This window comes from Triticum aestivum, chromosome 3A (assembly GCF_018294505.1).
Source record: "Triticum aestivum cultivar Chinese Spring chromosome 3A, IWGSC CS RefSeq v2.1, whole genome shotgun sequence".
Classification (NCBI taxonomy): Eukaryota; Viridiplantae; Streptophyta; class Magnoliopsida; order Poales; family Poaceae; genus Triticum; species Triticum aestivum.
The window spans coordinates 280868682-281012860 of NC_057800.1; the positions used below are offsets into that span (position 1 = coordinate 280868682).

Here is a 144179-nt window from a genome sequence, read left to right on the forward strand (position 1 = left end):
CGGCAAGTCGAGCAGTGCAGATAACCATGATGGGGTGCTCTTGAAAATAGGGCTTCGGCTTCTTGGCGGTAAAGTGCACGCCATAGCACATCTTCTGATAGTGGGGGTAGTTCTGATTTGAGGTGTACATCACCTCACTCAAGTAATACACAAGCCTCTAGACCGGATGTGCCCTACCGGCCTCTAGGCGCTCTACTACTATGACAGTGCTGACCACCCGACTGGTGGCGGCGATGTAGAGGTACATGGGCTCTTTGGCAGCCGGAGCCACCAGGACAGGCAGGGTAGTCAGCATCTTCTTCAATTGGAGAAAGGCCTCGTCCGTCTTATCATTCCACTCAAAGTGAGTGGTTTTCTTCATGAGTTGGTACAGGAGAAGAGCCTTCTCACCCAGCCGACTGATGAAGCGGCTGATGGATGTCAAGCAGCTGGTGAACTTCTGAACGTCTCGCAGTCGGGTGGGCTTCTCCATTCTCTCAATGGCTTTGATCTTCACGGGGTTGCTCTCAATGTCGCGTTCTGAGACCAGGAAGCCAAGGAGTTGGTCGGCTGGTACCCCAAAGACACATTTCTCCGGGTGGAGCTTGATCTGGAACCGGCGCAGATTTTCAAAAGTTTCCTTGAGATTTTCCAAGAGGGTGCCGCGCTTCTCCGTCTTCACCACAATATCGTCTACATAGACGTGGGCATTTCTGCCGAGTTGCTTGAGGAGGCACTCTTGCATGCAACGCTGAAAGGTGGCACCGGCATTTCTCAAGCCGAATGTCATGCTCAGGTAGCAGAAGGCTCCGAATGGTGTGATGAAAGCGGTCTTCAGGCAGTCTGCCGGGTTCAGCTTGATCTGGTGATATTCTAAATAAGCATCCAAAAAACTCAACAGCTCGCATCCATCTGTGGAGTCTATTACTTGATCAATCTGAGGCAAAGCAAACGGATCCTTTGGGCAAGCTTTATTAAGGCTGGTGTAATCAATGCACATGCGCCACTTGTTGTTCTTCTTCAGTACAAGGACTGGGTTGGCGAGCCACTCTGGAAAAATACTTCCATGATGAAGTCGGCTGCCAGAAGCCGGGCTATTTCTTCACCAACAATTCTTCTTTTCTCCTCCGACAGTCGGCAGAGGGGTTGCTTGACCGGCTTGGCGTCTGATCTGACATGTAGGTTGTGCTTGACGAAATCCGTTGGAACACCCGGCATGTCCTTGGGAGACCATGCGAAGATGTCCGATTCTCACAGAGGAAATTGACAAGATCGCTTTCCTATTTGCTGTCAAGGTTGGCCCCTATGACAGAGTGCCTTTCCGGGTGCTCTAGGTCCAATGGAATCTTCTTCGTCTCTTTGGCCAGCTGGAAGGAGCCCTGGGTCTCTGACTCTTTGGGCTCTGGGGACATGTTCGGCTGCTTGCTGGTCATGGCCACCACCCGGTCCAGGAGCTTTTTCTCAGTAGCAATCACAAGGGACTCGGCCAGCCGGCTGCTGGTCGCGGCACAATTGGCCGACTTCTCATAGTCTCCAGATATCGTGATAATGCCCTTGGTTCCTGGCATCTTCATCTTGACGTAGGCATAGTGTGGTACTACCATGAACTTGGCTAGAGCTGCCGGCCCAGGAGTACATGATAAGGGCTCTCGGGGTCCACCACCTCAAACCAAATCGCCACGCGGCGGAAGTGATCTTTGTCTCTGAAGATGAAATCTATCTTGACCTTGCCGATTGGTGAGCAGGACAGGACGGGCACAATACCATGGAAAACAGTCTGGCTGGGCTGGAGCTGCCTCTCTTTAATGCATAACTTTTCCATGGTATCGCCATATAGGATGTTGATGTTGCTGCCGCCATCTATCAGAATTCGGGAGAAACGAGTAGCTCGCCTCTCCGTTGCCATGGTGGCATCCAGCACCAGAGCATAAGAACACGGAGAGGGCATCACCTCCGGGTGGTCAGCCCGACTCCAGCTGATGGGCTTCTCAGACCAATGCATGAATTCTGGAGCACTTGAAGCAACAGCTTCACCTCTCAGTGCTGCTAACGCCGACTGCGCCGATCGTCTGCCACGCTGGTGAAAATGACGTAGGCTCCATGCTCTTCGGGGTAGTCATCTTGAATTGCGCCTACTGCTGTTCGGGTCGTCGGCTGTTGAGGAGGAGGAGGAGGCGGGCCAGCAGGCAGAGGGGGTAGCAGTCCTTCGCCCTTGGAGATCAGGTGAGCCAGTGGCACTTCCGGGTGGTGTGGTTGGACGGCTTCGCACCGTTGTGGAACTTGCAGGGAGCATCAAGGGTCTGCTCGTAGGAGAAGGCGGGTAGTCAAGCAGGCTTGCCGCCCTTCTAGCATTTGGGGCCAGGTTGCCCTTCAGGCTGCTGATCTTCGACTATCGCCACCTGCCGGCTAGTGGAAGCCGGCTGCGGGGCTTTGCGCTTGTTGTCGTTCGGCTGCTGCCGCCGACTGTTGTCAGCAGCCGACGTTTTGGGGGGCGGAGGGAGCACTTTTCCAGAAGTGTCCACTCAGAGCTCTGACTTCATGGAGGAGTCGGTAGTGGCGTACTTGTCTGCTATGATCAGTAGTTCGTCGAGTGTAGCAGGCTCATCGTAGAGGAGTCGGTGCTTGAGCAAGGTGCCCACTCGGTACCCGGCTATGAAGTACTCGATTGCCTGGATCTCGTGCACCCCTTCGCAGGAGTTGCACAGTTCATCCCACCGCATCAGGTAGTCGCGAGTGGACTCATCCAGGCCTTGAACGCACAGCGAGAGCTGGCGGGGCTTGGGCGGCCGTTTGTAGGTGCTGGTGAAGTTAAGGATGAACACGTCGGTGAAATCCACCCAGCTGTTGACGTTGCAGGGCTTGAGGCTATTCAGCCAGGTCCGGGTTGTGCCCTGGAGCATGAGCGGGACGTACTTCACGGCAATGCGCTTGTTGCCATTTGCTATGCTGATGGCTATGGATTAGTCCACCAGCCAATCCTCCGGCGTCATGGAGCCGTTATACTTGGGCGTGTCTCTTGGGAGCGAGAACCCTTTGGGGAAGGGCTTGTCGCGAATGCGGGGGCCAAAGCAAGGCGGGACCATCGCGTCTTCTTCTTCCAGTGCCAGGGATCATGCCGGGAAGGCGTCATTCTCTCCGACTCCCTCTCGGCGGCATAGCCGGTCGCCGAGTGTTGGGTGGTCAATAGGCAGCGGGGAAACGCGCCTCTCCCTTCGAGGAGGCGGAGGTGGCGGATAGTCGCCCCATTGTTCTACTGCTCATGGGCGGCCGTCTTGGTCGCGCTCGATGGTGATGTGAGTCCGACTGCGGCTGACAGCCGGCTCCTTGTCTCGTCTGTCGTGGACGCCGCCTGTCGGCGTCCCGAAAGTCACACCATGCTCCTGACGAAGGGGTGGGTTCTCCACCCACTGGCCAGGCTCTTTCGCACGGCAGTCGGCTTCTTGCAGGGCGGTCGTTGCATCGATAAGCTATTGAGCGTGCTCCGTCATGTAGCGACGCTCGTCGCCCTCCAGGTGGTCCAGCTCGTCTGTTGCCGCCTAGGCAGCGCATATGTTCTCCATGAGCGTGGCATAGACAGGGCGATCTACTCCAAACATGCTGGGGACGGCGCCGCCTCGCTGCAGGACCGTGCCCATGCGGCTGGGCCCGCCAGCAGTCGGCGTGCCGCCAACAACGCGGTCAACCTCATGTTGGAAGGCCTCGGAGAGGCGTCTCATGGTAGCCAGCTTCTTGGCGTTCTCCACAAGCAAGACGCGGCAAGCTTCCAGCGTCTCGGCGTCTGCATCTGCTGCAATGGGCATGGTTAGATCCCGCATTGCCGCCTGCAATGAGTCCTGGTCGATTCCTCTGGAAGCCCCATCATGGCTGATGATAAGTACCTCCGTGATGGTGTTGTCGCCGCTCTCCGCACGAGGGAGCGGGTCGTCAATGACCACCACATTGGTGGGGAAGGAGTCGAAAGAGGTTGTATTTGTGTCGACAAGCATCGGGTCGGTGGAGCCAACCGACTCTAGGTCGGTAGCGGGCTCGTTGGCGATGTGGAGCTTGTCAAGGAGGTCGACGAAGCAGCTCTCGGAGCTGAGTGCGCCCGCGACGGGCGCGGGCTTGTTGGAGAGGCAGATCTTGCCAACAAGATCGGCGAGGCAGGCTGCCATGTAGGCGACTTCTGCGCCATGCAGCGCGTCGGCGCAAGTGCCATCCGGCATTCCAGGCTGGCTACGCTCACTAGGGAGGAACAAGGTTCCCGTCCAGAACAGATCTCCGAACGATGGTGCACCAGGGCCCATGGTGGGCGCCAAATGTCGGGGGTGTCATGCGACATATGCCAAAGAATGGCTTATAATGGTGGGGGGTAGTAAAACGTCGTCGGTGCCAAGAAACAGGATAAGGCGTAGACACGTACGTCGGCGAACTTTACCCAGGTCCGGGGCTCTCCTAGGAGATAACACCCCTAGTCCTGCTCTGCGGGGTCTCCGCGTGATCACTCAAGCAACAATGATGGCTACAAGCTTGCCCCTTGAGCTATTTTTCTAGAGGGGGAACAAGAACAAGGCTAGCCCTAGCTTCCTCTCTCTATGAGTGTGTGTGTGTGTAAGGTCTGAACCCCTTGCATGGGTGCCCTGGTGGGTTTATATAGGCCCACCCCTCAGGGGTACAATGGTAATTTGGCCGGGTGTAGGTCCCGGTTGTCATTGTCTATGGTTGCTGGCTTCTCCGCCAACCGCTGGGGCCCGCCGCCTGGTGGGTCCCGCCGGCTGTCTCGTACTTCACCGACAGGCTGCGCCCGCCGCTTGCAGGTCCTGCCGGCAGCTTAATATTGTGGCGATGCCACTAATGATGTGTGCTTTGTCAGGGGAGGCGTGGCTACAGTGCCGCCGCCTGGCGGGCATTCACTGTAGCCACTCCCCATCTCTTCTGATTAATAGCGCACAAACTCTGAGGGAGGTGGAGGGCCGTCTGCTGGGAGTCGGCATCCCCTCACGCCGGCTGGTCGATGCTCACCGCCTTTCGGCTCCTCACGAACAGGTAGGGCCCGCCGCCAGCCAGCCGTACCGATAGCCCGTGGTGGGGACATGGTCTTCTCTGCCAGGCGTGATGTCGCGGGCCATGTGGCACGAGCCAGCTTCAGGGACAGGGAGCACTTTAGTACCGGTTGGTGACACCAACCGGTATTAAAAGGTTGGGGGGTTTTGGGTTTATGATTTCTTTTTCATTTAATTTTGTGTTTTCCATTTAATTCTTTTTCGTTTGCTGGTATTTTACGATACTACATATTGTACACGTTATGCATATATATAAATAGAATTTCTAGTAGAACCGATCATAATATATATATATATATATCATCGAATGTCTCACAACCACCATTAATTAATTCACACATATATACACACATGTGTATATATATATATAATTAGCTAGCTATCTACAATTTCTCCTAATTGGTGCCTTCAGAGCCAGTGGCATTAGCCTAATTAGTGCCTTCGGAGCACGATAACAATTGGAAGCGGTTCATGGGGGCGGTAGCGGGTAATAGTATTCTCCTTTGGGATCTATGACCTGGTCGAGCAAAAATCCCGCTATTTCCTCTTGAATTGCTTCTATGCGGTCCTCTGTTAGGAGCTTCTCCCGCACCTTTTTGAACTGTTAAGAAGGAGATCAATATGCATGTGTATTAGTTGTGTGACTAGATATTGATAATGGTGTAAAAATTGTGAATAGTGTTCTGACAAACGTACCCACTCCTGTCTTTGAGATCTGCTCCTTTCGGACGCCATCATGCGAATGTTCTCGCAAGCGTAGTATGCACATAGATTATTCCCCAGCGCCTTCTTCAGGGCCTTTACGAGAATGGGATTTGATCAGATAAGAATTAATCAACCATGATAGTTAAAGAGATGGCAGCTAGCTAGTACTACTTAATTACATACCTAGGGTCGATACCATTTCAGATTTTGTTTCCATGGGCCTGGAGTGGCCCTGATGAACTTTGCCCAAGCCCTGCCCGCCGACAAAGAAAATGAATAAATGGGTTATTAAATAGTTGTTATCAGGAAATGACGAACTAATTAAATAGGCCGAGATATAGTTAATAATGACTAAAATTACCTGTTGACTATCCCCTTCACGATGGTGTAGTCACTTGCTTTCTTAAGTAGTGAGTCTAGTACTTCAATTGTTCCTTCATCAACTTTAATGATTAACAAGATCCAGTGAAATCTGCATGCACACACGTTTGCATGTCTTAATTAAGCGGGCATATGTAAGAAAAAACATGTAGCTAGCTAGTAGGCAAAAACAGAATTTGTAGTACAAGACAGTGTGACTCACTCGAAGTTGTAAGGAAGTAGTATATCTTCATTGTATTTGAGGCGCTTGAAGAACTCTAGCATGCTTTCCTCTACACTTTTTTCGTAATATGGATCTAATTTCCATGTGTATTCATTAATGGTATTTGGGTCAACGAACCCAATGCCATAGCATCCACCTTTTTTCATTTCATAAATCTTCATCCTGCAAATACCACAGAAAAGAATATAGTGAGGATAATTACAGGTAATGATTGATCAAAATGATCACTACAGCTAGCTTGAGACTTAAATTACAGAAATAAATCACTTACAGACAATAGCAACTGACGATAGATTTGTCGAGTGCGTCTTGATTGTATAGATGAAATAGTTCTGAATACTCAACGGTCACAGCTTTCTCATGGTAGTAATGATCCTTCTTGACATTCACCATGAGGGACTCTCGATTGGAAATCTTGGTAATGTCCATGTACCATTGATGCAATTCATATATTCTCGTTGGGAGCTTCTTGACCTCGTCTAGCTCGACCAAAGGTTGGCGCCGGATATATTTCCGTTTTATTTCCTCCTCTCTAGTCGGAGACATGGCTCGATATCGAGGAGTTGTCCAACAATGATCATGAGCGTTTCAGCCTGCTCAATATGCTCCTCAGTTATTACCACACCGCCCAGCCCGGGAACGTTAAAGGTTTGCCCACAATAATATTGGGCGCGCCTACTCTCATGTGTTGTTGGCACAACAAGTGGGGGGATTGATTGCGCCGCCTATTCTCCCAGCTGGGGAACGGTTTTACCGCTCCTTTTGCCAGCTAATTTGCTCGAGCTCGAGCTCGCCTCTTTCTGTAGATGTGCTCGATTTAACTTCTTGATGTGGCGCTCATAGTCTGTGTCAACAGGCTTGGGAGCTGGTGCTCTAGCCATACGAATGAAGTGGTCAATCTTTTCCACAGGCACTTTCTCCCTTGGCGGCGGTGGCGGTTTTGGTGCAAAATGGGCTTCCACCTCGGCCTTCGATATGGCTACGTTTTCCTCCTCGGACTTGTCATAAGGCCTCTGCGGAAGAGGCGCGAGGCTTGGACCATATTGAAATCGCTTGCCTCCGCCTGTACTCCAGTACTACCTCGACTTGTACCGCTACGCACCATAGCTGAGGCGGCTCTCTTCCGTGATTGTTGAGGCGGCGAAGACGGCTGACGTGGCTGAGTTGGAGGAGGAGGAGTGGCCTGAAGCTGTGCCGGACTTGGAGGAGGAGTGGCCTGACGCTTTGCCGGACTTGGAGGAGGAGGAGTGGCCTGAAGCTGTGCCGGACTTGTAGGAGGAGTGGCCTGACGCGTTGGTGGACTTGGAGGAGTGGGAGTCTGCTGACTCGGTGGCGGACTTCGACGAGGAGTCGGATGACGCGGTGTCGGTGGCCTTCGAAAGATGATGCAATCCTTTCTCCATAGGATGATACGATGGTTGGCCCCTCCCAGTGTGTGATCATCCTCACCTCCAGGAATTTCAAGCTCTAGCCCCGAATATTGGTCCACCACCTCATCAACCAAGACATGAGCATAGCCCGCTGGAATCGGGTTGCAATGGAAGGTTGCCTCGGGGGGATTTGTAAAAGCAAGGGCGTCCGCCACCTTCATGGATATGTTCTTCATTTTGAAGTGTAGCTCGCAGTTAGTGTTCTCCATGATCTCATCCACTGGGTAGCTATCCAGCAATGCGTTGCCCGGGGCGGAATCCACGCTGCTTCTCAGCATGGATGGAACGGTGCTATCCAATGGTGGATCATCCGCTAGTTGCTGCAGCTGCTGAGACCCCCTTTGCTGCCTAAGTGAGTCGATCTGCTCCTGTTGCCGCTGCAATTTGACTGCCAAGTCCGCGTGCGCTGATTCTAGGCCTTGAAGGCGTTCATAGTCTAGCTTCCTCTGCTCCTCCTCCATCTTCTTCTTCTTCTCCTCCACAATCTTTTTTCTCGCACGGGTTTTGTAGTCGGTGTTCCACTCCGAAAACCCCTCATACCACGGAATAGCGCCCATGCCTCGTGTTCTTCCTGGGTGTTCAGGATTTCCCAGGGCACGCATAAGCTCGTCGTTCTCTCTGTTGGGCTGGAACACCCCCGATCGAGCCTCTTCTATTGCAACAAGTAGCTTATCTTCGGCTCCATCCAGACATGCCTTCTTCAAAACTTTGCATGTCTTCGCGTCCAACTCCCCCCCATGCGCATAGAACCAAGTCCTGCACCTGGGGGGCCATCTCAATGTTTCTGGAGTGACACCTTCATCCTCCATCTCTTTCTCAGACTTATCCCACTTAGGCGTTCCCACCGCATAGCCACCTGGCCCAGCTTATGGAACTTATCCTTTTTTGCGGCATTGGCCTTGTTTATTCTCGACCGTTCCTTAGATAATTCCGAATCCTTGAATTTCACGAAATCGTCCCAATGAGCACTTTGCTTCTCTAGTGTTCCCTCGAATACTGGAGTCTTCCTTCCTCCCTTGACGTACTTGGCCCATTCACGATTCTTGTGGTTCTTGAATGCAACCGCCATCTTCCTAAGAGCAGCGTCCTTGACTTTCTCCACATCTGCATCTGCGAAATGATCTGGTAGGTGAAATGTTCCATGAGCGTTTCCCAAAGCAGAAGTTTTTGTCTGTCGTCGACAAAAGTAACTACTGGACGTGGCTTTGCTGGCTCTCTCCATTCTTGAAGGGAGATCAGGAGTTGGTCCTTCACAAGAACTCCGCACTGACGAATGAACTTGTCTGCAATCTTCTTAGGCGCTAATGGTTCGCCATTAGGTTCGATGGCCTCGATATTGTACTTTACGCCCTCCTTCAACTTTTTGTTCAGGCCTCGTTTCCTGTTGCCTGAAGATTTGCTTGATCCGGATGGCTGAAAGAAGAAAGATCGATTCGTTAATATATCTTCAAGTCATTTAAAACATGTGATGATCACCAGATGCCTGCTTATATAAATATATATACCTCGCTGGTCTTTGTTGTTTCAAGATCAACATTTTCTTCGTCATGTTCATAGTTCATGACTTCATCAATTCGGTCGTCGCGATCGAATATCATATCACCCTCCCCGGTATTGTTTAGATATTCAGAGCCGTCATAATCTTCTTCATTCTGATCATCATCTGGCCCACGAGGATTGCGTATGATATTGAACAGGGCCTCTTCTCCCTCTCTGTCGGTATTGTCCGCCATAGGTTTTGTTTAACTAATCCAAAAGAAATATATTCAAATTACAATGCATGGATGCAATCAATTAATAAGGAAAAACTGAATCAATCATAGTACATAATAAGCATCATCGAATATAATCTCGAATACGTCATCTCGAATAATAGACATAATCTCGAATACATCGTCTCGAATAATATATATAATCTCGAATAAATCATCTCGAATATTATATATCGAATACATCACTAGCTAGCTAGCTAGCTAATAAAGATCGAATACTAGAGAGTAATCTAGGCGGTGGACAACCAAAGTGAAGGAACCATCACTGGATCATAGCTCGGGTGATCTCCCCAAAGAACCTGCCAGGTATTGGAGAACCTGACGTCCATAGCAGCCATGTAGCGATGGACGTGCTCGTCCTCCTCCCTAACACGGCGACGTACCACCTCCGGCGGGGCCGGCTCCCTCCGCACCAAAAGTGGCACACGCGAACGCCACCAAAGGAGATGAGGGTCGATGACGGGACCCGGGGCCGGGTTCCTCACCAAGCGTCGCGCCCCTGAAGGTAGCACCTCCCAGTGCCAGCCCGGCGGAACCCAGTCCCGGACATGGGTCCTCTGAAGCAGGACGTCGTCGCGAACGGGTTGACGCCGCAAAAGTAAAGTAACATTTTTAAATGATGGATTGTGATTTCATATATGCAAATTCTAAATTTTATAACTAAAACTAACATTTCTAATATTTCTATAACTAAAACTAACATTTCTAATATTTCTATAACTAAAACACATTTCTATATAACTAACATTTCTATATAACTAACATTTCTAATATAACTAATATTTCTATATAACTAACATTTCTAATATTTCTATATAACTAACATTTCTATATAACTAACATTTCTAATATTTCTATAACTAAAAAACATTTCTATATAACTAACATTTCTCATCTCTCAAAAATGTTAGTTATATAGAAATGTTAGTTATATAGAAATGTTAACTAATATTTCTATATAACTAACATTTCTATATAACTAACATTTATAATATTTCTATAACTAAAAAACATTTCTATATAACTAATATCGTGACCTGACCTGACAAGGGGGGCCCACTAAGGTCAAAACCACCGTTAACTAGTGCCACATCAGCAGCGAGTGGAGACAAACCAGCCGGGGGGTGTTTTGTCCGGTTTTAGTTTGTTTGGGGGGTAGAAGGAGCCAAAAATAGATCAGGGGGTAAAGTGAACCACCCACTTTATTCAGGGTAGTAAAATGGACTTTTTTCTTTCTTATATAGAACAACCTTTAGTACCGGTTGGAGCCACCAACCGGTACTAAAGGTCTGTTTTGGCCAGGCCAAGCGGTGGGAACGGCACCCCTTTAGTACCGAGTGGTGGCTCCAACCGGTACTAAAGACCCCCCCCCCTTTAGTACCGGTTTGAGCCACCACCTGGTACTAAAGGGGGTGCGCTGGCGCAGGTGCGGTGTGAAATGTTTAGTCCCACCTCGCTAGCCGAGGGGCATCCGCACTGGTTTATAAGCCCCAGTGCGGTAGCTCCCTCGAGCTCTTCTCCAAAGCAGGCCTACTGGGCCTAAATGTTCTATGCTGCCATGTGGGCCTACTGGGCCTTTGCGGGCCTGCATCCTGGCCCAACAACAGGTTGGGTTTCTAGTCGTATGCAGGCCGCTGTGGCGCAGTGGGTGGGCTTTTTTTTGCTTTATTTATTTTTGTTTTATTTATTTTTGAGTTGTTTTTTGCTGTATTTAGAGTTTCTTTGTGAATAGTTTTGCTTTAGGTACAAAAAATTACAAACTTTCTGTTAGTACCGGTAGTTTACAAATTTGAATAGTTTAAATTTTGAATTATTTGAAATTTGTGTGAATCACTAGTTTGTGAACAACTTAACTTTGAAAATAGATTTTTCAGTGATTCTTTTTTCTTATGTTTAATATTAGTGTGTTTTATCATTATATTCAATTTGGTAATGCTTAGGTTATTTAGAAAATGAAATGCCTCTGTAACGGATGAGTTTTCGTCCGAAACCCTGATACTTCGAAAGAGATTGTCCATTTTGTATACGAAGTGCATCCAGTTTTTGCGGTAACCCTCTCTACTTTTTTGCACATGCTATGTGGGTGAAATTATGATACCATGCCAACTTTCAACCTTTTCTGAGTTCATTTGAAATGCTTTTCAATTTCAGGGTCATTTAGCTAAAAAAATCAGTAAATGCATGAAAGAATTTGCTTGCACATAAAATTTCTTCGTGTTTCAAATGCCAAAACACATAACTAGCTACCCTAACTATTACAGAGATTCCCTCCTGGGTGTGAAACACAGAAGAAAGTGATGATAGTGAAGCCGATCACATCCTAGATCTTTGGGTGTGAAACGTTTTCTTCGCGTGTGTCCCTTTGCGCCGTAGCCATGGAAAATCTTCATCATTTAACTGGATGCTCGGGTCAATATTCACTGTGAATGAAGCAATTTCATCAAACTTTTCATAATCTCCTGACATGTCTGTCTTGTCATCCAGTCCCATGATGTTTCTCTTCCCAGAAAGAACTATGTGTCGCTTTGGCTCATCGTACGATGCATTCGCTTCTTTATCTTTTCTTTTTCTCGGCTTGGTAGACATGTCCTTCACATAGAAAACCTGTGCCACATCATTGGCTAGGACGAATGGTTCGTCTGCATACGCAAGATTGTTGAGATCCACTGTTGTCATTCCGTACTACGGGTCTTCCGTTACCCCGCCTCGTGTCATATTAACCCATTTGCACCGAAACAAAGGGACCTTCAAACCACGTCGATAGTCAAGTTCCCATATGTCATGTATATAACCATAATATGTTTCCTTTCCCGTCTTGGTTTCTGCATCAAAGCGGACACCACTGTTTTGGTTGGTGCTCTTCTTATCTTGGGCGATCGTGTAAAATGTATTACCATTTATCTCGTACCCTTTGAAAGTCATTATATTCGAAGATGGTAACTGGGACAGCAAGTACAGGTCATCTTCAATAGAGGCGTCATGCATGGTACGTGTCTGCAACCAGCTGGCGAAACTCCTGGTTTGTTCACGTGTAATCCAGTGATCAGACCGCTCCGGGTGTTTGGAGCGTAGCAAATTCTTGTGTTCATCCATATACAGAGCCACCAAGGCGGAATTCTGTAGAACTGTGTAGTGTGCTTCAGTGAGAGAATGTCCGTCCATACATATTATTTGTTCCCCTCCTAGCGTGCCTTTTCCATAGAGTCTGCCCTTATGCCGCGATTCAGGAACACCAATCAGCTTAAGGTCAGGAATAAAGTCAATACAAAACTGAATGACCTCCTCACTTTCATGGCCCTTGGAGATGCTTCCTCCTGGCCTAGCACGGTTATGAACATATTTCTTTAAGACACCCTTGAACCTCTCAAAGGGGAACATATTGTGTAGAAATACAGGACCCAAAACGTTAATCTCTTCACATAGGTGAACTAGGACGTGCGTCATGATGTTGAAGAAGGATGGTGGGAACACCAACTCGAAACTGACAAGACATTGCACCAAATCATTCTCTAACCTTGGTATGATTTCTGGATCGATTACCTTCTAAGAGATTGCATTGAGGAATGCCCATAGCTTCACAATGGCTAATCGAACGTTTTCCGGTAGAAGCCCCCTCAATGCAACCGGAAGCAGTTGCGTCATAATCACGTGGCAGTCATGAGACTTTAGGTTCTGGAACTTTTTCTCTGCCATGTTTATTATTCCCTTTATATTCGACGAGAAGCCAGACGGTACCTTAATACTGAGCAGGCATTCAAAGAAGATTTCCTTCTCTTCTTTGGTAAGAGCGTAGCTTGCATGACCCTGATGTATGCCGTCTTTTCCGTGCATACGTTGCTGGTCCTCCCGTGCCTCAGGTGTATCTTTTGTCTTCCCATACACGCCCAAGAAGCCAAGCAGGGTCACACAAAGATTCTTCGTCACGTGCATCACGTCGATTGCGGAGCGGACCTCTAGGTCTTTCCAATAGGGCAGGTCCCAAAATATAGATTTCTTCTTCCACATGGGTGCGCGTCCGTCAGCGTCATTCGGAACAGGTTGTCCACCAGGACCCTTTCCAAAGACCACCTTCAAATCCTTGACCATATCATGTACATCAGCACCAGTACGGTGGCGAGGCTTCGTCCGGTGATCCGCCTCACCTTTGAAATGCTTGCCTTTCTTTCTTACGGGATGCCTGCTCGGAAGAAATCGACGATGTCCCAGGTACACATTCTTCTTACAATTAGCCAAATATATACTGTCGGTATCGTCCAAACAGTGCGTGCATGCGCGGTATCCCTTGTTTGTCTGTCCTGAAAGGTTACTGAGAGCAGGCCAATCATTGATGGTCACGAACAGCAACGCCTTTAGGTCAAATTCTTCCCCCATGTGCTCATCCCACGCACGTACACCTGTTCCATTCCACAGTTGTAAGAGTTCTTCAACTAATGGCCTTAGGTACACATCAATGTCGTTGCCGGGTTGCTTAGGGCCTTGGATGAGCACTGGCATCATAATGAACTTCCGCTTCATGCACAACCAAGGAGGAAGGTTATACAAACATAGAGTCACAGGCCAGGTGCTATGGTTGCTGCTCTGCTCCCCAAAAGGATTAATGCCATCTGCGCTTAGACCAAACCATACGTTCCTTGCGTCATCTGCAAACTCCTTCCCGTACTTTCTTTCGATTTTTCTCCACTGCGACCCGTCAGCGGGTACTCTCAACTTTCCGTCTTTCTTACGGTCTTCTCTGTGCCATCGCATCGCCTTGGCATGCTCTTTGTTTTGGAACAAACGTTTCAACCGTGGTATTATAGGAGCATACCACATCACCTTGGCAGGAATCTTCTTCCTGGGGCGCTCGCCCTCGACATCACCAGGGTCATCGCGGCTGATCTTATAGCGCAATGCACCGCATACTGGGCAAGCGTTCAAATCCTCGTACTCACCGCGGTAGAGGATGCAATCATTAGGGCATGCATGTATCTTCTGCACCTCTAACCCTAGAGGGCAGACAGCCTTCTTTGCTTCGTACGTACTCTCGGGCAATTCGTTGTCCTTTGGAAGCATATTCTTTATCATTACCAGCAACTTTCCAAATCCCTTGTCAGATACACCATTCTCTGCCTTCCATTGTAGCAATTCCAGTGTGGTGCCCAGCTTTTTCTTGTCACCTACGCAATTCGGGTACAACAATTTTTTGTGATCCTCTAACATGCGCTGCAACTTCTTCTTCTCCAAATCACTTGCGCAGTTTCTCTTTGCATCGGCAATGGCCCGACCTAGATCATCAACGGGCTCATCCGATGCCTCTTCTTCAGCTTCTTCCCGCATTGCCGGCTCAGCTTCTTCCCGCATTACCGGCTCAGCTTCTTCCCTCATTGTTGTATCATCGTATTCAGGGAACCCATGGCCAGGATAGCTGTCGTCGTCCTCTTCTTCTTCATTGTCTTCCATCATAACCCCTCTTTCTCCATGCTTGGTCCAAACATTATAGTGGGGCATGAAACCGGACTCAAACAGGTGGACGTGAATGGTTCTTGACGTAGAGTAATTGTGACCATTCTTACAGCCAGCACATGGACAAGGCATAAAACCATCCGCCCGCTTGTTTGCCTCAGCCGCAAGCAGAAAAGTACGCACGCCATTAATGAACTCGGGAGAGCATCGGTCATCGTACATCCATTGCCGGCTCATCTTCAATACACAGCACCGAAAACACCAAATTAATACAATACATAAAGTTCATACATAAAGATCATACAACACTTAAATGCAACAAACAAATAACTCTCTAGCTAAAGAATTTAAATGCAACAACAAATGCGATCAAGATCGCAACTAAGGTAACAATTGATCCAACAGCATAATGATACCAAGCCTCACTATGAATGGCATATTTTCTAATCTTTCTAATCTTCAAGCGCATTTTCTCCATCTTAATCTTGTGATCATCGACGACATCGGCAACATGCAACTCCAATTCCATCTTCTCCCCCTCAATTCTTTTCAATTTTTCCTTCAAATCCTCGTTTTCTCTTTCAACTAAATTTAACCTCTCGACAATAGGGTCGGTTGGAATTTCCGGTTCAACTACCTCCTACATACAAATATCTATGTCAACTTGATGGGCATAATTTGTCATAAACACGAAATGCAATGAATAGTTTTAAAAGAGAATATACCACATCCGAATCATAACCCGGACGAGGGCCGACGGGGACGGATATCAAAACCATGGCACTATGTATAACAAACAACGTATGGGTAAGATAATTATACGAGTAACTATATATCCAAATCACACAAACATCAATTTTTTATATAAAACTTCATGAACAAGAGGCTCACCACAAGGTGGTGCCGGCGACGGGACGTTGCGAGCGATCGACGGTGGTTACGACGGAGATTTAGAAGGTACTAAGTAAACCACACCTACATATGCAAACTAAGTGTTATTTTTGACCTCAAATTGCATATAAATCAAATACTAGCACATATATATAATTCCTCCCAAATTACTAAACTCAAAAATCAATCACTATATAAAGCATTGCACGAGCTAATCTAGCAATGAGAGATGAAAGGACAAAGTTGCTAACCTTTGTGATCATTTGAATGGATGGGGGCCTTCAAATCTTGACAAATTTTGGGCAAAATATGTGATGAGCTTGAGAGGAAGAGGGAAAAGAACAGAGAGGAGAGGGGAAAGGGGAAGAACAGAGCGAGCTCGGGTGGACGAAGGGTCTATGTAGGACGACCTTTAGTACCGGTTCGTGATACGACCCGGTACTAAAGGTGCTGGAGGGGCCCCGGACTGACAACATCCTGCCACCACTCACTTTAGTACCGGTTCGTGGCACGAACCGGTGCTAAAGGTTCGCCACGAACCGGTACTAATGAGAGCGGCCGGCTAGCCGTTGGAACCGGCACTAATGCACACATTAGTGCCGGCTCAAATTCAAACTGGCACTAATGTGCTTCACATTTGACCATTTTTCTACTAGTGCATCTCATGGCTTTCTTCTGAAGGGCGCCGCCCTCTGGTCAGCCGGCCGATGCCACCAGCCGGCCCAAGAAAGGCGGTACTTTGTCCTTGAGGTTTGAGGGGCGCAGCCGGCCCCGATGTCTTGAATCGCCACGGGAAGCAGGTGAGGCTACCCGTGGTCGTTTACTCCGACATCTGGCGTTTCTAATACGAATTCGGTGTGCAACCAAACATCTGTATTGATGTCAGATGATTACCAATTCAATTTCTTGGGCTTCAATGGGAACATCCAAACGCAGTGTTAACGTAATGTTTAGTGTGTGTGTTACGGGCAGAAACATATATAACGATGTACGGGCAGAAGCATAACCCCTTTATTAGTAGGTATAGATTTTATTTCCTTTTTCGTTGTTTTTCTTTGGTTTTCTTTTTGTTTCTTTTTTTTTCTTCTCCTTTTTCATTCTTTTTTTGCATTTTTATTTCCTTTTTATTTTGTTCATTTTGTTTCTTTTTTTGGTTCTCTTTGTTCTTTTGGTTTTTATTCTACATTTTTGTATATGTCATCAACAATTTTCTAATACACGTCTAACATTTTTCCAATAGGAATTAAACACTTTTGTAATACATGGTCAACATTTTTTCTATACACTTTTTAATGTTTTTCAGATACAAGATTAACATTTTTTTGATACATGGTCAACATACTTTATATATAATTTTAAGATTTTTAATGCTTGATTAACATTTTTCAAATACAAGTTTAACATTTTTTAATACATGGTCAACATTTTTGTCTATGCACATTTAACATTTTTCAAATGCTTGATTAACATTTTTCAAATACTTGTTCAACATTTTTTTCAAATTCTTGATTAACACTCTTTATATACATGATCAAAAAAATGCTTAATTAACATTTCCAAATGCTTGATTAACATTTTTCAAATACTAACATTTTTTATATACATGATCAAAAAAATTCATCATATTTTTTAATACATTGTCAACATTTTTTCTCTGCATATTTAACATTTTTCAAATGCTTGATTAATATTTTTTCAAATATTTGTTCAGGTGTCTTTCAAATGCTTGATTGACATTTTTCAAATACTTCAGGTGTTTTTCAAATGCTTGATTAACATTTTTCAAATACATGATCAATTTTTTAATACATTTTTCGCATGCGTGATAAACATTTTTCTATACACATTTAACATTTTTCAAATGCTTGGTAAAAAAATTTCAAATTTATTTATAGATCCTTTTTGCAGTATATATTTAGAATACTTTAAAGTATAAATGAAATTACCAAAATAAAGCAAAACAGAAAACATAAAAAGGAGGTTGTAGCCTCCCGCGCAGCTGGGCCGACCTATCTGGACCTTCCCCGCGAGGCTTGCCCTCTGTCTCGCTTACAGCGAGACATAGGGGCGCCCAATTTTTTATGACTTAACTAGTTTTAGGAAGCTTCTACTTCTTTTCACGTTGGTTTTATTGTATTCAAATTTTATTTTGCCCTATTTCGTTTTCCATTTTTCCTTGTACTTTTGCATATGGCACATCCTACCAATTCACTGACCCGGTATCGTATCTGCATATGTGAACATTGATTTCTGCAAACTGTTTTGTTTGTTGGCAAACATATGTGAATATTGGTCATGTTGTGCATATCAATAGGAGTACTCAATTTATGTTTCACTAATCTGACAATTGCAGTTTCTATTTTTACATTGGAAAACTTGACATTAGAGAATTACTCACAATATTCCACATGTAAATAAGTAGGAGTACTCAATTTATTGGAATTTGTCATATCCCACATGTAAATCAAAATATCCCACATTGAAAATTTACTAAGGAGGGAATCATATTGTAAATTTACTATAAAAATTATGATTACTCCATACTGTGCATATCATGTTGCAGATACTGTTTTACTCCTATTGTAGTTTACATGTTGGATTTACTAAGGAGGGATTCATATTGCGTCCAATAGGAGTAATTTACTCATATCCTATCCCGTATGTAAATCAGGAGTATCTCCATATTGCAGTTTTAAATTTACTACTCCTACCATATGATTACTCAAAGAAAACTATGGATATTCCAGTTTAAATGCAGTACTGCATGTGAAATTGCGCATCATCACCTGCAAATAGGGCAAGGAGATGAACCTGGGGCAAGCATGGCACGACAATGAAGAGCCTGGGCGCGGTGGCCTCCACCTGGGCGCCTAGGCGCGGGTGTGCTAGTGCTGGGCACGCCAAGGCAGTGGGCAACACGCTGCTGCAAGGCGGCGTGCTAAGTGCAGGGCACAGCATGGGAGATGGAGCGAGGACACACTGGTGCAGGACAGGACGAGGTGCAGTTGTACCGAGGTGCAAATGCCGGACAAGGGGCAGGTCGCGTCAAATTTGAAATTCAAATGGGCGAGGTTAGAAATGACTATTCACACTGTTTTGACAGCTACCGGAAAACACAAAAACGTCTGACATTAAGTTACAGAGGGAGTAACACTCGACAAATTCCTTAACAAACATTTCTTCCGTAACAAAACTTTAAATCTATAGTACTGAATCGGTTTTGAGAATCTACATGCAGTGTAATTAAATCTACTCAGCTAGAAAATCATACTAGCCAGTTGAATGCTCAAGCTAAATACACCGTCCAAATGACGAACCATGTCCCAGATTCTTGCCACTTAAATATTCCTGAAGATCTTACTGCAATGTTGCCTTTCTTGATACACACAATACAACAACAGTTTCTATGTTGCCAAGGTACAAGTATAATTTCCTCATCTTCAAACACCAGTTACACTATATTCATACAAAAAGAATGTGGCAAGAATGACAAATCATGCCACCACCGGGAAAAAAAAGAATGAAACAACCCTTTGAAGAAAAGAGAAAAAATGAGCAAACTGCAGGGAAAACCTCAAAACCAAGCGCCTGCACGACTCCATTGTACTCCATTCCAGGTTCTCATTTCCCAGGTTTTTAGACTCAGTTCTTCAAGCTCTTAAGTGAAATGTGATCACATGGGAGATCAGAATAAAACATACCTCCCGCTCACGGCTCCTTGCAATTCATGACAAGCCAAATGGTTTTAAAAAAAATCGGTTAAACTATCTTGATGGTTTCTTACGGCTAAGGATCTCCTCTTCTTTGAGGCGCTGTTGAAACCTTGCTAAGCGTGCCTGGAGACTGACCAAGCCGGACGCCTTCCGTGACAGGAGAAAATTCAGTTGTGCCACATAATTGTCAATAAGGCTACCTGGTTGGTCAACATCTGCTAATAGGTTCATCTCCTGCAACACAACGGCAAGTGGTGTTAAGCAATCATGTAGTGCTGAAATAACTGCAAAACTGTGACTAGTGTTAACTGTTAAGCAGTGGTCATCTGAAATCAGTAAAAAAAATGTTTGAAGGTACATAATTTGTAACTTCAGTGGTTGCATTACAAGTTGGTGTTTGGTTAAATAAGACTAGATATATAGTAAGTAATGGTATGATAAGAGTGTAACAGCGTGTACCAAATGGAACAATTATAGTCGGACGGTTTCACAACTGTTGCATAACAAAGAGATGGGAAGTAAGCTGCAAATATTAGGTTTGCTTTTACAAGAACTCAGTTAAATTGACGAGGACATCCTTACCATTGTTACACCCACAACCCCTACCACACTACACATGTTAGGTTCTAGAGAAACAAGGACCAATCGCTAGAGCTCCCGCACACTAATTAAATTATCAGGTGAATAAGATGCTGCCTAAATTAGATATGTTTGTATTGCTTATTATTCATGGACAAGAGTGATGAGCATTGGAGCATGATCAAGCATGGAGATGAAGGCGGGTGCGCAAGGAAGGAAATGGAGCTTCAGCAGAGATTCCAGGACTTTGAAGCCACCATAATGGCATGTTTACACCACAAGCAACGCAACGCTCAACAACAGGTAAGAAGACACATCATGCACGCAAGATCAGATAGCAAGAATATCAGAAAACACAAAGACATTTATGATGTAAATTGAGTAAATGTAGCTTACTTCCCGCACTATTTCCATAGTATTTTCAATTTCCTTTCTGTGAGCTGCTATCAATGCCTCCTCTTCCTAACAAAAATAAACGTTGGTATCAGCTCCACTTCCGTAAAATTAAACAATTTTGACTAAGAAGGTATTATTTTACCTCAAGTATTGCATTTATTTCCTCATCACACGAACTTTCCTTTTCAGATTGTCTCGAGGAAACCTGTGATGCCGAAGTAGACAGTGGTCTTTGCTGCTGCTGTTTCAGTTGCTGTTTGTGAACAATCCGATTTACATCTGCCCCATTTTCCTTTTTCACGTAGTTGTTCTGCCTTTCAGATTTGTCCTCCCTATTAGCTTTTCTCCGAGGAGGTGAGCCTTTTGTAACTTTATCTTCTTCTTGTGAATTAACTGAATTCTGAAGTGACTGTGCTTTACTACTATAACCAGTCGGGTTAGATTTGAAATCAATTCTCCCCCTATCATTCAAACTAGATGTTGAACTAGTTTCTTCCCTTCCTCTATGAGGATAACTTGGAATCATACTAAATGAGTTCCTATCAGGATCCACTGAAGAACTCATATAGATTTCAACAACACTCCTTGAAGCATCAATATGTCTGTTCTCTTCAATCTGGTCCACAGTTTCTTCAGCTTCACCTGATAATGGATATGATGTATGGGTAGATTCCTTGCTGGAGGACACAAACTGCCCACTGAACTGCTCTTTTTTTGAGTTGCCACTTTTCGAGAGGCTCTTAACCCTGCTTGTTGAGCAGCTATATCGTTAAAACCTGATAACTCAATGTACATCCAAATTATCAAACACAACATGTAAATTTAATGTCATTTAAAGGGAATATCACCTGTCAGCATATCTTAAGGTATTTAGCGTGTGTTCACATGAACCTGAACCCGGTGAGATGCAAGAAATCATTACTGTTCGAGAGTTACCAACAAACGAATCACGAAGCACCTCGGTTAGCTTGCTTCCTCTGAAAGGAATATGTATCTGATCATTATCCAGTGCCCGAATGCATTCCTTGAGAGCCAAAAGGCTCTTGTTTATTTCTGCACCCTCAATTCTGGCACAAGTAGAAAGTTAGAAGGCAGAGGACTGTAATATGTTGGTATTTATGGAAACATTGCAAGTAAATGGAAAAAGATACAGCTGGAGCATGCCAGAAAGACAGAAGTCAGTATCTATCGGATGAAAATAAGTACCTTGTCTGCTTGTCATTATCTGTTGTATCAGCACCACGCTCGCTTCCAGCAAGGTCTATAAATGACAATTTTCCCACAAGCTTTGTATTTTTAGCTTCATTAGCCTCACGATCTCTCTGTCTTCTGGTCTCTGTCACTGGGATATGCTTCTTCACAGCTAATTGCAGAATGGCGTGAGATCGTGATGACTCTTCGTTGGCCCCAGTTGATCCTGTGCTTCTCGAGGCATTTCCTCTCTCAATGTATTCTTTGACAATCCGGACATCAGAAACCTCAAATTCCTGTAAGCCGACAATGCAGACCTGTTTCTTTCCATCTTCCCTAATGCAGAGTGGCCTAGAAAAACATAGAAAAAATGCAGCTCAAATTCAACCACAGAACCAAGTAAAAGGTAGAAGAAGTCCCATTAAGCATACAAAAACAAGTCACAAAAGGCAAGTTACTGAAGTGTATGTCAAAAGCAAAGTTTCATTTCAATGCTGAATTTAAACAGCTGTAGCTAATCACCGTACTTCCTCCAATCCAAAATGCAAGTCTTTTAGGACACGGCACAATTTTCAAGATGGTAATATCAAGTTTGACATGGCACAAGTTTCTGTGCAAACCTGTTCCCTGTACATTACAAACTTATATTTCATGGTAAATCTAGTAATATCAATATAAAAGATCAAACTTGAAAATATTTCACTTGTAAATTCCTAAAAAGACTTGCGTTTTGGATTGGAGGTAGCATTTAGTAAGAGTCATCACCTGCATTAAGTTCCCCCTAATAAAAAGTGGCAGTATTTCCTATGATCAGCAAAAACCTCGTTCCATTAAGCCCAAAACTACTTGCATGATCATTGTTAACCAGTGGCCAATAGGTAACCATCAGTTCATACATATATGTGTGTATGCCCATGCTTGTATGCAAGAACAGAAGTTTTTCCAGCACTCCTAAGATAGTCTTAGCAATGTGACAACAGGAACATGGGTGCACATATATACATGCACAGAAAAATGGGCAAATTAAATGCATTATAGCTGCATACTATCCACAGATAATATACATACAATTAATTTCAACATCACATTGACAACACACAAAGGCAATAAGTTTACTATGCCAAATTAGATAGTATAAAAATGGAGTGCGGCGATCAACCTCCTTTCGCTCAAAAGGTCATAAAGCTTCCCGCCATATATCTCAAAGTAGCTAAGCCACAACTTGAAATTTTGACTCAGGTACACAGGTTGATGCAAAAGATGAACCATATCCTGTGCAGCCCTTAGAGGTAGGGGTTGCATTGTATATGTCTTACCACTACCTGCACATGGAGGATTAGCAATGCTGCAAAGCGAGACTGGCAAATCAAACTAGGAGTAGGTGTACAGGAATGATTCGTAATTCATGAGCCCAGTGCCATCTACAACATAGCATACAGATCAAAAAGATGAATGAAGGACAGCATCAAGCATATATAGCACCTTCAGATACCATAAAGATAGAAAGTTCAGGCTGTATTAATTTTAAGCACCTTTTTAATAATGCTTCTAAGATCAAGGATCACATATTGAACTATCAAGCTGCCATGTTACAATCAATTTTAAATACTAAACTTTCCGTCTTTTTTCCTTCCATGAAGTATGAAATCATGATAAGTGTCTATAGGCCATGTAGAGCCAAACACTTGAGAGTCGGACGTCCAGAGAATTTTAAGTGCAATATAAACAGAATTGTAGGAAGAATCTATGCGGCTAAGACTGGAACAGCTCGAATTTCTAATTACTCTAGGCGGCTAAGACAAAGAAAATACTTTGATTGGCTTCCTTTATTCATCGGGATCAAGTCCCTTCTTATAGGTGAACTAACTTGGCCATCAAGGCAAAACTAAACTGATTACAATCTGGACTCTTTCTCTCTTAATCTAACCTGCCTACAAGATTTTAACTAACTGAATTCTGACTGAAGAATTTGATCTAATAAGCCTAACTTGGACTTGTTACTCTTGAGGATTGAGCATCGTCTAGACGCTTAGGTGTCTGTTCAAGAGCATCCAGAGTGTGGACTGTCGAAGAACTAGTCTCTGGCGATTACCTCAAGTTGGGCGGGTTCTAAGTGAAATTAGCTCAAGTAGACTAAGACGAGGACTTTCGTGTTCTCAGAGTTGTGGCTCAGTCTCTCCATCCCAGACGTAGAGTTGTGCCAGCAACTTGAACTGGGGTAACACATCGCATTGTCTTATCCGAGCAAACAAACGGGCTCTATTTCTTCGCACTGTGTTACTTTCAGTAATTCCTACGTGTTTCGAAGAACTTCCCATGTTTCCTTTCTTTATGATTGCTGTGAACACTGTGCTGAGAACTATCTTATTCTGTTGCATGCTAAACGTTTAGCTTTGTTCTCTGTTTGTTCATTGTACTGAAGACTATATGTCTATTTGTCAGGCATGTTTACTTGTACTGCTAATTAGTAAGTCTTCTATCTAGCTTGGTAGTGACCCTTCCCCGGACCCTACGCAAGCGGGAGCTACATGCAGCGTGCTGCCCTTTTTTTTCTCTATCTAGCTTGGTATTGTCTTTGACTCAGTTATTTTACCTTATCACTGCTGTCGATGACCTCTTGTAGATGTTTCTGATACCAAAATTGGAAGAACTCAAATTCTAAGTACTCTAGGCTGCTAAGGTAAAAAAAAGTGCTTTGAATTGGCTTCCTTTATTCATCAGGTTTAAGTCCCTTCTTATATAGGTAAACTAACTTGGCCAACAAGGCAAAACTAAACTGATTACAATCTGAACACTTTCTCTCTTTATCTAAACTGACTCTGCAAGCTTTTCACTAATTGGATTCTGACTCAACTCGAGGCTACAGAAACAGTCTCCCCTGCTACTCATGCCTCCTATGGTGGTTCCTTTGGTACATTGGTGTGGGTACTATGGCTATAGGTCTTGCCCCATGTAACAAATACCAAAACATAACAAATCATAAGCACACTGAGGACATGATTTACCAGAAAGTCTACATAAATTACAACTTAAGTGTTTTAGCTTGGAACCAGCATTTTTTTTTCGAGAAAACGCAGAAGATTTGCGTTTCATTGTATTGAAAAGGGGGGGGGGGGGTTTGTAACAATCCTCCTAGGAGGCGAGTTGTAGGGCAAATACAAGGGCATTAGTGAACATCCCAGGTTTGGGGCAGGATGACCCGGAGGCCAAGGGCCCCAGCTCTGGCCCAAAGGGCAGCCTCAGCCTTGATCGTGGCAATCAGGGAGGTGACCAAAGGGCGGTCTCCCTCGAAAACGCAGCCATTGCGATGTTTCCAGATCATCCATGGCACGAGCAGAGTGGCGGAGGCGAGGCCTTTGTGCATCGGCTTGGGCGCATTCCGTTTAGCCAAGCGCCACCAGTCGTGAAGCGAGGCGTCGTTGTTGGGTGGCGGACACGGGAGGCGCAGCCACGAGAGGATCTCATGCCACACCTGACGAGCGAAGGGGCATCCGAGGAGAAGGTGGTGCAGTGTCTCTGGGGCCTGATCGCAGAGCGGACAGCAGGGTGGGTGAGGCAGGTTACGGTGCGCTAGGCGGTCGGCAGTCCAGCAGCGGTCGAGGCTCGCAAGCCAGTGGAAGAAGCGCACCCGTGGTGGCGCCCAGCACTTCCAGGTAAGCCTCCAGGCCTGGCAGTGGGCGGAACCGTGAAAGGTGGCGAGGTAGGCCGACTTGGCTGAGTACGCGCCATCCTCGGTCCACTTCCAGCGGAGGCGGTCCGGCGTGGAGATTGGTTTGGGCAATCAGGCGCCAGAGGCAGAGGTATTCACCAATCTCCAGGATGCCAACCGTGCCCTGTATGTCGGTAGCCCATTGGTTTGCGTGGAGGCCGTCGGCGACGGTTCTGGACTTGCGGCGTCGTTTGGGGATGCAAGCGTAGAGGAGAGGCGCGATCTCGCTAACGGCGCGGCCATTGATCCAACGGTCCTCCCAAAAGAGGGCGCGCAGCCCGTTCCCGATCGTCATGGTGGTGGACGCGAAGAAGAAAGCTCGCTCCTCGTGCGAGAACTGCAGGTCGAGGCCGTGCCAAGCCCTCTCATCGACGTCGCGGTTGAGCCAAAGCCAGCGGGTGCGCAGGGCGAGACCGGTGCGCTCGAGGTCGTGCACGCCAAGGCCACCGAGCTGGATAGGGCGACATACGCGCCGCCAGTTGACATGGCAGTTGCCACCGTTGGCATCGGCGCGGCCAGCCCAAAGGAAACCTCGCTCGATCTTCTCGAGTAGCTTGAGGGTCTTTTTTGGCGGCGCAAGCACGAGGAGCTGGTGGATGGGGATAGCGCTCAGGACGGCCTTGACAAGGGCCAGCCGGCCAGCCTTGTTCATGAGCCAGGCTTTCCAGGAGGGAAGCCGCCTGGCCACCTTGTCGACGACGGGCTGCAACTGGGCGGTGGTGGGGCGACGCAGCGTGAGAGGGATGCCCAAGTACGTGATCGGGAAGTCGACGATGGGGCACCCCAGGCGCTCGGTGACAAGGGCAGCTTCATCGGTGCCGCCTCGGATGAGGGCCGCGGCACTCTTCTGATAGTTGACCTGGAGCCCCGGTGCGCGCCCAAAAAGGCGCAAGATCTCCTTTACCGCCGTGATGTCGCCTGGCGTGGGGTGGCAAAAGAGGATCACATCATCCGCGTACAGGGAGATGGCGGTATGGCGCGGCGGGGATGGAGTGGTTGCATGACTCGGAGCTCGATGGCGTGGTGGAAGAGCCTCCCCAACGTGTCAACAGCCAAGACGAAGAGCTGTGGGGACACGGGGTCGCCTTGACGCAGCCCACACCTATGCCAGATCGGAGGTTCAGGGGGGCCGTTGAGGAGGACTTTAGTGCTGGCCGACGACAGAAGGAGGGCGATCCAGTCGAGGAAGCGATTGCCGAAGCCGTGGCATCGCAGAACATCGAACAGGAACGGCCAGGAGATGGAGTCGAAGGCGCGCGCCAGGTCAAGCTTCAGAAGCACGCGTGGGGCGCCAAGCTGGTGCAGAAGCCGCGCGGATTGACGCACCAGGGTGAAGTTGTCGTGAAGGCTTTGGCCAGGGATGAAGGCATTCTGGACTTTGCTGACGAGGCTATTGAGCTTGGGCGCGAGGCGGAGTGACAGCAGCTTGGCGAGGACCTTGGCGACAAGATGAATCAAACTTATGGGTCTGTAGTCCCCAAGGCCGCTTGCATCCGCGCGCTTGGGAAGAAGAGTGATAAGCGCCTGGTTGAGGCAGCTGAAACCGCGGCCGCGGAGCGCATACACTTGCTCGAAGATCTTCAAGAGGTCCTGCTTGATGATGGGCCAGCAAGAACGGAGGAATTCCGCTGTGAATCCGTCGGGGCCAGGCGCTTTGCGCGACGGCAAGTGCTTGATGGCCTGCCAGACCTCGTCCTCGCTGAAGGGCGCGTCAAGATCATCCAGGCAAGATGGCACGATGAGCTGCGAAAGGTCGATGGTGCAGTCCCGTGGCACGTCAGTCCCAATCAGAGCATCAAAGTGCGCAAAGGTCGCCGCGGCCATGTCGCAAGGGTCGGTGAGGACAGCGCCATCGACCGATAGGGAATGGATCCAGTTCTTCTGCTTGCGGAAGGAGCACTGGCGATGGAAGAACGAAGTGTTCGCGTCACCATCTTTAAGGGACGCGATGCGCGCGCGCTGGCGGGCGATGGTTCGCTCGAGGGAGACGAGGCCCAGGTAGGAGAGCTTGAGCTGGCGACGCAACCAGTCCTCATGCGGCGACAGCAGCCTATGTTCCAGCGCAGAGTCAAAGCGTAGGAGCAGCTCACGGGAGATCGCGAGCTGGTCACGCACGTTGCCAACCGAGCGCGCGCTCCAGCTTGTGAGTTTGCGCGCGGTGGCCTGCATGCGTCGCATGAAGCACCGAAAAGGATCAGCGTCCTCCACCGAGTTCCATGGGCTGGCGACAATCTCCTGGAAGCCGGCGAGGCGCGTCCAGAACTCCTCGAAGCGGAAGCGTCGATGCACCGAGTGCATGGGCGAGCAGTCCAGCAAGAGGGGGGCGTGGTCAGAGACGACCGTGGCCAAACAGCGCAGGTGACACTCACCATGCATTTCCTCCCAGTCCGCGGAGCACATCACCTGATCAAGATGGACCAGGGTAGGCCCAGGGTAGGCGGGTTCTGCTCATTGGACCAAGTATAGCGCCGGCCGTTGAGATAAATCTCCTTGAGCACGAGGTCGTTGAGAACACGCCGGAAACGACCCATCATACGTCGGTTGAGGTTGCCGTTGTTCTTGTCTTCATCCCGATAGATGAGATTGAAGTCGCCGCAGATAAGCCAAGGCCCGGGGCACGTAGCACGCACATCGCGGATTTCGTGGAGGAACGCGATCTTTCCCAGGTCACCTTGGGGTCCGTAGACAATGGTGAGCCACCAGGGCACGCTGAAGCCATCGGTGGTCGCGACCCGGGCCGAGAGAGTGTTGGTGGTGAACATCGGGTTCGTGATGGACACGGCCCGGCTCTTCCAAGCCAACAGAATCCCACCACGAGTGCCGATCGCAGGGAGGTAAACGTACTCATCAAACTCGGAGCCCAACGTCTCGAGGACAGTCGACGAGTAGATGAACTCCATCTTAGTTTCCTGGAAGCAAGCGATCGAAGCGCTGGAGGTTACAATAAGCGAGCGGATGGCGGTGCGCCTTGCGCGAAAGTTTAAGCCGCGGACGTTCCAGTTGATGATGCGGAGGTCGTGATCCATTGAACAGAAGTCGACGGATGGGCACGCAGCAGTGCGGCTATGTTGCGATCGGGCTGCCAGCAATCACCGTGGTGATAGGCGCTGTGGAAGGATCAGAGGGCAGCTCGCGGCCGATTAGCGCGGCGATGGCCTCCAGGACGGTGTGTGGGAGAGGCGCGGCGAAAAACCCCTCGTAGGCCTTCATGGCTTCAGCAGAGATCACCTGGTCAATGCCGATGATGCCCAAGGTACGAAGGAGCTGGACCTGCGCACGGCGCTCAGCGGTGGGCGGGGCGGCCGTTTTTGCCTTCGCGATGGAGGCAGAGCGACCACGCCGCGGCGAGAAGTTCAAGGGCTGTCGTCGCCGTTTGCGTCCAGGGTTGGGAAGGGCTGGACAGGTTTGCTTGGTGGTGGCGGCGAGGAAGTCTCCCAGGGTCCAGGAGCTGATGGAGCTGGCGCGCTGGCGAGATCGACGCAGGGTAACAGGCGGCGAGGCGAAGCGTGAGGCGCTGCCGAACTGGATCGCGTGGGGTGCAGGGGCTGGAGCGGGCGACGAAGGGCCTGGGTGGGTTGACGATGGTGGGCCTGGAGGGGGGGTGAGCCCATCAATGCCACCAGCCACGGGCTGGGGCCGCTGCAGAATGCGCCGGGGCGACTGGGCCGAAGAGGGGGCGCGGCCCAGCTCGGGCCTGTCGTTGGGGGCAGCAGGGGTTGGGAGCATGGCGGTTCGAGGTTCCCGCGCGCTCTCCCGCAGTGCGCAAGTGGGGCTGGGTCGCAGGTCAGCCGGGCCCGCGGCAGCAACAGGAGCTGACGAGGGCGAAGCCCCGCTTTGCCCCGACAGCGGATCATCCTCGGGGGCAGTTGGGCGCTTCGCGGGAAGGGAATCTAGGACCTCACCGGTGGAGGACAGGCCGTCTTGATCCCCAAGCGCACATGGACCAGTCGTTGGTGGCCCTTCCCTGGTTGGGTTGTCCCCCTGCGCGCATGGTGACACGCGAGACAGGCTCAGCGCGGGCCCGGCAGCAGGAGGAACGCAGATTGGCACCAATGCGCTGGGGCCAGCTGGCGAGGTAGGCACCACCAGTGCTTGGGCGGGTGGCGCGGCCGGCCTCGGATCCACCGCAGCCACAGCTTTTGCGAGCGCAGCCAGAACCCTTGCACGCTTTTGCTTTCCTCCCCGCTTTCCTCTTTTGGCTCTGCGACGAGGGGGTGGGGCCCAGCCACTTTGGGCCATGCAGCCATGCATCTCGCAGACCCGTGTACGGACGGCGGCGCAAGCGAAGCGGTGGTGGCGCGGGATGCAGGCCAGCCGTGGGCAACCGCCAAGCCGTCGGCGCGCGAGCGACCATTTGGGCGCGTCCAGCCGGCCGAGTCGACAGCCATGCCATCCGCGCGTCCGTCAGGTGCGTTGGCCGTGCGGCGGGGCTTCCGGCCACGCCTTCGCTGGTGGCCACGCCCAGGGCCGTTGCCTGCATCATCGTTGGCATGGCCGTTGGCGCGGCCGTTGGCGATGCCGTCAGCTAGGCAGGGGAGGGGGGCAGACCTGATGAGTTGGACCGAGATGGGGTACTCGAAGGTGCGGGTGACTGGAGGCAGGCCAGGGCGGGCGGCGGGGACTTGCTCCACGATCTCTAGGATGGCCGCCCGGCGAATGGTGGCCGGGTCATGCACGCACCCATCAAGCCGGAACGTGGCAAGGTCAGCGCGGGAGCGTGTGTCCGGATGAAGCCGCTCAATCCAGCAGCCAGCCCCCAGGATGTGCTCGGCGGTGGACAGGTGCCATGCCTGCGCAGGGATGCCGCGGAGCTCAAGCTGTACAGAGTACGCGAAGCTGCCGGCAGTGGCGTGGGCGAGCTTGCACCATGGGCGAAGGAGCAGGGAGAAGTTGTCGGCGTTGATGAGATGGTCGCCGGCCATGCAGTCCATGGTTCGACGCGAAGAGAAGATGATGAGGAAATCTTCCGGGGCATGGCAGTGGACGATGAAGTCGTCGGGTTGCAGGTCGAACAAGGCGTGCAGGGTTGTCTCCACCTCGGCCAGGGAGACGAAAGGCCTGGTGCCGGTAACGGTGGCCACCATGCCGCGCGACAGCACCTCTTCCGCCTCCTCCATCTCAATGGAGCGGGGGATGGTGGCCCGTACCGGCGCGGCGGGGGGCGGCCGGGGCGTGGACGAAGGCGGGGTGCAGCGAGGCGGGGCGGCAGGTGCCGGGGCCTGGGCGGCCGGGGGCAGAGCGCGGCAGTCGCCAGCCAGCAGCGTCGTGCAGCCACTGGACTCGTGGCCGGAGATGAGACAGCGACGGCAACGCACAGGGTTGGTGCAGCCGCGCACCCGGTGTCCCGGGTCAAGGCAGCGAAGCAGAGCCCGGCGACTTCTTCCGGCGAGGGGATGCGTCTGCGGCGCGGAGGGGTTGGGGCGGCTGGGCGCCACGCGCCCTGGCGGCGGTTCCTGCAACGCGGCTGCTGGAATCCATCGGCGTCCAGCACTGGTCCGCCAGTGGCGCGGTGAACCTCCGAGCGGGGGCCGAGGCGGGCAGAAGCAGGGACGCGAGCGGCCGGCGCGGCCGAGCCGCAGGGCACAAGGGCCGTCGAAGCAGGGGCTGGGCTCGACGGCGCCGGCGCAGGGCTGCGCGGGGTCGGCGGGGTTCTCACGACGTCGCGGAAGGACCGTGAGCCGGAGGACTCACCCGCGTGCCCGTGCCAGCGATGGCGACCGTCGGGGCTGGAATCCTCGGAGCAGGCGCCGTCGGAGGACATGGCAGCCGGAGGCGCGGGAGGGCGACAGCAGGGGAGGAGGGCCGCCGGCGAGGGCTCTACGGCGGCGAGGTTGGTGGAGGGGCTAGGCTAGAGGCGCGGGAGGCGAGGGGAGGGGGTGGGAGCGGAGCGTAGCCATCATGCTAGGGATCAATTAAAATATCTGGAACCAGCATTATCTAACCTGTTTGGCCATATGCAAAGCATGTTGCTTTGGTCCTTTGGAAAATTATTGGTATAATGGGCTCCACAGTCTCCCGGTACACCTGCTCAAACAACCCAGCAACTTATATGCTAAGAATAACATGTTGAAAAAGAGAAAAGGAGACAGCCATTGATGATGGTTAGGAAAGTAGTACCTCGTCATTAGTTACAGCCTCATCCAGGACAGCATCAAAGCAGAATTCATGTTTGTCCACATAAGCCGTCAAATCCACCTTCCAGTGGAGACTTCGTGTTAGCCCAAATCACATGATAAGCTAAAAAGGCTTGTGATTGACAGTTTTATTATTGATAAGTATGCATGACAGTTCAGTGTTGCATCTTATACGGACATGCTTCTTTTTGTCAGCAAAATGAGGACACACTGCCAAGAAAATAGCAATACATGGAATAGTTTATCTCCAGCAATCCTGTTATGTAATACTCCTCTGCTCCAAAATATAAGGTGTATTTTTTTTTTCTTTCAAAAAGTCAAACTTCTCTAACTTTGTTTAAGTACCTGTTCAACAGGCCTCCGCTCCGCAGCTCAGCTCCTGGAGCGGCTGGAGTAGCTGCGGAGTGGCACTGAACGCGTTGGCTCCATGCTCTCCCAGAGCGGAGCGGAGCGTAGGCCATTTTTTCGAGTGGAGGCTTGCCAAACAGGCTCTAAGTTTATACAGAAATCATTAGATATGCCGTGAAATACATTTTCATATTTATTTATGTAGCATTGTAGATGTTGATATATGTTGCTATAAACTTGGTCAAACATAGAAACATGTGACTTTTGAAGAAACTAATACACCTTATATTCTGGAACAGAGGGAGTATAATTAACCCCCATAGGTGAGAATGTAGTTTTTGCCAGTCATACAGTTGTACATAGCAACAATTTTACGTACATATAATGTTTTATAAACCCATAGAATATTCCAGACCCCACCTTGTGTGGGAGCTTTAAGCACTGGGTACGCCCTTTTATGTCTAAGATACTACTGACGGGGTGAAACTGTGAAAGGAAAGATAGTGCACCATTGCAGGATGTAGATAGACGCTGATAAGCACATAAAGGAATTCAAATGCCCAGAAGAAAGATTCTTTTGCATTAAATGATTTAAACTCTTCGTATAAATGTTGCATGAAAAAGATAGGTTGGATTATCTATAGGCTGTAAACGTACTTGTTGATGCACATCATAATTCATGGCCTAAATCATATTGGCATTAAAATAATATATAGTGTTTATGTATTGCAATAAATGTCATACTGCAAACAAGACTACAATAGGCATGATGGAAAACATGGAAGGAGTAAATGGATTGTCTCTCTTACTACATTTGCCTCTACTGTCTCTCTTACTACATTTGCCTCTACTGCATCACAAGACATCTACAAGTCCCATAGAAAGATGAAACACAAGAACCAAATAATTTCATCTATTGAACTATTGCAGACATAATGAAGAATACCAATGAATGGATGAAAGATGGTACCTTTAATTTAGGTTCATGAACAGTCAAGAATTGAGAATTATGTACATCTATTACGTCATCCTCCTTTCGAGATATTTCCTTTCTGTTCAGAGGCCTCTTCCTTACCTGACATTGTTACTAGTATTAACTGAATAATAGTTTCACTAACAATAAGAAACAAAGAAAAGACTGAATTGTGACTTCATTGCATAACTGTAGACATAGTAGAAGTACTTGGAAGTGATCAACGCACCACAACTTTAATCTTTGCTACATTACTTTCTTTAGTATTGCTATCTTTTTCGCTTGTGATTGCACCACCATAATTTTCTGATAGACCTTGCTGGCTTCCTGATATTATATCGTCCTCATCGTCATCAGTTTCCTTTGGCACAAAGGGTGAAGCTTCAAATGGTTCTGATGCTACATTCTGACAACAAAGAGACCATAGCTGGATTAGACCACGAAGAAGTTATTTTGAAGAGCAGAAATCAAGATTTGGACATCACATGTGTTTGAATCCCTTTGTCACATGCAACATCACCCTAGTTTCTAAAAGGAGCAGGCATGCACAATGAGCAGATGCCGATAATAACATGTGGGCATAGAAAGTTATTTTGCTTATACTAACTAGAGTAATACCTCAGAAAGAAGCTCACTGTCATCCATTGCATGAAGATCCAAAAGGCCAGCTCCGTATTCACCTCTAAGTTCGGGTGAGTAGAATCCATTTATGGGGGGGCCACCACTGAAGCTCTGGGTTGTCGGTGTGTATGGCTCAGATATAGGTGCAGATGCTGATTCGCCATTAAAATTCAGGCTCCTTAATAGCATGTAAAGTTTCTGTTTTTCTTCGATCGATTGGGGCCCATACCCCTATCAAATAAATAACAACTGTTGTAAAACTGTATATAATCACTTGGCAACAGCATGCATGTATTGATAAAGCGCTTATCGTTGAACAAGTCAGAAGTCCTACAAGGCTTTAACAGATTAGCAATATTAGACAAAGTGCCCTAAGTGCGAAATATGAACCGAACCACAAATAACAAACAAGGCCTCAACATGAGGACCTCACGCATATACTGTACATGGGTCACCCAAGCACAGGAGTAAGGTCAGACCTTTGCACTAGATGCCATAATCAAAAGTTGATATAATCATATCGACAATGCCACATACATGCCTATGTAGTACAGTAGGTGTTCCTTGAAATTCAAGACGAGAAATTTGACAGTTCAAAAGGGCATTTGATGCAACAAAAAAAAACAGCAGACACAATATTTTTCTGATTTTCTGACTAAGTAATATTTAATTGTTTGCATCATAATAGATCAAATTGCTGAGGTTTCAGCTTAATATACTTGGCATTCAAAGCAAACTGATGTGAATACCATTTAATATGGCAAAAAATGCATCCTCTAATTTGCATCCAAGATACAACAGATTTATGTGTGCACCAGCTCAAGATTATAAAAAAAATCACATCGCGAATCTATTTAAAACGAATAGAGTAATCTCCTAAAAGAGTGGGTGCTATTTTGTGTCCATTCAATCCATCCAGCTTACTTCTTCAAACTGAAGAGATATTCCACCATCCAGGTTAACAGTGTGCAGTTATAAACTAAACTTTCATGTAATGCAGGCAGTTAACAGTGTGCAGTTCTAAACTGAACTTCATGTAATGCAGGCAGTGGTTTCAAAACAGTATGCGGTAAGACACTACCTTCCAGCTAACTAGCAGAACTATCAACCTAACCATTAAGTCTGGCTGTGCCAACCTTCCTAACAGGACTAGAGACAGGCGTGCCAGCCATGTAATTTCACAAGGCGTGATAATCATGAGCATAGTTTTGACAGATTGATCCTTCAGGAACACAACCCCAACTTGCCAGGCTCAGAAACAGCAAATTTCCCACATATGACTCGAATATTTATACATCAGTCATGCAGCAATGTGGGCTTCAAAGCCAGCAATTCTTTTTTTTTCGCGAATACGCAAGCTGCGTATCTTTGCATTGATAGGAGAAGAGTTACAGCAAGGGATTACAACCACGCGCAAGTCATGTACACTAGAGGCATGATCGCGGGCGGTGGAGCAGACAGAACAAGGGGCTGCTCATCCCCCAAACACGCAAAAGGCTAACTCTCAGGTATGATGTTGCTAATCCCTGTGGCGCCGGCCTTGGCCCATAGGCGCGCCTCATCTTTGATGGCTGTGGTGAGACGGGAGAAGGATGGCCTATCGTGATCGAAGACACACCCATTGCGGCGTTTCCAAATCCACCAAGCAGTGAGGATGATGATGGAAGCGAGTCCTTTGCGAGTGGAGGTCGACGCTTGTTCTGTTGAGGTTGCCCACCAAGTCTGGAAGGGGTGTTGCCATCAGGAAGGCTAGTAGGAGCTCTCACCCAGCCGAGAACCTCATGCCATATCAGCCTGGAGAAGGAGCAGCCCGCAAGGAGGTGCTGCATGGTCTCGGGCTCTTGGTCGCATATGGCACACATGTTGTCGTCGGAGAGGCCGTGTCAGGCTAGGCGTTCCGTCGTCCAGCAGCGCTCTTGCATCGCAAGCCACATGAAGAACTTGATGTGAAGAGGTGCCCATGGCTTCCACGTGAGTTTCCAGTGGCCATCACCGCAGGATCCGTAGAAAAGGGCCTGGTAGCAAGACCTGGCAGAGTAGAGGCCAGAGGCCGTCCATCTCCAGTTAAGGGTGTCGGGGGTGGCCGAGAGCTCAACATGCCTGACTTGTCGCCAAAGGTCGACGTACTGAAGCAAGGCCGCGGGGCCCAGTGCTCCCCTGATGTCTTGTACCCAGGACCTGAGGTGCATGGCCTCGCTGACGGTGTGAGATTTTCGTTGGCGTCGAGGTACTAGCGAGTGCACGAGGGGGGCGATCTCAGCCACAGATCTCTCGGCTATCTACTGGTCGCTCCAGAATTTGCAGCTGGCTCCGTTGCCTAGGTGCCAGGTGGTGGACGCCCTGAAGATGGCGGTGACGTCAGTGTCGTGCGGGTTGTGAAGGTGGCTCCAAGATCTCGAGGGGTCCGTGCGTTGCAGCCAAAGCCATCTCGTACGCAGAGCGATTCCGGCGCGGTATAGATCGCGGATGCCCAGCCTACCGAGGGAGATGGGTCTGGAAACCTTCTGCCAGTTGACGAGGCATTTCCGCCGCTTGCGTCTTTGCTTCCGGCCCAAAGGAAGCTCCGGATGATCAGATTGACCCGCTTGAGGATCGATTTGTTGAATGCAATGGCGATGAGGAAGTGTGTTGGGATCGCACATAGGACGTGGCGGACCAAGGCAAGCCGATCACCCTTCAAAAGAAGAGAAGCGCGCCAAGTGGAAAGCTTCTTCTCGAGCTTGTGGACCATCGGAAGAAGGCTCGAGGTAGGTGGCTTGCGGATGGAGAGCGGTAGCCCAAGGTATTGTATAGGGAAGTGCTTGATCGGGCATTGCATCTCAGACTTGATTGTGTCAATGTGGTCATTGCTGCACTGGATTGGCGTTGCGGAGCATTTGTCGAAGTTGGTGCGGAGCCCCGAGGCCACCCCAAACACCCGAAGAAGCTCGCGCACGGTGGCAATATCGTGGCTGTCGGGGTGGCAGAAAATGACGACGTCGTCCGCATAGAGTGAAATGCTCGAGGCCGCGTGGCGCGTCATGAGCCACTGGAGGAGGCCGATGTCGACCGCACGGAGGAGGAGCAAGTTCAGGACGTCGATGACAATGGTGAACAGCATGGGGGAGATAGGGTCGCCCTATCTGAGGCCGCAAGCATGGTCGATAGGTGGGCCAGGGTGGCCATTGATCATGACCCGTGTGGATGCGATGGAGAGAAGGATCGAGATCCAGTCTCACCAACAATGGCCGAAGCCGAGGTGTTGCAGGACCTGCAGCAGGAAAGGCCATGAAACGCAGTCGAAGGCCCGAGCAATGTCCAGCTTGAGAAGCATGCGAGGGGTCTTGAGGTTATGAAGAAGGCACGCAGTTTGCTGAACAAGGAGAAAGTTGTCGTGGATGCACAGTCCAGCGATGAACGCGCTTTCGTTCATGGAGATCATCGAGCTTAGCCTTGGAGCGAGACGCAAGGCGAGAACTTTGGCGAAAAGCTTGGAAATCAGGTGGATGAGACTGATGGGCCGGTAGTCCGAGAAAGAGGCCGCATCGGGCCTCTTGGGTAGCAGTGTGAGGAGGGCCTCGTTGAGCTTTTGGAAGCCGCGCCCGTTCATGGTGTAGAACTTGCCAAAAGCGTCGCAAATATCCTGCTTGATGATGTCCCAACAGGCACGTAAGAACTCAGGGGTGAAGCCGTCAGGGCCTGGCGCCTTCCCAGACGGTAGGCATTTCACGGCTCGCCATATTTCGTCATCGGAGAATGGGGCCTCCAAATCCACGAGGTCAAAGGAATTGACCTGCAGGTTGGTCAGATCCAGGGTGAAGTCGCGCCGAGCGTCGGTGCCAAGGATGTTGGTGAAGTGATTGTAGGCTGCTTCAGCCATGCCCTCATGGTCCGAGACCACCTGGTCACCCACGCGCACGGAGGCTATGTAGTTGCGCTGCTTGCCGTGCGAGGCATGCACCTTAAGCGTCGTCGCTGCGAAGCCAAGCCAAGCGCACGCGCTGTCGCGCAATCGTTCGTTCGAGGGAGGCAAGTCCGAGGTAGGAAGCCTTGAGCCTGCACCTTAGCCAGGCTTCGCCGGCGAATAGAGGTCGTAGGTCCTGGGTTGCGTCAAGACGCGCAATGATCTCACGTGCCACCATGAGCTGGAGGGACACGTTTCCAATGGTACGGGCACTCCAGCGTTGGAGGTGCCTAGCGGTGCTCTTGAGGCGGGAGGCGAGGCGCCGGAAGGGGTCGGGTTCTGATGGCACATCATTCCATCCCTCTTGGACGGCACCCTGGAAACCCTCCATTTTCAGCCACAAGCGTTCGAAGTGGAACCGCCTAACCCCGAGCGGGCGCGCAGCGCAGTCGATGACCAAGGGGCGGTGATCGGATGCGGCAGAAGTGAGGCAGTGCAGCAGACAGCTTGGGTGCTCAATTTCCCAACCGGAGGTGCAAAGAACACGGTCATTGTGCACAAGGGTAGGAGAGTCGCGCTCGCTCGACCACATGTAGCGGCGACCATGGAGTAGCTCCTCATCAACGATGAACCGCCTGAACCTGCTCATGACACGATGGTTAAGGTTCGAGTTATTTTTATCCGCCATGGAGGTGATCATGTTGAAGTCTCCTCCGATGAGCCAAGGACCGATGCGGGAAGCGCGCACGTCCTGTAGATCGACGAGAAGGTCGAGCTTTGCTTGGTCGTCCTATGGGCCATACACACCGGTTAACCACCAGTGGTTGGTGCTGTTCGGGGGGTGACCAGCGCCGTAATGTGATGCTCGCCTATCAACGGGTTGGAAAGGGAGGTCTCCGATCGCCGCCAGGCAAGGAGAATGCCGCCGCGGGTGCCGGTTGCCGGCAGGAAGTAGTAGTCCTCAAACTGTGGGCCAAGAGTGTCGAGTACGATGGAGACCGAGATATGAGCCAATTTCGTCTCTTCGAGACAGACAATGGAAGGGGATGCGGTGGAGATCACACTGCGCACAGCCGAGCGTTTAGCACCGGAGTTTAAACCCCGCACGTTCCAAAAAACTATCTTGAGGTTACAATCCATGGGAAGGGTGGGGGGGGGCGTTGCAGACAAGGCAGCGAGTGTCTACGCCTCAACCAGGCGCGGCTAAGCCCGCTCGGGGCAGGCATCAAGGTTGGAGAAGCTCGGTACTTGCCATCCATATAAATCTGCAAAGGCTTCTATCATGTCCTAAGCGAGTGGTCGCTCGAAGATGCGGGCATATCTGCTCAGCATGTCGCTGGAGATGGGGGCGGCGTCACTCTCAATGAGCCCGAGGCGTCTGAGTAGCACTCGTTTAGCCTTCATTTCCGAGTCCAGTCCGCGGTCGGCCTTTGCAATCCTGAAGCTGCGCCTAGGAGTGAAATTTGGCAGAACCACGTTCCTGCGTCGGCGTGGAGGCGGGGTGGGGAGCACATGCTGGGGGTGGACGGAAATCACGTCCAAAAACGAAGCCAGAGGGGCTGCATGGTCCAATGCGCGCTGGTTGGGCTGCATGCCGACGTCGCAGTCCACAGCCAGGTGGGCGTCCTGAGCAGGGGCCAATGGGGCAGCCTGCATGTCCCCGGCAGGGCTGGACCCACCGCCGCGGGCGCCGAGCGGGGACTGCATGGCCCGGTCGTGGATGTCGACATTTCGGATGTCAGCGCGCAGGTTGGTGGCCAGCAGAGCGGGGCCAGGTGCTTGGCAGCTAGCGCCGACAGCAGATTGTGGGGAGGGCGGGGGATTCGAGGCTTCGGGATCCGAGGCTGTCTGCTGCGACGTGAGGTCATCTGAAGCCGCTGGGGAGGGGCTGTCATCTGCCCGTTGGGCGGGGGAGCCCGAGCAATCCTGGTTGGTCTCCTCAGAAGGTGGGACCAAAGAAGTGTCGCGCGGGTCGGGGCACGCGTCGACAGGGCTGGGGCTGGGTTGTGGACGGGGGGAGGCCACGTCGTCGGAATTTGAAATGGACAGGTCTTCGCGTTCACCTTCAGCCCGAAGCAGCAGCGTAGGCTCCGCCTGACGGTCAGCGGCAGGAGGGATGACAGCAGCGTCAGGGCCCGCACTGTCGAAAGGGGAAGGGGCACCCAATCCCAGCAAGGCAGGGACCCGATTGACGTCAGCGACCGCACCAGGGTGGGGGCCAAGAATGCCTTTCCATGAACGGCAGGGGGCGGTGCATGGGCGCGGCGGCGGTGGCGCCGGCGACCACCGCGGCGCCGGGATGGTTGCTGCGAGCTGGGACCCGCAGGCGGGAAGTCACGCACCGGCCACCGTGAAGGTAGGGGAGGGGAGTCCTGGTCTTGGCTCGCCGCATCACCGGACGAAGGTGGCAGGGACGGCGGTAGTCGGTGCACGTCGCAATGTGGATCCGGACGGGGAAGCGCGCAAGCCCTAACGCGAGGCGCTCCGCACGGTCAGGATCGGCGTCGAGGGCCACGGCATCGTCGTCCGGGATGAGGAGCTTGGCGATGCGCGGGATGTCGTCGGGGTTCGTCGTCCAGGCCGTGAGCCTGAAGGTCAACATGTCCGACATGCTCCTAGTGTCAGGCGCGAGATTCTCGACCTTGCAAAACGAGGAGAGGACGAACTCGGTGGAGGAGCGATGCCAGGCGTGGTCAAGGATCCCGTATAGCTCCAGGGAGAGGAGGAACAGGGCGCGCACCGGCTCCGAGCCCGTAGTCCTGCCCCAAGGATGGAGAAGCAGACGGAACCAAGGGGTGCGGACGGGAGTGGCGGCGACGCGGCCATGAATGGTGAGGGAGCGGAAGCGGATGAGGAAATCTTTCGGGGCATGGCGATGCACCGAGAAGTCACCATCGGCAAGCCCGAACTGGGCGCGCAGGGTGTCGGCGACCTCTTCTGGGGAGATGCCCGAGCGGCATCCAGCCACCGTTGTGACGAGCGCGCGCCCGAGAGCATGCTCGACGGCGATCATCTCCTCGGAGCAGGGAAGGTAGCAGATGGCCGCCGCCGGTCTGCGGGCGAGATGCCCGGAGAGAGGAGTGTTCCTGGAGGAGGAGGAGCTCGCCGGCAAAACGGGCCTGGAGGGCACGGACGACGGGAGGGTCGAGCTTGAGCGAAGGGGCGCTGCCGGCCCGGAGGACGCGGGAGTAGGCAAGTCGGAGCTGGAGCGCGTGGTGGCCGCCTGGTCGGAGGAAGAAGCCAGCGGCATCGTGGCTGCCGGCCTGGAGGACGCGGGCATTGGCAGGCCAGAGGGGGAGCGCGTGGTCGCCGCCGACCCGAAGAACGCGGGGCGACCAGCGGGGGGTGAGGGCGGGGCATGGTCTGAGCCGGCGGCGTGCGACTGCAGACGGCGGCGCTGCGGAGGAGGGACGAAGCCGCCCGACGAGGACGAGGCGTAGGAGAGTTGGGCGGTGCAGTCTTTGGCCTTGTGGCCAAAGAACCGGCAGCGCGCGCAGCAAATGTCGCACCGGCACTCGGAGCGGGGGTGCGCGGTGCTGAAGCAGCGAGGGCACTCGTCGGGGCGCAGCCAGGAGGGGCGCTGGCGCGGGAGCTCACCAGGGCCACGACGCGGGCGGCGGGGGGGCTGGCGCGGCCGCTTCCGGCCCCACGCCATCCCGCGGCGCCGACGCGTCCTCCGCAGGTCGGTAGATCTCGGACCGGATGGAAGGGCGGGCGGGCGACGGAGAGGGTGGCGGGCTGGGGGCCCGGGGGAGGCGGGCGGCGCCTGGGCAGCCGTCCAGCAGAGCGCCTGCCGGTAGGAGGTCGGCGGAGAGCCAGCCGACGACGGGCTCGACTCCATCCGGCGGACCTCGCGCGAGCGACCAACGTCCGAAGGGGGGGAGGCCATGGCTAGCGGTGGCCCCGCCGGCGTGGGAGCGATGGAGCGATGGAGCCGCCGATTCAGAGCCACCAGACCAAAAATGAGAGTCAAGCCAGCAATTCGTCGTTGTACAATACAACCGGCAACTCTCACTCAACTTGCATCGATCCCTGAATGTGGGCGACGAATAAACTCACTGGCTTCCGTCCATTTCTTCACCGACCCACAGAAATAGGAGTGACTTGAACGAAATACACGCGCGCTGGTATGGACACGCACAAGATCCGCGTGGCTAAGCTAGCGATCGTGCAATTGCAGGTGACAACCCGAACATATACAGCGTGGTATCAAAACGTGCGGAAGGACCACGCCTACTGGAAACGACGAATAGCTGGAGGCGATCAGAAGAGACGCACGAACCTGCATGAGAAGGTTCGGGAGGATACCGCCGCCGCGGAGGTCTCCGGCCATCCCCATCGCCAGCCCGGGCCCAGGAGCGGAGGAGGATACCGCGAGGTGCTGCAGCCCCGCGGACTGCAGCCACCGGGCCATCACCGCGTCCCCCGAGTCAGTCGCGGCAGACGACGCCGCGGCAGCTGTGGCGGCGGCCGCGCCACCGCCCCCGCCGACGCGCTGTGGCCGCTTCTGCGGAGCCAGCTTGGCGTCGCGCAAATCGCGGGGCGGCTACGAGAGAGCAGCGTGGGATCTGGAGCTTCTGCAACTGGAGCCCAGATCTGGTGGTGAGACGAGCAATGTGGGCGGGATTGGCGCGGGGTGGGGGGCAGGCAGGGTTTGGGACGAATCGGGATCGATGCTGATCGAATTTGTTGTGGGATACTGGGATTGCAGGGGAGGGGAGGGGATTTTGGGGGTGGATTGCAGGAGTTTGAAGCTGGTTCTCAAATAGTTTTCGTCGAGAGAGACGTTCTGAGTTGTGACGTTGTTGGTGCTGGTGAGGCAAGTTTGAAACGATAAAATGGGCAAGCTTCAGTCTACTGCCCCCTCGGTCCCATAAGATGTTTGCAAAAACGTCTCATATAATGAGACGGAGGGAGTAGTTCGTTGTAAGATGCATGTGCAATGTTTCTTTGACACAATACAGACACCGGCCCTCATCCAAAACAATAAGGTGTGCATTAAGGAGGGTTGTTCGCGCGTGCCACGTGGGCGGGGGCGTACTGTGCGGCGCAGCCAATGGAAGGAGCGGAGGTCTCGCGCTATCAGCATTGAGCCGTCGAGAGAGAGAAAAAAGGGGAAAGAGCGCCAGCCCCACGCCCCCACCAGCCCCAGATTCGTTCCACATCCCCCTATTCCTCTCCCTCTCCGTTTCCTTCCTACCGCCGCCACCACCTGCGACCTCCCCGCAGCCGCCGCGACCGCCGCCACCGCCTGCGACCTCCCCGCAGCCGCCGCGACCCCTGGGAACCCTCTCGCTGATGCCACGTCCTGACCTAGCGATTGGGTGAGAAAAAGTTGCCTTCGCATAGAAGCCAGCAAATCCCTTTCCCGAGGCGCCCTTCTCTCGTCCTTCCCCTATCGCACAGAGCGGCTACACAGAGAGAGACCCCCACCGCCGCTGCACACCACCATCGTCCTCCCCTCACCTAGGCCCCAGATCGAGCAGGCAACGCGGCGCTTGCAGACCCGCGACGGGCGGAGTTCTCGCGCCGCCGCCGGCTCCTATCCCGTGCGTCCAGCCCTACTTCGTGCACGGGGCGAAACAGTCGCCGCTGCCGGAGCGGCCCTCGGCAGCGAGGAGGCCCAGGTAGACATGGGGCTAGTCGCCAGTTCCCGATCCCGCGTGCTCCAGCCCCTGCTACGCGCACGCGACGAAACGGCCGCTGCTGTCGGAGTGTCCTTCGGCGGCGAGGAGGCCCAGGGAGACAGGCCGGCGGTGACGCTCGTACTCCTTCGCGCAGCCACTCCGACGACGGCCAGGTGATCCATTCCCCTCCCTATATTGTTCTCCTTTAGTGCTAGGTTTTCATGTTCCCATTGATTTGTGTGGGACTTTATCGCAGGATTGTTGCTGTCTCTGTTCCTTGAAATCCCATACATGCCCGCGTCCAATTTGTGCTCGTCGTCGCCTTCCTACAATAGCTACGGATCTGCAGGTATAGCCCTCCTTTCGTTTAATCCTCCTTTTGTTAACCCTCTTTTCTTTTCTCATTAATTAATATTTGTTTGGGCCATGTTCTGTTCTAAATGCTTGCTACTGATTGCTTGTGAATGGCGCTGGAGCTGGCCGACTAGACCCCTGGAGGTTGGAGGAGGCCTTGGGGAATGGGGATGATGAGCGGCCAGCTGTCGGCAAAACCCCACTGTCATCTCCCATATCCTGCCGTTGGCAATGTGGACCATGGAGAACGCGAGGAAGATTTGGTCTACCCAATGCGGCGATGAGGCGTCTGATGAACGAATAGTCTGTCTGGTCACCTTCGTTCAAGCTATGCATGTGCTCTCTTTTGTTTTCAACTCATGTGGTGATTTTCTGATGTCTTTCAAACTTCCAATTTTATAGATTGGAGGCTCTGCGGAAGAAGAACATGGAGAACACCTCTCTTCCTTTACATCTAAAATTGAATTTACAGGTGATCGATTCATGAAGTTCAAGTGTTTATCAAATTGAATGCAAGGGTGATTAGGATTTTACAGGATTATATTTGCTTATTGTCATAATATTTAAACTACTGATGATGTTCTAGAATGTTATTTGGTATTCCTTTCAGCTATGAAGTGGTTACTTTTAATGTGTTGTTGACAAAGGAACCTACCACTTTGATGATTTGGTATTAGAATGAAACAGACTTGCAATTTCAGTTTGCATCTAACTCTGATGCTTATGGTTTTGAAGTACATCTAATGCTTATGGTCTTGAAGTACGTATCACTGCACAGTTATTAACATATGACTCATACAAAACTTGATGAATTGCAGAGTTATAGTTTCATGATTTCATAATATACTTAATTCAAAAGTTTGGCCTCTATTTGACGAGCAGGTTGTCTTAGAAAATCGACAGCTGAAAGTGACTATTTCAATTCTTATAATCAAGAGCTACAAACTTCTTCTAGCTCCAAAACGAGGCAGGTAATGCAACTTATGCAAGTAAGTGGAGGATGCCCAAAAGATTCAGAAGGGTGTGATGACTGCTTTGAAAAGGCATCACTTCCTAACATAAGCGAAGAGGAGAAAAGGAAGATCCTTCACTTTGTGATTATTGGTAGTGGACCCACTGGGGTTGAATTTGGTGCAGAGCTGCATGTTTTTCTTATCGAAGATATGGTGAAGCTATATCCTGCAATTGAAGAATTTTTGAAGATAAGAATTATTCAGCAAGGAGAACATATATTGAATATGTAGGTCACTATTAACTTACCAGATAATGAGCATTCATCAATCCTGCAGTAATAGCTAAAAAACTATTATATGACAGCCGCTCATCACTAAGAATATGTTTTGGCATGAATAACAATCCTCCAGGGAAATTAATGTACTTAAAAGTCAGCTTCCATGCGCAGATAATGAGTTTGTACTGCTGGTTCACATATAGGAGACTAGAACATGCATGCTGCAGGTAGTGTGCTCCCAGCTAATCATCTCCTGGGATAATACTCAAATAGTGTCAGAGAAAATGAACAATTTGAACATTTATTATTATTAGGAAAACAGTTTAGTCATTAAAAGTGGAACATATATCCTGATCATTGATTTCTTACCAGGATACATTGAACAAAACCACCTTACCTCCATGCTCCAAACAATGCTAGCGTAGGATTAATTCTTACCAAATATTATTAGTAGTTTCTGGATTGTGGCAGATTCCTTCCTGATCTTCATCCATTTTGCTTTTCTTTTTAAGTGGATGTTCCTGACTTCTATGAAATTATCACGCTTACTGTAGACATTGCAATTTTATTGGGAATACGACATTTTGTTGATTTGACAAGGAAATTTTTCCTACTGTTTCAGTATCCATGCCTTTCGTTGTAGCGTCAGTAGATCTTCTCTTTTCTCCATGTTTACTATGAGATGATATATCTATTTCTATAAAGGATAGCTGTGTTTGCTGAAACAAAGTTCCAAAGAGATGACATCGAGTTGAGTATGGATTCAGAGTGATAAAGGTCTCTGGTGGAGGATCATTGGTGTCATATGGGATGGACGTTCGGTCTACTGGCATAGGTGCTCGTCCCTTGACTGGACTGGTGTGATGGAGCCATGGAGATGAAGTGTTTGTCAAATTTCTTGCAAGGGTCGCTACTTGCTTGCTGCCATAATATTTAAACAATTGTTGATTTTCTAAAATGTGTTTTCGGCATTAGTAGACTCACTTTTGATGTGTTGGTATTAGAATGAAACGTACTTACCATTTCAATTTGCATCTACAGTCTAATGCTTATGGTTTTGAAGTACACATCGCTGCATAGTTACTAACGTATGGTTCATATAGAACTTGATGAATTGCAGAGTTATAATTTCATGATCTCACAAGTTACTAAAATCAAAAGTTTGGCTTCTATTTGATGAGCAGGTTCTCTTAGAAAATCAACAACTGAAGGAGAATGTTTTAATTCCTATAATCAACGGTACAAAGTGGAAGTGGCTGCGAGCACACCACCGTCCGTGCACCTGTCCTTCCTCACTCCAACATCAGATGACCCATCGACCATGGCCATTGTCCCATGCGTGGCCAATAAATTTTACACTGCTGAGGGGAGCGACCAGCTCGTGGTTGTGGTGTCTGGTTGCTCCATCTGGGGTTTGGCGTTTTTTGAACAGGTGCACCACACCATCCACTGCCGATCAATGCCTCTCTTATTCGGATAGGATCATCTTTCGGTCTGGTCAGTTTCATATATTAAATTAGGCCCAAATCGAGTGGTTTCTCGAGGTCAGATGTGAGAAAATCGGATGAGAATTGGGGGTCTGGGCAGCACCTGGGTCTGTCATTGAGGCTTCTCTTTCTCTCGCGTTGCAGGTTGATTTGACTCCGCATAGCGTCTGCGTCCTCACCTCGCTCAAGGTATGTTTTTTTGCTCTTTCCTCCTGTAGTGGAAATTATGTTTAAATCGTGCCGCTTACTGTCCCACCTATTAACCTGCACAAGCCATAATGCTTTTGTATGTTATATGTTTTGCTTAATTGACATGTTGTGATGTGTTCATGTGGTTAGCATTTCATGAATCTGAGAACTTTGTTTTTTTAGAAGATTATCTGAGAACTTCGTTAGTTCATGCTAGTGGTCACTGCTTCAATGATCACCTATATCCAAAATCTTTTTGTCAGGATGTATAGTCATGCGCCTTGCAAAATTGTGCCAGTTTTTGCAAATATGTAAAATAGGTGTCACTGTATCAGATTATCTGTAATAGGGTCTCTATAGTTCTAAAATCCTAACCATTTTGTTGTGAAGTGCACATGTTTCCTGCAAGTGGTATCCTATATTGGATGTGCTTTGTACATGCGTATTTGTCATGTCGAACTGCTGCTGTTACTTATATAGACCTATTATTTTAGGTTAAAAATGTTGGCTTGGAGCCTATCCCTAAAGTCTTGCTGGCTTTTCTGAACATCCAAGCAAAAAACATGGCAGTGATCAGAGCATTTGGTACTGAGGGAAAAGTGAAGGGTCTGAGTAGTGTTCTTTCAATTGAAGTTGTTGAGCCTTCTGGTGTGCCCCCAGAACCGGCTTTCTTTCAGCATCATTAAACAAAGCTTTGAATACTATGCTAGCAGTTTGTAGTTGTGCTCTAAATACATGTTCCCCTACTTGTAATCGCCACTTTTTGTTTGTTTCTGCATTAATTAGTGGATCTAAGGTAGTTAGACACACATTGACTATAATTGGTCATCTCTACTAAGACATGAGTGGCATCAGGACACATGTGCTACGAATCATATCCAAAAGCAATGAAAAGGGTGCCTACAACCTGGCGCCGCACAAGCTCCCTCTGAGGAGGCGCCACGGGGTGGCGCCCCAACTGCTAGTATATATGCGTATATGCATATTCCCTGTGGAGGCACACACACGTACTACCCGTGTGAGCATCTTCGAGAGACGTTTTCATTGACAACGAGGCGTCTACGGTGACTTCGTAAATGTAAGATGGTATGCCCGTGCAATGTTGCTGTTAGAAAAATTGCCGTCTTAAAAAAAAGTTCCCGTGCAATGAGATAAAACAATAATAAACATAATAACATTTATAATGACTAGAAAATTATCCCGCAAAAAATGACTAGAAAATTATCCATGTGTTGCAACAGAGCATAAAATATTATTTTCTTTAACAGTAATTGTCTCAAACATGTAGTATCACATGAATAGCGTGCCCCGAGCCTGCAATAACTAGGGATGGCAATGGGTACCTATTACGCATGTACTTTGCGGGTAAAAACTCTATTAGGGCAAGGGTATGAGTAAAAAAATACTCATGAATATGTAAATAGGAAAATTTCACACCCATTGGGTATAGTGGGTACGGGTATGGTTTAGTATAACCCATACTCATGTATCAATGTACCCGCATATATTCTGACAAATAGACCTTACATATTATTTATTTACATATTAAACATATTATATGTACATAAATCCCGCAGCCCTAAAAAGCCCCGATCATGCATTCATGTTAGGCCACCTCACCACAATAGTTAGCCCACGAACGAGTATGCATTGTTGTCATGATGTGTTGTTGTTTATAAATTATTATTATTATTATAAGTTGTTGTTTATGACTATGTAATGCTCCAATTGATGTGTTGTAAATCTGGGCAATTTTACCCGCGGGTACCCATTTATCTTGATGGGTGACGGGTGATGAGGATATCAATACCATTGTTACACCCACAGCCCCTAATGTTATACATACTGGACCAATTACTAGAGCTCGCGTACGCCAATTGAATTATCAGGTACTTTCGTTTCTTGGTAACGATTCTAATGTTTATAAGAATATGATGCTGCCTAAATTAGATACATTTGTTTTGCTTACAAATGAAGGGCCTAGCTTGGACAAGAAAGATGAACCTTGGAGCAAGTTCAAGCATGGAGATGATGGCATGCGCAAGGAGAACAAGAACGGAGTTACAAGTGATGATTCCAGGACTTTGAAGCCACCATAATGAGTGCATGAAGCCTTGGACAAAATATACAAGATGCCACTTCATAAATTTTGTCCAGAGACTATTTTAGGTGATGCATCACCTTATTATTGGGTCAGGCCCATGTATTTTCGAAGTACTTAAGTATAGGCTATTTTTAGAGTCCGTATGTGTGGGGAAACAAGAGTTAGTGTTGGTTTCGGACCCCTCCACCAAAGGGCAGCGAAATTTCCCCTTTCTCCTCCATATATACAGCCCTTAGGGCATCGTTTAGACTTTGGGTTTTGTTTAGATTAAAAGTTCGCCATAGCTGCAACTTCGCGTACTTCGTTTGTGTCCAACGACCAGACCAAGACGTCACAGAACCCCACCTTGATCAATAAAGCTTTCATCTTATATTCGCAATATCCAGATTGCAATCTCAGTTTCTTACTTGTTCTTCGTTTGCTCGCAGGAAACAGACCCTCGTGGTCAGGTTGATCGTGCTCCGGCGTGGTCAATGACCCTCAGAAGTTGGTTTAGCGATTGCTAAGGCGCGACGTCTCGCACGTTCGTAGTCGGATCGTCAAGGTCGACTCTCACAGAAACGATAGCCACCATCTCATCGAAACATCGGGACACCTTTATCTCTATCAAGTGGTGTCAGATTTCCAGGTTGATCGGTGAGATTTTACAGTTTTTCGTAGTTTAGATCGAGTCTATTCTTCATACCTACAATCCATGAAAAAAGCCAAAAAAAATTAGGGTTAGTTCATCATATCCGAACCAATCTGAGCCTTTGCATAGTCTTTTCAGTATTTTGCTTTGTTGAATTTGCGGTTGCATCGTCGTGTCTAGTTGCTGGTCTTAGAGTCTAGTCTTTTAGAGTTTCGAGTTCTGGTCATAAGTTGTCACGCCACCGCTGCACCATCATCATCGATCCGTATCCATATACCACCACCAATCCGTCTCCATATATCATCATCAATCTGTATCCATATACCACCACCGCTGCCATATCCTACCATCATATATCCACTACCAATTCGAGTTCCTTTCATATTAGGTTTGTTTTCGAGGTCCGTCTAATTTCCGATTCGTGTCCCCTTGCCTGAGTAGGTCTCGGGAAAAAAAGTCTGGAGACCCCGGGCAGTTTTTAGGCCAAAATTTTCGCAGGCAAAAATATTTTTTCCCTATCCTTTTTTTAGGCTTTTTCGAGTCTTTTGAGCCACGTGCCATCATAGTGATTTTTTGTCGCACTTTTTCGTCGTCGCTACCCTGATTTCCAAAAAAAAGTCAAAAAAAAAATTCGTGCCCATCCTATCAGTTTGACGAGGGAAGAGTTTTGAGACACTCGCCATTATAGTGATTTTTTGCAAAAAAAGAGGAGCGCAAAAAAAGAGCGAAAAAAAAGTTCCAGAGTGTGATTTTCCCTTGTTAACATGCAGCGCCGTGATTTTGTTAGTGTTCTAGGCTCGTGTCTCTAGCACGGTCTAGCCTAGGACCAGCATAGTACCATCGTTGAGCGTTTATTCAACTTTGCATCTCTGAATTGATTATTGCTGACCCTTTTTGCTACCATATTATAAGTCTTCCCAGCTCCACATACATCTACTCGTGCGTTTGACTCTCCCTGGTAATCGCTCTATCAAAGTTTTGAGAGTTTTGACTACGACGGTTGCCGATCACCGCCTGCTGCTGGGTAAGAACTAGTAAGAATTTGAGATTTGCTTGATGGATTTGTGACATCCACCACCACCTCTTGTTAGCAGTCTGTAGGATCATATTCTTGTGTTTCTATTGCTGCTAACCATGCCAGGATCACAAGCCGACGAGACTGACTGGGAGAACCTGACGAATAAGGAGTTGCATGATAAATTTCAGCAAATGATGAGTGGACAAGTGCAAGATGTGCTAAACAGATTTGAAGAGGCCATGGAGAAGATAGATGGCATGGAGAAGACGTTTGAAACAAAGCTCGATAATAGGTTTAATGAATTGCTCGCGCGTCTTCCACCACCACCACCGGCTTCCCCTAACGCACATCTACAACAACAACAACAACAACAACAACAACAACAACAACAACAACAACAACAACAACAACAACGTCGCTTTCCAAATCAAGTGGGACGAGCACAACACATTCCCATTGACCCTAGGCAAAATTTTGGTGCCGCTGTTGATGCTTCTGCCGCTCCTGCTGCTACTGCAGAGGTGGAGGACCATTACGAGGATGAGGTTGACCAAAATCAGAACTACGTGCAACCACCAGCACCACCACCACCAGGTCGTCCTCATGCATATCATCGCAATGGTAGGGCTGCACCACCACCTGAGGTACATGACCATCTTCGTAAACTAAAATTGAATATTTCACCATTTGAGGGTAGATATGTTCCTGATATATATCTTACTTGGGAGTTAGAAACTGAACAACGATTTACATGTTTACAATATCCTGAGGAGAGACGTGTTCCTGCTGCTGTTTGTGCTTTCACTAGATTTGCATGTGTTTGGTGGTCTGAACATTGTAGATTATATCCTATTCCAGCTACTTGGGCTGCTTTGAAAACTGCTATGCGTACTCGTTGGGTTCCCCCATATTATCAACGTGAATTACTTCAAAAATTACAGCGTTTAAGACAAGGAAAAATTATGTAGAAGAATATTATCAGGAATTACAAACTGGCATGATTAGATGTGGTATTGTTGAGGAGAATGAAGCTATGCTTGCACGTTTTATGGGTGAATTAAATAGAGAGATTCATACCATTCTAGAGTATAAGGAGTATACTAATATCACTCGTTTATTCCATCTTGCGTGTAAAGCTGAACGTGAAGTGCAGGATCGATAGGCATTGGTGCGAACTAACTTTTCTGCAGGTCGATCTTCATCATGGACACCACACGCATCATCTACTTCCACTCCACCAGCACCTCCATCAGGTGCCACCTCCAGCCGTGATACAAGAAAGCAGGCACAACCACCACTATCTGCCAAGAGCACACCTGTCGGGCCTGCGCAGAGCTCTTCTTCTTCCATGGCATCAACAGGGCACACAAGTGATATTATTTGTCGTCGTTGTAAGGAAGAGGACATTTTGCGAGAGAATGCCAATCTCAGCGTGTGATGATTGCTACTGAGGATGGTGGGTATGAGTCCGCTAGTGACTATGATGAGGAGACTTTGGCTCTTATTACACGTGAAGAACACGGTGGAGATGATTCTGATCATGAGACGCAATACATGGCTCCTGAAGATGCTAACAGGTATGAATGTTTAGTTGCTCAATGTGTTTTGAGTGTGCAGGTCACACAAGCTGAGCAAAATCAGAGGCATAATTTGTTCCATACAAAGGGAGTTGTGAAGGAACGTTCTGTTCGCGTCATCATAGATGGAGGGAGCTGCAACAACTTGGCTAGCATGGAGATGGTGGAGAAGCTATCTCTCACCACAAGACCACATCCACATCCTTACTACATCCAATGGTTCAACAACAGCGGCAAGGTTAAGGTAACACGTACTGTTCGTGTGCATTTAGTATCTCTACATATGCTGATTATGTTGATTGTGATGTGGTACATATGCAAGCATGTTCCTTATTACTAGGTAGACCATGGCAATTTGATAAAAAATCTGTACACCATGGTAGAAACAATCAGTATACTCTTGTTCATAAGGATAAAAATATTACTTTGCTTCCTATGACTCCTGATTCTATTTTGAAAAGATGGTATTAATAGAGCTAATAAAGCAAAACAGGAGAACAATAAGAGTGAAAATCAGATTGTGGCAAAAGAATTTGAGCAACAAATGAAGCCTAATAATAAACCATCTAGTGTTGCTTCTGAAATTAAATTGAAAAGTGCATGTTTACTTGCCACCAAATCTGATATTGATGATCTAGATTTTAGCAAATCTGTTTGCCATGCTTTTGTGTGCAAAGAGGCATTATTTTCATTCGAGGACGTGCCTTCCTCTTTGCCTCCTGCTGTCACTAACATTTTGCAGGAGTTTGCTGACGTCTTTCCACAAGACGTGCCACCGGGATTACCACCTGTTCGAGGGATTGAGCATCAAATTGACTTAATTCCCGGTGCATCATTACCCAACCGTGCGCCATACCGTACCAATCCAAAGGAGATGAAGGAGATTATGCGTCAAGGAAGAATCTATGCGGCTAAGACTGGAACAGCTCGAATTTCTAATTACTCTAGGCGGCTAAGACAAAGAAAATACTTTGATTGGCTTCCTTTATTCATCGGGATCAAGTCCCTTCTTATAGGTGAACTAACTTGGCCATCAAGGCAAAACTAAACTGATTACAATCTGGACTCTTTCTCTCTTAATCTAACCTGCCTACAAGATTTTAACTAACTGAATTCTGACTGAAGAATTTGATCTAATAAGCCTAACTTGGACTTGTTACTCTTGAGGATTGAGCATCGTCTAGACGCTTAGGTGTCTGTTCAAGAGCATCCAGAGTGTGGACTGTCGAAGAACTAGTCTCTGGCGATTACCTCAAGTTGGGCGGGTTCTAAGTGAAATTAGCTCAAGTAGACTAAGACGAGGACTTTCGTGTTCTCAGAGTTGTGGCTCAGTCTCTCCATCCCAGACGTAGAGTTGTGCCAGCAACTTGAACTGGGGTAACACATCGCATTGTCTTATCCGAGCAAACAAACGGGCTCTATTTCTTCGCACTGTGTTACTTTCAGTAATTCCTACGTGTTTCGAAGAACTTCCCATGTTTCCTTTCTTTATGATTGCTGTGAACACTGTGCTGAGAACTATCTTATTCTGTTGCAATGCTAAACGTTTAGCTTTGTTCTCTGTTTGTTCATTGTACTGAAGACTATATGTCTATTTGTCAGGCATGTTTACTTGTACTGCTAATTAGTAAGTCTTCTATCTAGCTTGGTAGTGACCCTTCCCCGGACCCTACGCAAGCGGGAGCTACATGCAGCGGGCTGCCCTTTTTTTTCTCTATCTAGCTTGGTATTGTCTTTGACTCAGTTATTTTACCTTATCACTGCTGTCGATGACCTCTTGTAGATGTTTCTGATACCAAAATTGGAAGAACTCAAATTCTAAGTACTCTAGGCTGCTAAGGTAAAAAAAAGTGCTTTGAATTGGCTTCCTTTATTCATCAGGTTTAAGTCCCTTCTTATATAGGTAAACTAACTTGGCCAACAAGGCAAAACTAAACTGATTACAATCTGAACACTTTCTCTCTTTATCTAAACTGACTCTGCAAGCTTTTCACTAATTGGATTCTGACTCAACTCGAGGCTACAGAAACAGTCTCCCCTGCTACTCATGCCTCCTATGGTGGTTCCTTTGGTACATTGGTGTGGGTACTATGGCTATAGGTCTTGCCCCATGTTAACAAATACCAAAACATAACAAATCATAAGCACACTGAGGACATGATTTACCAGAAAGTCTACATAAATTACAACTTAAGTGTTTTAGCTTGGAACCAGCATTTTTTTTTCGAGAAAACGCAGAAGATTTGCGTTTCATTGTATTGAAAAGGGGGGGGGGGGTTTTGTAACAATCCTCCTAGGAGGCGAGTTGTAGGGCAAATACAAGGGCATTAGTGAACATCCCAGGTTTGGGGCAGGATGACCCGGAGGCCAAGGGCCCCAGCTCTGGCCCAAAGGGCAGCCTCAGCCTTGATCGTGGCAATCAGGGAGGTGACCAAAGGGCGGTCTCCCTCGAAAACGCAGCCATTGCGATGTTCCAGATCATCCATGGCACGAGCAGAGTGGCGGAGGCGAGGCCTTTGTGCATCGGCTTGGGCGCATTCCGTTTAGCCAAGCGCCACCAGTCGTGAAGCGAGGCGTCGTTGTTGGGTGGCGGACACGGGAGGCGCAGCCACGAGAGGATCTCATGCCACACCTGACGAGCGAAGGGGCATCCGAGGAGAAGGTGGTGCAGTGTCTCTGGGGCCTGATCGCAGAGCGGACAGCAGGGTGGGTGAGGCAGGTTACGGTGCGCTAGGCGGTCGGCAGTCCAGCAGCGGTCGAGGCTCGCAAGCCAGTGGAAGAAAGCGCACCCGTGGTGGCGCCCAGCACTTCCAGGTAAGCCTCCAGGCCTGGCAGTGGGCGGAACCGTGAAAGGTGGCGAGGTAGGCCGACTTGGCTGAGTACGCGCCATCCTCGGTCCACTTCCAGCGGAGGCGGTCCGGCGTGGAGATTGGTTTGGGCAATCAGGCGCCAGAGGCAGAGGTATTCACCAATCTCCAGGATGCCAACCGTGCCCTGGTATGTCGGTAGCCCATTGGTTTGCGTGGAGGGCCGTCGGCGACGGTTCTGGACTTGCGGCGTCGTTTGGGGATGCAAGCGTAGAGGAGAGGCGCGATCTCGCTAACGGCGCGGCCATTGATCCAACGGTCCTCCCAAAAGAGGGCGCGCAGCCGTTCCCGATCGTCATGGTGGTGGACGCGAAGAAGAAAGCTCGCTCCTCGTGCGAGAACTGCAGGTCGAGGCCGTGCCAAGCCCTCTCATCGACGTCGCGGTTGAGCCAAAGCCAGCGGGTGCGCAGGGCGAGACCGGTGCGCTCGAGGTCGTGCACGCCAAGGCCACCGAGCTGGATAGGGCGACATACGCGCCGCCAGTTGACATGGCAGTTGCCACCGTTGGCATCGGCGCGGCCAGCCCAAAGGAAACCTCGCTCGATCTTCTCGAGTAGCTTGAGGGTCTTTTTTGGCGGCGCAAGCACGAGGAGCTGGTGGATGGGGATAGCGCTCAGGACGGCCTTGACAAGGGCCAGCCGGCCAGCCTTGTTCATGAGCCAGGCTTTCCAGGAGGGAAGCCGCCTGGCCACCTTGTCGACGACGGGCTGCAACTGGGCGGTGGTGGGGCGACGCAGCGTGAGAGGGATGCCCAAGTACGTGATCGGGAAGTCGACGATGGGGCACCCCAGGTGCTCGGCGACAAGGGCAGCTTCATCGGTGCCGCCTCGGATGAGGGCCGCGGCACTCTTCTGATAGTTGACCTGGAGCCCCGGTGCGCGCCCAAAAAGGCGCAAGATCTCCTTTACCGCCGTGATGTCGCCTGCGATGGGTGGCAAAGAGGATCACATCATCCGCCGTACAGGGAGATGGCGGTATGGCGCGGCGGGGATGGAGTGGTTGCATGACTCGGAGCTCGATGGCGTGGTGGAAGAGCCTCCCCAACGTGTCAACAGCCAAGACGAAGAGCTGTGGGGACACGGGTCGCCTTGACGCAGCCCACACCTATGCCAGATCGGAGGTTCAGGGGGCCGTTGAGGAGGACTTTAGTGCTGGCCGACGACAGAAGGAGGGCGATCCAGTCGAGGAAGCGATTGCCGAAGCCGTGGCATCGCAGAACATCGAACAGGAACGGCCAGGAGATGGAGTCGAAGGCGCGCGCCAGGTCAAGCTTCAGAAGCACGCGTGGGGCGCCAAGCTGGTGCAGAAGCCGCGCGGATTGACGCACCAGGGTGAAGTTGTCGTGAAGGCTTTGGCAGGGATGAAGGCATTCTGGACTTTGCTGACGAGGCTATTGAGCTTGGGCGCGAGGCGGAGTGACAGCAGCTTGGCGAGGACCTTGGCGACAAGATGAATCAAACTTATGGGTCTGTAGTCCCCAAGGCCGCTTGCATCCGCGCGCTTGGAAGAAAGAGTGATAAGCGCCTGGTTTGAGGCAGCTGAAACTGCGGCCGCGGAGCGCATACACTTGCTCGAAGATCTTCAAGAGGTCCTGCTTGATGATGGGCCAGCAAGAACGGAGGAATTCCGCTGTGAATCCGTCGGGGCCAGGCGCTCTTGCGCGACGGCAAGTGCTTGATGGCCTGCCAGACCTCGTCCTCGCTGAAGGCGCGTCAAGATCATCCAGCAAGATGGCACGATGAGCTGCGAAAGGTCGATGGTGCAGTCCCGTGGCACGTCAGTCCCAATCAGAGCATCAAAGTGCGCAAAGGTCGCCGCGGCCATGTCGCAAGGGTCGCGTGAGGACAGCGCCATCGACCCGATAGGGAATGGATCCAGTTCTTCTGCTGCGGAAGGAGCACTGGCGATGGAAGGAACGAAACAGCAGTGTTTCGCTGTCACATTCTTTAAGGGACGCGTAATGCGCGCGCGCTGAATCGCGGGCGATGGTTCGCCTCGAGGAGACGAGGCCCAGGTAGGAGAGCTTGAGCTGGCGACGCAACCAGTCCTCATGCGGCGACAGCAGCCTATGTTCCAGCGCAGAGTCAAAGCGTAGGAGCAGCTCACGGGAGATCGCGAGCTGGTCACGCACGTTGCCACCGAGCGCGCGCTTCCAGCTTGTGAGTTTGCGCGCGGTGGCCTGCATGCGTCGCATGAAGCACCGAAAAGGATCAGCGTCCTCCACCGAGTTTCCATGGGCTGGCGACAATCTCCTGGAAGCCGGCGCAGGCGCGTCCAGAATCCTCGAAGCGGAAGCGTCGATGCAGCGAGTGCATGGGCGAGCAGTCCAGCAGAGGGGGGCGTGGTCAGAGACGACCGTGGCCAAACAGCGCAGGTGACACTCACCATGCATTTCCTCCCAGTCGCGAGAAAATCACCTGATCAAGATGGACCCAGGGTAGGCCCCAGGGTAGGCGGGTTCTGCTCATTGGACCAAGTATTAGCGCCGGCCGTTGAGATAAATCTCCTTGAGCACGAGGTTCGTTGAGAACAACGCCGGAAACGACCCATCATACGTCGGTTGAGGTTGCCGTTGTCTTGTCTTCATCCCGATAGATGAGATTGAAGTCGCCGCAGATAAGCCAAGGCCCGGGGCACGTAGCACGCACATCGCGGATTTCGTGGAGGAACGCGATCTTTCCCAGGTCACCTTGGGTCCGTAGACAATGGTGAGCCACAGGGCCACGCTGAAGCCATCGGTGGTCGCGACCCGGGCCGAGAGAGTGATGTGGTGGTGAACATCAGGGTTCGTGATGGACACGGCGCCGGCTCTTCCAAGCCAACAGAATCCCACCACGAGTGCCGATCGCAGGGAGGTAAACGTACCTCATCAAACTCGGAGGCCCCAACGTCTCGAGGACAGTCGACGAGTAGATGAACATCCATCTTAGTTTCCTGGAAGCAAGCCGATCGAAGCGCTGGAGGTTACAATAAGCGAGCGGAGGCGGTGCGCCTTGCGCGAAGTTTTAAGCCGCGGACGTTCCAGTTGATGATGCGGAGGTCCGTGATCCATTGAACAGAAGTCGACGGATGGCACGCAGCAGTGCGGCTATGTGCGATCGGGCTGCCAGCAATCACCGTGGTGATAGCGCTGTGGAAGGATCAGAGGGCAGCTCGCGGCCGATTAGCGCGGCGATGGCCTCCAGGACGGTGTGTGGGAGAGGCGCGGCGAAAAACCCCTCGTAGGCCTTCATGGCTTCAGCAGAGATCACCTGGTCCATGCGATGAGCCCAAGGGTACGAAGGGAGCTGAGACCTGCGCACGGCGCTCAGCGGTGGGGGGGCGGCCGTTTTTTGCTTCGCGATGGAGGGCAGAGCGACCACGGCCGCGGCGAGAAAGTTCAAGGGCTTGTCGTCGCCGTTTGCGTCCAGGGTTGGGAGGGGCTGGACAGGTTTGCTTGGTGGTGGCGGCGAGGAAGTCTCCCAGGGTCCGGAGCTGATGGAGCTGGCGGCTGGCGGATCGACGCAGGGTAACAGGCGGCGAGGCGAAGCGTGAGGCGCTGCCGAACTGGATCGCGTGGGGTGCAGGGGCTGGAGCGGGCGACGAAGGGCCTGGGTGGGTTGACGATGGTGGGCCTGGAGGGGGGTGAGCCCATCAATGCCACCAGCCACGGGCTGGGGCCGCTGCAGAATGCGCCGGGGCGACTGGGCCGAAGAGGGGGCGCGGCCAGCTCGGGCCTGTCGTTGGGGGCAGCAGGGGTTGGGAGCATGGCGGTTCGAGGTTCCCGCGCGCTCTCCGCAGTGCGCAAGTGGGGCTGGGTCGCAGGTCAGCCGGGCCCGCGGCAGCAACAGGAGCTGACGAGGGCGAAGCCCCGCTTTGCCCGACAGCGGATCATCCTCGGGGGCAGTTGGGCGCTTCGCGGGAAGGGAATCTAGGACCTCACCGGTGGAGGACAGGCCGTCTTGATCCCAAGCGCACATGGACCAGTCGTTGGTGGCCCTTCCCTGGTTGGGTTGTCCCCCTGCGCGCATGGTGACACGCGAGACAGGCTCAGCGCGGGCCCGGCAGCAGGAGGAACGCAGATTGGCACCAATGCGCTGGGCCAGCTGGCGAGGTAGGCACCACCAGTTGCTTGGGCGGGTGGCGCGGCCGGCCTCGGATCCACCGCAGCCACAGCTTTTGCGAGCGCAGCCAGAACCCTTGCACGCTTTTGCTTTCCTCCCCGCTTTCCTCTTTTGGCTCTGCGACGAGGGGGTGGGGCCCAGCCACTTTGGGCCATGCAGCCATGCATCTCGCAGACCCGTGTACGGACGGCGCGCGCAAGCGAAGCCGGTGGTGGCGCGGGATGCAGCCAGCCGTGGGCAACCGCCAAGCCGTCGGCGCGCGAGCGACCATTGGGCGCGTCCAAGCCGGCCGAGTCGACAGCCATGCCATCCGCGCGTCCCGTCAGGTGCGTTGGCCGTGCGCGGGGCTTCCGGCCACGCCTTCGCTGGTGGCCACGCCCAGGGCCGTTGCCTGCATCATCGTTGGCATGGCCGTTGGCTGCGGCCGTTGGCGATGCCGTCAGCTAGGCAGGGGGAGGGGGCAGACCTGATTGAGTTGGACCGAGATGGGGTACTCGAAGGTGCGGGTGACTGGAGGCAGGCCAGGGCGGGCGCGGGGACTTGCTCCACGATCTCTAGGATGGCCGCCCGGCGAATGGTGGCCGGGTCATGCACGCACCCATCAAGCCGGAACGTGGCAAGGTCAGCGCGGGAGCGTGTGTCCGGATGAAGCCGGCTCAATCCAGCAGCCAGCCCCCAGGATGTGCTCGGCGGTGGACAGGTGCCATGCCTGGCGCAGGGATGCCGCGGAGCTCAAGCTGTACAGAGTACGCGAAGCTGCCGGCAGTGGCGTGGGCGAGCTTGCACCATGGGCGAAGGAGCAGGGAGAAGTTGTCGGCGTTGATGAGATGGTCGCCGGCCATGCAGTCCATGGTTCGACGCGAGAGAAGATGATGAGGAAATCTTCCGGGGCATGGCAGTGGACGATGAAGTCGTCGGGTTGCAGGTCGAACAAGGCGTGCAGGGTTGTCTCCACCCTCGGCCAGGGAGACGAAAGGCCTGGTGCCGGTAACGGTGGCCACCATGCCGCGCGACAGCACCTCTTCCGCCTCCTCCATCTCAATGGAGCGGGGGATGGTGGCCCGTACCGGCGCGGGCGGGGGGCGGCCGGGGCGTGGACGAAGGCGGGGTGCAGCGAGGCGGGGCGGCAGGTGCCGGGGCCTGGGCGGCCGGGGGCAGAGCGCGGCAGTCGCCAGCCAGCAGCGTCGTGCAGCCACTGGACTCGTGGCCGGAGATGAGACAGCGACGGCAACGCACAGGGTTGGTGCAGCCGCGCACCCCGGTGTGTCCCGGGTCAAGGCAGCGAAGCAGAGCCCGGCGACTTCTTCCGGCGAGGGGATGCGTCTGCGGCGCGGAGGGGTTGGGGCGGCTGGGCGCCACGCGCCCTGGCGGCGGTTCCTGCAACGCGGCTGCTGGATCCATCGGCGTCCAGCACTGGTCCGCCAGTGGCGCGGTGAACCTCCGAGCGGGGGCCGAGGCGGGCAGAAGCAGGGACGCGAGCGGCCGGCGCGGCCGAGCCGCAGGGCACAAGGGCCGTCGAAGCAGGGGCTGGGCTCGACGGCGCCGGCGCAGGGCTGCGCGGGGTCGGCGGGGTTCTCACGACGTCGCGGAAGGACCGTGAGCCGGAGGACTCACCCGCGTGCCCGTGCCAGCGATGGCGACCGTCGGGGCTGGAATCCTCGGAGCAGGCGCCGTCGGAGGACATGGCAGCCGGAGGCGCGGGAGGGCGACAGCAGGGGAGGAGGGCCGCCGGCGAGGGCTCTACGGCGGCGAGGTTGGTGGAGGGGCTAGGCTAGAGGCGCGGGAGGCGAGGGGAGGGGGTGGGAGCGGAGCGTAGCCATCATGCTAGGGATCAATTAAAATATCTGGAACCAGCATTATCTAACCTGTTTGGCCATATGCAAAGCATGTTGCTTTGGTCCTTTGGAAAATTATTGGTATAATGGGCTCCACAGTCTCCCGGTACACCTGCTCAAACAACCCAGCAACTTATATGCTAAGAATAACATGTTGAAAAAGAGAAAAGGAGACAGCCATTGATGATGGTTAGGAAAGTAGTACCTCGTCATTAGTTACAGCCTCATCCAGGACAGCATCAAAGCAGAATTCATGTTTGTCCACATAAGCCGTCAAATCCACCTTCCAGTGGAGACTTCGTGTTAGCCCCAAATCACATGATAAGCTAAAAAGGCTTGTGATTGACAGTTTTATTATTGATAAGTATGCATGACAGTTCAGTGTTGCATCTTATACGGACATGCTTCTTTTTGTCAGCAAAATGAGGACACACTGCCAAGAAAATAGCAATACATGGAATAGTTTATCTCCAGCAATCCTGTTATGTAATACTCCTCTGCTCCAAAATATAAGGTGTATTTTTTTTCTTTCAAAAAGTCAAACTTCTCTAACTTTGTTTAAGTACCTGTTCAACAGGCCTCCGCTCCGCAGCTCAGCTCCTGGAGCGGCTGGAGTAGCTGCGGAGTGGCACTGAACGCGTTGGCTCCATGCTCTCCCAGAGCGGAGCGGAGCGTAGGCCATTTTTTCGAGTGGAGGCTTGCCAAACAGGCTCTAAGTTTATACAGAAATCATTAGATATGCCGTGAAATACATTTTCATATTTATTTATGTAGCATTGTAGATGTTGATATATGTTGCTATAAACTTGGTCAAACATAGAAACATGTGACTTTTGAAGAAACTAATACACCTTATATTCTGGAACAGAGGGAGTATAATTAACCCCCATAGGTGAGAATGTAGTTTTTGCCAGTCATACAGTTGTACATAGCAACAATTTTACGTACATATAATGTTTTATAAACCCATAGAATATTCCAGACCCCACCTTGTGTGGGAGCTTTAAGCACTGGGTACGCCCTTTTATGTCTAAGATACTACTGACGGGGTGAAACTGTGAAAGGAAAGATAGTGCACCATTGCAGGATGTAGATAGACGCTGATAAGCACATAAAGGAATTCAAATGCCCAGAAGAAAGATTCTTTTGCATTAAATGATTTAAACTCTTCGTATAAATGTTGCATGAAAAAGATAGGTTGGATTATCTATAGGCTGTAAACGTACTTGTTGATGCACATCATAATTCATGGCCTAAATCATATTGGCATTAAAATAATATATAGTGTTTATGTATTGCAATAAATGTCATACTGCAAACAAGACTACAATAGGCATGATGGAAAACATGGAAGGAGTAAATGGATTGTCTCTCTTACTACATTTGCCTCTACTGTCTCTCTTACTACATTTGCCTCTACTGCATCACAAGACATCTACAAGTCCCATAGAAAGATGAAACACAAGAACCAAATAATTTCATCTATTGAACTATTGCAGACATAATGAAGAATACCAATGAATGGATGAAAGATGGTACCTTTAATTTAGGTTCATGAACAGTCAAGAATTGAGAATTATGTACATCTATTACGTCATCCTCCTTTCGAGATATTTCCTTTCTGTTCAGAGGCCTCTTCCTTACCTGACATTGTTACTAGTATTAACTGAATAATAGTTTCACTAACAATAAGAAACAAAGAAAAGACTGAATTGTGACTTCATTGCATAACTGTAGACATAGTAGAAGTACTTGGAAGTGATCAACGCACCACAACTTTAATCTTTGCTACATTACTTTCTTTAGTATTGCTATCTTTTTCGCTTGTGATTGCACCACCATAATTTTCTGATAGACCTTGCTGGCTTCCTGATATTATATCGTCCTCATCGTCATCAGTTTCCTTTGGCACAAAGGGTGAAGCTTCAAATGGTTCTGATGCTACATTCTGACAACAAAGAGACCATAGCTGGATTAGACCACGAAGAAGTTATTTTGAAGAGCAGAAATCAAGATTTGGACATCACATGTGTTTGAATCCCTTTGTCACATGCAACATCACCCTAGTTTCTAAAAGGAGCAGGCATGCACAATGAGCAGATGCCGATAATAACATGTGGGCATAGAAAGTTATTTTGCTTATACTAACTAGAGTAATACCTCAGAAAGAAGCTCACTGTCATCCATTGCATGAAGATCCAAAAGGCCAGCTCCGTATTCACCTCTAAGTTCGGGTGAGTAGAATCCATTTATGGGGGGGCCACCACTGAAGCTCTGGGTTGTCGGTGTGTATGGCTCAGATATAGGTGCAGATGCTGATTCGCCATTAAATTCAGGCTCCTTAATAGCATGTAAAGTTTCTGTTTTTCTTCGATCGATTGGGGCCCATACCCCTATCAAATAAATAACAACTGTTGTAAAACTGTATATAATCACTTGGCAACAGCATGCATGTATTGATAAAGCGCTTATCGTTGAACAAGTCAGAAGTCCTACAAGGCTTTAACAGATTAGCAATATTAGACAAAGTGCCCTAAGTGCGAAATATGAACCGAACCACAAATAACAAACAAGGCCTCAACATGAGGACCTCACGCATATACTGTACATGGGTCACCCAAGCACAGGAGTAAGGTCAGACCTTTGCACTAGATGCCATAATCAAAAGTTGATATAATCATATCGACAATGCCACATACATGCCTATGTAGTACAGTAGGTGTTCCTTGAAATTCAAGACGAGAAATTTGACAGTTCAAAAGGGCATTTGATGCAACAAAAAAAAACAGCAGACACAATATTTTTCTGATTTTCTGACTAAGTAATATTTAATTGTTTGCATCATAATAGATCAAATTGCTGAGGTTTCAGCTTAATATACTTGGCATTCAAAGCAAACTGATGTGAATACCATTTAATATGGCAAAAAATGCATCCTCTAATTTGCATCCAAGATACAACAGATTTATGTGTGCACCAGCTCAAGATTATAAAAAAATCACATCGCGAATCTATTTAAAACGAATAGAGTAATCTCCTAAAAGAGTGGGTGCTATTTTGTGTCCATTCAATCCATCCAGCTTACTTCTTCAAACTGAAGAGATATTCCACCATCCAGGTTAACAGTGTGCAGTTATAAACTAAACTTTCATGTAATGCAGGCAGTTAACAGTGTGCAGTTCTAAACTGAACTTCATGTAATGCAGGCAGTGGTTTCAAAACAGTATGCGGTAAGACACTACCTTCCAGCTAACTAGCAGAACTATCAACCTAACCATTAAGTCTGGCTGTGCCAACCTTCCTAACAGGACTAGAGACAGGCGTGCCAGCCATGTAATTTCACAAGGCGTGATAATCATGAGCATAGTTTTGACAGATTGATCCTTCAGGAACACAACCCCAACTTGCCAGGCTCAGAAACAGCAAATTTCCCACATATGACTCGAATATTTATACATCAGTCATGCAGCAATGTGGGCTTCAAAGCCAGCAATTCTTTTTTTTTCGCGAATACGCAAGCTGCGTATCTTTGCATTGATAGGAGAAGAGTTACAGCAAGGGATTACAACCACGCGCAAGTCATGTACACTAGAGGCATGATCGCGGGCGGTGGAGCAGACAGAACAAGGGGCTGCTCATCCCCCAAACACGCAAAAGGCTAACTCTCAGGTATGATGTTGCTAATCCCCTGTGGCGCCGGCCTTGGCCCATAGGCGCGCCTCATCTTTGATGGCTGTGGTGAGACGGGAGAAGGATGGCCTATCGTGATCGAAGACACACCCATTGCGGCGTTTCCAAATCCACCAAGCAGTGAGGATGATGATGGAAGCGAGTCCTTTGCGAGTGGAGGTCGACGCTTGTTCTGTTGAGGTTGCCCACCAAGTCTGGAAGGGGGTGTTGCCATCAGGAAGGCTAGTAGGAGCTCTCACCCAGCCGAGAACCTCATGCCATATCAGCCTGGAGAAGGAGCAGCCCGCAAGGAGGTGCTGCATGGTCTCGGGCTCTTGGTCGCATATGGCACACATGTTGTCGTCGGAGAGGCCGTGTCAGGCTAGGCGTTCCGTCGTCCAGCAGCGCTCTTGCATCGCAAGCCACATGAAGAACTTGATGTGAAGAGGTGCCCATGGCTTCCACGTGAGTTTCCAGTGGCCATCACCGCAGGATCCGTAGAAAAGGGCCTGGTAGCAAGACCTGGCAGAGTAGAGGCCAGAGGCCGTCCATCTCCAGTTAAGGGTGTCGGGGGTGGCCGAGAGCTCAACATGCCTGACTTGTCGCCAAAGGTCGACGTACTGAAGCAAGGCCGCGGGGCCCAGTGCTCCCCTGATGTCTTGTACCCAGGACCTGAGGTGCATGGCCTCGCTGACGGTGTGAGATTTTCGTTGGCGTCGAGGTACTAGCGAGTGCACGAGGGGGGCGATCTCAGCCACAGATCTCTCGGCTATCTACTGGTCGCTCCAGAATTTGCAGCTGGCTCCGTTGCCTAGGTGCCAGGTGGTGGACGCCCTGAAGATGGCGGTGACGTCAGTGTCGTGCGGGTTGTGAAGGTGGCTCCAAGATCTCGAGGGGTCCGTGCGTTGCAGCCAAAGCCATCTCGTACGCAGAGCGATTCCGGCGCGGTATAGATCGCGGATGCCCAGCCTACCGAGGGAGATGGGTCTGGAAACCTTCTGCCAGTTGACGAGGCATTTCCGCCGCTTGCGTCTTTGCTTCCGGCCCAAAGGAAGCTCCGGATGATCAGATTGACCCGCTTGAGGATCGATTTGTTGAATGCAATGGCGATGAGGAAGTGTGTTGGGATCGCACATAGGACGTGGCGGACCAAGGCAAGCCGATCACCCTTCAAAAGAAGAGAAGCGCGCCAAGTGGAAAGCTTCTTCTCGAGCTTGTGGACCATCGGAAGAAGGCTCGAGGTAGGTGGCTTGCGGATGGAGAGCGGTAGCCCAAGGTATTGTATAGGGAAGTGCTTGATCGGGCATTGCATCTCAGACTTGATTGTGTCAATGTGGTCATTGCTGCACTGGATTGGCGTTGCGGAGCATTTGTCGAAGTTGGTGCGGAGCCCCGAGGCCACCCCAAACACCCGAAGAAGCTCGCGCACAGGTGGCAATATCGTGGCTGTCGGGGTGGCAGAAAATGACGACGTCGTCCGCATAGAGTGAAATGCTCGAGGCCTGCGTGGCGCGTCATGAGCCACTGGAGGAGGCCGATGTCGACCGCACGGAGGAGGAGCAAGTTCAGGACGTCGATGACAATGGTGAAACAGCATGGGGGGAGATAGGGTCGCCCTATCTGAGGCCGCAAGCATGGTCGATAGGTGGGCCAGGGTGGCCATTGATCATGACCCGTGTGGATGCGATGGAGAGAAGGATCGAGATCCAGTCTCACCAACAATGGCCGAAGCCGAGGTGTTGCAGGACCTGCAGCAGGAAAGGCCATGAAACGCAGTCGAAGGCCCGAGCAATGTCCAGCTTGAGAAGCATGCGAGGGGTCTTGAGGTTATGAAGAAGGCACGCAGTTTGCTGAACAAGGAGAAAGTTTGTCGTGGATGCACAGTCCAGCGATGAACGCGCTTTCGTTCATGGAGATCATCGAGCTTAGCCTTGGAGCGAGACGCAAGGCGAGAACTTTGGCGAAAAGCTTGGAAATCAGGTGGATGAGAACTGATGGGCCGGTAGTTCGAGAAGAGCCGCATCGGGCCTCTTGGGTAGCAGTGTGAGGAGGGCCTCGTTGAGCTTTTGGAAGCCGCGCCCCGTTCATGGTGTAGAACTTGCCAAAAGCGTCGCAAATATCCTGCTTGATGATGTCCCAACAGGCACGTAAGAACTCAGGGGTGAAGCCGTCAGGGCCTGGCGCCTTCCCAGACGGTAGCATTTCAACGGCTCGCCATATTTCGTCATCGGAGAATGGGGCCTCCAAATCCACGAGTCAAAGGAATTGACCTGCAGGTTGGTCAGTATCCAGGGTAAGTCGCGCCGAGCGTCGGTGCCCAAGGATGTTCGGTAGAAGTGATTGTAGGCTGCTTCAGCCATCCCTCATGGTCCGAGACCACCTGGTCACCCACGCGCACGGAGGCTATGTAGTTGCGCTGCTTGCCGTGCGAGGCATGCACCTTAAGCGTCGTCGCTGCGAAGCCAAGCCAAGCGCACGCGCTGTCGCGCAATCGTCGTTCGAGGGAGGCAAGTCCGAGGTAGGAAGCCTTGAGCCTGCACCTTAGCCAGGCTTCGCCGGCGAATAGAGGTCGTAGGTCCTGGGTTGCGTCAAGACGCGCAATGATCTCACGTGCCACCATGAGCTGGAGGGACACGTTTCCAATGGTACGGGCACTCCAGCGTTGGAGGTGCCTAGCGGTGCTCTTGAGGCGGGAGGCGAGGCGCCGGAAGGGGTCGGGTTCTGATGGCACATCATTCCATCCCTCTTGGACGGCACCTGGAAACCCTCCATTTTCAGCCACAAGCGTTCGAAGTGGAACCGCCTAACCCCGAGCGGGCGCGCAGCGCAGTCGATGACCAAGGGGCGGTGATCGGATGCGGCAGAAGTGAGGCAGTGCAGCAGACAGCTTGGGTGCTCAATTTCCCAACCGGAGGTGCAAAGAACACGGTCATTGTGCACAAGGGTAGGAGAGTCGCGCTCGCTCGACCACATGTAGCGGCGACCATGGAGTAGCTCCTCATCAACGATGAACCGCCTGAACCTGCTCATGACACGATGGTTAAGGTTCGAGTTATTTTTATCCGCCATGGAGGTGATCATGTTGAAGTCTCCTCCGATGAGCCAAGGACCGATGCGGGAAGCGCGCACGTCCTGTAGATCGACGAGAAGGTCGAGCTTTGCTTGGTCGTCCTATGGGCCATACACACCGGTTAACCACCAGTGGTTGGTGCTGTTCGGGGGGTGACCAGCGCCGTAATGTGATGCTCGCCTATCAACGGGTTGGAAAGGGAGGTCTCCGATCGCCGCCAGGCAAGGAGAATGCCGCCGCGGGTGCCGGTTGCCGGCAGGAAGTAGTAGTCCTCAAACTGTGGGCCAAGAGTGTCGAGTACGATGGAGACCGAGATATGAGCCAATTTCGTCTCTTCGAGACAGACAATGGAAGGGGATGCGGTGGAGATCACACTGCGCACAGCCGAGCGTTTAGCACCGGAGTTTAAACCCCGCACGTTCCAAAAAACTATCTTGAGGTTACAATCCATGGGAAGGGTGGGGGGGGGCGTTGCAGACAAGGCAGCGAGTGTCTACGCCTCAACCAGGCGCGGCTAAGCCCGCTCGGGGCAGGCATCAAGGTTGGAGAAGCTCGGTACTTGCCATCCATATAAATCTGCAAAGGCTTCTATCATGTCCTAAGCGAGTGGTCGCTCGAAGATGCGGGCATATCTGCTCAGCATGTCGCTGGAGATGGGGGCGGCGTCACTCTCAATGAGCCCGAGGCGTCTGAGTAGCACTCGTTTAGCCTTCATTTCCGAGTCCAGTCCGCGGTCGGCCTTTGCAATCCTGAAGCTGCGCCTAGGAGTGAAATTTGGCAGAACCACGTTCCTGCGTCGGCGTGGAGGCGGGGTGGGGAGCACATGCTGGGGGTGGACGGAAATCACGTCCAAAAACGAAGCCAGAGGGGCTGCATGGTCCAATGCGCGCTGGTTGGGCTGCATGCCGACGTCGCAGTCCACAGCCAGGTGGGCGTCCTGAGCAGGGGCCAATGGGGCAGCCTGCATGTCCCCGGCAGGGCTGGACCCACCGCCGCGGGCGCCGAGCGGGGACTGCATGGCCCGGTCGTGGATGTCGACATTTCGGATGTCAGCGCGCAGGTTGGTGGCCAGCAGAGCGGGGCCAGGTGCTTGGCAGCTAGCGCCGACAGCAGATTGTGGGGAGGGCGGGGGATTCGAGGCTTCGGGATCCGAGGCTGTCTGCTGCGACGTGAGGTCATCTGAAGCCGCTGGGGAGGGGCTGTCATCTGCCCGTTGGGCGGGGGAGCCCGAGCAATCCTGGTTGGTCTCCTCAGAAGGTGGGACCAAAGAAGTGTCGCGCGGGTCGGGGCACGCGTCGACAGGGCTGGGGCTGGGTTGTGGACGGGGGGAGGCCACGTCGTCGGAATTTGAAATGGACAGGTCTTCGCGTTCACCTTCAGCCCGAAGCAGCAGCGTAGGCTCCGCCTGACGGTCAGCGGCAGGAGGGATGACAGCAGCGTCAGGGCCCGCACTGTCGAAAGGGGAAGGGGCACCCAATCCCAGCAAGGCAGGGACCCGATTGACGTCAGCGACCGCACCAGGGTGGGGGCCAAGAATGCCTTTCCATGAACGGCAGGGGGCGGTGCATGGGCGCGGCGGCGGTGGCGCCGGCGACCACCGCGGCGCCGGGATGGTTGCTGCGAGCTGGGACCCGCAGGCGGGAAGTCACGCACCGGCCACCGTGAAGGTAGGGGAGGGGAGTCCTGGTCTTGGCTCGCCGCATCACCGGACGAAGGTGGCAGGGACGGCGGTAGTCGGTGCACGTCGCAATGTGGATCCGGACGGGGAAGCGCGCAAGCCCTAACGCGAGGCGCTCCGCACGGTCAGGATCGGCGTCGAGGGCCACGGCATCGTCGTCCGGGATGAGGAGCTTGGCGATGCGCGGGATGTCGTCGGGGTTCGTCGTCCAGGCCGTGAGCCTGAAGGTCAACATGTCCGACATGCTCCTAGTGTCAGGCGCGAGATTCTCGACCTTGCAAAACGAGGAGACGGACGACTCGGTGGAGGAGCGATGCAGGCTGGTCAAGGATCCCGTATATGCTCCAGGGAGAGGAGGAACAGGGCGCGCACCGGCTCCGAGCCCGTAGTCCTGCCCCAAGGATGGAGAAGCAGACCGGAACAAGGGGTGCGGACGGGAGTGGCGCGGACGCGGCCATGAATGGTGAGGGAGACGGAAGCGGATGAGGAAATCTTCGGGGCATGGCGATGCACCGAGAAGTCACCATCGGCAAGCCCGAACTGGGGCCGCCGCAGGGTGTCGGCGACTCTTCTGGGAGATCCCGAGCCGGCATCCAGCCACCGTTGTGACGAGCGCGCGCCCGAGAGCATGCTCGACGGCGATCATGCCTCCTCGGAGCAGGGAAGGTAGCAGATGGCCGCCGCCGGTCTGCGGGCGAGATGCCGGAGAGAGGAGTGTTTCCTGGAGGAGGAGGACTCGCCGGCAAAACGGGCCTGGAGGCACGGACGACGGGAAGGGTCGAGCTTAGCGAAGGGGGCGCTGCGGCCGGAGGACGCGGGAGTAGGCAAGTCGGAGACTGGAGCGCGTGGTGGCCGCCTGGTCGGAGGAAGAAGCCAGCGGCATCGTGCTGCCGGCCTGGAGCGACGCGGGCATTGGCAGCCAGAGGGGGAGCGCGAGGGTCGCCGCCGACCCGAAGAACGCGGGGCGACCAGCGGGGGGTGAGGGCGGGGCATGGTCTGAGCCGGCGGCGTGCGACTGCAGACGGGCGGCGCTGCGGAGGAGGGACGAAGCCGCCCGACGAGGACGAGGCGTAGGAGAGTTGGGCGTGCAGTCTTTGGCCTTGTGGCCAAAGAACCGGGCAGCGCGCGCCAGCAAATGTCGCACGGCACTCGGAGCGGGGGGTGCGCGGTGCTGAAGCAGCGAGGGCACTCGTCGGGGCGCAGCCAGGAGGGGCGCTGGCCGGGAGCTCACCAGGGCCACGACGCGGGCGGCGGGGGGCTGGCGCGGCCGCTTCCGGCCCACGCCATCCCGCGGCGCCGACACGCGTCCTCCGCAGGTCGGTAGATTCTCGGACCGGATGGAAGGGCGGGCGGCGACGGAGAGGGTGGCGGGCTGGGGGCCCGGGGGAGGCGGCGGCGGCCTGGGCAGCCGGTCCAGCAGAGCGCCTGCCGGTAGGAGGTCGGCGGAGAGCCAGCCGACGACGGGCTCGACTCCATCCGGCGGACCTCGCGCGAGCGACCAACGTCCGAAGGGGGGGAGGCCATGGCTAGCGGTGGCCCGCCGGCGTGGGAGCGATGGAGGCGATGGAGCCGCCGATTCCAGAGCCACCAGACCAAAAATGAGAGTCAAGCCAGCAATTCGTCGTTGTACAATACAACCGGCAACTCTCACTCAACTTGCATCGATCCCTGAATGTGGGCGACGAATAAACTCACTGGCTTCCGTCCATTTCTTCACCGACCCACAGAAATAGGAGTGACTTGAACGAAATACACGCGCGCTGGTATGGACACGCACAAGATCCGCGTGGCTAAGCTAGCGATCGTGCAATTGCAGGTGACAACCCGAACATATACAGCGTGGTATCAAAACGTGCGGAAGGACCACGCCTACTGGAAACGAACCGAATAGCTGGAGGCGATCAGAAGAGACGCACGAACCTGCATGAGAAGGTTCGGGAGGATACCGCCCGCCGCGGAGGTCTCCGGCCATCCCCATCGCCAGCCCGGGCCCAGGAGCGGAGGAGGATACCGCGAGGTGCTGCAGGCCCCGCGGACTGCAGCCACCGGGGCCATCACCGCGTCCCCCGAGTCAGTCGCGGCAGACGACGCCGCGGCAGCTGTGGCGGCGGCCGCGCCACCCGCCCCCGCCGACGCGCTGTGGCCGCTTCTGCGGAGCCAGCTTGGCGTCGCGCAAATCGCGGGGCGGCTACGAGAGAGCAGCGTGGGATCTGGAGCTTCTGCAACTGGAGCCCAGATCTGTGGTGAGACGAGCAATGTGGGCGGGATTGGCGCGGGGGTGGGGGGCAGGCAGGGTTTGGGACGAATCGGGATCGATGCTGATCGAATTTGTTGTGGGATACTGGGATTGCAGGGGAGGGGAGGGGATTTTGGGGGTGGATTGCAGGAGTTTGAAGCTGGTTCTCAAATAGTTTTCGTCGAGAGAGACGTTCTGAGTTGTGACGTTGTTGGTGCTGGTGAGGCAAGTTTGAAACGATAAAATGGGCAAGCTTCAGTCTACTGCCCCCTCGGTCCCATAAGATGTTTGCAAAAACGTCTGCATATAATGAGACGGAGGGAGTAGTTCGTTGTAAGATGCATGTGCAATGTTTCTTTGACACAATACAGACACCGGCCCTCATCCAAAACAATAGGTGTGCATTAAGGAGGGTTGTTCGCGCGTGCCACGTGGGCGGGGGCGTACTGTGCGGCGCAGCCAATGGAAGGAGCGGAGGTCTCGCGCTATCAGCATTGAGCCGTCGAGAGAGAGAAAAAAGGGGAAAGACGCGCCAGCCCCACGCCCCCCACCAGCCCCAGATTCGTTCCACATCCCCCTATTCCTCTCCCTCTCCGTTTCCTTCCTACCGCCGCCACCACTGCGACCTCCCCGCAGCCGCCGCGACCGCCGCCACGGCCTGCGACCTCCCCGCAGCCGCCGCGACCCCTGGGGAACCCTCTCGCTGATGCCACGTCCTGACCTAGCGATTGGGTGAGAAAAGTTGCCTTCGCATAGAAGCCAGCAAATCCCTTTCCCGAGGCGCCCTTCTCTCGTCCTTCCCCTATCGCACAGAGCGGCTACACAGAGAGAGACCCCCACCGCCGCTGCACACCACCATCGTCCTCCCCTCACCTAGGCCCCAGATCGAGCAGGCAACGCGGCGCTTGCAGACCCGCGACGGGCGGAGTTCTCGCGCCGCCGGCCGGCTCCTATCCCGTGCGTCCAGCCCTACTTTCGTGCACGGGGCGAAACAGTCGCCGCTGCCGGAGCGGCCCTCGGCAGCGAGGAGGCCCAGGTAGACATGGGGCTAGTCGCCAGTTCCCGATCCCGCGTGCTCCAGCCCCTGCTACGCGCACGCGACGAAACGGCCGCTGCTGTCGGAGTGTCCTTCGGCGGCGAGGAGGCCCAGGGAGACAGGCCGGCGGTGACGCTCGTACTCCTTCGCGCAGCCACTCCGACGACGGCCAGGTGATCCATTCCCCTCCCTATATTGTTCTCCTTTAGTGCTAGGTTTTCATGTTCCCATTGATTTGTGTGGGACTTTATCGCAGGATTGTTGCTGTCTCTGTTCTTGAAATCCCATACATGCCCGCGTCCAATTTGTGCTCGTCGTCGCCTTCCTACAATAGCTACGGATCTGCAGGTATAGCCCTCCTTTCGTTTAATCCTCCTTTTGTTAACCCTCTTTTCTTTTCTCATTAATTAATATTTGTTTGGGCCATGTTCTGTTCTAAATGCTTGCTACTGATTGCTTGTGAATGGCGCTGGAGCTGGCCGACTAGACCCCTGGAGGTTGGAGGAGGCCTTGGGGAATGGGGATGATGAGCGGCCAGCTGTCGGCAAACCCCACTGTCATCTCCCATATCCTGCCGTTGGCAATGTGGACCATGGAGAACGCGAGGAAGATTTGGTCTACCCAATGCGGCGATGAGGCGTCTGATGAACGAATAGTCTGTCTGGTCACCTTCGTTCAAGCTATGCATGTGCTCTCTTTTGTTTTCAACTCATGTGGTGATTTTCTGATGTCTTTCAAACTTCCAATTTTATAGATTGGAGGCTCTGCGGAAGAAGAACATGGAGAACACCTCTCTTCCTTTACATCTAAAATTGAATTTACAGGTGATCGATTCATGAAGTTCAAGTGTTTATCAAATTGAATGCAAGGGTGATTAGGATTTTACAGGATTATATTTGCTTATTGTCATAATATTTAAACTACTGATGATGTTCTAGAATGTTATTTGGTATTCCTTTCAGCTATGAAGTGGTTACTTTTAATGTGTTGTTGACAAAGGAACCTACCACTTTGATGATTTGGTATTAGAATGAAACAGACTTGCAATTTCAGTTTGCATCTAACTCTGATGCTTATGGTTTTGAAGTACATCTAATGCTTATGGTCTTGAAGTACGTATCACTGCACAGTTATTAACATATGACTCATACAAAACTTGATGAATTGCAGAGTTATAGTTTCATGATTTCATAATATACTTAATTCAAAAGTTTGGCCTCTATTTGACGAGCAGGTTGTCTTAGAAAATCGACAGCTGAAAGTGACTATTTCAATTCTTATAATCAAGAGCTACAAACTTCTTCTAGCTCCAAAACGAGGCAGGTAATGCAACTTATGCAAGTAAGTGGAGGATGCCCAAAAGATTCAGAAGGGTGTGATGACTGCTTTGAAAAGGCATCACTTCCTAACATAAGCGAAGAGGAGAAAAGGAAGATCCTTCACTTTGTGATTATTGGTAGTGGACCCACTGGGGTTGAATTTGGTGCAGGAGCTGCATGTTTTTCTTATCGAAGATATGGTGAAGCTATATCCTGCAATTGAAGAATTTTTGAAGATAAGAATTATTCAGCAAGGAGAACATATATTGAATATGTAGGTCACTATTAACTTACCAGATAATGAGCATTCATCAATCCTGCAGTAATAGCTAAAAAACTATTATATGACAGCCGCTCATCACTAAGAATATGTTTTGGCATGAATAACAATCCTCCAGGGAAATTAATGTACTTAAAAGTCAGCTTCCATGCGCAGATAATGAGTTTGTACTGCTGGTTCACATATAGGAGACTAGAACATGCATGCTGCAGGTAGTGTGCTCCCAGCTAATCATCTCCTGGGATAATACTCAAATAGTGTCAGAGAAAATGAACAATTTGAACATTTATTATTATTAGGAAAACAGTTTAGTCATTAAAAGTGGAACATATATCCTGATCATTGATTTCTTACCAGGATACATTGAACAAAACCACCTTACCTCCATGCTCCAAACAATGCTAGCGTAGGATTAATTCTTACCAAATATTATTAGTAGTTTCTGGATTGTGGCAGATTCCTTCCTGATCTTCATCCATTTTGCTTTTCTTTTTAAGTGGATGTTCCTGACTTCTATGAAATTATCACGCTTACTGTAGACATTGCAATTTTATTGGGAATACGACATTTTGTTGATTTGACAAGGAAATTTTTCCTACTGTTTCAGTATCCATGCCTTTCGTTGTAGCGTCAGTAGATCTTCTCTTTTCTCCATGTTTACTATGAGATGATATATCTATTTCTATAAAGGATAGCTGTGTTTGCTGAAACAAAGTTCCAAAGAGATGACATCGAGTTGAGTATGGATTCAGAGTGATAAAGGTCTCTGGTGGAGGATCATTGGTGTCATATGGGATGGACGTTCGGTCTACTGGCATAGGTGCTCGTCCCTTGACTGGACTGGTGTGATGGAGCCATGGAGATGAAGTGTTTGTCAAATTTCTTGCAAGGGTCGCTACTTGCTTGCTGCCATAATATTTAAACAATTGTTGATTTTCTAAAATGTGTTTTCGGCATTAGTAGACTCACTTTTGATGTGTTGGTATTAGAATGAAACGTACTTACCATTTCAATTTGCATCTACAGTCTAATGCTTATGGTTTTGAAGTACACATCGCTGCATAGTTACTAACGTATGGTTCATATAGAACTTGATGAATTGCAGAGTTATAATTTCATGATCTCACAAGTTACTAAAATCAAAAGTTTGGCTTCTATTTGATGAGCAGGTTCTCTTAGAAAATCAACAACTGAAGGAGAATGTTTTAATTCCTATAATCAACGGTACAAAGTGGAAGTGGCTGCGAGCACACCACCGTCCGTGCACCTGTCCTTCCTCACTCCAACATCAGATGACCCATCGACCATGGCCATTGTCCCATGCGTGGCCAATAAATTTTACACTGCTGAGGGGAGCGACCAGCTCGTGGTTGTGGTGTCTGGTTGCTCCATCTGGGGTTTGGCGTTTTTTGAACAGGTGCACCACACCATCCACTGCCGATCAATGCCTCTCTTATTCGGATAGGATCATCTTTCGGTCTGGTCAGTTTCATATATTAAATTAGGCCCAAATCGAGTGGTTTCTCGAGGTCAGATGTGAGAAAATCGGATGAGAATTGGGGGTCTGGGCAGCACCTGGGTCTGTCATTGAGGCTTCTCTTTCTCTCGCGTTGCAGGTTGATTTGACTCCGCATAGCGTCTGCGTCCTCACCTCGCTCAAGGTATGTTTTTTTGCTCTTTCCTCCTGTAGTGGAAATTATGTTTAAATCGTGCCGCTTACTGTCCCACCTATTAACCTGCACAAGCCATAATGCTTTTGTATGTTATATGTTTTGCTTAATTGACATGTTGTGATGTGTTCATGTGGTTAGCATTTCATGAATCTGAGAACTTTGTTTTTTAGAAGATTATCTGAGAACTTCGTTAGTTCATGCTAGTGGTCACTGCTTCAATGATCACCTATATCCAAAATCTTTTTGTCAGGATGTATAGTCATGCGCCTTGCAAAATTGTGCCAGTTTTTGCAAATATGTAAAATAGGTGTCACTGTATCAGATTATCTGTAATAGGGTCTCTATAGTTCTAAAATCCTAACCATTTTGTTGTGAAGTGCACATGTTTCCTGCAAGTGGTATCCTATATTGGATGTGCTTTGTACATGCGTATTTGTCATGTCGAACTGCTGCTGTTACTTATATAGACCTATTATTTTAGGTTAAAAATGTTGGCTTGGAGCCTATCCCTAAAGTCTTGCTGGCTTTTCTGAACATCCAAGCAAAAAACATGGCAGTGATCAGAGCATTTGGTACTGAGGGAAAAGTGAAGGGTCTGAGTAGTGTTCTTTCAATTGAAGTTGTTGAGCCTTCTGGTGTGCCCCCAGAACCGGCTTTCTTTCAGCATCATTAAACAAAGCTTTGAATACTATGCTAGCAGTTTGTAGTTGTGCTCTAAATACATGTTCCCCTACTTGTAATCGCCACTTTTTGTTTGTTTCTGCATTAATTAGTGGATCTAAGGTAGTTAGACACACATTGACTATAATTGGTCATCTCTACTAAGACATGAGTGGCATCAGGACACATGTGCTACGAATCATATCCAAAAGCAATGAAAAGGGTGCCTACAACCTGGCGCCGCACAAGCTCCCTCTGAGGAGGCGCCACGGGGTGGCGCCCCAACTGCTAGTATATATGCGTATATGCATATTCCCTGTGGAGGCACACACACGTACTACCCGTGTGAGCATCTTCGAGAGACGTTTTCATTGACAACGAGCGTCTACGGTGACTTCGTAAATGTAAGATGGTATGCCCGTGCAATGTTGCTGTTAGAAAAATTGCCGTCTTAAAAAAAAGTTCCCGTGCAATGAGATAAAACAATAATAAACATAATAACATTTATAATGACTAGAAAATTATCCCGCAAAAAATGACTAGAAAATTATCCATGTGTTGCAACAGAGCATAAAATATTATTTTCTTTAACAGTAATTGTCTCAAACATGTAGTATCACATGAATAGCGTGCCCCGAGCCTGCAATAACTAGGGATGGCAATGGGTACCTATTACGCATGTACTTTGCGGGTAAAAACTCTATTAGGGCAAGGGTATGAGTAAAAAAATACTCATGAATATGTAAATAGGAAAATTTCACACCCATTGGGTATAGTGGGTACGGGTATGGTTTAGTATAACCCATACTCATGTATCAATGTACCCGCATATATTCTGACAAATAGACCTTACATATTATTTATTTACATATTAAACATATTATATGTACATAAATCCCGCAGCCCTAAAAAGCCCCGATCATGCATTCATGTTAGGCCACCTCACCACAATAGTTAGCCCACGAACGAGTATGCATTGTTGTCATGATGTGTTGTTGTTTATAAATTATTATTATTATTATAAGTTGTTGTTTATGACTATGTAATGCTCCAATTGATGTGTTGTAAATCTGGGCAATTTTACCCGCGGGTACCCATTTATCTTGATGGGTGACGGGTGATGAGGATATCAATACCATTGTTACACCCACAGCCCCTAATGTTATACATACTGGACCAATTACTAGAGCTCGCGTACGCCAATTGAATTATCAGGTACTTTCGTTTCTTGGTAACGATTCTAATGTTTATAAGAATATGATGCTGCCTAAATTAGATACATTTGTTTTGCTTACAAATGAAGGGCCTAGCTTGGACAAGAAAGATGAACCTTGGAGCAAGTTCAAGCATGGAGATGATGGCATGCGCAAGGAGAACAAGAACGGAGTTACAAGTGATGATTCCAGGACTTTGAAGCCACCATAATGAGTGCATGAAGCCTTGGACAAAATATACAAGATGCCACTTCATAAATTTTGTCCAGAGACTATTTTAGGTGATGCATCACCTTATTATTGGGTCAGGCCCATGTATTTTCGAAGTACTTAAGTATAGGCTATTTTTAGAGTCCGTATGTGTGGGGAAACAAGAGTTAGTGTTGGTTTCGGACCCCTCCACCAAAGGGCAGCGAAATTTCCCCTTTCTCCTCCATATATACAGCCCTTAGGGCATCGTTTAGACTTTGGGTTTTGTTTAGATTAAAAGTTCGCCATAGCTGCAACTTCGCGTACTTCGTTTGTGTCCAACGACCAGACCAAGACGTCACAGAACCCCACCTTGATCAATAAAGCTTTCATCTTATATTCGCAATATCCAGATTGCAATCTCAGTTTCTTACTTGTTCTTCGTTTGCTCGCAGGAAACAGACCCTCGTGGTCAGGTTGATCGTGCTCCGGCGTGGTCAATGACCCCTCAGAAGTTGGTTTAGCGATTGCTAAGGCGCGACGTCTCGCACGTTCGTAGTCGGATCGTCAAGGTCGACTCTCACAGAAACGATAGCCACCATCTCATCGAAACATCGGGACACCTTTATCTCTATCAAGTGGTGTCAGATTTCCAGGTTGATCGGTGAGATTTTACAGTTTTTCGTAGTTTAGATCGAGTCTATTCTTCATACCTACAATCCATGAAAAAAGCCAAAAAAAATTAGGGTTAGTTCATCATATCCGAACCAATCTGAGCCTTTGCATAGTCTTTTCAGTATTTTGCTTTGTTGAATTTGCGGTTGCATCGTCGTGTCTAGTTGCTGGTCTTAGAGTCTAGTCTTTTAGAGTTTCGAGTTCTGGTCATAAGTTGTCACGCCACCGCTGCACCATCATCATCGATCCGTATCCATATACCACCACCAATCCGTCTCCATATATCATCATCAATCTGTATCCATATACCACCACCGCTGCCATATCCTACCATCATATATCCACTACCAATTCGAGTTCCTTTCATATTAGGTTTGTTTTCGAGGTCCGTCTAATTTCCGATTCGTGTCCCCTTGCCTGAGTAGGTCTCGGGAAAAAAAGTCTGGAGACCCCGGGCAGTTTTTAGGCCAAAATTTTCGCAGGCAAAAATATTTTTTCCCTATCCTTTTTTTAGGCTTTTTCGAGTCTTTTGAGCCACGTGCCATCATAGTGATTTTTTGTCGCACTTTTTCGTCGTCGCTACCCTGATTTCCAAAAAAAAGTCAAAAAAAAAATTCGTGCCCATCCTATCAGTTTGACGAGGGAAGAGTTTTGAGACACTCGCCATTATAGTGATTTTTTGCAAAAAAAGAGGAGCGCAAAAAAAGAGCGAAAAAAAAGTTCCAGAGTGTGATTTTCCCTTGTTAACATGCAGCGCCGTGATTTTGTTAGTGTTCTAGGCTCGTGTCTCTAGCACGGTCTAGCCTAGGACCAGCATAGTACCATCGTTGAGCGTTTATTCAACTTTGCATCTCTGAATTGATTATTGCTGACCCTTTTTGCTACCATATTATAAGTCTTCCCAGCTCCACATACATCTACTCGTGCGTTTGACTCTCCCTGGTAATCGCTCTATCAAAGTTTTGAGAGTTTTGACTACGACGGTTGCCGATCACCGCCTGCTGCTGGGTAAGAACTAGTAAGAATTTGAGATTTGCTTGATGGATTTGTGACATCCACCACCACCTCTTGTTAGCAGTCTGTAGGATCATATTCTTGTGTTTCTATTGCTGCTAACCATGCCAGGATCACAAGCCGACGAGACTGACTGGGAGAACCTGACGAATAAGGAGTTGCATGATAAATTTCAGCAAATGATGAGTGGACAAGTGCAAGATGTGCTAAACAGATTTGAAGAGGCCATGGAGAAGATAGATGGCATGGAGAAGACGTTTGAAACAAAGCTCGATAATAGGTTTAATGAATTGCTCGCGCGTCTTCCACCACCACCACCGGCTTCCCCTAACGCACATCTACAACAACAACAACAACAACAACAACAACAACAACAACAACAACAACAACAACAACGTCGCTTTCCAAATCAAGTGGGACGAGCACAACACATTCCCATTGACCCTAGGCAAAATTTTGGTGCCGCTGTTGATGCTTCTGCCGCTCCTGCTGCTACTGCAGAGGTGGAGGACCATTACGAGGATGAGGTTGACCAAAATCAGAACTACGTGCAACCACCAGCACCACCACCACCAGGTCGTCCTCATGCATATCATCGCAATGGTAGGGCTGCACCACCACCTGAGGTACATGACCATCTTCGTAAACTAAAATTGAATATTTCACCATTTGAGGGTAGATATGTTCCTGATATATATCTTACTTGGGAGTTAGAAACTGAACAACGATTTACATGTTTACAATATCCTGAGGAGAGACGTGTTCCTGCTGCTGTTTGTGCTTTCACTAGATTTGCATGTGTTTGGTGGTCTGAACATTGTAGATTATATCCTATTCCAGCTACTTGGGCTGCTTTGAAAACTGCTATGCGTACTCGTTGGGTTCCCCCATATTATCAACGTGAATTACTTCAAAAATTACAGCGTTTAAGACAAGGAAAAAATTATGTAGAAGAATATTATCAGGAATTACAAACTGGCATGATTAGATGTGGTATTGTTGAGGAGAATGAAGCTATGCTTGCACGTTTTATGGGTGAATTAAATAGAGAGATTCATACCATTCTAGAGTATAAGGAGTATACTAATATCACTCGTTTATTCCATCTTGCGTGTAAAGCTGAACGTGAAGTGCAGGATCGATAGGCATTGGTGCGAACTAACTTTTCTGCAGGTCGATCTTCATCATGGACACCACACGCATCATCTACTTCCACTCCACCAGCACCTCCATCAGGTGCCACCTCCAGCCGTGATACAAGAAAGCAGGCACAACCACCACTATCTGCCAAGAGCACACCTGTCGGGCCTGCGCAGAGCTCTTCTTCTTCCATGGCATCAACAGGGCACACAAGTGATATTATTTGTCGTCGTTGTAAGGGAAGAGGACATTTTGCGAGAGAATGCCAATCTCAGCGTGTGATGATTGCTACTGAGGATGGTGGGTATGAGTCCGCTAGTGACTATGATGAGGAGACTTTGGCTCTTATTACACGTGAAGAACACGGTGGAGATGATTCTGATCATGAGACGCAATACATGGCTCCTGAAGATGCTAACAGGTATGAATGTTTAGTTGCTCAATGTGTTTTGAGTGTGCAGGTCACACAAGCTGAGCAAAATCAGAGGCATAATTTGTTCCATACAAAGGGAGTTGTGAAGGAACGTTCTGTTCGCGTCATCATAGATGGAGGGAGCTGCAACAACTTGGCTAGCATGGAGATGGTGGAGAAGCTATCTCTCACCACAAGACCACATCCACATCCTTACTACATCCAATGGTTCAACAACAGCGGCAAGGTTAAGGTAACACGTACTGTTCGTGTGCATTTTAGTATCTCTACATATGCTGATTATGTTGATTGTGATGTGGTACATATGCAAGCATGTTCCTTATTACTAGGTAGACCATGGCAATTTGATAAAAAATCTGTACACCATGGTAGAAACAATCAGTATACTCTTGTTCATAAGGATAAAAATATTACTTTGCTTCCTATGACTCCTGATTCTATTTTGAAAGATGGTATTAATAGAGCTAATAAAGCAAAACAGGAGAACAATAAGAGTGAAAATCAGATTGTGGCAAAAGAATTTGAGCAACAAATGAAGCCTAATAATAAACCATCTAGTGTTGCTTCTGAAATTAAATTGAAAAGTGCATGTTTACTTGCCACCAAATCTGATATTGATGATCTAGATTTTAGCAAATCTGTTTGCCATGCTTTTGTGTGCAAAGAGGCATTATTTTCATTCGAGGACGTGCCTTCCTCTTTGCCTCCTGCTGTCACTAACATTTTGCAGGAGTTTGCTGACGTCTTTCCACAAGACGTGCCACCGGGATTACCACCTGTTCGAGGGATTGAGCATCAAATTGACTTAATTCCCGGTGCATCATTACCCAACCGTGCGCCATACCGTACCAATCCAAAGGAGATGAAGGAGATTATGCGTCAAGTATAAGAACTGCTCAACAAAGGTTATATACGCGAATCCCTTAGTCCTTGTGTTGTTCCTATCATGTTAGTGCCGAAAAAGGATGGTACGTCGTGTATGTGCGTTGATTGTAGAGGCATTAATAATATTACTATTCATTATCGTCATCCTATTCCTAGGCTAGATGATATGCTTGATGAATTGAGTGGCTCTACAATATTCTCCAAAGTTGATTTGCGTAGTGGATACCATCAAATTCGTATGAAATTGGGAGATGAATGGAAAACAACATTTAAAACTAAGTTTGGGTTATATGAGTGGTTAGTTATGCCTTTTGGATTAACTAATGCACCTAGTACTTTCATGAGATTAATGAACGAAGTTTTACGTGCTTTCATTGGACAATTTGTGGTAGTATATTTTGATGACATATTGATTTATAGCAAATCTTTGGAGGAACATTTGGTACATTTACGTGCTGTTTTTATTGCTCTACGTGATGCACGTTTGTTTGGTAACCTTGGAAAGTGCACCTTTTGCACCGACCGAGTGTCTTTTCTTGGCTATGTTGTTACTCCACAGGGAATTGAAGTTGATAAAGCCAAGATTGAAGCTATTGAGAGTTGGCCGCAGCCCAAAACGGTCACACAAGTGAGGAGTTTCCTTGGCCTCACTGGTTTCTATAGGCGTTTTGTGAGAGATTTCATCACCATTGCTGCACCTCTCAATGAGCTTACAAAGAAGGATGTGCCTTTTGTTTGGGGTACCGCACAGGAAGAAGCCTTCACGGTATTGAAAGATAAGTTGACACATGCTCCTTTACTCCAACTTCTTGATTTTAATAAGATTTTTGAGCTTGAATGTGATGCTAGTGGAATTGGATTAGGAGGTGTGTTATTACAAGATGGCAAACCTATTGCATACTTTTCTGAAAAATTGAGTGGGCCTAGTCTGAACTATTCTACTTATGATAAAGAATTATATGCTCTTGTTCGGACCTTAGAACCATGGCAACATTATTTATGGCCCAAGGAATTTGTTATACATTCTGATCATGAATCTTTGAAACACATTAAAAGTCAAGCAAAACTGAACCGTAGACATGCTAAATGGGTTGAATTCATTGAGACTTTCCCTTATGCCATTAAACACAAGAAGGGTAAAGAAAATGTTATTGTTGATGCATTGTCTCGTCGTTATACTATGCTTTCACAACTTGAATTTAAAATATTTGGTTTGGAGACCACCAAAGATCAATATGTTCATGATGCTAAATTTAAAGATGTATTGCAGAATTGTAAGGAAGGGAGAACTTGGAACAAGTTCGTTCTTAACGATGGATTTGTGTTTCGTGCTAACAAGCTATGCATTCCAGCTAGCTCCGTTCGTCTTTTGTTGTTGTAGGAGGCGCATGGAGGAGGATTAATGGGACACTTTGGCGTCAAGAAGACGGAGGATATACTGGCTACACATTTCTTTTGGCCAAAGATGAGACGGGATGTTGAGCGTTTTGTTGCTCGCTGTACTACATGTCAAAAAGTTAAGTCACGACTCAGTCCTCATGGTTTATATATGCCTTTGCCTGTACCTAGTGTTCCTTGGGAGGATATATCTATGGACTTTGTTTTAGGTTTACCTCGAACAAAGAAGGGGAGGGATAGCATATTTGTTGTCGTGGATAGGTTCTCGAAAATGGCACACTTTATACCATGTCATAAAAGCGATGATGATGTTAATGTTGCTGATTTGTTCTTTCATGAAATTATTCGCTTGCATGGTGTGCCAAATACTATTGTTTCAGATCGTGATACTAAATTTCCTAGCCACTTTTGGAGATGTTTATGGGCTAAGTTGGGGACTAAACTGCTTTTTAGTACTACTTGTAAACTGATGGACAAACTGAAGTAGTCAATAGAACATTATCTACTATGCTTAGGGCTGTTTTGAAGAACAATAAGAAAATGTGGGAAGAATGCTTGCCTCATATTGAATTTGCTTATAATCGTTCATTGCATTCTACTACTAAGATGTGCCCTTTTGAAATTGTGTGTGGTTTCCTACCTCGTGCACCCATTGATTTGTTGCCTCTTCCATCTTCGGAGAAAGTTAATTTTGATGCTAAAGAATGTGCTGAATTGATTTTAAAAATGCATGAGTTAACTAAGGAAAACATTGAGCGTATGAATGCTAAATATAAACTTGCTGGAGATAAGGGTAGAAAACATGTTGTGTTTGCACCTGGAGATCTTGTTTGGTTACATTTGCGTAAGGATAGATTTCCTAATTTGTGCAAATCAAAGCTAATGCCACATGCTGATGGTCCTTTTAAGGTGTTAGAGAAAATGAATGATAATGCATATAAACTTGAGCTGCCTGCAGATTTTGGGGTTAGTCCCACTTTTAACATTGCAGATTTGAAGCCTTATTTGGGTGAGGAAGATGAGCTTTCATCGAGGACGACTTCATTTCAAGAAGGGGAGGATCATGAGGACATCAATACCATTGTTACACCCATAGCCCCTGCTGTTATACATACTGGGCCAATTACTAGAGCTCGCGCAAGCCAATTGAATTATCAGGTACTTCCGTTTCTTGGTAATGATTCTAATGTTCATAAGAATATGATGCTGCCTAAATTGGATACATTTGTTTTGCTTACAAATGAAGGGCCTAGCTTGGACAAGAAAGATGAACCTTGGAGCAAGTTCAAGCATCGAGATGATGGCATGCGCAAGGGGAACAAGAATGGAGTTACAAGTGATGATTCCAGGACTTTGAAGCCACCATAATGAGTGAATGAAGCCTTGGACAAAATATACAAGATGCCGCTTCATAAATTTCATCCAGAGGCTATTTTAGGTGCTGCGTCACCTTATTATTGGGCCAGGCCCATGTATTTTTGAAGTACTTAAGTATAGGCTGTTTTTAGAGTCCGTATGTGTGGGGAAACAAGAGTTAGGGTTGGTTTCGGACCCCTCCACCAAAGGGCCACGAAATTCCCCCTCTCTCCTCCATATATACAGCCCTTAGGGCATCATTTAGACTTTGGGTTTTGTTTAGATTAAAAGTTCACCATAGCTGCAACTTCGCGTACTTCGTTTGTGTCCAACGACCAGACCAAGACATCATAGAACCGCATCTTGATCAATAAAGCTTTCATCTTATATTCGCAATATCCAGATTGCAATATCAGTTTCTTGCTTGTTCTTCGTTTGCTCGCAGGAAACAGACCCTCGTGGTCAGGTTGATCGTGCTCTGGCGTGGTCGATAACCCCTCGGAAGTTGGTTTAGCTATTGCTAAGGCGCGACGTCTCGCACGTTCGTAGTCGGATCGTCAAGGTCGACTCCCACAGAAACGATAGCCACCATCTCATCGAAACATCGGGACACCTTTTCCTCTATCAACGGGTATGGGAAAAAACTGTACCCGCCAACGGGTATGGGTACGGGTGATGTGTAAGGTTTTCGGATGACGAGTAAGGGTATGGGGTGGCTCCACCCGTACCCAAACTCTGCGGGTGCCATCCCTAGCAATAATGGGTCAAACTGGCACCACGAGATCTAAAGGTACATCTTTGTCAAGTCACATCATTGACAACATCAAGACCAAGATTTGGGCTAAGAAGAAAAAGCACCAAGGACCGTGCTCGGGACTCCCCGAGCACGATTCCCCAGACCAGTTTGGGAAGGACGTCACCCACAAAATTCGATGATTTCGGCTCAGAAGGAATCACATGGGGGCCACCCTGAGCACCTCCAACTCCCCCGAGCAGCGACCCCATGTTGGAAATATGAGCATTCCACCATATGATTTTATTAACAGAAATAGTAGATAAAACATGACTATAATAGTTGAGATGAAACAAGTCATGTAATCTAAAGATGAGACAGCAAATGGCATGTGCATATATGAACTAGAAGAGAACATATGTAGAACAGAGGCTACAACCAGAAATGGTAGAGCAAGAAACTAAGGCGAGATATTAAACAGAGAGAACATGAAGACATACAGAACAGTGGCAGAAGCACTGGTCTTAGGGTCGGTGTCCTTGCCAGCCATGTCATCGAAGAGGTTGTTGGGAAGAAGTTGTCATCGGGGAAGTAGTCGTCGGAGTCTGGGGCGTCTGTAATGAAGAAGTCAGTAGTCGCATGGAGCGCTCCCTAAAAACCTTATCACCCTTCTCCTGTACAGGACTCAAAGCGGCAGGGTTTCAGAGGCCTACTGTCCCGACCCGCGTTGCACGCCACAAGCCGGGATGGGGAAGATCGTAGCAGTAGCTCAGTGCTCAAGAACCGTGGCGAGAGGAAGATGATGTTCTGATGTGTCTCTCTAGAGAGGAGCGACCTCTCTTTTATAGGCACAAGAGAAGGAGGCGAATAGGCTGCGTCGGGAGTTGAAGAGAAAGAGGGAGACGAAATGAACAAGCAGCAACCGAAGGGTGCAGCGTTCGTATTCAGTATCCACTACAGCAAAAACATTTAGCTTCCGAGTGACCTTTCGTATATCAATCGTGCGTGGCAAAAATTTAGACATCGGCTCATTCCCGCAACCCGCGGCACGTCGTGGCATGGCGAGGCGGGCGGCAGAGGAGGGGCGCGCGTGAATGTCCCTCTTGTTCTCATGCTCATACATGTGGGGAAACATCCTCCCTTATAAGGAGGTCCAACTCCCACCAAACTAGCAATGTGGGACTAAACTTTAGTTCCACCTCTTGCCTTGCACGAATGGGCTGTGTGGGCCTCTAGGATTTATTAGGAATTTCTGAAACTACTATTGGGCTAGCCCAAAATAGACAAAATTCCAGCAATCCTCCACCAGATCCCAGAGGCACACAAAAATTGCCTTTGGTTCCAAAACACTGTTTTATATACTGGTACTGCAATGGAGACTGTTAAGTTGAACTTCCACCTAGAACTCTGTGCTACACTAGTAAGCAACTTGAATAGTGGACTGAGCCTTGAACTGCAAGTTTTCTGCGAATCTAGCTTCACACAAAGCATTGACCGATACTAGGCTACTGTGGGTCTTCCCCACGGGTGGAGCTTATGCGTCATACTCCGAGACCTTTCATGAGTTTACTAGAGAGCACCCTACTCTCGTAGATTGCGACGTTTAACAATTAGACTCATATAGGTGTGTTCTTCAAAAGATGTTCTGCAGGACAACATCTCTGCTTCAATGAGCCACTTAGAACACATTAAGATATACATCAACCTGCCTTGCAGATTAGGAGAGTATTGCATCTTCATGGAGTGGTATTGTTAATGGTAAGGATACTCTCCTCTCAGTTGACCAATAGCTTATCTTCCACATCTAATTCACGGGATCTCCGATCACATAGACTAGGTTACCACTATGAACAACTCACATTGTGGGTCTCATACCCATCTCCTTCGATGCATTATCTATCACATTACGTGATAGACCCTTAGTAAAAGGATCTGCCGGATTTTTAGACGTTTAGATATAATCCAACGCAATAATTCCGGAGTTTCTCATTTTCCTGACAGACTTTAACCTTCTCTAAACATGTCTTGATGACTTCATGTTATCCTTTGAGCTGCTCACTTTTGCAATAACAGTTTGGTTGTTGCAGTTCATAAGGATACCCGGTACAGGTTTCTCAACTACCGGCAAGTCATTCAAGAGCCGACAAAGCCAATCTGCTTTGACCATCCGCTCGTGGCCTTTATCTCATCAGCATCTGAGATCCAGTTTGAGTCACTATACCCTTCCAGTACCTTTGGGTACCCGGTGTAGTGAATTCCATAACTCGCAGTGCCTTTTAAGTAATGCACAACTCTTTCTAGAGCTTTCCAATGCACATCTCCTGGTTTTGAGACAAATCGGCTCAGTTTGCTAACAACAAAAGAGAAGTCGGGTCTTGTAGCACTGGCTAAATACATAAGCGAGCCAATAATCTGAGAATATTTCAATTGATCTCTAGCAATTCTTTAGTTCTTCCGAAGCAACAGGCTAGCGTCGTATGGTGTTGGAGAGGGCTTGCAGCCGTTGTAGCCAAAGCGACTCAAGATCTTTTCCACATAGTGAGATTGAAGCAATGTAATCCCACCATCATCGTCTCTCGACAACTTGATGTTCAGAATGACATCAGCCACTTCTAAATCCTTCATCTCAAAACAATGAGATAGGAAATCCTTGGCCTCCTTAATACCATTCAGATTTGTTCCAAAAATCAGTATGTCATCAACATACAAGCAAAGGATAAATCCCTCGCCCCCACCATGGCGATAGTACACACATTTATCAGCTTTGTTTACAACAAAGCCTGCATCAGTTAAAAGTTCTTTCAAACTTCTCATGCCACTGTTTGGGTGCTTGCTTGAGTCCATACAAAGACTTCAGCAACTTCTCAATAGTACCATCAGGCCTAAGCTTCTTCTTGAATACCCATTTGCACCCTATAGGTTTTTGCACCCATAAGGACAATCAGTTATCTCCCAAGTTTCATTTGCCAAGATGGAACTCATCTCACTACGGACCGTTTCCTTCCAGTAGTCAGCATTCTCAGATGCATAGGCCTCTGAAATAGAACTGGGAGTGTCATATATGAGATACACAAGAAAATCATCACCAAAGGACTTTGCAATCCTCTGTCTCTTGCTCCTAGTAGGAACTTCATTGTTCTCCTCCATGGAATTAAAGTGTTCCATCGAAATGGTAGGTTCAGTAATTGTAACTGATTCCTCATTCGATGAACTAGACATCTCTTGATTTGATGAGGTAGCCATATCCTTCATGGAAAAGATATCTTCAGAGAAAGTCGCATCATTAGACTCCATGATTGTGCCGACATGCATGTCAGATACCTTAGATTTTACAACCAAGAATCTATAACCAATGCTATGAAAAGCATATCCCAGGAAAACACAATCCACAGTTTTCGGTCCCAGCTTGCGCTTCTTTGGAATTGGCACATTGACTTTCGCCAAACAACCCTAGGTTTGTAGATAAGAGAGCTTTAACCTTTTCTTCTCCCATTCCTCAAATGGAGTTATCTCTTTGTTCTCTGTGGGACTCAGTTTAGGACATGACATGTAGTCAATATTGCCTCCCCCACCATGCCTTGGAGAGACCCGATGTGTCTAACATGGCATTAACCAAATCAGTTAGAGTACGGTTCTTTCTTTCGGCTACCCCATTTGACTGAGGAGAATAGGGAGGCGTCCTCTCATGGATTATACCATGTTTTGCACAGAAGGAATCAAATTCATTTGAGAAATACACTACTGCAGGATGTTGCTAACGCGACACTACGATCAGAGACCCTTTGACGAAACTGTGTGCGATGCATTAATCGCAAACGTTGATGTAAAATAACCTTCAAAAAAGATGCAAAACGTTTGCGATGAAGGATACATCAAACACGGTTCAGATTTTAATTGCTTGTGCAATGAGGGGCATACGGTTCAGTTTAATGAACTATTTACGATGAGGCGGAACAAAAGAAATGGGCAGCCAGATGAAGGCGTGTACGATATACGACATACAGTTCACTTGGATAAACTGTTTGTGATGAGGCGGAACAACAGAAATGGGCAGCTAGATGAAGGTGTGTGCGATATATGGCATATAGTTCACTCGGATGAATTGTTTGTGTTGAGCCAAGAGAACAGAAATGGTTCAGCTTAACAAGATGTGTGTGATACGCGGCGAACATGTCTGTATCGGAAATGTGTGGGAAGACCGATAACAACACAGACGATTCCTGTTAACAAGCCGTGTGTGTTGTGAGCAAATGATTGCTGGTATACAATTGCCAGTGATTGATGAAATCATCACCGATGGATTCCATTGTTTAGTTTGTGTGCAATGTGATTTGCTCTGTCTACAAAGCATCAACATATATACTTAAAAAGACAGCATTGCAAAACCAAATTAAGCATAAAATTACACAAGTGACTACACACATAACATTTCCAAACACCAAAGTAAGCAATTACATGCATACCAAACTAGGAGAAACGAGGATCTAATCATCTACTTATTGTTGCGACGACGCTTGCCATTACTCTACTTCCGGCTGGATCCCTAGCCGTTTTGGGGAAGGAGGCACTTCCTCATGTCAATGATCCGCCTGTACATGCCATAGCTCGTGTACGCCTCCTTGGCCGTGTACACAATGTGAGCTTTATCGAGTTTCTCCATCCAGGCCGAGTGCTAGGCACACTTGTCCTTGTTGCAGGAATCCTTCATGTCTCTGTAGTAGGGGTCGATGATGGACTCGGCGAGGTGAACTAGTGAGTCCTTCTCATGCTCCTTACTGCCACATATCTTGTATTGGCCTTGGATGTCGACAAGATTCTGGCAGGCGATGCCCGAATTCTTGAGCAACTTTACATCATTAGTGATGTCCACCGTAGAAAACATGTAGTGGGGGCTGTTGACAATCCTGGCGAAATGCTCGCAAGGCCTTGTGCCCAGGCAGTAGTGGTAGACAAGGAAGTGGTTGTGCACACACATCTGGGTGATGGCAACCTTGGGACGAGACCCAGCACGAGCACGGGTGTACTCGAGGTCGAACCCGACCACCTTGTACTTCTCCTCGGCAAGCAACAACTCCATGATGTGGATGGAGTGCTCCACCCAGACCGGGTTGTTGGTGTACACCACCGAGAGCTACGTGAACCTTCTGTGGGTGTCCACCACGGCATGCATGGTGAACTGATCGTCATCGGCAGCCGCTCGGAGCGCCATTGGAGCCGCACAGGATACCCTCTAAGAATTTGTCGTGGTGGGTGTGCTTCTTGCAATGGTGGGGCGCAATCGAAAGGTTGAAGAGACACAAGGGTTAAATGGTCGCTATAATAAATGGGGGACGGCCGACCTGTAATCGTCACGTCTTGTCACTGTGTTCATAGCGGAGGATTCCAATGCACTCTTGACAACACCGCACCACACGTGTTTCATTTGACCACACGTCGAAGAGGCGCCAAATGTATCATCGATGAGCCTGTTCCCATGCTACCACGCAGTTTACCGCGAAGCTTCCTGCCCGGCTAGTTTGGCCATGCATCGGCTAGAAGAGGAACAAATCGTGGGCATTTATTGGCAAAAAGCTTTGTAAAAACAAAGTGTGTGGAATGACTTTGGTCATAATTTTACCCGTGGGTGATGAGGTCAAAGTTACACAGAAGGGTCATGATGGACACTCGAGTGCGATAATTAATTATGTGCTCTACAGGGCACATGGTTGAAGAAACCAACTGTGTGCAATAATGTTGAAGATCACAGTCGAGTTAGCTATACAGATCGTGTGCTATGAGATCGACAAGGTAAATAGATTCGAGAATGGTTAATAAATCTAAGTCCATTGCATATTAAGGTCAAAATAGTGCTACCAATATACGAGTCTCATATGATGTCATTTCAATGATTGTACCACAAAAGCTCGAAATATTTCAAGGTTCAAATTCCAGAGTTATATGGCTCAAATTAGAAGATTACAAGGTTCAAACTAATATTATAAATGAAATTCAGCTCATCAGCTGCAAACGCTCGCGCTGATCCGCTGAACATGGATATCAGAGAGGTTCAAACTAATATTGCCACTTCAAAGTTTGGTTTCGAAACCTCATAATTTTTGCAAAGGGGCCAGCCACTGAGAAGACATGTATGAGGTTGACATGATGACTTCCGATCACTCTGACAACAAAATGAAAGTGTGAATAAGTGCGAGTGATCTTTCAGTTGCTAATTTTTTTAATAGTTTGGTTGATGATCTTCCAATTTGATTCATGCAGAAAAGGGAAGATTTGTGTGATTTGTATTTCTGGGAAGTTACTGATGTGGGGGAACGCAACTACGCTGATTATTTGGTTAGCCGAGGAATCCCAATACCAGCAGGTTGGGGTGTTGGACAAGTAACTGAAGGAACGGTAGAAGAGGAAGATGCAGAGCACAAGGTTAAAGATGCAGTTCCTGTGATCATGGCCAAGCAATAGCTGCCAAACGGCCTTGACAACAATGAGGAGATGAAAGAGCTTGTGAAGATAATGGGCAAAATCAATGTGCTCTGTAGGATTATTGTCTCTTTATTTGTAGTGTATGTAGCACTCGTGATGTATTCAGTGGCTATGACATGAGCACTTTGCTGAAACTAGCAATGAATGAAACCTGTGTAGCAGGTTGGGCGTAGTGTTGTGAAAATGTAATGATTTCTATTAACGGAAATCGGGGGTATCCCCCTTTTGCTCATAAATAAATAAATAGTAGAGGCCATTTTGGTAATAAATAAATAAATTAGCAGAGGCCCTGTCGGGTCAGCTTTGTTCCCATTCAAAGACGTCAAGCAAATTGCAGTCCAACAACAAACTATGTCATCAAATTAAAGTTTCACAGCCAAATATGAGTACAACTAAACAACAATGTCATCATGTTTTAGTCGTCATACAATCACCAAACACAAATGAACATACATAACAAGTGATGTTCTCACAGCAAAATACTAAACAACACGTTCATCAGGTTTCAGTTGTCATAGCAAACACAATTTCACATAGTAGATAAAAAACGTCTTCTGACAGGCAAATACGACAAAAGCAATCTAATCATCCGCAGTAGCAGCGTTAACATCTTTGCCATGTGTATCGGTCTGAATCGTAATTCCCCAGAGTGTCATCTTCTTATTCATCCTCAATGTCCTCGAACGTTGGCTTCTTCTTGATCAACTCTTGTATGTCCACAACATGACATGCAATCTTTTCACCAACGTCATTAACGTGATGGTTCTCAAAGATATTAGGAACATCTGTGGAATCTTGTACATCAGGAGCAGTGTAAGCATCATCTTGTTGTGCAACTTCATTAAACGAATTCCTATGCTCAAACATTTGCAATACTCTCCAGTCATCGCTACGTGCAAATGTGTCTTCCAAGAAAAATATCTGTGTTTCTTGATTTGCGAAAATAAAAGGCTCATTGGTCTGGTATGCCACCTTGACATTGATGGATTGGAAATAATCATCAGCTTTGGGTTTTGCGATCCTGGAAAACAGGTTATACCAACGACAACACAACAGAACCACACATCGATGATCCTCGAAACTGGAGATATACTGCAACTGAACAATGTCTGTTATGTTAGCATACATTTCAGTTGTCTCTCTGTCGTACATATCCGTGCTCATGATGGCACTGTTTTGTGTCTTCCTGCCTTTGTCACGTGCAAGGGTGTTGTAGCACACATCTCCAACAATGCAAAATTCATAATGTCTTACCTGAGTATCAGGACCCATTGCTAGTGCGTAAAGGGCATCATCAACTGCCTGCCCATCCTCCCGCATCTTCTTAACCTATGGTTAGAAAATAGACAAGGTGATCATCTTATGTACTCAAAATATTTAAAAAACTGATAGTGCAATTCAAAAGCTTACATGGCTCTTGAACCATTTCGCAAATCCTGCCATAACCAGTTTGTCAATGTTTCTTGGATTTTGCGGCAATAACTCCTTTTTGTAGATGATGCACAACATAGTGATTGTGTCAAACATCTAAATATATAAGAATGTGCTGCAAGTTTAGTAGATTATGATGTATAAGCTGTAGTACTCAGCAGTTACTTGATATAAGGTAGTATCTCAGGATAGTTATTCAACACATACCAAACCATTTTGTCCAAATCTTTAGGTTTGTCCTCTTGTCGACTCTTCCCTGTAACTCGAACAGAATAATCGAAAACATTGACCCAGGATTGTCTTCACCCACCTCTTTGCTAAGCTGATCAGCTGTTTCAATGTATTTTGAGCAGAATGTCAACGCTTCTGTAAAAATGTAGGCCTCTGGAATGGAAACCTCGGGTCTAGCTCTATTCCTAACATAGCCCTTGAAAGTGCCTAGCCGCCTTTCAATAGGGTACATTCAACCATACTCTACTGGACCTCTAAGTAGTGCCTCATCAGGTAGATGAACAGCCAAATGCACCATCACATCAAAGAAGGTTGGAGGCTATATGTTCTCAAGGTCGCATATGATAGTTTGTATCTTGTCTCTAAGATGCTCCAAAGCATCTACCCTGATATTTCTACCGCAGAGTTCCCTGAAGAATTGTCCCAACTCTGCAACTGCTCTGTATAAGTCAGGGCGGCCCAATCATCTAAGGATAACAGGTAAAACCCTTTGAAGTGGGATGTGGCAGTCATGAGTTTTCAACCCTTGTACCTTGTTTCCATCTGCACTGACTCTCCTTTCAGGGTTGGAAGCAAATCCATGTGGGAATCTCACACGTGACAGGATCTCGCAGAATTCTTTTCTTTTTACCTAGTCAAAGACGTACACAGCTGGTGCCATATCCCGTGTTTTACCTTCATCTTGCACCTGCAAATCCTGTCTAATACCCAGGTCTATCAAATCAATCCTAGATTTTAAGTTATCTTTCGTCTTGCCTTCAATATTAAGAAGTGTGCCGATAATGCTGTCACATATATTTTTTCTCGATGTGCATCACATCAAGATTATGCCACAGATCCAAATTTTTCCAATACTCCAAGTCCCACAAAGTGGACCTATGGGTAAACAATAATCGCTCTTCTGTCCTGCCATGCTTCCTCTTCCCGCTACCATTACCAGGATGGTTTCCTGGTGTAATATGCCTGACATTCTCTAATTCCACTTGCAACTCATCGGCGGTGAGCCTCTTTGGCGCATCATGGTTTTCATGCTTTGTATTGAACACATGTCTTCGGTATTTTGTAGGACGCGGCCTGTCCTTGACAAGGAAACGTCGGTGTCCAATGTAACAGATCTTGGTAAGTATTGCATATGACAGCGGATTCCTGTCACAGCGAACACATGCATTGTAACCATGTGTCATTCACCCTGACATAGAGCCCAAAGCCGGATAATCATGGATGCACCAAATTATAACAGCACGCAGAAAGAAATCAGTTGGTGGGCTGCTATATAGGTCTCGAGTGAGAACACCCCTCCATAGCTGTTGAAGTTCCTCCACAAGAGGCTCCATGAATAAATCAAAATCCTTTCCAGGACTTTTTGGACCTGGGATGAGCAAGGCCATCATGTAGTTTGATTCTTTGGTGCAGAAATTTGGAGGCATGTTGTAAGGGATAACAAGCACTTGCCACATGCTATATGTGGCGCTCTGGTGGCCACATGGGTTAAATCCATCTGAAGCTAAGCCAAGTCTAATGTTTCTCGGGTCAGCAACAAACCTTTTGTGTTCCTAATTGAAGCTTTTCCATTCACTACCATGAGATGGATGGCTCATTACATTCTGATCTCTGTACTCCTGGTTCCTAGAATTTCACAGTACATCCTCTCTTGTTTCAGCATCTTGAAACAACCTCTGCAATCTTGGTGTAATTGGAAAATGTCTCAGAACATTATGAGGAATCCTCTTCACAGCATCGCCATCTTTCCATCTTGATGATTTGCATTTCGGGCATTCACTTAAGTTGGCATAATCCTTCCGTAATAGAACACAATTATTCTTACAAACATGAATCATATCATATCCAATTCCAACTGTGCGAAGGAAATTCTTCATTTTACTGTAGGTGTGTGGCAGCTCAGATGCATCTGAGAAAGCTTTGCGGGAAGCAGCCAACATTGCATCGAATGATTTGTTGGTCATCCGCTCAGATGTCTTCACCTAAAGAAAGGTGACCATAGCTAAGAATACTGACAACTTATTTCCAGGGGTGACAGCCACGTTGCATTGTTCCAACATGCGGGCCCACCATTTTTCTTCTGCAGGTGAAAGTTCATGAAATGCATGAGCATTTCGTAGCATGGTTTAAATGTTGGTCAAACTCACTGGCTCCGCCACCGCCACCTCCTCCTCCTCTTCCACCTGAGCATCAGACAGATCAAGATGGTGACCTGCTGTTTCCACATAGTCAGTAACATTGACGTTCACAGCTTCACCATGATGAATCCACCTAGTATATGTGACCGACATCCCATACAAGTGTAGATGATTTTGCATAGTTGACTGGGGTCTTGTAATTGAATTCATACAACTGCTACATGGGCAGAGCACATCTGATTTCGGACCACTGTACTCAGCTCTGATAAAGTTCATGAAGTTTTCAACCCCCTCGACATATGCAGTTGAGAATCTTTGAGCAGAAGTTATCCAAGTCCTGTCCATCTGTTAGACATACAAAGGTGCTAAAAAAGGAGTATGGCTCAGCTGCTACAGTCAAGCCAGGGATGCATAAGAAGGCACCAGCAAAGAGAGTCCCCATGTCTAAGGCCAGAGCATCCACTACTGAAATCTCCAAGCCATCTAAAGAGGCAGTTGGAGAAGGCAAGAAAAGGAAGTAAAGGGTCAAGAAGACCACTGCCAGAGTGCTTGGCAGATCATCAATTATGAGAGATGATGATGAAGAGGAAGAGGATGTTGCACTAGCACCCAAATCTCAAAAGCTCATGGGAGATGCAATCAGATTAGGGGCTGCTCCATCTAAGCCCAAAGCTGCTCCCAAGGCAGCTGCTCTAGCTCAGAAGCCCAAGAGAAGCACTAGAAACATTTCTGCTGAGGAAAAGAACAAGGCCCCAGTGCCTGAAGCTGCTGAAGAAGATGAAACTCAAGTGCTAAGGGAGCTGAAACCCAAGATCCCTGACCATAATGATGCACATCCAGTCGCAGAAAACCTAAAAATCAGGAAGGATGCAGGATTGAGAATATGGAGAGAGTCTGATCCATATGCTATAAGGAGAATAACTGCTGCGGACTACATGTTTCACACTAAGGAACAACAGGACTTCTATGAGACAGTGTTGCTTGACTAGAAGCCCATTGTGTGTGACATGAAATGGGTAGACTGGGAGTACATCCAGAAGAATGAAGATCACTATCCTGGAGTGTATGACAGCTTTAAGGCATGCGGAGTTGATGAATTCGTTGCACAAAAGCTCACCAAGTGGAATGATGAGCTGATCATGCAGTTCTACTCCACTGCCCACTTCTATCCAGATGAGAAGATTGTTTGGATGTCTGAGGGTACCAGGTACCAGTCGTCTGTTGATGAATGGGCTCAGTTGATCAATGCCCCAAAAGAAAGTGAGGATGACTTGGATGTTTATGCAGAGAAAAAGAAAGACCACAACACTATGGCCAATATGTACAAGGAGATCCCAGATGCTGCCTTGGATACACACAAGTTTGGATCTATCCACTACCTATTGTCTGGTCTGCCTACCATAAACTGGATATTAAGGCACACACTGCTACCCAAGTCAGGTGATCACAAGATGATCAGAGGACATGCTATAAACTTGCTGCACATATTTGATGTCCCACGGAAGTTCAAAGTCATGAGCCTGATTATTGAGACAATCAAGATGACTGATGCTGATCATAAGAGGAGTTGTGGGTATGCTCCACAAATTCAGGAGCTCATTAACTCAAAGATGGGCACCGGCACATATCTTTTGGACAAGGAGCACCTGCACATCTATCCTGAATTTGAAGACAACACTTTGGTGATGGATGAAAATGAACCATCTTCAGCTCAAGCACATGAGAAAGAGAGAGAAGGCAAAGGCAGAGAAAGCTGCAAAGATGTCAATATTGAAGAGGCATCTCAAGTGTTCTTGAAATCCAAACAATATCAACTTGGATATCTGATCCAATCCACCATGAGGATTAAGAAGGGCTTGGCCACCCTGACTAAGAACGAGGAGATTTTGGAGAGGATTGTTGAGCAAAAGTTCTATGATCTGGCTATCAAGGTAACTGAGATCCAAACTGTAGTTGAGCAACTACAAGAGGAAGCAGAGGAGAGGAAGGGCAAGTATACTACTGATGCTTTCAAACGAGTGCCACGAGGTCCAAGGTCTGCTGCAGTGCCTGTGACAGATACTCGAGCTTCAGTGTCAGCACCAGCAGCCACAACTCCAGTTCCACCTCCAACACCCACTCCATCAGCTCCAACTACTTCATCGGAAGCCTTCGTCCTTGGAGTTCTCTCTACACCACCTCCTGAAGATCAAGCCTGAGAGTTGTTTAGCACTATGCATTTTTGAACTTTTTGGTAACTTGTTTCCAAAGGGGAGAAAAATGTATAGATCATAGGCTTCGAGAGAGTGTGTTGGTTTTTATCTCTCTTGCTATTTTGTTTGAAACTTTATTGTGTGCTTGTGTGAGATACTTGTGAGCTACTTGTTGATCATGTGTTTGATCATTTGCTACCCTTAATGTTTGGTTGAATGATGCTATCTTTTATATCTCTTATATGATCATTCACTTGCTTGGTGATGAGTGCATGCTTTTAATCTCTATCATTTTGAGCGCTCCACCAAGATGTATGTGACATGGAAGAGTAACCCATGATCCCAATCGATTGTGCCTTTGCATTCAAAAGCAAATTTTAAATAATGCACAAATTTAGGGGGAGCTCTTGCTTATCACATACTTCTCAAAGCGACGATGTTTTTCAAATACTATTTATCATTTGTTGAAGCTTTGATCTATATGTTGTCATCAATTACCAAAAAGGGGGAGATTGAAAGTGCAACTATCCCTGGGTGGTTTTGGTAATTCCTAACAACATATAGCTCATTGAGCTAATGCTATTCTAAGATGAATATTTCAGGAAAGCTCAATGGTTGACATGGCATGGATTAGAAAGTGGACCCTTCAAAATGCTAAGGATAAAAGATTGGCTCAAGCTCAAAGCACAAGACTCTACATTTTCTATTTTAGTGATCCAAGATCACATTGAGTCTATAGGAAAAGCCAATACTATTAAGAAGGGATGAGGTGTTGCCTAATGAGGTGCTTGCTCAAAATGCTTAGTGATATGCTCCAAAACCCTCCACTACTTTCTCATATCCACATATGTCCCACACCAAAAGTCAAACTCGGCCCCACCGATTCTTTCTATCCGGCGCCACCGAGTTCAGTTGACATAGCCACTGCCAGAAACCCTAATCTTTTTGGTCTCACCGATAGGGATCTCGGTCTCACCGAGATGGGATTGTAATCTCTCTGTTTCCTTTCGTAACGTTTCGGTCAAACCGAGATGAGCGATCGGTCCCACCGAGATTGCAATGTAAACTCTCTGTTTCCCTTTCGTAACACTTCGGTCCAACCGAGATGAGCGAATGGGTCCCACCGAGTTTGCCTGACCAACTCTCTGTTAGTCCATTACCAAAATTGGTCTCACCGAGTTTGTGTAATCGGTCTCACCGAGATTATGTTATGCCCTAACCCTAACGAAATCAGTCCCACCGAGTTGACATGTCGGTCCCACCGAGAATACTAATGTTCACATTTTGAACTAAATCGGTCTGACCAAGTTTCATGATTCGGTCCCACCGAGTTTGGTGATTTGTGTGTAACGGTTAGATTTTGTGTGGAGGCTATAAATACCCCTCCACCCACTCTTCATTTGTGGAGAGAGCCATCAGAACATGCCTACACTTCCAATACATATTTTCTAAGAGAGAACCACCTACACTTGTGTTGAGGTCAAGATATTCCATTCCAACCACTTAAATCTTTATCTCTAGCCTTCCCCAAGTTTCTTTCCACTCAAATCTTCTTTCTACCAAATCCAATGCTATGAGAGAGAGTTGAGTGTTAGGGAAACTATCATTTGAAGCACAAGAGTAAGGAGTTCATCATCAACACACCATTTGTTACTTCTTGGAGAGTGGTGTCTCCTAAATTGGCTAGGTGTCACTTGGGAGCCTCCGACAAGATTGTGGAGTTGAACCAAGGAATTTGTAAGGGCAAGTCCTTCGTGGGCGACGACCATGGTGGGATAGACAAGGTTGCTTCTTCGTGGAACCTTCGTGGGTGGAGCCCTCCGTGGACTCGCGCAACCGTTACCCTTCGTGGGTTGAAGTCTCCATCAACGTGGATGTACGATAGCACCACCTATCGGAACCACGCCAAAAATCTCCATGTCAACATTACGTTTGCTCCCTCAAACTCCTCCCATTACCCTCATATGCAATTGTTTTACATTTTGCTGCTATACTCTTAGAATTGCATGTGTAGGTTGATTACTTGTTTGTGCTAAGTTGCTAAAATCTGCCAAGAACTAAAATTGGGAAAAGGCTAGATTTTTATTTGGTCAAGTAGTCTAATCACCCCCCCTCTAGACATACTTTCGATCCTACACCTAGATATTCTCATAACTATGCTCAATTCTGTCAATTGCTCAACAGTAATTTGTTCACCCACCGTAATACTTATGCTCTTAAGAGAAGCCACTAGTGAAACCTATGGCCCCCGGGTCTATTTTCCATCATATTAATCTTCAAATACTTAGTTACTTCCTTTTCCACTTATTTTACTTGCATCTTTATTTCTCTTTATCATAAAATACCAAAAATATTATCTTATCATATCTATCAGATCTCACTCTCGTACGTGACCGTGAAGGGATTGACAACCCCTTTATTGCGTTGGTTGCGAGGAGTTTATTTGTTTGTGTAGGTGCGAGGGGCTCGTGCGTGGCCTCCTACTGGATTGATACCTTGGTTCTAAAAAAACTAAGGGAAATACTTACGCTGCTCTGCTGCATCACCCTTTCCTATTCAAGGGGAAACCAACGTAGTGCTCAAGAGGTAGCAAGAAGGATTTCTGGCGCCGTTGCCGGGGAGGCTTACGCAAGGTCAAGTTAAGATTTGGACTCCCAACAACGAGCGATTTCTGGCGTCATTGTTGGGGAGTCTACGCAAAAGTCAACATACCAAGTACCGATCACAAACCCTTATCTCCCGCATTACATTATTTGCCATTTGCCTCTCGTTTTCCTCCCCCCCCACTTCACCCTTGTCGTTTTATTCGCCCTCTCTCTCTCCCTCCTCCTCCTCTTTCTCTATTCGCCTCTTTTTGCCCGTCTCTTGTTTGCTTGTGTGTTGGATTGCTTGCTTGTCACGATGGCTCAAGATAATACCAAATTGTGTGACTTTACTAATACCAACAACAATGATTTTATTAGCACTCCGATTGCTCCTCTTACTGATGTTGAATCTTGTGAAATTAATGCTGCTTTGTTGAATCTTGTCACGAAAGATCCTTTTTCCGGCCTTCCTAGTGAAGATGCCGCTAACCATCTAAACAACTTTGTTGATTTGTGTGATATGCAAAAGAAGAAAGATGTGGACAATGGTATTGTTAAATTGAAGCTATTTCTTTTTTCGCTTAGAGATCATGCTAAAGCTTGGTTTTCATCTTTGCCTAAAAATAGTATTGATTCATGGAATAAGTGCAATGATGATTTTATCTCTAAGTATTTTCCTCCCGCTAAGATCATCTCTCTTAGAAACGATATTATGAATTTTAAGCAACTTGATCATGAACATGTTGCACAAGCTTGGGAGAGGATGAAATTAATGATACGTAATTGCCCTACACATGGTTTGAATTTATGGATGATTATACAAAAAATTATGCCGGATTGAATTTTTCTTCTAGTAACCTTTTAGATTCGGCCGCGGGAGGCACTTTTATGGAAATCACTTTAGGAGAAGCTACTAAACTCCTAGATAATATTATGGTTAATTATTCTCAATGGCACACCGAAAGATCTACTAATAACAAAGTGTGTGCGATAGAAGAAATTAATGTTTTAAGTGGAAAGATGGATGAACTTATGAAATTATTTGCTAATAAAAGTGTTTCTTCTGATCCTAATGATATGCCTTTGTCTACTTTGATTGAGAATAGTAATGAATCTTTGGATGTGAATTTTGTTGGTAGGAATAATTTTGGTAACAACGCGTATAGAGGAAACTTTAATCCTAGGCCGTATCCTAGTAATTCCTCTAATAATTATGGTAACTCCTACAACAATTCTTATGGAAATTTTAATAAGATGCCCTCTGATTTTGAATCAAATATTAAAGAATTTATTACTTCACAAAAGAATTTCAATGCTTTGATTGAAGAAAAATTGCTTAAGATTGATGAGTTGGCCAGGAACGTTGATAGAATTTCTCTTGATGTTGATTCTTTGAAACTTAGATCTATTACACCTAAGCATGATATCAATTATTCTCTCAAAACTATGAGAATTTCCATTGATGAGTGCAAAGAAAGAACCGCTAGGATGCGTGCTAAGAAAGATTGTTTATAAAAGCGTGTTCTTCTAGTTTTCCATGATAGCAAAGATGAAGATCTAAAATTTATTGATGTATCCCCTATTAAATCTTTGTTTTGTAATATGAATCTTGATAATGATGGGACTGAATATGATCCACCTTTACCTAGAAGGTGTTCCAAAAATTCGGAGTCTTTAGATCTTGATGCTAAAATTGTTAAAAGTGGGATTGAAGAAGTCAAAACTTTAAATATTGATGAACCCACTATTTTCGATTTCAAGGAATTTAATTATGATAATTGCTCTTGGATAGATTATATTTACTTGTTGCAATCCGTGCTAAATTCTCCTCATGCTTATAGTCAAAATAAAGCCTTTACCAAACATATCGTTGATGCTTTGATGCAATCTTATGAAGAAAAACTTGAGTTGGAAGTTTCTATCCCTGGAAAACTTTATGATGAGTGGGAACCTACTATTAAAATTAAAATTAAAGATCATGAGTGATATGCTTTTTGTGATTTGGGTGCTAGTGTTTCCACGATTCCTAAGACTTTGTGTGATTTGCTAGGTTTCCGTGATTTTGATGATTGCTCTTTAAACTTGCACCTTGCGGATTCCACTATCAAGAAACATATGGGAAGAATTAATGATGTTCTTATTGTTGCAAATAGGAATTATGTGCCCCTAGATTTTATTGTTCTTGACATAGATTGCAATCCTTCATGTCCTATTATTCTTGGTAGACCTCTCCTTAGAACGATTGGTGCAATTATTGATATGAAGGAAGGGAATATTAGATTCCAATTTCTGTTAAGGAAAGGCAAGGAACACTTCCCTAGAAATTAAATTAAATTACCATATGAATCTATTATGAGAGCCACTTATGGATTGCCTACCATAGATGGCAATACCTAGATCTATCTTCGCTTTTATGCCTAGCTAGGGGCGTTAAACGATAGCGCTTGTTGGGAGGCAACCCAATTTTATTTTTATTCCTTGCTTTTTGCTCCTGTTTAGTAATAAATAATTTATCTATCCTCTGTTTTGGTTGTGTTTTTGTGTTTAATTAGTGTTTGTGCCAAGTAGAACCGTTGGGAAGGCTTGGGGAAAGTCTTTTTAATCTTGCTGTAAAAAACAGAAACTTTAGCGCTCACGAGAATTGATGTAATTTTTATTTGGAAATTTCTATTTAGTTAATTCTTTTTGCAGATGATTAATATATAAATTCCTCACGTCCAGAAATTTATTTTAGAATTTTTGGGGTAACAGATCTTGCGTTAGATACAGATTACTACAGACTGTTCTGTTTTTGACAGATTCTGTTTTTCGTGTGTTGTTTGCTTATTTTAATGAATCAATGGCTAGTAAAATAGTTTATGAACCATAGAGAAGTTGGAATACAGTAGGTTTAACACAAATATAAATAAAGAATGAGTTAATTACAGTACCTTGAAGTGGTGTTTTGTTTTCTTTCGCTAACGGAGCTCACGAGATTTTCTACTTTAAGTTTTGTGTTGTGAAGTTTTCAAGTTTTGGGTAAAGATTTGATGGATTATGGAACAAGGAGTGGCAAGAGCCTAAGCTTGGGGATGCCCATGGCACCCCCAAGATAATCTAAGGACACCTAAAAGCCAAAGCTTGGGGATGCCCCGGAAGGCATCCCCTCTTTCGTTTACTTCCATCGGTAACTTTACTTGGAGCTATATTTTTATTTACCACATGATATATGTTTTGCTTGGAGCATCTTGTATTATTTGATTTTTTATTTGTTAGTTTTCCACAATCATCCTTGCTGTACACACCTTTTGAGAGAGACACACATGATTCGGAAATTGTTAGAATACTCTATGTGCTTCACTTATATCTTTTGAGTTATATAGTTTTTGCTCTAGTGCTTCACTTATATATTTTAGAGCACGTTGGTGGATTTGTTTTATAGAAACCATTGTTCTCTCATGCTTCACTTAGATTATTTTGAGAGTCCTACAAAACAGCGTGGTAAATTGCTTTAATTATGTTAGGCATTCAAGATTTGTCGGATTTCGGGTTCCGGCAGACCCTTGAGGTTCGAACACTGGGCTGCGCGCGGAGATTTCGCCTCCTACCTACTTGCACCCCTCCGCCTCGCCAAGATCTAAGCTATGGGAAGAACGACACAAGAGACACAGGGTTTATACTGGTTCGGGCCACCATTGTGGTGTAATACCCTACTCCAGTGTGTGGTGTGGTGGATTGCCTCTTGGGCTGATGATGATGAACAATACAAGGAAGAACAGGCACGCGAGGGTCTGTTCTTGGCTGGGGGGGGGACGAACTGCTAGGAGGAGTTCAGTCACCCTTCTCTCTCTCTGATTTCGATCTTCTCTTCTTCGTCCTTCGCCTCTCCCTCCTACCCTGTGGGTGGCTAGTCCTATTTATAGAGGCCCTGGTCCTCTTCCCAAATATCGAGCGGGAAGGGAGCCAACAATGGCGGGCTAATTTGAAGGGGGACAGCTAGTACCAGCTATCCTGACAAAAGTAGTCTTCGCCTGCACAAAGCTCTGGTGGTGACGCCGTCTTGGGCTCCACAATGACCTCCATCTTGCAGTCCTCCTGGTCTTGGTCTTGTTGCACCAAAATGGTAACCTTTGCCTGATGCCTCGGTATTCCGTGGTTGCGCTTGCTCCCTTTGCACCAAAGAGGAAAGGAGGACACTGCGCGGGCTGGCGCCCGCCTGGCGCCCAACCCAATCTCTAACTCCCCCCCTTCCCATCGCCATGGCTCCGACGAAGAAGGGAAGAAGGAAGAAACCCATGCCTCTGCCATGCCCGCCGCCGTTGGCGGCCCCCGCCGAGGGCTTGGGCAAGGTCAGCTCGGCTCTGGCCACTATCTTCAACGAATGCGGGAGGACGATGGCCTGGCCCGCGTCCCACTTCTCCATCGACAGGATAGTCACCGAGGTCCTGTGTTTTGCCGACGCCCTGTGGGCGGGTCTAGTTCCTCCCTTTTCTGATTTCTTCCATGCCGTGCTTTCCCACTATCAGATCCACATGATGCATCTGGGTCCTGAATCCATCACCCTCCTTTTGGTCTTCGCCTTTGTTTGCGAGGCTATGATGGGCATCCTTCCTTCGGTTGCCTTGCTGCGCCACTTCTTCTCGCTGCGCCTTGTCGACCCTACCCAATGTTGGGTGTGCGTGAGCTTCGTTGCCGCGTCTGAGACAGCGGCCTCCGGGATTGACTTCAAGCTCCCTCTGCCCGCGGCTGGGTTCCACGAGCGGTGGATATATGTGGATGCAGGGGTGCCCAGCCCCCTGCTATCGGAGCCAACTTCGCCTGCTGTCCCCAATTCGGGCTGGGGCCAGGAGATGCTTGAGAGCCCCCGGCTCATCTTCGTCTGGCACCGCTTCGTGTTCTTGAGGTCGCTTGGCGTGACAGCGCCCAAGGTGGTGAAGGAGTTCCTGCTACGCTGCATTGCTCCTCTCCAACGCCACTCCCGCCGGATGTGGGCCTTCAGCGGGCGCGATGATCGTATGAGGCTCCAGGAAGAGGACCTGACGCCTGAAGTGCTGAGGACAACGCTCTTGACCCTAACTGGGGACCCCAACCCTGGCAGCATCCAGCAAGGAGGGGCCTTGCTGTACCTCTGCCAGAGCAGGGGCGATTTTGTGAAGCAGATGCCTATCTTTGATGAGTGGGGGTCGCGCCCCGCCGGCCTCCAGGGACCTCGCGAGAACCCAGTGATGGTGACTGCCCTTCTAGTCGTCCACGACGACTCTTCCTCAAGCGGCGGAGCAGGAAGGCATGAGGTGCCAGAGGCCGAGGGGGCTCCCGGCGGGGTGACAGCGCAGGGCGATGCTCATGAGGGAGCAGCTCTTGGGGCCCGTGCCGCTGAGGCTGAGGGTGGCAAGCAGCTGCCCTCAGCGCCTATGAATGAGGCCCCTGAGGCTCCAGCTGCTTCTCTTGGCGAGGCGATTGGCAGCGCGCATCAGGCGGGCGCCTCTGACGCAGATCGCCTTGACGCTCCGTCTTCGTCGCAGGTTGATCCCTGTGCCCAACTCTTGGGCCGCTTCCGCGTGGACTTTGAGGCCCTCCGGAAGAGAAGGGAGGCCCTGGGCGACGATTACCCTTGTCGCCTGCTGAAGCGTAGGAAGTACTTCGCCACTGATGAGTAAGCCTTCTCCTTTCCCAGCTCCCGATCCTTCTGTTGCTTTTACTGACCCTTGCTCCGCAGGCCCCTTCCAGCCGAGCTCGCGGAGATGGCTGAGGTGTCGTCCCCCTTGGCTTCGCCCCCTCCATCATCCTCAAGCGCTCCTAGCAGTAGAGCCCTTGTGGTGAGGGCGATCGGAGAGGCAAACCGTCCCGAGGCGCATCATGGCCCTGTGCACCTCGCGATCCTCCTTCGCGGGCCTTCTCGTGGCATAGCCAGCCTGCCGTGGGCTTCTCGCCTGGTCGTGGACTGCGATTGGCTGAGGTGCTTCCTGCGCTCTTCACCTAGGGACGGGCTGGCTCCAGGCCGGGCTTCTGGCGTGGCGTGCCCGACCGTCGTGAGGGTGCCAGCCCCCAGTCCCCTGCCCGGAGGGGGAGTGCTGATCCGTGTCCCCCGGCGCTTGCTTGGGGCAGATGATGGTGTGGAAGACGTGCTCGAGCGTGCTCGGGAGCATTGCGCTCTCCGCCAAGGATTCCTTCGAAGGGCGGCTGATGCGGTAAGCCTGCTTGGTGAGGAGCTTGCTGATGAAGACGCGCGCCTTGAGGCCGAGGGCCTGCGCTTGGCTGCAGAGAGGCGCGAGCTGGAGGGTGCCATCGCCCTTGCGCACCGTCAACGCGATCTTGACGACGCAGAGGCCAAGGTGTCGCTGGTGGCCTCTCGGGAGGCCCGATCTTGGGCTGCCGAGGAGGCCTGGGAAGCTGACCGGCGGCAAACGGCGGCGGAGGAGCGGGCTCGGGAGCTCCTGGCCTGGTGCCACTCACTGGAGGAGCAGGTGGAGCTGCGCGAGGCAGCCCTCACGTCGTTGAAGGTGGCCTCTGGCGACTCAGCAGAGCTCCAGAAGCGTGAGGAGGCGTTGACGCTGGAAGCCGCCGAACGTACCCGCGAGTACGAGCATCTGGAGACGAGGGAGCGCTTGGTAACGCAGGCGGAGGATGATGTCGCTGCACAGGAAGCCCGTGTCCTGGAGGAGGTCGGACGTCGGGTGGCGATGGCGCATTTGAACCTCGAGCACGAGTTCGAAGAGAAGTTGGGGTTGATCCGGGCCGAGGCTGAAGGCAGGACTGCTGCCTTGTGGGCCAAGCTGGAGGAGGCGACGCGGCGGGCCGATGTTTTCCGGGCCGCCCTTGAGGTGGCGCAAGGTGAGTTAACCACCTCCCAGGCCGAGCTGCTCCTTCTCCGCCAACGGGTGGAGGAGGCTAAGGTCGTTGCGCGCCAGAATGCGGACGAGATACGTCAGCGGCGGACCCTGGAGCATGAGCACGACCCCATGCTCACCACGCTCTGGGAGAGAGCCAACGCAGCCATGGGCAACATCTGCGAGGCGGCTGTTGGCGAGCCGCACGCAGTCAACTACGCCGGCAATCTTTAGTTCTTCACTGACGTGGTGACGCAGCTGGAGGCGTGGTCGGTCAGGGCTGACAGGTTGATGGAGGAGAGGAGCCGCGCCCTGCTCGGGCGAGCCTTTTCTCGCGTCTTCAGCCATCTCCGGAACATGGATCCCCACTTCGATTTCGATGCCGCCATCGCCCCAGTGCCCCAGGCCGTCCGAGACGATCTGGCGCACTGGGTGGAAGACAATGTGGATGCTCTTATCAGGGCCTTCGCTTCAGACAACGACGGCGTGATCGTGGCTGCCGACGAGGGCGGTGTGGTGAACGGCCCTGACGCCGCTGGCGGTGACGCGGACAGCGATGGCGAGTTCAGCGATGCCAGCAACGGCTCGGGTGGTGCTCCTAAGGACGCATTGGGGGATTTATCCGACTGATTGTGCATCGTTCCTACTTCCTTACCCTGCATGAATAGAACTCAGGTTTTGGCCTGATGGCGGTGAGAGCATTTTGGAGGGGGAGCCCCTTATGTAAAACTTGTGTTCATCGAATTAGTAGACGCTACATTGCCCATGCGCCCGCGCCAAGTGGTTGGCTTAAGCGACGTGCTGGTCGGCTAGTTTACCTTTGTCCCGTGCTGGCCCTGAGGTAGCCCGTGGGAGGCTGTGGTGTCCTGAGTGTTCCCTGATTGAATCCGTAGGATCTACAGTAAAACACCCTCCTGAGAGGACGCGGCGGCGGCAGTCTGGGCTGCGCGCAAGCTAGGCCTGACCCGGCTCGCGAGGGGCTCACGAGGGGAGGCAGCTGAGGTGAAGTGGTATCCGAAACGCGAGAAATTGCTCGAACGAGACTAAGCACCCCTTCCCCGAACACACGCAAATCTCAAATTCGAATCCAACTTGAATCCAGCGGGGGAAAGCGACAACCAAAGGGAAAAGCAATGAAAGTAGACAAAAGGCCGCGTCCGGCACCTAATCTAGTCTTGGACGTCTTCTCACCAGCGCGGAGCTAAGTGCTGCCACTGGGCGTGGGAGGGAGCCCCAGGGCCTGAGGCCGGCACCCCTGAGACTCCGGGGCGTGTACAGCCCCACTCATTATTACGTGAGAGTGTCACGGGGCGGCGAGCTTCATAGGCACTGGGCCTTCCTCACAGGTACCGGCCTTGCTTCATATCGCCAGACGAGGGCCCCGCCTTGCGCCACACTCTAGTGCCATCAACGACGACCGGAAACCAGGATGCCGCCGATGGGGTAGAGCGGTCGCCAGCGGTTCCCCCAACGACCACGGGTCCTCCGCCAGGGGCAGGCCCTGAGGCACCTCCCCAGCGGAGGGCTTACCTCCTGAGAACACCTTGCTCCGAACGCCGTGGTGGTGATGTCGGATCTCGGCCCCTCTCTTGCAGCCCCCTGCGCCCTCCTCCCGAGGGGTAGGAGACTGTGGGAGCGGGGCAGCTGCTCGCTGTGGCGACCTGCACCTCCTGCGATCCATGGTTAGCGTATGCCTGCTCTTGAAGAATTAGCGGTACCCGATAATCGTTGCCTCCAGCGTGCCCAGTGGGACCGTCCCGGGACTCCTGGAAGGGCTCAGCTTCTGGCGCCTCGTCCCCCCAGCTTGGGCTGAGGGGCGAGCCTTGTTCGCCCTCGTGAGGGTGTCCTTGGTCCATCATGAGGGGCACATATTCTTCTGGTGCCATCATCCCGAAGGCCGTGCCGTGGTGCTCCGCAAGCCACGCAGCTCTACTTGACGCGCCCACCGTGGGGTGGTAGCGCGGCTGTCCACTGGGGCCGTGGGTCGTGTCGCGCCCTCCTTCTTCACGGACCGGGAGCGGGGGCAGCGCCGCCGCCGGTCCGGTACTGACAGCTTCGCTGGCGTTGGAGTAGCCTTGGAGCCTGCGGGCGCGTGCGGAGCCCCCGCGCGGGCTGCCCTGGGCTTGAGATGGGAGCTGGGTGCAGAAGGGGCGAGCCCCCGAGGCGGCGAAGCCCAGGAGCTCTGCCACCCGCTCCAGCAGCACGTCGCGGCCGCCCTCCAGCAACCTGCACTGCAGCAGCTCTCGGGCCACTGTGAGCGCGGCCCTGGAGTTCGCCTGCTCCCGGCGGGTGTACGATGTCGTTGTCGCGACGTGATTGGAGTCCCTTGCTGCCGACCGCGCCTGCCGCGGTGTGAGAGCTATTGAAGCCTGTCCGCGTCGCCCGCGGCCCGCAGCGCCCTGCGGACCGCGAGCTGCCTGGGTCACGGGGTCACCTGAGGCGAGCGGCTCTGCGCGGGCGGGCCACGCCGCCCATGGATCTGGGTTGCCCGCCTGGTCGCCGGACATGGCGATGACGACGCGACGGGGCGCGAAGCGGTAGAAGGTGGATTCCGGCGCACCCCTACCTGGCGTGCCAAATGTCGGATTTCGGGTTCCGGCAGACCCTTGAGGTTCGAACACTGGGGTGCGCGTGGAGATTTCGCCTCCTACCTACCTGCACCCCTCCGCCTCGCCAAGATCTAAGCTATGGGAAGAACGACACAAGAGACATAGGGTTTATACTGGTTCGGGCCACCATTGTGGTGTAATACCCTACTCCAGTGTGTGGTGTGGTGGATTGCCACTTGGGCTGATGATGATGAACAATACAAGGAAGAACAGCCTCGTGAGGGTCTGTTCTTGGCTGGGGGGGGGGACGAACTGCTAGGAGGAGTTCAGTCACCCTTCTCTCTCTCTCTGATTTCGATCTTCTCTTCTTCGTCCTTCGCCTCTCCCTCCTACCCTGTGGGTGGCTGGTCCTATTTATAGAGGCCCTGGTCCTCTTCCCAAATATCGAGCGGGAAGGGAGCCAACAATGGTGGGCTAATTTGAAGGGGGACAACTAGTACCAGCTATCCTGACAAAAGTAGTCTTCGCCTGCACAAAGCTCTGGTGGTGACGCCGTCTTGGGCTCCACGATGACCTCCGTCTTGTAGTCCTCCTGGTCTTGGTCTTGTTACACCGAAATGGCAACCTTTGCCTGATGCCTCGGTACTCCGCGGCTGCGCTTGCCCCCTTTGCACCAAAGAGGAAAGGAGGACACTGCGCGGGCTGGCGCCCGCCTGGCGCCCGCCTGGCGCCTTTGGTCGTCATGGCTTGCGTCACGGGCACCTCGTGAGGTACCCCGCCTTGATCTCTCCGCCTCCTCGTGAGCCAGCCTGATGAGGCCATGCCTGAGGAAGCTCCGTGTCGTCTGCCCCGCGAGACTTGGCCCCTCGCGAGGGTCTTGGGTCTGTGTTGATGAAGATGGGCCGTGCTAGGCCCCCCTTTGAGCCACGCCGCAGGCCGCAGGCAGGCAAGTCTGGGGACCCCCGTTCCCAGAATGCCGACAAGATTAATAATAAAATTTTCTAATGAGTGTGTTGAATACTATGAGAAGTTTGATACTTGATAATTCTTTTGAGATATGGAGATGGTGATATTAGAGTCATACTAGTTGAGTGATATGTCTCCAACGTATCTATAATTTTTTATTGTTCCATGCTATATTATATCATATTTTGGACATTATTGGGCTTTATTATACACTTTTATATTATTTTTGGGACTAACCTATTAACTGGAGGCCCAACCCAGAATTGTTTTTTTTGCCTATTTTAGGGTTTCGCAGAAAAAGAATATCAAACGGAGTCCAAACGGAATGGAACCTTCGGGAACATGATTTTTGGAACGAACATGATCCAGAGGACTTGGACCCTATGTCAAGCAATCAACAAGGAAGGCACGAGGTAGGGGGCGCGCCTACCCCCCCAGGCGCGCCCTCCACCCTCATGGGGCCCACGTTGCTCCACCGACGTACTCCTTCCTCCTATATATACCTACGTAGCCCCAAACTACCAGATACGGAGCCAAAACCCTAATTCCACCACCCTAACTTTTTGTATCCATGAGATCCCATCTTGGGGCCTTTTCGGAGCTCCACCGGAGGGCGTATCGATCACGGAGGGCTTCTACATCAACACCATAGCCTCTCCGATGAAGTGTGAGTATGTAACATCCCAAATTTTCAATTTGGAATGTTATACAATAGATCATCATCGCATATCATATTTTATTGCATTTTGGTTGATCCTAGAAATTCCACGCAACTCAAGGACCCTCGGAGAGAGTTGGGGATTTCATTATTTTCATATTTGAATTTTCTCAAATTTTGAAAATAGGATCATTTGATTTTATTTATTTTCTCATCAGTTATTTCTATTACAAAAATATGAGAGAGGGAATAAAATGACTTTCCCAAAATAAAGAAATATTGAGGATTTAATAATAAAATTAAATAAGATTTTATTTTGGTTTTATTTGCTATTTTATTTGAATTTAGGAAAAGTGCGCGTTTTTCAAAATTTCATTTAGGCCCCAAATAAATGTTCATCCTATGCGGCTTGATTTTAGAGGCCGGGGAAAATTTATTTCGGGATTTTTGGAGTCGGTTTATTATTCCTTTTGTTTTTTTTCTGAGCGTAACTATTTAAAAAAAACGTGAACTGACCTATCGGGCCGTGTTCGACCCGGACACTTGGCCCGGCCGGCCTTATAAGCCGGGGGGAGGCCCAGCTGAGACCCCAAACCCTAGCGACCCTACCCCGCCGCCTCTGCCGCCGCCGTCGCCTCGCGTCGCCGCCTCCTACCTTTGGGAGTTACTTCTACGTTTGCTTATTATGGCATGCTATGCTAGTAGACGTGGATTGGGTGAGTGTGTCCATGACAGATGTGAGATTGTTAAATTAATGATTTATCTAAGGTGGCAACTTAAATACACATCTGGGTGGATTGAGGCACCTGGGTATTCCAGCGATTGCCTGTTTTCTTTTGGACCGCCACCCAGGCTCAAAGGGATCATGAGATTATTCATGCTAGAAACTTCCGTGTGCAGCCACAAGCTACTATGGGCTCTAGCATAGTTGAGTAAGTCATGCGAACTCTTACAGTGGTAGACTAGCAGATGTAGGGGAAAGTAGGTGTAACCATCTACCCGATTGTAAGGTGCTAGCGCTTCTGAAAGACTATGTCTCGGTCATCCTTTTCTCAAACACCATGTAGTGCGAGAATTCCAACGGAGGAGATCGAGTCTTGTGGGGAAAAGTGCACAAACCTCTGCAGAGTGTATAAACTAATCATGGTTAGCCGTGTCCCCGATTATGGACATCTTGAGTATCTAGTGCCTGGATTATCATGTGAATCTCATCATGTTACTCTAATTAATTTTGTTGGGTTTTGTTTAATGTTGATGCTTAATTGGGATTGAGAATGCTGTCAACCATTCTTAATGTTTAACAACTACCATGATAGTTAAATAAAATTTATTCCTTTGTAGTAGGGAAAAAATGGCTTTACGCAAAACTGTAACCATAGAGCTTTCCACCAGCCAAATATGCATATAGTATAGCCTATATATTTCATTGCTCTCTATGTGTTACATTGCCAGCATATTCCATGTGCTGACCCGTTTCAGGCTGCAACGTTCATGTTGCAGACTTTTCAGACGACGATTAAGGTGCCTTTAGGTCGTGGTTCTATACTTAGTGATGCCGTTGGAGTTGACGGACTCACTTATCTTCCAAGCCTTCCCCTGTTATCGTTATTAGATGGCCTTAAGCCATATTTATTGTTTTTGAGACACTTGATGTAATAAGTGTGTGATTGCTACTCTGTTATAAATCCTTCAATTACTGTGTGGTGTCAGCATTACTGATCCAGGGATGACACCTGAGCATAGAGATTGGACCGTTTGAGGTCTGGTCGCTACAAGATGGTATCAGAGCACACGCTGACTGTAGGACACGACCACTAAGCTAAAGACCTAGATCACTACTCACTCTCTTCTCATTCTGACCTTTCATCTTTTCTACTCTTTTAGGATGGCGGATGCAAGGAACAAGTTCACACAACCGTATGAAGATACACCCTTTGGACGTCACTTGAAGGAAGTCACTAGATACCTAAACATAGGAGTACCAAGCTTCACCGGAACCTACAACGCCACTTTACCTGAAGAAGAGCGCTAGATGATTCAAGTTCAAGTTCCAGGAAGGACGTTCATGCCAGTCACTGAGCCCATAGAGTTTTCTTTTTATACACCAACTTGGAATCTTGGAAAGAGCATGGCAGCTCACATCGCCATGGGACGCATTGGAGAAGTTTACCGCAATGATCTCAAGGATACTATCTACCAGATTTATGGGCGCCGAGATGAACACTAGGAGATGATCACCACCAGGAAGGATAGATCAATTGCAGCTTTTATCCAGGAGTTAAACCAGCACATTCGACGTCAGGAGAACCAGATGTGCGCCGACATGATAGATCTGAAGAAGGCAAGGACTAGAATCAAGGAACTAGAGGAAGAACTCAAGGCCACACGTGAAGATTATGAAGAGGAAATCGAAGTACTCGTGGACAAGAATGCCGACCTAACAATGAAGATGAGAATATTTATGGGAGGCCCTACACTAGTAGAAGAAGACGAAGAACCCAAGGAGATTTGCCCGGAAGACTACATCATCATCGACGACACCGACTCGGATCCAGATGATAGCGATGATGACTATGTTGATGAAGCTGGAGAAGATATCATGGAGTCTGCAACCGAAGAATATTTCTAGTAGACCACCCCATCAGTAGTAGTAGTCCACCATGTAAATATAGTAGTCCGAGCACTTTTGCGATAGTTAGATCAATTGTATGCCCTTGTTTGATTGAATGAAGTGAATTGTTTGCTTTTGCCTCATGTGCATATGGGTAGTGTTTTCTCTCTAGACCCCTCTCTATTCTTAAATCTCATCTTTTCTAAACCCTCAGATGCCTCCAAGACGTGACCCCGGATTTACCTTCTCACCGGAGCTCACTCAGTTGATCCAGCAGTAGAACACATTGATGCAGTTGCTAGTTCAGAATCAGAATCAGGGGAGCAACAACAACAACCCACCACCACCACCACCTATTGATCACTTAGCCCATTTTCTTAGGCTGAATCCGCTGGTATTTTCCAGTAGCACCGAGCCGATAGTAGCAGATGATTGGCTCTGCAAGACAGCAAGGAGTTGACCACGGCAGGATGCACAGATGCAGAAAAGGTGAAGTTTGCCGCACATCAGCTTGAAGGACCCGCAACATCATGGTGGGAGAATTTCACAGCCACTTTCCCTGTCGACACTGTCACATGGGACCAATTCCAGCAGGCTTTCCGTACTGCCCATGGTTCAACAGGAGCTATGGCCATGAAGAAGTGAGAGTTCCGCAATTTGCGCCAAGGGGGACAGACAGTTGGCCAGTATGTGGAAGACTTTAGTAAGTTAGCACGTTATGCCCCAGATGACGTAGCTACGGATGCAGCTAAGCATGAGAAGTTTCTGGAAGGACTGAATGATGAGTTGAGCATGCAGTTGATGGTAGCAACTTTCAACAACTACCAGGAGTTGGTAGATCATGCTCTCATGATTGAAGGGAAGCAGCAGCAGATTGAGAACCGCAAGAGGAAGTATGGACAAGGGAAGTATAATTCAGGAGCTCAGCAGAAGCCACATTTTACCCCTAGACCGGGAGGACATTTTCAGCATACCCATGGAGGAGGTAGCTCGCACAATCACAATGACACCAAGAATGGTAATGGGAATGGAGGAAGCAACGGCCAGAACCGCACCAAGCCATCAACCCCAGCCAAGAGAGACCTGAGCCAAGTCACTTGCTTTAAGTGCCAGAAGACCGGACATTATGCCAATGAATGTCCTGAATCCCAGAATGGAAATGGCAATGGAAGCTTTGGGAAGAAGCCGAACCCTTTCAACAGGGGACAGGTAAACCACGTTAACGTGGAGGAGGTTGAAGAGCAGCCGGATGCAGTAATCGGTAAGTTTTTGGTTAAGTCATTTACTGCACTCGTTCTTTTTGATACTGGTGCATCGCATTCATACATATCAAGAGGATTTGTGGATAAGTATAACCTGCCCACCAAAGTTCTTAGAACACCTATGTTAGTAAGCTCACCAGGAGCGGAGTATATGGCTAGCAAGGGATGTTTTCAAGTGCCATTGAGTATAGGTAGGCATGTGTTTCCCTCGGATTTGATAATTTTGGAATCACAAGGATTGGATGTAATTCTGGGTATGGATTGGCTGTCGATGTATGGAGGAAACATCGATTGCGCCAGTAAGTCAATTTTGCTTACCACCCCAGAAGGGAGAAGGATCAAGTATGTATCCCGGCATGTGCCGAAAAGGACTCAAGTAAATTGCTTAACAGGAGTTGTGCAGAAGGAAGTACCAGTAGTGAAGGATTACCCTGATGTATTTCCAAAAGAGTTGCCAGGCATGCCACCGGATAGAGATATTGAGTTTTTGATTCAGCTTTTGCCAGGCACAGGGCCAATATCTAAGAGGCCATATAGGATGCCCGCAAAGGATTTGGTGGAGATTAAGAAGCAGATTAAGGAGTTACTGGATAAAGGTTATATTCGCCCAAGTTCTTCGCCTTGGGGATCGCCAGTACTTCTAGTGGAGAAGAAGGATGGATCGTTAAGGATGGTTGTTGATTATCGAGGATTGAATGAAGTAACCATCAAGAACAAGTACCAACTACCGATGATCAATGATCTGTTTGATCGATTGCAAGGAGCTAAGGTATTTTCCAAGATCGACCTGCGATCAGGATACCATCAGTTGAAGATTCGAGAACAGGATATACCTAAAACGGCTTTACCACTAGGTATGGGTTGTACAAGTATACCGTTATGTCATTTGGTCTGACTAACACACCCGCATATTTTATGAACATGATGAACAAAGTGTTTATGGAGTTTTTGGATAAGTTCGTCGTAGTGTTCATTGATGATATCCTGGTTTACTCGAAGAATGAAGAGGAGCATAAGGAGCATTTGCGTTTGGTACTTTGTAAACTCAGAGAACATCGGTTATATGCCAAGTTTAGCAAATGTGAGTTTTGGTTGAAGGAAGTTGGATTTCTCGGACACGTTATAGGTATAGCAGTAGATCCCACCAAGGTTGACACTGTGACAAAATGGGAAGCCCCAACAACAGTTGGAGAAATCCGGAGTTTTCTTGGACTCGCAGGATACTACCGGAGATTTATTGAAAATTTCTCGAAGATTGCAAAGCCTATGATGGAGTTATTGAAGAAGGATACCAAGTTCATATGGACTGAGGAATGTGAGGCCAGTTTCCAGGAGTTGAAGAAACATTTGGTTACATCACCAGTGTTGATTTTGCCAGATCAGACCAAGGATTATGAGGTGTATTGTGACGCTTCACGTCGAGGACTTGGAGCTGTGCTTATGCAAAAAGGAAGAGTTATTTCATATGCCTCACGACAGCTCAAGCCTCATGAGTTTAATTATGCTACGCATGATTTGGAGTTAGCAGCTGTAGTGCATGCATTGAAAACCTGGAGACACTTTCTCATTGGAAATCATTGTGAGGTGTACACAGATCACAAGAGTTTGAAGTATATTTTCACGCAGAAGGAGTTGAATCTCAGACAAAGGAGATGGTTGGAACTCATTAAGGATTATGATATGAGATTGCATTATCACCCCGGAAAGGCTAATGTAGTAGCCGATGCGTTGAGTCGTAAGAGCCATGTCAACACACTAATGACGGGAGATTTACCAAGGGAGTTAGCCGAAAATCTTCGTGAGCTATGTTTGGAGATAGTCCCGAGAGGCTATGTAGCAGCATTGGAGATTCAGTCTACTTTGATGGATAAGATCAGAGAAGCCCAGAAGACTGACAAGGAGATTGCTTCTATTAAGGAGAAAGCGAGCAAAGGAAAAGCTAAAGGATTTCGCGAGGATGAGCATGATACCTTATGGTTTGAAGACCGCGTTTATGTGCCTAATGATTCGGAGATCAGGAATTAATTCTGCAAGAGGCCCATGATTCACCATATTCGATTCACCCAGGAAATACCAAGATGTATTTGGATTTGAAGGATATTTTCTGGTGGACCAGAATGAAGAAGGATATTGCGGAGTATGTAGCAGTTTGTGATGTATGTCAGAGAGTGAAGGCAGAGCATCAGAAGCCAGCAGGATTGCTACAGCCATTGCCGATACCCGAATGGAAGTGGGATAAGTTAGGCATGGATCTTATTATGGGATTACCCAGAACTCGTTCAGGCTATGACTCGATTTGGGTTGTAGTCGATCGTTTGACAAAGTTAGCTCATTTCATTCCAGTGAAGACTACCTATACCAGTGCAAAGTTAGCGAAAATATACATGACCAGGACCGTATGTTTGCATGGAGTTCCAAGGAGTATTGTATCAGATAGAGGAACCCAGTTTACCTCACAGTTTTGGAATCAGCTGCATGAAACTTTGGGTACCAGGCTAGAATTCAGTACAGCTTTCCATCCGCAGACAGATGGACAGACCGAGAGAGGCAATCATATTTTGGAGGATATGCTGAGAGCTTGTGCGCTAGATTACGAATCTAGTTGGGACGAGAATTTGCCATACGCAGAGTTCTCCTATAACAACAGTTATCAATCCAGTTTGAAGATGGCCTCTTTCGAAGCCTCGTACGGAAGGAGGTGCAGGACCCCATTGTTGTGGGATGAAGTTGGAGACCGCCAGTTGTTTGGACCGGATCTGATTAAGGAGTCTGAACAGAAAGTAAAATTGATCCGCGATAGGCTCAATGTGACGCCCGGATAACTAAGCTATAGTAATCCTTCCTAATGGTGCCATGTCATCGCAGTTAGTTTGCTAAACCTCACTTTGATCCAAACCCGATTCAAACTCAAATTTAAAATAAAGTCAAACTATCATTTCTTCAAGCGGTAAAACAAAAATGTTCGTTGAGTTGCAAATATTCACTAGCTAATTATCATGTAGGGGTTAACATTTTTCAAAATATATTAACAAAAAGCCCCTGGATATGAAACAGTATCAACACAGCCCCTTTAAGTCATTTTCGTTTAAAAAAATGGAAACAAATTATAATAGCTCTCAAACATTTTGTGGCAGCCCATAACATTGCCCATCGTGGCACACGGCATGGTACATGTACCGGATTGGATGCACAGACGTATGTGCCAAGAGGGAACGTTCTTGTGGCCCGACGAGGACGTCGGTTCCTCTGAGTGGGGGTGTATGTGATGGCCTGGCTTATTAGGGATGATAGACTACTCATATCAATAAGGAATTCCTTCTTTTTCGGGAGCCCATTCAAACAGAACTCCAAAGTTAAGCGTGCTTAGCTTGGAGTAGTGTCAGGATGGGCGACCGACCGGGAAGTTGCTCCCGGGTGCGCACGAGTGAGGACAAAGTCCGCAGAAAAGACTAGTATTGATCTGTGGGGATCCTGCCAGGAGTAACGACCACCGGCGGGTGTGTCCGGGGCGTTACAATAAGTTAGCCGCCGGCTATTGTAATAGGGGGTTGAATTTTTGAGCTAAGAATAGACAGGAAAAAGGTCCCATGTCGGGGACGCTAATATCGCTTGTTTTGCTTGCTGATTCGCAAGAATCTGTTGTGTTGCTTGTGGAGTAGATCTAATCTGCTCAACAATCAAAATTATCTGCTAGTTCTATCGTTCACCGTGAAAGATTGGGCCAAAAACCTTAGGATCTCTACTTGATCCTTATCACGTCATCAACAACGACCACCTCGACTACATCTTGGTATTCGTGCCACCCATTTGATCACCGTCATCCGTTCTTGCTTACGGACGAGGAACCGAAGCAGCGGTAACATCATCTTGGTATTGGATACATCATTCTTGCCATTACATTGATAGCCATCATAGCCTTACTCTTTTGCGTAGCTTACCCATCGAGACTAGCTTTTGAGTATTGCGGGCAACGAGACTTATGCACATTAGTGATCATACTTCCCAGCATACATACATCATTGGTGCATATCTGGGTATCATCTCTTGTGTCAAAAGGTTTTCATCGCATACACAATTGTTATCTTGGTTCGTGAAGCATTGCATGAGAAAAGAGCTCAAACAACAAAGAGCCAAACAAGATTTTAAGCAAAAGGGAAAGATAAGCAAAGAGCTTTTAAGCAAGAACCATAGCATCATACAATATTAAGATTGTCATACTAGATCATCTTGGATTATAGCATCGAAACACCATACATAGAGCATACTTGGGATAGAAGTCGTTGCATTTTTGCTTAGTAGGTTGTGCACAAGTCTTCATATCCGCCTATTGTGCAATCATGCTAGCGTCTCTCTAGTGTTGTGCAACAAGAGCATTTTCGTGGATTCCATGGCTCATCCTTGGTTTCATGACCCCACTTATCTCTATGCATGTGAGTTTCCGTGTACCTTATATTGCTTGGTCTACTTGTTGCATTGCAAACTTGCGAATCTTTTCCAACATTATTGAAGCTCACTAACAATTACATCAAATTTTGTGCCACCATCCTAACCAAGCTCCACCATAAGCTTTTACTTGTGTAGGTGTGAGAAACCGACAAGAATTGGTACCAATTGTGATATTTCCTTGTTCCACATTGGAGTGATCATTGATCCACCTTCAACTTTGGTCAAAGTACATTTGGTATACGTTCTTCTCTTTCTCCCACTCACATATTTCTCTTGGAATGATGGATAGGCCAAGTACTTCTACCAACCCACGCTTCATTGGGCAAGATGACGACATGAACTCCTATATCACAAAGAGACACCTCTTTGGTGCACAACGTGCTTTGCATCAAGAGCAACAAGCAATGAGCGAATGCATCGACAACCTCGCCACCGACTTGCGACTCTCCGAGCAACGTACAAGGGATTACTTCGACCACAAGCTCGATGACCACAAGCAAGACAATGATGCAAGAATGGACGAGATTCGTGCTTTGTTGCTGAAACACTCTTCTTCCACTTCGTCCTCTTCAAGACGGAGCCGTTCAAGTCGCCACTCCGACTTCACCCTCTCCGGCTCAAGTACACCGACATCGAACACTCTTCGACATGCCGCGCACAATGATCGTCAAGCGAACCTCAATCCTCTACGCGACACCGACTCTCAAGAGCACCAACACCGTCAAAACCAAGCTACCTTTGCGCAAGCACGAGAACGGCAACGACAACGACAACACGAAGAGGAAGAGCGAGCGTGTCTACACCAAGAAGCACAAGATGCCAAAACACAACTCTTGGGGAACGTAGTAATTTCAAAAAAAATCCTACGCACACGCAAGATCATGGAGATGAACAGCAACGAAAGGGGAGAGTATCGTCTACGTACCCTCGTAGACCATAAGCGGAAGCGTTATGAGAACGCGGTTGATGTAGTCTTACGTCTTCACGATCCGACCGATCCAAGTACCGAACGCACAGCACCTCCGAGTTCAGCACACGTTCATCTCGATGAAGTCCCATGAACTCCGATCCAGCAGAGCTTCACGAGAGAGTTCCGTCAGCACGACGGCATGATGACGGTGATGATGTTGCTACTGACGCAGGGCTTCGCCTAAGCACCGCTACAATATGATCGAGGTGGATTATGGTGGAGGGGGGCACCGCACACGGCTTGGAACAATCAACTTCTGTGTCTTGGGGTGCCCCCTTGCCCCCATATATAAAGGCGTGGAGGAGGGGAGGGCTGGCCCTCTACTATGGCGCGCCCTGGGGAGTCCTACTCCCACCGGGAGTAGGATTCCCCCTTTCCATGTGGTAGGAGTAGGAGAGAAGGAAAGGGAAAAGAGAAGAGAAGGAAGGAGGGGGCGCAACCCCCCCTAGTCTAATTCAGACTAAGCCTTGGGGGGCGCGCAGCCTCCCCTCTCTCTTTTCCCTAAAGCCCAAGAAGGCCCATATACTCCCCGGCGAATGTTGGGTAACGTAGTAATTTCAAAAAAATTCCGACGCACACGCAAGATCATGGTGATGCACAGCAACAAGAGGGGAGAGTGTTGTCTACATACCCTCGTAGACCGGAAGCGGAAGCGTTATAACAACGCGGTTGATGTAGTCGTACGTCTTCACAGCCCGACCGATCAAGCACCGAAACTACGGCACCTTCGAGTTTTTGCACACGTTTAGCTCGATGACGATCCCTGAACTCCGATCCAGCAAAGTGTCAGGGATGAGTTCTGTCGGCACGACGGCATGGTGACGATCTTGATGTTCTACCGTCGTAGGGCTTCGCCTAAGCACCGCTACAATATTATCGAGGATTATGGTGGAGGGGGGCACCGCACACGGCTAAGAGATCAATGATCAATTGTTGTGTCTCTGGGGTGCACCCCTGCCCCCGTATATAAAGGAGTGGAGGAGGGGGCTGACCAAGGAGGGTGGCGCGCCCAAGGGGGGAGTCCAACTCCCACCGGGAATAGGACTCCCCTTTTTCCTATTAGGAGTAGGAGAGGGAAGGAAGAGGAAGGAGGGAGGAAGGAAAGGGGGGGCCGACCCCCCTCCCAATTTGGATTGGGCTTGGGGCGGGCGCCCCCTCCCTTGCTCCTTTCCCCTCCTTTCCACTAAGGCCCATATACCTCCTGGGGGGTTCCGATAACCTCCCGGTGATCCGGTATTGTCCCAATCTTACCCGGAACCTTTCCGGTGTCCAAATATAGTCGTCCAATATATCGATCTTCATGTCTCGACCATTTCGAGACTCCTTGTCAAGTATGTGATCACATCCGAGACTCCGAACAACCTTCGGTACATCAAAATATATAAACTCATAATGAAACTGTCATCGTAACGTTAAGTGTGCGGACCCTACGGGTTCGAAAACAATGTAGACATGACCGAGACACGTCTCCGGCCAATAACCAATAGCGGAACCTAGATGCTCATATTGGCTCCTACATATTCTACGAAGATCTTTATCGGTCAGACCGCATAACAACACACGTTGTTCCCTTTGTCATTGGTATGTTACTTGCTCGAGATTCGATCGTCGGTATCTCAATACCTACTTCAATCTCGTTACCGGCAAGTCTCTTTACTCGTTCCGTAATACATCATCTTGCAACTAACTTATTAGTTGCATTGCTTGCAAGGCTTAAGTGATGTGTATTACCGAGAGGGACCAGAGATACCTCTCCGACAATCGAAGTGACAAATCCTAATCTCGAAATACGCCAACCCAACATGTACCTTTGGAGACGCCTGTAGAGCACCTTTATAATCACCCAGTTACGTTATGATGTTTGGTAGCACACAAAGTGTTCCTCCGGTAAACGGGAGTTGCATAATCTCATAGTCATAGGAACATGTATAAGTCATGAAGAAAGCAATAGAAACATACTAAATGATCGGGTGCTAAGCTAATGGAATGGGTCATGTCAATCACATCATTCTCCTAATGATGTGATCCCGTTAATCAAATGACACCTCATGTCTATGGTTAGGAAACATAACCTTCTTCGATTAATGAGCTAGTCAAGTAGAGGCATACTAGTGACACTTTGTTTGTCTATGTATTCACACAAGTATTACGTTTCCGGTTAATACAATTTTAGCATGAATAATAAACATTTATCATGATATAAGGAAATAAATAATAACTTTATTATTGCCTCTAGGGCATATTTCCTTCAGTCTCCCACTTGCACTAGAGTCAGTAATCTAGATTACACAGTAATGATTCTAACACCCTTGGAGCCTTGGTGATGATCATGTTTTGCTCGTGGAAGAGGCTTAGTCAATGGGTCTGCTACATTCATATCCGTATGTATCTTGCAAATCTCTATGTCTCCCACCTAGACTAGATCCCGGATGGAATTGAAGCGTCTCTTGATGTGCTTGGTTCTCTTGTGAAATCTGGATTCCTTTGCCAAGGCAATTGCACCAGTATTGTCACAAAAGATTTTCATTGGACCCGATGCACTAGGTATGACACCTAGATCGGATATGAACTCCTTCATCCAGACTCCTTCGTTTGCTGTTTCTGAAGCAGCTATGTACTCCGCTTCACATGTACATCCCGCCACGACGCTTTTTTTAGAACTGCACCAACTGACAGCTCCACCATTTAATGTAAATACGTATCCGGTTTGCAATTTAGAATCGTCCGGATCAGTGTCAAAGCTTGCATCAACGTAACCATTTACAATGATCTCTTTGTCACCTCCATATACGAGAAACATATCCTTAGTCCTTTTCAAGTATTTTAGGATGTTCTTGACCGCTGTCCAGTGATCCACTCCTGGATTACTTTCGTACCTCCCTGCTAGACTTATAGGAAGGCACACATCAGGTCTAGTACATAGCATTGCATACATGATAGAGCCTATGGCTGAAGCATAGGGAACATCTTTCATTTTCTCTCTATCTTTTGCAGTGGTCGGGCATTGAGTCTTACTCAACTTCACACCTTGTAACACAAGCAAGAATCCTTTCTTTGCTTGATCCATTTTGAACTTCTTCAAAACTTTGTCAAGGTATGTGCTTTGTGAAAGTCCAATTAAGCGTCTTGATCTATCTCTATAGATCTTAATGCCTAATATGTAAGCAGCTTCACCGAGGTCTTTCATTGAAAAACTCTTATTCAAGTATCCCTTTATGCTATCCAGAAATTCTATATCATTTCCAATTAGCAATATGTCATCCACATATAATATCAGAAATGCTACAGAGCTCCCACTCACTTTCTTGTAAATACAGGCTTCTCCAAAAGTCTGTACAAAACCAAATGCTTTGATCACACTATCAAAGCGTTTATTCCAACTCCGAGATGCTTGCACCAGTCCATAAATGGATCGCTGGAGCTTGCACACTTTGTTAGCTCCTTTTGGATCGACAAAACCTTCCGGTTGCATCATATACAACTCTTCTTCCAGAAATCCATTCAGGAATGCATTTTTGACATCCATCTGCCAAATTTCATAATCATAAAATGCGGCAATTGCTAACATGATTCGGACAGACTTAAGCATCGCTACGGGTGAGAAGGTCTCATCGTAGTCAATTCCTTGAACTTGTCGAAAACCTTTTGCGACAAGTCCAGCTTTGTAGACAGTAACATTACCGTCAGCGTTAGTCTTCTTCTTGAAGATCCATTTATTTTCAATTGCTTGCCGATCATTGGGCAAGTCAACCAAAGTCCACACTTTGTTCTCATACATGGATCCCATCTCAGATTTCATGGCTTCAAGCCATTTTGCGGAATCTGGGCTCACCATTGCTTCTTCATAGTTAATAGGTTCATCATGATCTAGTAGCATGACTTCCAGAATAGGATTCCATACCACTCTGGTGCAGATCTTACTCTGGTTGATCTACGAGGTTCAGTAGTAACTTGTTCTGAAGTTTCATGATCATCATCATTAGCTTCCTCACTAATTGGTGTAGGTATCACAGAAACCGGTTTCTGTGATGTACTACTTTCCAATAAGGGAGCAGGTACAGTTACCTCATCAAGTTCTACTTTCCTCCCACTCACTTCTTTCGAGAGAAACTCCTTCTCTAGAAAGGATCCATTCTTAGCAACAAATGTCTTGCCTTGGATCTGTGATAGAAGGTGTACCCAACAGTCTCCTTCGGGTATCCTATGAAGACACATTTCTCCGATTTGGGTTCGAGCTTATCAGGTTGAAGCTTTTTTACATAAGCATCGCAGCCCCAAACTTTCAGAAACGACAACTTTGGTTTCTTGCCAAACCATAGTTCATAAGGCGTCGTCTCAACGGATTTTGATGGTGCCCTATTTAACGTGAATGCGGTCGTCTCTAAAGCATAACCCAAAAACGATAGCGGTAAATATGTAAGAGACATCATAGATCGCACCATATCATGTAAAGTACGATTACGACGTTCGGACACACCATTACGCTGTGGTGTTCCGGGTGGTGTGAGTTGCGAAACTATTCCGCATTGTTTCAAATTTAAACCAAACTCGTAACTCAAATATGCTCCTCCACGATCAGATCGTAGAAACTTTATTTTCTTGTTACGATGATTTTCAACTTCACTCTGAAATTCTTTGAACTTTTCAAATGTTTCAGACTTATGTTTCATTAAGTAGATATACCCATATCTACTTAAATCATCTGTGAAGGTGAGAAAATAACGATATCCGCCATGAGCTTCAACATTCATTGGACCACATACATCTGTATGTATGATTTCCAACAAATCTGTTGCTCTCTCCATAGTACCGGAGAACGGCGTTTTAGTCATCTTGCCCATGAGGCACGGTTCGCAAGTACCAAGTGATTCATAATCAAGTGGCTCCAAAAGTCCATCGGTATGGAGTTTCTTCATGCGCTTTACACCGATATGACCTAAACGGCAGTGCCACAAATAAGCTGCACTATCATTATCAACTCTGCATCTTTTGGCTTCAACATTATGAATATGTGTATCACTACTATCGAGATTCATCAAAAATAGATCACTCTTCAAGGGTGCATGACCATAAAAGATATTACTCATATAAATAGAACAACCATTATTCTCTGATTTAAATGAATAACCGTCTCGCATCAAACAAGATCCAGATATAATGTTCATGCTCAACGCTCGCACCAAATAACAATTACTTAGGTCTAATACTAATCCCGATGGTAGATGTAGAGGTAGCGTGCCGACCGCGATCACATCGACTTTGGAACCATTTCCCACGCGCATCGTCACCTCGTCCTTCGCCAGTGTTCGCTTAATCCGTAGTCCCTGTTTCGAGTTGCAAATATTAGCAACAGAACTAGTATCAAATACCCAGGTGCTACTGCGAGCTCTAGTAAGGTACACATCAATAACATGTATATCACATATACCTTTGTTCACCTTGCCATCCTTCTTATCCGGCAAATACTTGGGGCAGTTCCGCTTCCAGTGACCAGTCTGCTTGCAGTAGAAGAACTCACTTTCAGGCTTAGGTCTAGACTTGGGTTTCTTCTCCTGAGCAGCAACTTGCTTGTTGTTCTTCTTGAAGTTCCCCTTGCCCTTTTTCTTGAAACTAGTGGTCTTGTTGACCATCAACACTTGATGCTCCTTCTTGATTTCTACCTCCGCAGCTTTTAGCATTGCGAAGAGCTCGGGAATTGTCTTATCCATCCCTTGCATATTATAGTTCATCACGAAGCTCTTGTAACTAGGTGGAAGTGATTGGAGAATTCTGTCAATGACGCAATCATCCGGAAGATTAACTCCCAGTTGAATCAAGTGATTATTATACCCAGACATTTTGAGTATATGCTCACTGATAGAACTGTTCTCCTCCATCTTGCAGCTATAGAACTTATTGGAGACTTCATATCTCTCAATCCGGGCATTTGCTTGAAATATTAGCTTCAACTCCTGGAACATCTCATATGCTCCATGACGTTCAAAATGTCGTTGAAGACCCGGTTCTAAGCCGTAAAGCATGGCTCATTGAACTATCGAGTAGTCATCAGCTTTGCTCTGCCAGACGTTCTCAATATCGTCAGTTGCATCAACAGCAGGCCTGGCACCCAGCGGTGCTTCCAGGACGTAATTCTTCTGTGCAGCAATGAGGATAATCCTCAAGTTACGGACCCAGTCCGTATAATTGCTACCATCATCTTTCAACTTTGCTTTCTCAAGGAACGCATTAAAATTCAACGGAACAACAGCATGGGCCATCTATCTACAATCAAACATAAACAAGCAAGATACTATCAGGTACTAAGTTCATGATAAATTTAAGTTCAATTAATCATATTACTTAAGAACTCCCACTTAGAAAGACATCCCTCTAATCTTGAGGGAAGGAAGGAGGGAGGAAGGAAAGGGGGGCCGGCCCCCCTCCCAGTTCGGATTGGGCTTGGGGGCCCTCCCTTGCTCCTTTCCCCTCCTTTCCACTAAGGCCCAATAAGGCCCATATACCTCTCGGGGGGTTCCGATAACCTCCCGGTGATCCGGTATTGTCCCAATCTTACCCGGAACCTTGCCGGTGTCCAAATATAGTCGTCCAATATATCGATATTTATGTCTCGACCATTTCGAGACTCCTCGTCAAGTCTGTGATCACATCCGAGACTCCGAACAACCTTCGGTACATCAAAATATATAAACTCATAATGAAACTGTCATCATAACGTTAAGCGCGCGGAACCTACGGGTTCGAGAACAATGTAGACATGACCGAGACACGTCTCCGGTCAATAACCAATAGCGGAACCTGGATGCTCATATTGGCCCCTACATATTCTACGAAGATATTTATCGGTTAGACCGCATAACAACACACGTTGTTCCCTTTGTCATCGGTATGTTACTTGCCCGAGATTCGATCGTGGTATCTCAATACCTAGTTCAATCTCGTTACCGGCAAGTCTCTTTACTCGTTCTGTAATATATCATCCCGCAACTAACTTATTAGTTGCATTGCTTGCAAGGCTTAAGTGATGTGTATTACCGAGAGGGCCCAGAGATATCTCTCCGACAATCGGAGCGACAAATCCTAATCTCGAAATACGCCAACCCAACATGTACCTTTGGAGACACCTATAGAGCACCTTTATAATCACCCAGTTACGTTGTGATGTTTGGTAGCACACAAAGTGTTCCTTCGGTAAACGGGAGTTGCATAATCTCATAGTCATAGGAACATGTATAAGTCATGAAGAAAGCAATAGCAACATACTAAACGATCAGGTGCTAAGCTAATGGAATGGGTCATGTCAATCACATCATTCTCCTAATGATGTGATCCCGTTAATCAAATGACAACTCATGTCTATGGTTAGGAAACATAATCATCTTCGATTAACGAGCTAGTCAAGTAGAGGCATACTAGTGACACTTTGTTTGTCTATGTATTCACACAAGTATTACGTTTCCGGTTAATACAATTCTAGCATGAACAATAAACATTTATCATGATATAAGGAAATAAATAATAACTTTATTATTGCCTCTAGGGCATATTTCCTTCAACGAATTCCCGTAACTCTCCGGTACTCTGAAAAATACCTGAATCACTCGAAACCTTTCCGATGTCCGAATATAGTCGTCCAATATATCGATCTTTACGTCTCGACCATTTCGAAACTCGTAGTCATGTCCCCGATCTCATCTGGGACACCGAACTACCTTCGGTACATCAAAACACATAAAATCATATTATCGATCGTCACCGAACGTTAAGCATGCGGACGCTACGGGTTCGAGAACTATGTAGACATGACCGAGACACGTCTCCGGTCAATAACCAATAGCGGAACCTGGATGCTCATATTGGCTCCTACATATTCTAGAAGATCTTTATCGGTCAAACCGCATAACAACATACGTTGTTCCCTTTGTCATCAGTATGTTACTTGCCCGAGATTCGATCGTCGGTATCTCAATACCTAGTTCAATCTCATTACCGGCAAGTCTCTTTACTCGTTCCGTAATGCATCATCCCGCAACTAACTCATTAGTCACAATGCTTGCAAGGCTTATTGTGATGTACATTACCGAGAGGGCCCAGAGATACCTCTGTGACAATCGGAGTGACAAATCCTAATCTTGATTCATGCCAACTCAACAAACACCATTGGAGACACCTGTAGAGCACCTTTATAATCACCCAGTTATGTTGTGACGTTTGGTAGCACACAAAGTGTTCCTCCGGTATTCGGGAGTTGCATGATCTCATAGTCATAGTAACATGTATAAGTTATGAAGAAAGCAATAGCAACAAACTAAACGATCATCGTGCTAAGCTAACGGAATGGGTCCAGTCCATAACATCATTCTCTAATGATGTGATCCCATTAATAAAATGACAACTCTTTGTCCATGGCTAGGAAACTTAACCATCTTTGATTAACGAGCTAGTCAAGTACAGGCATACTAGTGACACTCTATTTGTCTATGTATTCACACATGTACTAAGTTTCCGGTTAATACAATTCTAGCATGAATAATAAAAATTTATCATGATATAAGAAAATATAAATAAAAACTTTATTATTGCCTCTAGGGCATATTTTCTTCAACAACGCCAAGAGCAACAATTACGAGATGCTCAAGCACTTGAGGCGCAACAAGCCCTCGAGAATCAAGTCGAGCCATAGCCAACCGAGGCCGACAAGCTCGTGAACATGAAGAAGCACTTTGCGAAGAAGCTCTCAAACGACATTATCAAGCTCGCGTGCAACGTCAAGCTCAACAAGTTCCTCCACAAGCTCACCAAGAACATCAAGTTCAACAAGAACAAGAGGACATTGGAGACCCCCCACGGCAAGATCAAGTTGCGAGAGACAATCCTCCTCGTCAAGGGCGTCATCATCCAAGACCCGAACACAATGAAGAGCAACGATACGGCAAGCTAAAGTTCACCATGCCCAAGTTCAATGGAAGCAATGATCCCAAAGAGTACCTTTCATGGGCATTGAAGGTCAACAAAATCTTCCATTTGCACAACTACGATGAAGAGAAGAAGATCGTGATGGCATCCCTTGAGTTCCAAGACTATGTCCTCATTTGGTGGGAACAAGTCATCGAGCGCCGTGAGGCAAGAGGTGAACCATCCATCACTACTTGGGCGCAAATGAAGGATGTCGTGAGAGCACGCTTCGTGCCTACCTACTAAAACTGCGACCTCTTCAAGAAACTTCAACTACTCAAGCAAGGAACCAAGAGCATTGAAGAGTACTACAAGGAAATGGAGATTGCCATGATAAGAGCCAACTTCACGGAAGATTATGAGCAAACTGTGGCATGTTTCTTGAATGGACTCAACCATCCTATCAAGAAGATCGCCGACTTCCAACCATACTCGAACCTCATCGAGCTAGTGCATCAAGCTACAAAAGCGGAACGTCAAGTGCAAGATGATTACAAGTATGCCAGGTTCTCATTCAAGTATTACGGCTTCTCCAACACCCAAGCTTCAATGAATCCAACACCGTCTACCAAGCCTTCTACAAGCAACGTCGACAAGTCGAGTCACAAGAAAGCTTCGTCAACCCCAAGTCACCCTTCTACAATGAGCAACTTCAAGCCAAGAGCTTCATCATCATCTACCCCAACCGATGAGACCGTCAAGACGAGTTCTTTCAAATGTTTCACATGCGGAGGCCGAGGCCACATGTCTTATGAGTGTAGCAACAAGCGGACCATGATCCTCAATGACGACGGCACTTATGACTCAATGAGTGAAGGAGAAATGGAAGCCCTTGAGCAAGTGTCCATACACCGGCAAGTGAACGAAGAAGACATGTAACAAGTCTTTTGTGATGAAGATTCAAGTCCCGCTCTTGTTGTCTACAAGGTCTTGACTCTTCAACATCAACAAGAAGAAGACCAAAGATGCCACATATTCCACACCAAGGCCGACATCAATGGAAGATCCGTCTAGGTAATCTTCGATGGAGGGAGTTGTCATAACTTAGCAAGTGAAGAACTTTGCTCCAAGCTCCAATTGCCCAAGACGAAGCACCCACATCCCTACAAAGTTCAATGGCTTAGTGACTCCGGCACTATCCAAGTTGAGCATCGAGTACAAGTCTCCTTCAAAATTGGCGCCTACGAAGACACTTTGGAATGTGATGTCGTTCCAATGACCGTTTGCCACCTTCTTCTTGGACGCCCATGGAAATTTGATAGAGGTGTCATCCACAATGGCTGAACAAACCACTACATCTTTGAGATGAAGGGAAAGGAGTACGTACTTCGCCCTATGTCTCCAAGCCAAGTGATCTCCGACAAGCAAGCCAACCATCATGGAGAGAATAGTGAGAGAGTGAGCCACCAAAAAGAGAGTGAGCGCCACAAGCCCGAATCGAGTGCCTCCACGATCAGTGATAAGAAGAACTTAGTTTTATTTGCCACCAAAAGTGAGATAAGAGGAGTGTGTTAGAACCCATCTAGTGTCCTACACTATGTCCTTTTGTGCAAGGACAACGCACCAAACGCTAACACCTCTCACGCTCTACCTTTAGTGTTGTCTTCTCTTTTGCAGGAATTCCAAGATGTTTTCCCCGACGAGCTACCTCCGGGACTACCTCCACTACGAGGCATCAAGCACCGCATCGACCTCATCCCCGGAGCAGCTCTTCCGAACAAAGCTCCATACCGTGTCAACCCCGAAGAAACCAAAGAAATACAAAGGCAAGTAAAGCATCTCATAGACCATGGACATGTGCGCGAAAGTTTGAGTCCTTGTGCCATTCCGGTCATTCTTGTGCCAAAACGAGACGGTAGCTTTCACATGTGCTCTGATTGTAGACCTATCAATGCTATCACCGTTCGCTATAGGTATCCCATTCCATGCCTTGATGATATGCTTGATGAACTCAGTGGTGCCACTGTATTTTCTAAAATTAATCTTAAAAGTGGTTACTCTCAAATCCGCATACAAGAGGGTGATGAATGGAAAACCGCTTTCAAAACAAAGTTTGGTTTGTATGAGTGGTTAGTCATGCCTATGGGTTTATCGGAAGCACCAGGTACTTTCATGCGTCTTATGAATCATGTCTTTCTCCCTTACATTGGTGAGTTTGATGTGCTCTACTTCGATGATATACTTGTTTATAGCAAATCTCTTAAAGATCATGTCACCCATGTTTGAACTGTTTTGCAAACTCTTCGAAAAGAGTGTCTCTATGCCAACATGGAAAAGTGCCTTTTTGGCATTGATAAGCTCGTTTTCTTGGGTTTTGTTGTTTCCTCTAAGGGTGTTCATGTTGATGACTCTAAAATCAATGCTATCAAAACTTGGCCACAACCAACCAACTTGCATAAAGTGCATAGCTTCCTTGGTCTAGCCGGTTTCTACCGTAGATTCGTGAAGGACTTTAGCACCATTGCTTCACCTTTGCATGCTTTGAGCAAGAAAAATGCGCCTCTTGTTTGGGGACCATCCCAAGATACTGCATTCAATGAGCTTAAGAATTTGCTTACTCATGCTCCCGTGCTTGCATTACCCAACTTTGACAAACCCTTTGAAATTCATTGTGATGCTAGTGGTAATGGCATAGGAGGTGTGTTAACGCAAGAGAAGCGCCCCGTAGCTTACTTTAGTGAGAAAATTTCCGGCGCGCAACTCAATTACCCCATCTATGACAAAGAGCTATATGCTTTAGTACGAGTTTTGCATGAATGGGAACACTATCTTCTCCCTCATGAGCATGATCCTACTTTTGCTACTCCTTATGCCAAATGTTTGACGCATACCTCTTGGGAACGCTATTACATCAAAGATGGATATCTTATGAGAGCTAACAAGCTTTGCATCCCCGAGTCTTCTCTTCATTTGTTGCTTCTGAGGAATCTAGTGGAGGAGGACTAATGGTACATTTTGGACGCGACAAGACTTTCGCTACGCTCTCCAAGAACTACTATTGGCCCAAGATGTTTCGCGACGTCAACCATTTCACCAACCGATGCTCTACATGTTGCAAAGCTAAGTCTAAAGCTCAATCCCATGGCCTTTAAATGCCTCTCCCAATTCCATATCAACCATGGGAAGACATTAGCATGGATTTTGTACTTGGATTGCCTAGGACTAGAAATGGAAAGGAATCAATATTTGTCGTTGTGGACCGATTCTCTAAGACGGCACATTTCATTCCTTGCAACAAGATAGACGATGCTTCACATGTTGCCAATCTCTTTTGTAGGGAAATATTGCGTCTACATGGAGTGCCTAAGACGATCGTCTTGGACCGCGACGTCAAGTTCCTAAGCTACTTTTGGAAGACCCTATGCGCCAAGCTCGAAATCAAGCTACTCTTCTCCACGGCGTATCATCCACAAACCAATGGCCAAACGAAGGTGACCAACCGCACACTCTCCGCTCTACTTCGCGTGCTCATCAAGAAAAACATCAAGGAGTGGGAGGAGTGTCTACCTATCGCCGAGTTCGCCTACAACCACGCAAGACACTCAATAACCGGCAAGTCCCCCTTCGAGGTCGCCTACAGATTCAACCCATTGTCCCCATTGGACATTCTTCCTCTACCACTACAAGAGCGCATCAATATGGACGCAAGTGCACGTGTGAACCATCTCAAGAAGGTGCATGAAGATAGAAGGCACACAATCAAGCGCCAAGTACAACGACTTGCGACCAAGCTCAACATCAACAAGCAACCCATGGTATTCAACATTGGTGATCTTGTGTGGCTACACCTTCGCAAAGACCGCTTCCCCAACGAACGCAAGTCCAAGCATCTACCTCGAGCGGATGGACCTTTCAAGGTGCTCGCACGCTACAACAACAACGCTTACAAGATCGACCTCCCGCGCGATAAGTACAACATGAGTGACATCTTCAATGTCAAGGACCTCTCGCCCTACCATGGTGATGAAGATTTTGATCCGAGGTCAGATCTTCCCCAAGGGAGGGGAGATGATGCGGAGCATCCCAAGGTCATCCTCATGGACCTACCATCGTCTCACTAAGTGCCTAGCGGACCCATGACACGAGCATGTGTAAGAGCTCTCAAAACCGAGGTGAACTCACTCCTCTCCGAACTACCATTTTCTATGCATGAGACCTGGCTACTACCTCAAGCAGAAACCCTATGTGTGATCAAGCACTTGGAGGAAAGCCACGGACAAGATGGTGAGGACGCCGAGCTCAATGGACAAGAAGAAGGACAGCTTGAAGCTCCCAGGCTCGGGACGACCGGCAAACCCCGGACGTCTGACGATCTCCAGGCACCGGACGTCCGACCTTCTCCGAACGACCGACACACCCACACCCGAGCCGAAACTACGGATTTCCGAAGCCCTCTAGACGACCGACGCCCCGGACGCCCGACCCCGACCGGACATCCGACCGAAGACCACCTGAGCCGGATCTACGGTCGTCCGACAAGCCCTGGACGTCCGGATCCTCACGAGTCTCTGTACGACCGGTAACTCCCAGACGTCCGACGCCTGTGTGTTGTTTGTGTGTTGGGCCGCAGCCCATGTACCCCTTCGCCCACCTAGACTATATATACTCTTCTCCTACCTAAGTTTTAGGGTTAGCATTGGTTTAGCTCATACTTGAGATAGAGCTTTGCTCATCCACATCGGATCTACTGACCGCGGCCCCTCTTCGAAGAAGATCCCTTTGGATACAAGACCTCCTTATGGAGAAGACCATCAAGACCTCCTCACGGAGAAGACCCGTTACCTTTGTATCATCCTTAGTTGATCGTGTATCGTGTGATCTCTTATGTACACGAGGATCTAGCATATGTGTAACTCTTTCTTGTTGGTTTAGTGATTCTCTTGTGTTTTCCCTCGTGTTCTTCGTGTTCATCGCAGGATCCGCTCCTTTCGTGAAAGATTGGCCCCTAGGGTTCCTACCCTACATCAGTTGGGTACATTTGTTTTGCTTACAAATGAAGGGACTGTCATGGATAAGAGGGATGAACACTAGAGCAATACCAAACATGGAGATGATGGCATGCGCAAGGGGAACAAGAACGGAGTTACAAGTGATGATTTCAGGAATTTGAAGCCACCATAAGGAGTGCATAAAGCCTTGGACAAAATATACAAGATGCCACTTCACAAATTTCGTCTAGAGGCTATTATAGGTGCTGCCTCACCTTATTATTGGGCCAGGCCCATGTAATTTCAAAATACTTAAGTATAGGATGTTTTTAGAGTCCGTATGTGTGGGGTAATAAGAGTTAGGGTTGGTTTCGGACCCCTCCTCCGAGGGCCACGGAATTCCCCCTCTTCCTCCATATATACAGCCCTTAGAGCGTCGTATAGATTTTGGGTTTTGTTTAGATTAAAAGTTCGCCATAGGTGCAACTTCGCATACTTCGTTTGTGTTCAATGACCAGAGAAAGATGTCACTGAACCCCACCTTCATCAATAAAGCTTTCATCTTATATTCGCAATATCCAAATTGCAATCTTAGTTTCTTGTGTGTTCTTCATTTGCTTGTAGGAAATAGACTGTCATGGTCAGGTTGATCATGCTCCGGCGTGGTCAATAACCTCCCGGAGTTTGTTTAGGGATTGTTAAGGCGCGATGTCTTCGCATGTTTGTAGTCGGATCATCAAACTCTACTCCTCCGAAACGATAATCATCATCTCATCGAAAGTGTAACATCCCAAATTTTTAATTTGGAATGTTATACATAGTCATCCATGCATATCATATTTTATTCGCATTTCGTCTCGCGATCCTCAAAATCCTAAGCAACTCAAGGACCCTCGGAGAGGGTTGGGGTTTTCCCGGTTTTCAAATTTGATTTTATCAAATTTTGAAACGAGGATTTTTAGTTTTAATTATTTTCTCTCCAAAAAAATATTTCATACTAAAATATATGAGAGGAGATAATATGACTTCTCCAAGATAATTGAAATATTGGAGAAAAAATATTAAAATCAATTGTTTGTTTGATTTGGATTTTATTGCAATTTTGTTCGCATTAGAAAAATTGCATGTTTTTCAAAATTGTATTTTAGGGCCAAGAAAATGTTCATCTCGTTCTAAATATTTTATTTAGAAGGTGAAAATTTATTTTGGCATTTTTATATTTTTTTAATTTATTTTTATAGGATTTTATTTCGGTCGGCGAAATTATTAAAAAAAGGTTCCCGCGCCCGACCGAGCCTAAGGCCCAGCCGAGCCAGGCCGGCCCAGCCGCCGCCGCCGCCTCTTGCGCGCGCGCCGCCGCCGCCGCCGCCACTCGGACCGGAGTCTGAGTTGGACTCCGCCTTCGCCGCGCCTTGCCCCCTCCTCCAAGCCGCCGCCCCCGCCCCCTTTATATACGCCGCCACCCCCGAACCCAACACCACACCACCACCGCAGCCGCCTCCAGCCCCGCCCCGCAGCCACTGCCGCCCGCGCTAGCCGCCGCCTCCGTCGCTTGCCGCCGCCGCCACCGCAGCCCCGCGCCGCCGCTGCCTCGCCTCGCCGGAGCCCCCTCGCCGGAGGTAGCCACCGGACTCCGCCGTCGGGTTTTTTAAAACCGTTTGGTTTTAAAAAAAACATAGATCCGTTTTTTTGGATTCGCCAGTTTTTCTCGGTTCTTCTAGTTAGCGGACGTTCGTCCGTACGTTCGTTTTAACGAACGGTTTTCGCCCGTTAGTTACAGCTAACGAACGCTCGTTCGTGAGTTTTCTTTTATCGGATTTATTCCGCGATTTTTCTAATCGCAATTTCTGATCCGATCTTACTTTCTATTTATCTTTTCGCTCGTTAGTCGGAATCAGGCGATTCAAGCGCCTAGAGTTTCGTCCCGAAACCCTCTTTCCGTTTAACCAACTCAAACAATTTTTTGCTACTGTAAAATTTGACCTAGTTTCAGATTAGTAAACGAAGCTTCTTCCTTTCGCCGTTTGAGTTTCGTTGCTCCGTTTGATTTGATTCTTTTTGCGAACCGGAGTTCTTAAGTTGAAACTTCTGGTCAGCCCTCTTTTATTCGAGTTTTGCTTGTGCATTGTTGCTTGTTACTTATGTATGCTATTGTTTGCTTGCGATAGAATACCCGGAGTGCGAAGCGTGCTACTACGAGTCCCTAGGTTTCACAGATCGTCAGCAAGGCAAGTAACACTTTGATCATACCCCTTTATCACCCAGTTTTTATGCATTAGTTCCAATCCTCAAACATTGCATGATTAGGATGTCATTAACTTGTGGGTTGGGAAGTAGTTGATGAGGTAGAACCTATTGCCCTGTTACATTCAAATCCTTGGGAGTTACTCTATGCGTTGCGTATATTACTATGATATGCTATGCTCATAGATGTTGTTTGGGTTTGAGTGAAATCCATGACAGATGTGAGTTTGTTAAATTAATGGCTCAACTTAAGGTGGCAACTTAATCAAACAACTGGGTGGATTGAGGCACCTGGAGTACCTAGTGTTGCCTGTATTTTTTTGGAAATCCCGGAGTACCCGTGTGATTTTCCTATGGACCGCCACCCAGGCTCAAAGGGAACTGAGATGATTCATGCTAGAAACTTCCGTGTGCAACCACAAGCTATTACGGGCTCTAGCATAGTTGAGTAAGTTACGTGAAGCTCTTGAAGAGGCAGATCAGCAGGTAGTGGGATGTAGGTTTGGTATGGTCTGTCCGGAGTAGAGAGTTAATGTTTCTGAAAGACTGTGTCTCGGTCATCCATTTCTCAAACACCCTGTAGTGCGAGAAATCCAACGGAGGCGATCGAGTCTTGTGGGGAAAAGTGTGCAAACCTCTGCGGAGTGTACAATCTAATCATGGTTAGCCATGTTCCCGGTTATGGATAATTCTTGAGTATCTAGTACTTGGGTTATCACAAGTATCTCATCATGTTTAACTAATATTGTTGGGTTGTTAATCACTTTAATTGGGATTGAGTTGGAGGAACCTTCTCAATGTTGTTCAACCACCATGATAGTTAAATTAAAATATATTCCTTTGTTTTAGGGAAAAATTGGCTTTTCACAAAACTGTAACCATAGAGCTTTCCACCAGCCAAATATGCATGTAGTTATAGCATTATTTTGTTCTTGCTCTACTGTGTTACTTTGCCAGCACATTCCATGTGCTGACCCGTTTTTGGGCTACAACGTATTATGTTGCAGACTTTTCAGACGAGGAGTAAGGTACGTTAGGTCGTTGCCGTGTAGCTCAGCTATGCCGTTGGAGTTGATGGACTCACTTTATCTTCCAAGCCTTCCGCTTTTATCGTATTAGATGGCCTTAAGCCATATTATGTAATAAGTTCTCTCTTGAGAATTTCGATGTAATAAGTGTGTGATTGCTACTCTGTTATAAATCCTTTGAGTACTATGTGTGTCAGCATTACCGATCCAGGGATGACACTGAAGCACAGAGACTTGACCATCTGAGGTCGGGTCGCTACAAGATGGTATCAGAGCACACACTGAGTGTAGGACACGACCACTAAGATAAACCCTAGGTCACCCTTCTCTTCTCATTTCTGACTCCTCTCCATTTTCTACTCTTTAGGATGACGGAGATGAAGAACAAGTTTGCACAACCGAATGAAGACACACCTTTTGGACGCCACTTGAAGGAAGTCACTAGGTACTTGAACATTGGAATACCAAGCTTCACCGGGACGTACAACGCCACTTTACCTGAAGAGGAGTGCTGGATGATTCAAGTACAAGTTCCAGGAAGGACGTTCTCGCCAACTTCTAAACCCATAGAGTTTTCTTTCGAAGCACCCACCTGGAGTCTAGGCAAGAGCATGGCAGCCCACATTACCATGGGACGCATTGGAGAAGTTTACAACAGGGAGCTTAAGGACACTACACTACAGGAATCAGCTACTTTACCGTCTGCCACGGCGGACGGGAAAGGCATGAACGGCGGACGGCAAAGGCCTTTGCCGTCAGCCGCGGACGGCAAAAGGCTCCGGCAAAGTAGGCTACGGTAAACAGCTACTTTGCCGTCTGCTTCCTGGCGGCGGACGACAAAGGCCCTGTGCCGTCCGCGGTGGACGGCAAAGAGAGCAGACGGCAAAAATTGCGCTGTCAGTCCGTTAAGTGGCTAACGGCAGGCCTTTGCCGTCCGCCGCTGACGGCAAAATTGCTAGGGTCTTTGCCGTCTGCCGTATGATGTCATCTACACGTCACTACATGGCAGGTTCTTTGCCGTCTGCCACTGATGGCAAAGTCTTTACCGTCTGCCACTGTAGGCAAACTGACCAAATGGGTCAGCTCCCAGGAAGCACAGCTGGATGCCACGTGTCTTCTTTGCCGTCCGCGGCGGACGGCAAAGGGCCCGTTGCCGTTGGTGGCAGACGGCAAAGAGCCTGCATATTGGCTCTTTTATCTGTTTTTTATTAAATCCAACAATTTTCATCACAAATATATATGACATATATAGATATATTTCAAAAGGCCATTACAGAGCAAACATATAAGATATCCAACACATAACTTCATCATCCAACCATATATATTACATGAATAGTTCCATCATACATAACAAGTTCAACATAGAGGCATCCAACCATATATATTACAATAGTTTCATCCAACGATACATGCATAGTTCGAAGATACAAAAGAAACAAAGAAAGGGATAATGAGCACTCCATCTATGCAAGCTTTCGTCAAGTGAATGAAATCTGCAAAATGAAAAATAAGAAAGTTAGAACAAGAAGAAGATTAGAACAAGAAGAGTATGTCATTTATGAGCTAACTTACGTGAAATGGATCATATATGAGCTAACTAAGTTGAAATGGGTCGTTTATGAGCTAGCTAAGGTGAAATGGATCATTTATGAGCTAACTTAGTTGAAATGGGTCGTTTATGAGCTAACTAAGGTCAAATGGATCGTTTTTGAGGTAACTAAGGTGAAATGGATCGTTTTTTAGCTAACTTAGGTGAAATGGATCATTTATGAGCTAACTTAGTTGAAATGGATCGTTTTTGAGCTAACTTAGGTGAAATGGATCATTTATGAGCTAATTTAGTTGAAATGGATCTTTTTGAGCTAACTTAGTTGAAATGGATCATTTAAGAGCTAATTTAGGTGAAATGGATCATTTTTGAGCTAGCTTGGTGAAATGGATCGTTTATGAGCTAAATTAGTTGAAATGGATCGTTTATGAGATAACCAAGGTAAGATGGGTCATTTTGGAGTTAACCTAGGTGAAATGGGTCATTTTAAAGCTAATGTAGGTAAAATGGATCATTTAGGAGCTAATCTAGGTGAAATGGGTCATTTTTGAGCTAACTTGGATGAACTGGATCATTTATAAGCTAACCTAGGTAATATGGGTCATTTTAGAGCTAACTTAGGTAAAATGGATCGTCTATGAGCTAACTAAGCTAATTATGCAATTTTTGACATAAGTAAGCTAAGTACAGATTGTTTTAGAGCTAACTTAGGTAAAATGGATGGTTTTGGAGGTCAGTAAGCTTATTAAGTCATTTTGGAGGAGAAGAAGCTAAGTCTAGGTCATTATGGTAAGGATTGGAGGAAATAAAGCTAAGTCTAGGTCTTTATGCATGTGTTAAGCAAAACACTAGATAAACTTACCAAGATCCAGGAGGTGTAGGAGCGGGGTGGCTCGTGTCGGTAGATGGAGAAGGATCGTGCGATGCTTGTCTGGAGTTACGCTGCACCAAAGATCATTTCCAATGTCTTGTTAGCATGATGACACTCAAATGTTAAGACTAGCAAGTAATGTCCATTCAAATAAAACTCACCGTGGTCCCAAGAGCAATCACTGGCATCGGCGGAGCGGTCTGACCTGTCTTCTCGGACACAGACTGCACATTTGGTTTTGACGACTCAGTCATACTAGTTAGTAATGAGACAAACACTACATGAATGTTTTGGCTAATCTGCAGTAGAAACTTACCACAAGGAGCTCGTACATGGCCCTTGCCTGCATGTCATTCCGTGCCCTCTCCTCCTCCATCATCTTTGTCGTCCTCTCCTCCAACTCCCGCTGCCTCTCCGCCGCCTCCGCCAGAAGTTTCTCCGTTCTATCTCTCTCACTCTGTATAGCAGCTTGCAACACCACTCACATGAGTCATTGATGGAAGCGCACACAATATAATTAATGGAGAAAGATAACTGAGTACGTATCACTAACCTTGATGGCGAGTTGCACTGGTCGTTCACGAGGCCTTATCTCAGGAGCGGAGCTCGACTGGCGCGCCTTGATCTTCGGGAGAGTGCTAGGACAACGGATAAGTCCATCTCCAATGGCTATGGAGCCATGGGACCTCCCGCCACCAGATATCATCACCAGCTCTGGATCAATGGGACCCTGGCTCGGGTTAAAGTCCTCCCCTTTCCTCGCCTTCCCCTCATCTCTATATCTCACGAGCTTGTTGTGGGAGGAGATGTTGGTGAAGTTGTTTGCATCATCGAGGTCAGACTGAGAGAAAGCCTTGACTTTCTTGAAAGAGGCAGTGTGGGCCATGGCATACAGGTCGTACACCTCTGGCACCTTATCCGCCTTATTATAGCGTGCCTGAAAGAGAGAAACAATGAAAATTAGTAATTAAAGGGCTTGAGCTAGCATGATGAATGAATTGCATGAATCATGAAGCAAACCACATACCCAGTTGCGCCCGAACTGATATAAGCTGGAGCTGCCTTGATGGTGTGGCACACCTTCCATTTGGGCACGTTTGTCCTTGGCCTCGTTGTGGAGGGCTAGCCATTGTTTTGAGCACCACTCATCGACCAACACCTCCCAACAATCCATCCGATCCGCACACCATCTCGGAGGCGCCTAATTTAGCAAATAGAAACTTGAGCGCTACGGCTAAGAATTACTAAATGAAGGAACTTAAGTAGAGAAGGCCTTAAGAATTACCTTCATGTACTGCTCCTTACTCAGGAACTTATCGCGGCACGCCGGCTTGGTCTTCTTGATACCACGCAAGGCGTAGTAGTCTCGAACAGCCTGCACCCGAGCCTCGTGCCGTAAGTTCTGGACTAGGCGCTTGCAGACGTTCTCGATAACATGTGCCGCGTCCTCCTCGTATCCCTCCTCACACCTGTAGAATGTCTGCAATCAAATGAGACAATATTGATTAGTACAATTAATAACTAGCTAGTTGAAGATTTTTAAATGTGTAAAGGAGAAATTACCCAAAACTTTCTGATCACCATGTCTGCCCTCGTGTCGCACACGACACTGTCGATAATCTCATCCGGCGGGGCCGAGGCAGCCACGTAGTGCTCCCAGCTCAATCCAAGCTCTGGAAGCCGACCCTCACCAGGCAACGTGACAAACCCCGGGAAGTTTTTCCGGCAAAGAACTCCAAGGACGGAGTTGGGCCGGCGGACACTATGATGGTGGTCCCAACCCCTGCAGCATGACAAGGCCAACGCATTAGTTATTTGAAAAAACGTGAATGCACAAGGTACAAAAATATTAAATGCACTTACGTACCTCTCCCCATCAAGGAAAATCAACCACCTCTGCTCGCGGGTCACCGGCACGGACGGGAGCCATGTAGCACCACGCTGGTAGACGGTGCCCCCCTCCTCCTCAAGATCAGTCGGCTCCCCGCCATCATCAGCATGGCCACTCGACTCCTCGGGCTGATCCGGCCAGGTACCCCATCCGGACGTGTGCTCCTCCGGGGTCACGTGGGCCGAACTCTCGTGGGCCGAAGGCCAGTCGACCCGAGGCTCGTGGGCCCAAGACCTGTGGACCGGAGGCTCGTGGACCGGAGTCCGTGTAGCCTCCTCCTCGGACGAGTCCACCCTAGCAGTCACGTGCTCGGGTGAAACAGCTGGGGGTGGCAGCGAGGAAGGCGCCGTAGCAGTCACCCTACCTCCTCTCCCACGACCACGTGCCCCACCTCCTCTCTTCCTACCTCGTCCCCTGCTGGGCACCACGGTCGACGAAGAAGGGCCCGGCGGTGTGGCCATACTGTCCAGCAACGCTCGACGAAGAGGTGCGTATGGAATGGAAGAGCTCAGACCACGCTCCCGACCAGCGCCCACCATCTTTCAACACCTGCCATGACAAACAGTAAATGAAATTAGTACAACATAAAAAAAGACCGACATGAATAATAATATGTGTATCACTTAAGTGTATCATCATCAAGTACAACATAAAAAATGTAATACCTGGCACTACTAATAATCTCGATCAGTATCATCAATAAATGCATAATCATCATCATCACTATAATCAATGACGGGCTCATAGGGTTCATTGGCATCAACATGTGCAAGGCCACCTTGACGTAATCGGTCAAGCATTGACAGGTCATCCGCAGCAATAACCTCTTCTTGTTCCGGCTCTTCTTGTTCCTCCTCTGGGGTGATGTCGGATTCATTGTCGCTGTCTACTTCAATGTTTTTGGGTGAAGTATAGCGGTTCTTGAAACGCTTTTTGGAAAGACGTGTCTCTTGGAAGAATTCTCCTTCATATGTGTCTGGGTTAATGTGAGGTTCATAATCCTCTTCCTTTGGGGGAGAAAGTCTAGCACGGGGCGGCACTTCATAAACGACATCCCAACCTTTCAGATTTGGATTAGTTTGGCAGGCCCACGGTAGATAGAATACTTGGGTCGCCTGTTGAGCCATAATATAGACATCAGGAACATCTAAATGAGTGCTTTGGTTGATTTCAACTAGCCCTATATGTTCATGAGTCCTTCTAGTCTCCTTCGGCTGAAACCAATAACATTTGAAGACTACGACATTCGGTGGGTTTTCACCATAGAACAGAAGTTCATAAATTGCTTCAACTCTCCCATAATACTCGGTACCTCCTTCGCCGATAGCAGATACACAACAATTTGTAGACTTTCGGTCGGCCATAGATAGCTCTTTGCCATAGGTACGAAAGCGATACCCGTTGATGTCGTACTTGTCAAATGAACGGACCTTATAGTCAAAACCATTAGCGACTTGTCTCAATTCAGCGTCCATAGACTCTGAATTAGCCTACAAGTTTAATATGAAAGGATTGTTGCATTATGCACAAATTAGCTTATGAAATGAAATTGTCTAATAGAAATTACCGTTTGTTTGAACCAAGAGATGAAACCGGGATAGCCACCTCCTTGCTTTGCGAGAAGCTCATACTCTTCGACAGAATCCTTTTGGATCTCCGCTCCATACGAGAATATGGTGACGTATCGACTGTATGACATATCCAGGAATAAGAGTAGTTCAAAGGAAATAGAAGTTGCGAAACAATGTATCGAGAACTTACTCGATGTACGGCCGCACTTCTATCAGGTTGTTGAAGATATACAACGAAATGGTCCGCCATTCTTCGTTATCCAAAGATACTGGATGTGAAACACTAGCTGGTGCGAGATTCCCTTTGAATAGGCTGAGGTTGGATCCACCCTTGTTGGCTCGTCGGCATTGTACCGAGGCTTCGGATTATGCAAATGACAATTTTTGGCTTTGTAGTGCGCTGTTACGAAGTTTGCCGCCTCCTCTGTGATGAATGCCTCAGCCATTGATGCTTCAATTCTACGTTTATTTTTACATTTTTCTCGAAGCGTCTTCTGCATCCTCTCAGTTGGGTAGCACCAACGATTTTGCATGGGCCCCCCCAATCTTGCCTCGGTCGGGAGATGCAAAATCAAATGCTGCATTGGATTAAAGAAGCCCGGTGGAAAGATCTTCTCTAACTTGCAGATCAACTCCGGCGCCAACTCTTCCATTTCTTCTAGCACGCCAGGCGATAGTTCTTTCGCACAAAGAACACGGAAATAGCTGAGTTCTGCCAGTACTAGCC

The 144179-nt window shown here is 48.1% G+C and overlaps 3 protein-coding genes and 1 pseudogene across 6 annotated transcripts; 3 read left to right on the top strand and 1 right to left on the bottom strand.

The window, feature by feature from the left end:
- Positions 1 to 19174: 19174 nt before the first annotated feature.
- LOC123061178 (kinesin-like protein KIN-13A) lies at positions 19175 to 62766 on the bottom strand. 2 transcript variants are annotated; one of them, XM_044484127.1, is made up of 18 exons: positions 62596 to 62766; positions 62207 to 62383; positions 61975 to 62079; positions 60641 to 60718; positions 60466 to 60547; positions 44654 to 44877; positions 44485 to 44572; positions 33527 to 33760; positions 33138 to 33314; positions 32906 to 33010; positions 31571 to 31648; positions 31396 to 31477; positions 22904 to 23066; positions 21760 to 22095; positions 21402 to 21620; positions 20696 to 21299; positions 20554 to 20619; positions 19175 to 19812 (listed from the first exon to the last, which is right to left on the bottom strand). In XM_044484127.1, the coding sequence occupies exons 7-18, from the start codon at positions 44536 to 44538 to the stop codon at positions 19630 to 19632; spliced, it is 2301 nt and encodes a 766-aa protein (XP_044340062.1). In that variant the 5' UTR covers positions 44539 to 44572; positions 44654 to 44877; positions 60466 to 60547; positions 60641 to 60718; positions 61975 to 62079; positions 62207 to 62383; positions 62596 to 62766; the 3' UTR covers positions 19175 to 19629. The 2 variants fall into 2 exon arrangements, with proteins under 2 accessions (XP_044340062.1, XP_044340061.1); XM_044484126.1 differs by lacking the exons at positions 44485 to 44572; positions 44654 to 44877; positions 60466 to 60547; ... (2 more) ...; positions 62207 to 62383; positions 62596 to 62766 and adding an exon at positions 41695 to 42205.
- LOC123061179 (dolichyl-diphosphooligosaccharide--protein glycosyltransferase subunit 1A) lies at positions 42412 to 48305 on the top strand. 3 transcript variants are annotated; one of them, XR_006428621.1, is made up of 7 exons: positions 42412 to 43212; positions 43296 to 43388; positions 43528 to 43705; positions 43796 to 44633; positions 45809 to 46056; positions 46256 to 46300; positions 46795 to 48305. XR_006428621.1 is itself a non-coding variant. In XM_044484128.1 (3 exons), exons 1-3 carry the CDS (start codon positions 45946 to 45948, stop codon positions 46984 to 46986), a joined length of 348 nt encoding a protein of 115 aa, XP_044340063.1. In that variant the 5' UTR covers positions 44867 to 45945; the 3' UTR covers positions 46987 to 48305. The 3 variants fall into 3 exon arrangements, 1 of the variants encoding a protein (XP_044340063.1); XR_006428622.1 differs by having other exon boundaries at positions 43528 to 43696; XM_044484128.1 differs by lacking the exons at positions 42412 to 43212; positions 43296 to 43388; positions 43528 to 43705; positions 43796 to 44633 and having other exon boundaries at positions 44867 to 46056.
- Positions 62767 to 72413: 9647 nt separating the features above from the next.
- LOC123061180 (uncharacterized) lies at positions 72414 to 75386 on the top strand (annotated as a pseudogene).
- Positions 74931 to 76412, top strand: LOC123061181 (dolichyl-diphosphooligosaccharide--protein glycosyltransferase subunit 1A). The gene is made up of 3 exons (XM_044484129.1): positions 74931 to 75140; positions 75340 to 75384; positions 75878 to 76412. The coding sequence occupies exons 1-3, from the start codon at positions 75030 to 75032 to the stop codon at positions 76067 to 76069; spliced, it is 348 nt and encodes a 115-aa protein (XP_044340064.1). The 5' UTR covers positions 74931 to 75029; the 3' UTR covers positions 76070 to 76412.
- The last annotated feature ends 67767 nt before the right edge of the window (positions 76413 to 144179 follow it).

Coding starts and splice junctions, on each gene's coding strand:
- LOC123061181 (XM_044484129.1), top strand. CDS start 75,030: ATGGCCATTGTCCCATGCGTGGCCAATAAATTTTACACTGCTGAGGGG. Junction 75,141..75,339: donor GTTTGGCGTTTTTTGAACAG/GTGCACCACACC, acceptor CTCGCGTTGCAG/GTTGATTTGACTCCGCATAG. Junction 75,385..75,877: donor GCGTCCTCACCTCGCTCAAG/GTATGTTTTTTT, acceptor CTATTATTTTAG/GTTAAAAATGTTGGCTTGGA.
- LOC123061178 (XM_044484126.1), bottom strand. CDS start 41,826: ATGGCCCGGTGGCTGCAGTCCGCGGGGCTGCAGCACCTCGCGGTATCC. Junction 33,761..41,694: donor TCCCGAACCTTCTCATGCAG/GTTCGTGCGTCT, acceptor TTTATTTGATAG/GGGTATGGGCCCCAATCGAT. Junction 31,478..31,570: donor AGGCTGTAACTAATGACGAG/GTACTACTTTCC, acceptor TTGTTTGAGCAG/GTGTACCGGGAGACTGTGGA.
- LOC123061179 (XM_044484128.1), top strand. CDS start 45,946: ATGGCCATTGTCCCATGCGTGGCCAATAAATTTTACACTGCTGAGGGG. Junction 46,057..46,255: donor GTTTGGCGTTTTTTGAACAG/GTGCACCACACC, acceptor CTCGCGTTGCAG/GTTGATTTGACTCCGCATAG. Junction 46,301..46,794: donor GCGTCCTCACCTCGCTCAAG/GTATGTTTTTTT, acceptor CTATTATTTTAG/GTTAAAAATGTTGGCTTGGA.